The sequence below is a fragment of the Cherax quadricarinatus genome, unplaced genomic scaffold (genome assembly GCF_038502225.1).
Source record: "Cherax quadricarinatus isolate ZL_2023a unplaced genomic scaffold, ASM3850222v1 Contig735, whole genome shotgun sequence".
Taxonomy (NCBI): Eukaryota; Metazoa; Arthropoda; class Malacostraca; order Decapoda; family Parastacidae; genus Cherax; species Cherax quadricarinatus.
In genome coordinates, this window is record NW_027195761.1 from 1 (window position 1) to 137,410 (window position 137,410).

Sequence of the window (137,410 nt, forward strand, 5' to 3'; positions counted from 1 at the left end):
CCATTGCTGTGTACACAGATGGCTCTAAGTCTTCTGACGGCGTAGGATTCGCAGCAGTGTTTCCGGACAGCGTCGTACAAGGGCATTTACTATCTTCAGCTAGTATTTTTACTGCTGAATTATATGCCATCCTTACAGCAATTATCCGTATTGCATCTATGCCTGTGTCATCATTTGTGGTTGTCTCAGACTCCCTTAGTGCTTTACAGGCTATACAAAAATTTGATACACCTCACCCCTTAGTCCTCCGTATCCAACTTTGGCTACGCCGCATCTTTACTAAGCATAAAGATATTGTTTTTTGTTGGGTCCCTGGTCATGTTGACGTACAGGGCAATGAACAGGCAGACACTGCTGCGCGGTCAGCAGTACATGACCTACCAGTTTCTTATAGAGGTATTCCATGTACGGACTATTTTGCTGTAATATCTTCCCACCTTCACACCCGTTGGCAACAACGTTGGTCTACTATGCTCGGCAACAAACTTCAGTCTATTAAACCGAGTATAGGTTACTGGCCGTCTTCTTATCACCAGTGTCGAGGTTGGGAGACTACTCTCTCCCGTCTTCGCATTGGCCATACTCGTCTTACTCATGGATATCTCATGGAGAGGCGTCTTGCTCCTCTCTGTGAGAATTGCCAAGCTCCATTATCAGTCAGCCACATTTTGTTGGACTGCCCACTTTATCAACGAGCACGCAGAATTTACCTCTGTCGTCGTCTTCGCCCCGCTGCTCTCTCTTTACCTTCCCTTCTCGCTGATGGACCCACCTTTCATCCGGACTCTCTCATTGACTTTTTGACAACGACTGACTTACTTCACAAATTCTGATACTTTCAGCCCTTTCTACTTGAATCTCTTGCTACCCTCTACCCCCGTACTATCCCCTGCCCCGCTGTTTTCTGTAACCTGCTGATCATCCCCCCTCCCTTCTGCCATCCAATTCCCTTGCTTCCTTCCCTACCCTGCAGCGCTGTATAGCCCTTGTGGCTTAGCGCTTCTTTTTGATTATAATAATAATAATAATTGACCGGGAGAGTTATTTGACTGCTAAAATAACTCAAAACATTCTTTGAACTATATGTACTGGTATGGGGTAATAACAGTTGCATGTTTCTGGTAGGAGAAGATTTTCCAAGGTGGTCTCAGTGGAAGTGTTATTTTCATATATTAGGTAACAGGTTGTGGTTATGGTAAGTGTTATGTGCATATTTTACATTCAACTTGTGTTATTTTATGTGCCTGTTGGAAAACTTTGTCCACTGATACTGTAAGAGGGAAGCAAGTGTTTAAGGATAAAATCTATGTCAGAAGATGAGTTCAGACTTTTCAGGCTTCAGGGAGGAAGATAATAATCCATCAGTAAACATGCCTGGTAACAGTAACCTTGAGGGATCACCTACTCCAGGTGATATGGAAATAGAGAGGATGAGACTTAAATAGCTGTGCTAGAGGCTGAAATGAAATTAATGAATGGAAGTTGCTTCATGGATTATTTAATATAAATTTGAACTATTGTACACCAGGATGCTTCATCTTTTGCAAGTATATTGCAACTCGATGAGCAATCACCCTCACATGATGAGTTCTGGAAATTTTGAATGACTGTAGGTAGTCATACAAAATAATGAGAGGTGACAAAATATAGATGCTCCTCACTTTATGATGGTTTCTTCTCTTCTTCTTGAAGGTTTGCCGGTGATGTCCTGGCCGAGTCTTCTCCAGGTGGTACCCAGAATACTAAAATGGTATAAAATACTGACAGGTTGGTCATGGACTGATTACATCACCTTCACATCTCTACTGCTTCTACGAACTTTTCTGTACTCAACTGAAGAAGCCTACTGTATAGGCAAAATGTTTCAGAATAAAGATACTTAACTGTTGCACGTGTGTCTTACTTACCAACCCGGAATACGATGGTTTGACCTACGATACTTCAACTTTGCAATGGTACTATCAAATTTTTTGTACTGTACATTTATTGATTGGATAAACTTGCATTCATTTATTTTTTCAATAGTGGTGTTGAGTTACAGTAATTACTTCATTTATTCAATGACAGTTATTTATTTACATATTTATCGTATATTCATATTAGACTTACAATTTTTTGAACTTACAATGAGTTCATCGGAACATAATCCCATTGTAAGCCAGGGAGCACCTGTACTCGTATATCTATTTGGAATGAAATCTGGTTAAATTTCACTACATAAGCACTGTATGATATATAATGGTTTAATTCTCAAAAGCATATACTGGTCTCCCTCAACATTTGCGTTTTCAACTTTCGTGGGCTTCACACATTCGCGAATTCCCAACCGCCAAATTCCCAGCCTCCAAATTCCCAGCCGCCAAATCATACTTAAGTTTCCCGCCGCCTGCAAGTCCCTACTACCCTCCCTCTGACCCCCGCAACTGGCAGCCAGCCCTCCCACCAGTGTGGTAAGTGTTTTGTTTGTTCATTATTTGCTATTAAACTACAGTATAAATAATGTAAACCCATTCATGACTGCATATTGGAATGGCTATTCAGACAGGTATCGGACGGTGACATCAAATGTTTACTCTTGAGCACAGCAAAGAATCAAACATTTCTGCTGCTGCTAATAATAACAATAGTAATAATAGTAATAATAATAATAATAATAATAATAATAATAATAAATACAATAGAATTGAAGAAGGAAATTGTACAAAAATACGAGGGAGTGGTTGAGGCATCGTCAGTGTGGCTTTGTTTATGCTGGAGTAAGCATTAGTCTCCCTGCTCTTCCAAACATTTCACAATAATTCACTGTGTTTGGTGCTTGTAGATTGAGTGTGACTGGAGTGGTATTATTATTATTATAATCAAGGGGGAAGCGCTAAACCCGGAGGATTATACAGCGCCTGGGGGGGGGGATATGTGGAAGGCATTCAGGCTTAATTCGGGGAACTGGAGCACAGATCCAATTCCCTAAATCAAGAGCCCCTCACCAACATCAAGGAACCTTCCTTGAGGGGACTGGAGTGGTAGAGGCAGTGGTTGAGGCAGTGGGTGAGGCAGCAGTTGAGGCAGCAGTTCGATTCAATTCAATTCAAATTCAAAGTTTATTCTCTATAAGGATTACAATGCTGAGCTTACAAAATTTGGTTATTGTGTGGTTTACATGTAGTAAAGTACTAATTACAGAGGGTGCCACTAGAACACCTAGCATGGCTAGGCATTTCAGGCAGACTTGGATTAATTCTTAAATTTAAAATATTACAAATTATGAGGTAAGTTGGTGTTATGGCTAAGTGACTAAATACTAGTTTGTGAGTTTAGCAATGTGAATGCTTTTGTTTTGGCACAATACATAGTTTCAGTATTGGAGTATCACAGGCCAACTTATGACTAGTTAAGATTCATTATTTTAAGACTGAGATTGATATTTCTGTTTATGGTCAAATGGGTGAGTGAGTGTAAGTGTGAACCACTAGGTGGTATTCGTGTAATTAGTTGACGGGGTGTATCAGGGAGATAAGATGTTTTCTAATGGTAGTTTTGAAGGTGATGAATGTGTCTGCAGTTCTAGAGTTTTCAGGTAGGGTGTTCCAGATTTTAGGGCCTTTGACATACATTGAATTTTTGTAAAGGTTTAGTCGGACACGGGGAATGTCATAGAAATGTTTGTGTCTGGTGTTATGCCTGTGGGTTCTGTTACAACTATCAAGAAAGCGTTTTAGGTCAAGGTTAATATTGGAATTTAAGGTCCCGTAGATGTAGATTGCACAGTAGTAAGTGTGGATGTACTGAACAGGGAGTAAGTTTAGATCTATGAAGAGTGGGGGGATGTGTTGCCAGGGATGGGATTTAGTGATTATTCTTAAAGCAGCTTTTGTTGGGTTATTATTGGCTTTAGGTGTGTTGCTGCAGTTGATCCCCAAGCACAAATAGCATAGGTGAGGTATGGATAAGTAAGTGAGTGGTATAGTGTGAGAAGGGTATTTTGCGGCACGTAGTATCATATCTTGGAGAGGATCCCAACCGTTTTGGATACTTTTTTGGTTATGTGTTGGATATGGGTGCTGAAATTCAGGTTGTTGTCGAGGTATAGGTCTAGGAATTTGCCCTCATTATGTCTGGCAATTAGAGTGTTGTCGATCTTAATGTTAATTTGCGCAAGTCCTGCTCTGCTACCAAACATAATATAGTAGGTTTTGTCAGTGTTAAGCATAAGTTTATTGGCTGTCATCCAAGTTGATATTTTGATCAGCTCCTCATTAACAATGGTGTTGAGGGTGGCAATATTAGGGTGAGAGATGACATTAGTCGTGTCGTCAGTAAAGAGAATTGGGTTCACGTGTTGGGATACGTTTGGAAGATCATTGATGTAAATGAGGAAGAGCAGGGGACCAAGGACACTTCCCTGCGGAACTCCAGTTTCAAGTGGCCGTGTTGTTGATGCTGTGTCTTTAATGGTGACATACTGATACCCATTAATAAGGTAAGATTTTAAATATGCAAGCATATGGCCTCTTATACCATAATGGTCAAGTTTGTGGAGTAGGATGGCGTGGTCTACTGTGTCAAAAGCTTTTCTTAGGTCAATAAAAATTCCTAGTGGATATTCCTTATTTTCCAATGCTGTGTAAAGCAGATCTAGCATTTTTATAATTGCATCATTACATAAGAACATAAGAAAGGAGGAACACTGCAGCAGGCCTGTTGGCCCATACTAGGCAAGTCCTTTACAATTAGTGCTTTTATTTTTCCTGAATCCAAATTGGCAGGGGTTGAGTATGTTTTGTGCCGTTATAAATGAAAATAGTCTCCTGTGCACGAGTTTCTCAAAGATTTTGGATAGCAATGGTAAGTTTGATATTGGCCTATAGTTGTTTAAATCTGTAGGGTCACCACCTTTATGTATTGGTGTAACCCTTGCCATCTTGAGTAGTTTCGGGAAGGTGCTAGTTTCAAGTGACTTGATAAAAAGTAATGAAATAGCATGCAAAAGGACATGGGCCACTCGCTTGTACAATAATGGTGGGGCATGAGAAAGATTCCCCGAGTTATTTTTAAGTGACTTTATAATCTCGGTGACTTCCGTGGGCTGAGTTGGAGCAAGATAGAAGGAATTTGGGAAATTCCCAGCTAGGTAGTCCCCGGCATGGGCACTGATACGTGAGATTTTATTGGCGAGATTAGATCCTATGGTTGAGAAGAAGTCATTTATCTTGTTAGCTGTGTCAGTTGAGGCAGTGGGTGAGGTAGTGGGTGAGGCAGTGGGTGAGGCAGCGGTTGAGACAGTGGTATTTAAAAACATATATGTTATTAATAATAATAATAATAATAATACACCTACCATCCGACTTACGACCGAGTTCGGTTCTGAGAAACCGGTCGTAAGTCGAAATGTTCGTAAGTCGAACTTTACTACTGAATATCAACAAAACATTTTTGTAATGACTTTATTTTATTGTTTTATTTTGGTATTTCATGTTTTACTTTACTTTTTATGCTGTTAGTACTGTATTTTATACTGTAAGGTTTAGGATAAACACTGTGTACAACACAAATAGTTGTTTTTTTCCCAGAAATTTGGCATAAAAAACACGGTCGTAAGTCGAGTGGTCGTAAGTCGAGTGGTCGTAAGTCGAGCAGTTCTTATGTCGGATGTTAGGTGTACATGTTATTAATAATAATACATGTTATTAATAATAATAATAATACATGTTATTAATAATACGTACTATTATTATTTATAACATATATGTTATTAAATGCCACTGCCTCAACTGCTCCCTCTACCATTGCCTCAACTGCTGCCTCACCCACTGCCTCACCCACTGCCTCACCCACTGCCTCACCCACTGCCTCACCCACTGCCTCACCCACTGCCTCACCCACTGCCTCTACCACTGCCTCTACCACTGCCTCTACCACTGCCTCAACCACAGCCTCAAACACTGCCTCTACCACTCCAGTCACACTCAATCTACAAGCACCAAACACAGTGAATTGTGAAATGTTTGGAAGAGAAGGGAGACTACTGCTCACTCCAGCATAAACAAAGCCACACTGGCTGACGATGCCTGAACCACTCTCATATTTTTGTGCAATTTCCTTCTTCAGTTCTATCGTATTTATTATTATTATTATTATTATTATTATTATTATTATTATTATTATTATTATTATTATTATTACTATTATTATTATTACCATTGTTATTATTAGCAGTAAGAGAAATGTTTGATTCTTTGCTGTGCTCAAGAGTAAACATATGATGTCACCGTCCAATACCTGTCCGAATAGCCATTCCAATATGCAGTCATGAATGGGTTTGCATTATTTATACTGTAGTTTAATAGCAAATAATGAACAAACAAAATACTTACCACACTGGTGGGAGGGCTGGCTGCCAGTTGCGGGTGTCAGAGGGAGGGTAGTAGGGACTCGCAGTGGTTGAGGAAGTGGTGGAAGCATTGGTGGAGGCATTGGTGGAGGCAGTGGTATATAATAACATACACATTATTAAACCATAACATGTATGTATTTAGTACAATTTACGACGTTTTCATGTATTTTATGATTGTTCATGGTTCAACAAGTTAAGGAAGCAGTATTGTATTATATTTCCCTACAATATATTGGGGCACCAAACATTCGCGATTTTTCAACATTCGCGAGGCTATTGATCCCCTAACCCTCGCGAATGTTGAGGGAGACCTGTACAGTAATACTATTTCTGCAAACACAAAAGACAAGTGTTATTCAAGATAAAAGTAAATTAGGAAATTTAATAAATTATGTTAGGAGCTTTTAAAATTAGTTCATTAAACTTTTTTTTTGTATGCTATTTTCATTCCTTTCAATAGACTTAATTGACAATTAGTACGAACACTGAAGAACTACCTTGTGTCCACGGTCACCTAGAGCCTCAGCAAGTGGCATGAAGAAATTCTTGTGGCTTGTAGTGGATACAGGTAGGAGCATAAGAATCTTGTACGACCTTTCTGGGGCAGCTAATTCTCCTGCCACTTGCCCCATCAGAGCAGCCAGCAATACATACATCATCGCTAACATCATGAACCACTGTGGGATATATTAATAATTAAAAAAAATAACTGTCAGTATTACTCACCTTTAGACATTTCACAAGAAAATTTTGTTACAAGACTGATTTGACTGCTGAGAACTCCATCTGATCTTTCAAAGTGTGAGTCATGAGAAAATTCCATAAAACTAAGCAGTAAATCTCTCAGTGATGTGCTTACTATCCCCTGATTAGAAGCTGAAATTCTCATTATTACCATCACAGCCATGTGTGTGGCAGATGATGGCACCGAGGAATACCCACCCACATATATTAGGGATGGGACAATACCAAAAATTTTGCCGATACCAATACTAAATTTTTAGCCGATATCGTTGCTTTTCCTGTAGTTTTAATTTTTTAAATTATAATGACTATTAATTATACAAGCGGATGCACACTGCACAATAGATATTACATAACACAGGAGGCTTAAATATTATATAACATAATTTCTCTAAGATAATGTCATTACTCATGACATATGTTGTGCTAGTGTGTGTTACTCACCTAATTGCACTCGCCTAATTGTGGTTCCAGGGGTCAAGACTAAGCTCCTGGCCCTGCCTCTTCACTCATCACTACTAGGTCCTCTCTCTCTCCCTCTGCTCCCTGAGCTTTGCCATACTTCATCTTAAAGCTATGCATGGTTCCTGCCTCCACTACATCACTTGCTAGACTATTCCACTTCCTGACAACTCTGACTGAAGAAACACTTCCTAAGATCCCTGTGACTCGTCTGATTCTTCAGCTTCCAATTGTGACCCCTTGTTTCTGTGTCCCCACTCTGGAACATCCTGTCTCTGTCCACCTTGTCTATTCCACGCAGTATTTTGTATGTCGTTATCATGTCTCTCCTGACCCTCCTGTCCTCCAATGTCGTCAGGCCGATTTCCCTCAACCTTTCTTCGTAGGACATTCCCCTGAGCTCCGGGACTAACCTTGTTGCAAACCTTTGCACTTTCTCTAATTTCTTGATGTGTTTGACCAGGTGTGGGTTCCAAACTGGGGCTGCATACTCTAGTATGGGTCAGACATACACAGTGTCTTGAACGATTCCTTACTAAGGTATCGGAACGTTATTCTCAGGTTTGCCAGGTGCCCATATGCTGCAGCAGTTATCTGGTTGATGTGTACTTCTGGAGACGTGCTCGGTGTTATGCTCACCCCAAGATCATTCTCCTTGAGTGAGGTTTACAGTCTTTGTCCACCTAGCCTATACTCTGTCTGCAGTCTTCTTTGCCCTTCCCCAATCTTCATGACTCTGCATTTGGCAGGGTTGAATTCGAGAAGTCAGTTGCAGGACCACGTGTCCAGCCTGTCCAGGTCTCTTTGAAGTCCTGCCTGATCCTCATCTGATTTAATTCTCCTCATTAACTTCACATCATCTGTGAACAGGGACACTTCTGAGTCTATCCTTTCCATCATGTCATTCACATATACGATAATAGCACTGGTCATAGGACTGACCTCTGTGGGACCCTGCTTGTCACAGGTGCCCACTATGATACCTCATCAAATGCCATGACTCATTGTTGCCTCCCTGTCAGGTATTCTCTAATCCATTGCAGTGCCCTTCCTGTTATACGTGCCTGATCCTCCAGCTTCTGTACTAATCTCTTGTGAGGAACTGTCAAAGGCCTTCCTGCAGTCCAGGAAAATGCAATCAACCCACCCCTCTCTCTTGTGTCTTACTTCTATTACTTTGTCATAAAACTCCAGAAGGTTTATGACACAGGATTTGCCTTCCATGAATCCGTGCTGGTTGTCATTTATAATCTTGTTCCATTCCAGGTGCTCCACCACTCTCCTCCTGATAATCTTCTCCATGACTCTGCATACTATACACGTCAGTGACACTGGTCTGTAGTTTAGTGCCTCCTTTCTGTCTCCTTTCTTAAAAATGGGGACTACATTTGCCCAGTTTCAAGGGATGTGTTGAAGATTGTGGTTAGTGGTGCACACAGCATCTCTGCTCCTTTTCTAAGGACCCACAAGAAGATGTTGTCCAGTCCCATCGCCTTTGAGGTATCAAGGTCACTTACCTTCTGCACCTCCTGCTCAGTTGTGTGTATGTCATCCAACACATGTTGGTATATTCCCTGTTGGTGTTCCCCTCTGTGCTGTCGTCCCAGAGCCCTTCCTATCTCTAGTGTAAATACTTCCTTGAATCTCATGTTGAGCTCCTTACATACCTCTTGATCGTTTCTTGCAAGTTCCCCACCTTCTTTCCTCAGCCTGATCACCTGGTCTTTGGTTGTTGTCTTCTTCCTAATGTGGCTATATAGCAGTTTCAGGTCAGACTTGATTTTTGATGCTATGTTGTTTTCGTACTGTCACTGGGCCTCCCTCCTAATCTGTGCATACTCGTTTCTGGCTCTTCGACTAATCTCCTTATTTTCCAGGGTTCTTTGCCTTCTGTACTTTTTCCATTCTCTAGTGCACTTAGTTTTTGTCTCTCTACACCTTCGGGTTTGTGTGTGTGTGTGTGTGTGTGTGTGTGTGTGTGTGTGTGTGTGTGTGTGTGTGTGTGTGTGTGTGTACTCACCTATGTGTGTGTGTGTGTGTGTGTGTGCGTGCGTATGTGTGTGTGTGTACGCACGCGCGCATGTGTGTAATCACCTATATGTTGTTGCAGGGTTTGAGTCTCAGCTCCTGGCCCCACTTCTTCACTGACCACTACTGGGTCCTCTCTCTCCCTGCTCCATACCTCATCTTAAAACTATGTATGGTTCCTACCTCCACTACATCACTTGCCAGACTATTCCACTTCTTGACAATTCTATGGCTGAAGAAATACTTCCTAACATCCCTCTGACTCATCGTAATCTTCAACTTCCAATTGTGACCCCTTGTTTCTGTGTCCCATCTCTTGAACATCCTGTCTCTGTCCACCTTATCTATTCCTCACAGTATTTTGTATGTCATTATCATGTCTCCCCTAACCCTCCTGTCCTCCAGTGATGACAGGCCGATTTCGCTTAACCTTTCATTGTAGGACATTCCCTTTAGCTCTGGAACTAGCCTTGTTGCAAACCTTTGCACTTTCTCTAATCTCCTGACGTGCTTGACCAGGTGTGGGTTCCAAACTGGTGCTGCATACTCCAGTATGGGCCTGATGTACATGTGTAAAGAGTCTTGAACAATTCCTTACTGAGGTATCAGAACACTATTCTCAGGTTTGCCTGTGTATATGTATGTGTGTGTGTGTGTGTGTCAATGAGTGCATGGCCAATTAACAAGAACTCATTTAAAATTAAGCTCTTTCTAAAACTCTCTCTTATCTGTTTAACCCTTTCGGAGTTTCGGACGTACTAGTACGGCTTACATGCAGGGGTTTTTAACGTACTAGTACGCATACATTCTAGCGCCGTCAAACCTCGCGGGAAAAGGCTGGTAGGTCTAGATGTGAGAGAATGGGTCTGTGTGGTGGGTGTGTGTGGTAGAAAAAAATCTGGGACCCAGTGGTACATTGTGGGAACACCATCTTAGTAAACAATGCCCATCATGCCTTGCGGTAAGAAGTTCCTCACTCCTCGGCGAATTGGGACACTTATGTTCCCCAGTGACAGTTCTAATACAGATGGAAGTGCCAGTGAAGATGAGTTTCAAGGTTTTGGTGAGGGTTGGCCAAAACTAATGAGTATAATATCGGTAATAGTGAGGAAAACCCAGACGACCCTCAGCCTTCCACCTCTGGTGCTGGGCCATCTTGTTCACGTTCAGTTGTACCAGAATCAAAGAGGAAACTCCTATTTTCCCAAATCCCAGACTCAGATGTGAGCATTTGTGATGACAGTGATAGTGATTATGAACTACAAGCTCTTCAAACTAGTTCCAGTAGTGATAGTGAAGTGCAATATTCCCCCAGTGAAGCGTCATTATATACAACGATGTATGCGCTCTGGTAGTATGACATATGCTATTCCAAGGAGAAGGAGTACATCTCGGAGTACATCCCGTGGCTGTACAACAGGAACTGACAGTGAAAATGACGATGATACTGTTGCAATTGGGATGGAAAATGTGCATGGTGGTGGTGCCAGGCGTGAGGCACCAGCAGTGGGCCATGATGCCACCCATGCCACTGCCACCCACGCTGCTGCCACCCATGCTGCTGCCTCAGCTGATCTACAACAAAGGCCACCATCCCCCACTCACCCACCACACCAGCCTCCATAACCACAACCTCCACAACCACAACCTCCACAACCACAACCACCTTTCATTGTCCAGTACCCACCAGCAGACCGCACCTGGGATTGGCAGGAAGCTGTCAGTTTTGTTCCAAATCCCCACCAGTTTAATGACAGCCAAAGTGAAATACGGTCATGTTGTACACTGGGAAACAATGCCACTGAACTGGAATGTTTCGAATTATTCTTTGACGAACCCCTGATGGAAAGTATTGTCATGGAAAGCAACACATACTACGAGTACACCATGGCAAACACAATACTTTCACCAAAATCATGTCTACACCAGTGGAAGGAGACAACTGTGGCTGAGATGTATCTTTTCTTTGCCACAATAATGTTTATGCCACATGTGTATAAGCACAGAGTGAAATCATACTGGTCAACAGACCGCCTGATTGCAACCCCAGGTTTCAGTGATATAATGCCAGTGAATCGATTTGTGCTAATGTTCCGTATGCTTCACTTCTCAGACAAAACCAGGCCTGACAGAAACGACAGGTTATATAAGATTAGGCATGTGTTTGTGTATCTGAAAGAGAAATTCAATTTGTATTTTTAGCCCTTCAGGAAGCTTGTAATTGATGAGTCTTTGGTTCTGTTCAAAGGAAGACTCTCTTTCAAGCAGTACATACCAAGCAAGAGGAAACACTTTGGTATAAAGTTGTTTGTGCTTTGTGATTGTTACAGTGGTCTGGTATTGGATATTATTGTGTACACTGGAAGTTATACATTGCAAAATACCAGGAAGTTATTGGGCATCTCTGGTGATGTGGTTAGAACAATGATGGAACCATATCTTGGTAAGGGGCATATATTATATACAGATAACTGGTACACAAGCCCCACACTCAGCGATTTTTTGCGAGTGAACATGACAGATGTGTGTGCCACGGTCCGTGCAAATCGGAAACATATGCCCAGGTTTGACACTGGCACTCATAGAGGTGAGGTGCAGGTGTTTGCTGCCAATGACATCATGGCATTTCGGTGGCATGACAAACGAGATGTCACACTGTTGTCATCAGTTCACCCTAATGAAATGGTAGACACTGGCAGGCAGCATAGAGAGAGCAATGAACCCATTCTAAAACCTGCAGCTGTGACTGAGTACACCTTCAATATGCATTCAGTGGACAAATGTGACATGCAGATTGGGTTTGCTGATTGTGTTCGCAAGAGTTATAAATGGTACATAAAACTCTTTTCCATCTTCTGGACATTTCCATGCTGAATGCTTGTAATATGTATAAGATGAGGACCAGCAACAAACCACCATACGGCGAATTCTGTTTGCCTGTCATCAGACAAATAGTATTCAAGTACCAAGGAACAACACCTGCAATAGACTGCCCACCAAATTTTCAACAAGTTCCTTCTCGTTTGAAGCATGGTGATCACTTCCTGGTAAAACTGCCTGCTACTGCTTTCAAGAAAAAGGCTCAGAAGAGGAGTTACATCTGTGCACATACCAAAAAAATGCCCACAACAACGCAGACACTCATTTTATGTGTGAGGAATGTAAAACACCACTGTGCATGACACCATGTTTCAAAGAGTTCCACAGGCTGCAGAACTTCTAGAAACATTCCCTGTGACTGTATATGTGCATATAAAATATAGAAAAATAGTAATAAACAACATTTCATATCGTTTGTTTGTGTAAATATTTTCTGTAAACAAAGCAATGACAACAGTTTTTATGCTGTTATTGTGTAGTATTGAAAAAGAAATAACTTACAAAATACTGATCATATTGGTCTCAAAGGCCATAAAAGTTAATTGGAAAAAGAAAAATTAAAAAATAATAGAAAATAGTACATAAAAACATAAATAAAATAATACCGGGTGACGGCAGTCGGCGATGTTGCCAATCATTGTGCCCCTTTTTTGTCAACTTCACGCCTTTATATCTCGGTAAGTATTAATGGTAAAAAATTTTTGTTTAGCCTATAATTTTTAGGAAAAAAAAAAAAAATTTTCATAAGAAAAAATAACTTTTTTTTTTTTTTAAATTTGGCCGACCCTGAGAACAAGTCTCTGAGAGGACCTGTCGACCCCCAAAGGGTTACAGATATAATTTTTCATTTATGTTAATGTAAAAAATAATAATTTTGTATCAAAAGAACCTTAGAAAACTTACCTAACCTTATAATAACAAGCGCAATTTAATTTAGCCTAATCCAACTAATTATATTTTTGATAAGTTTACAATAATTTAATAATAAACAAACACAATGAAATATCTTTCTTTAGGTTCATAAAAACTTTTGCAAAATTATTGAATTAAAAAATTTTTGCCTGCCTTATTTGGCAAGACGAGCATTGCTATTTAAGCCAAATTTATAAGGTTTAGCTATTCGGAATGACATACAGTAGACTGTTATTTAACACGGTAGTTACGTTCCTGAAAACACCGTGTTAGGTAAAACCGTGTTAGATGAACTGAAGAACTTATGGGAAAAATAGGGTTACGTTCCTGAGAGCTCCAAAAAAGCCAAACAACTTTTTTTTCAGGGCCCCCACATCTTACAAAAATAAAAGTGAATTGGTAATTGTAGTTCATTGTTGTGATGAATTATGTTGTTTTTACTGCTTAAGACTACAAATGTAACAGAAATCATATTATTTCTTACCTTAAATTGTGGGTGCTGGTGTTTGTGGATGACTGTGAAGAGAGTGGAGAGTTATGCTGTGGCCCTACTGGTTTGAGGTGGATGGTAGAGGTTCTGGTACTGAAGTTGATGGTTGTACTGGAGTGTCTAACTTTGTCATTCAGTCAGTCAAGACATTCAGTAAGTCAGTCAAGTCATTCAGTAAGTCAGTCAAGTCATTCAGTAAGTCAGTCAAGTCATTCAGTATGTCAGTCAAGTAATTCAGTAAGTCATTCAAGATATTCAGTAAGTCATTCAAGTCATTCAGTAAGTCAGTCAAGACATTCAGTAAGTCAGTCAAGTCATTCAGTAAGTCAGTCAAGTCATTCAGTCAGTCAAGTCATCCAATAAGTCTGTCAAGTCATTCAGTAAGTCAGTCAAGTCATTCAGTAAGTCAGTCAAGTCATTCAGTAAGTCAGTCAAGTCATTCAGTAAGCAGCCAGTTAGTCACTATGTCAGTCAGTCACACAAACTTATGTTTACCTTGTTTTGTGTGTACAAAGTAACACTTCATTATGGCCACAGGATGTCTTGTCTAATATCTTTGTTTCCTTCGTTAATTCTAAGACTTCAATGTTTACACCTTTTCTTGCTACTATGAGCAACATTGGTATGCTTACTGGTTGTCGTGATTGCTTGGTAGATACAAGATATAGCAATTAAAAGATCAAAACACAATTCAAAATCACAGGCTTGTAGCAGAGAAGTCAGACTGGACACATATGAAGTACGAATGCTTTGATGGTGGGGTGGTGTCAGGGGGTGGCTGGGAAGGGCGGGAAGTCTCCACAGCTGAACCACAACAAAGCAGCCACTTGAGGAAAAGGGAAGTTTTTTTTTACCTTCCCACAAACTGAACCGTGTTAAATTCATAATAAGACGTATTACGTATTTATGAAAAAATTTCCCTCTTTTCTACATACTCTAACTTGAGCCTCACTATCCTCATAAAAACTCTTCACTGCTTTCAGTAACCTACCTCCTACACCATACACTTGCAACATCTGCCACATTGCCCCCCTATCCACCCTGTCATACGCCTTTTCCAAATCCATAAATGCCACAAAGACCTCTTTAGCCTTATCTAAATACTGTTCACTTATATGTTTCACTGTAAACACCTGGTCCACACACCCCCTGCCTTTCCTAAAGCCTCCTTGTTCATCTGCTATCCTATTCTCCGTCTTACTCTTAATTCTTTCAATTATAACTCTACCATACACTTTACCAGGTACACTCAACAGACTTATCCCCCTATAATTTTTGCACTCTCTTTTATCCCCTTTGCCTTTATACAAAGGAACTATGCATGCTCTCTGCCAATCCCTAGGTACCTTACCCTCTTCCATACATTTATTAAATAATTGCACCAACCACTCCAAAACTATATCCCCACCTGCTTTTAACATTTCTATCTTTATCCCATCAATCCCGGCTGCCTTACCCCCTTTCATTTTACCTACTGCCTCACGAACTTCCCCCACACTCACAACTGGCTCTTCCTCACTCCTACAAGATGGCAAGGAGGAATAACATCTTGTAGGAGTGAGGAAGAGCCAGTTGTGAGTGTGGGGGAAGTTCGTGAGGCAGTAGGTAAAATGAAAGGGGGTAAGGCAGCCGGGATTGATGGGATAAAGATAGAAATGTTAAAAGCAGGTGGGGATATAGTTTTGGAGTGGTTGGTGCAATTATTTAATAAATGTATGGAAGAGGGTAAGGTACCTAGGGATTGGCAGAGAGCATGCATAGTTCCTTTGTATAAAGGCAAAGGGGATAAAAGAGAGTGCAAAAATTATAGGGGGATAAGTCTGTCGAGTGTACCTGGTAAAGTGTATGGTAGAGTTATAATTGAAAGAATTAAGAGTAAGACGGAGAATAGGATAGCAGATGAACAAGGAGGCTTTAGGAAAGGTAGGGGGTGTGTGGACCAGGTGTTTACAGTGAAACATATAAGTGAACAGTATTTAGATAAGGCTAAAGAGGTCTTTGTGGCATTTATGGATTTGGAAAAGGCGTATGACAGGGTGGATAGGGGGGCAATGTGGCAGATGTTGCAAGTGTATGGTGTAGGAGGTAGGTTACTGAAAGCAGTGAAGAGTTTTTACGAGGATAGTGAGGCTCAAGTTAGAGTATGTAGGAAAGAGGGAAAAATTTTCCCAGTAAAAGTAGGCCTTAGACAAGGATGTGTGATGTCACCGTGGTTGTTTAATATATTTATAGATGGGGTTGTAAGAGAAGTAAATGCGAGGGTCTTGGCAAGAGGCGTGGAGTTAAAAGATAAAGAATCACACACAAAGTGGGAGTTGTCACAGCTGCTCTTTGCTGATGACACTGTGCTCTTGGGAGATTCTGAAGAGAACCTGCAGAGATTGGTGGATGAATTTGGTAGGGTGTGCAAAAGAAGAAAATTAAAGGTGAATACAGGAAAGAGTAAGGTTATGAGGATAACAAAAAGATTAGGTGATGAAAGATTGAATATCAGATTGGAGGGAGAGAGTATGGAGGAGGTGAACGTATTCAGATATTTGGGAGTGGACGTGTCAGCGGATGGGTCTATGAAAGATGAGGTGAATCATAGAATTGATGAGGGAAAAAGAGTGAGTGGTGCACTTAGGAGTCTGTGGAGACAAAGAACTTTGTCCTTGGAGGCAAAGAGGGGAATGTATGAGAGTATAGTTTTACCAACGCTCTTATATGGGTGTGAAGCATGGGTGATGAATGTTGCAGCGAGGAGAAGGCTGGAGGCAGTGGAGATGTCATGTCTGAGGGCAATGTGTGGTGTGAATATAATGCAGAGAATTCGTAGTTTGGAAGTTAGGAGGAGGTGCGATATTACCAAAACTGTTGTCCAGAGGGCTGAGGAAGGGTTGTTGAGGTGGTTCGGACATGTAGAGAGAATGGAGCGAAACAGAATAACTTCAAGAGTGTATCAGTCTGTAGTGGAAGGAAGGCGGGGTAGGGGTCGGCCTAGGAAGGGTTGGAGGGAGGGGGTAAAGGAGGTTTTGTGTGCGAGGGGCTTGGACTTCCAGCAGGCATGCGTGAGCGTGTTTGATAGGAGTAAATGGAGACAAATGGTTTTTAATACTTGACGTGCTGTTGGAGTGTGAGCAAAGTAACATTTATGAAGGGATTCAGGGAAACCGGCAGGCCGGACTTGAGTCCTGGAGATGGGAAGTACAGTGCCTGCACTCTGAAGGAGGGGTGTTAATGTTGCAGTTTAAAAACTGTAGTGTAAAGGACCCTTCTGGCAAGACAGTGATGGAGTGAATGATGGTGAAAGTTTTTCTTTTTCGGGCCACCCTGCCTTGGTGGGAATCGGCCAGTGTGATAATAAAAAAAAATAAAGACGTATTACATAAAATTGTGCCGCAACTGTTCAATCGTGCTATACTCAAATCGTGCAAAATAAACTCGTGCTAAATAACAGTCTACTGTATGTATGTATGTATGTATGTATGTATGTATATATATATATATATATATATATATATATATATATATATATATATATATATATATACATACATATATATATATATATATATATATATATACTTTTCTTTTTCTGTCTCATAAACACGCTAGATAACAGGGATATCTTGCTTCTCCTACTTACACTTTGTAATAAAGTTGGTAGAATTACCGACAATATGTAAAGTAAAAGGACACAAGTGCTCCTGGAGAGCAAAACGTTGCCACAATAAATGTCACATTAGTTGCACTTGTGTCCTTTTACTTTACATACTTACACTTTGGTCACACTTCACAGACACGCACATGCATATATATATATACATACATCTAGGTTTTTCTCCTTTTTCTAAATAGCTCTTGTTCTTTTTTTATTTCTTCTATTGTCCATGGGGAAGTGGAAAAGAATCTTTCCTCCGTAAGCCATGCATGTCGTATGAGGCGACTAAAATGCCGGGAGCAATGGGCTAGTAACCCCTTCTCCTGTATACATTTACTAAAAAAGAGAAGAAGAAAAACTTTATAAAACTGGGATGCTTAAATGTGCGTGGATGTAGTGCGGATGACAAGAAACAGATGATTGCTGATGTTATGAATGAAAAGAAGTTGGATGTCCTGGCTCTAAGCGAAACAAAGCTGAAGGGGGTAGGAGAGTTTCAGTGGGGGGAAATAAATGGGATTAAATCTGGAGTATCTGAGAGAGTTAGAGCAAAGGAAGGGGTAGCAGTAATGTTAAATGATCAGTTATGGAAGGAGAAAAGAGAATATGAATGTGTAAATTCAAGAATTATGTGGATTAAAGTAAAGGTTGGATGCGAGAAGTGGGTCATAATAAGCGTGTATGCACCTGGAGAAGAGAGGAATGCAGAGGAGAGAGAGAGATTTTGGGAGATGTTAAGTGAATGTATAGGAGCCTTTGAACCAAGTGAGAGAGTAATTGTGGTAGGGGACCTGAATGCTAAAGTAGGAGAAACTTTTAGAGAGGGTGTGGTAGGTAAGTTTGGGGTGCCAGGTGTAAATGATAATGGGAGCCCTTTGATTGAACTTTGTATAGAAAGGGGTTTAGTTATAGGTAATACATATTTTAAGAAAAAGAGGAAAAATAAGTATACACGATATGATGTAGGGCGAAATGACAGTAGTTTGTTGGATTATGTATTGGTAGATAAAAGACTGTTGAGTAGACTTCAGGATGTACATGTTTATAGAGGGGCCACAGATATATCAGATCACTTTCTAGTTGTAGCTACACTGAGAGTAAAAGGTAGATGGGATACAATAATAGAAGCATCAGGGAAGAGAGAGGTGAAGGTTTATAAACTAAAAGAGGAGGCAGTTAGGGTAAGATATAAACAGCTATTGGAGGATAGATGGGCTAATGAGAGCATAGGCAATGGGGTCGAAGAGGTATGGGGTAGGTTTAAAAATGTAGTGTTAGAGTGTTCAGCAGAAGTTTGTGGTTACAGGAAAGTGGGTGCAGGAGGGAAGAGGAGCGATTGGTGGAATGATGATGTAAAGAGAGTAGTAAGGGAGAAAAAGTTAGCATATGAGAAGTTTTTACAAAGTAGAAGTGATGCAAGGAGGGAAGAGTATATAGAGAAAAAGAGAGAGGTTAAGAGAGTGGTGAAGCAATGTAAAAAGAGAGCAAATGAGAGAGTGGGTGAGATGTTATCAACAAATTTTGTTGAAAATAAGAAAAGTTTTGGAGTGAGATTAACAAGTTAAGAAAGCCTAGAGAACAAATGGATTTGTCAGTTAAAAATAGGAGAGGAGAGTTATTAAATGGAGAGTTAGAGGTATTGGGAAGATGGAGGGAATATTTTGAGGAATTGTTAAATGTTGATGAAGATAGGGAAGCTGTGATTTCGTGTATAGGGCAAGGAGGAATAACATCTTGTAGGAGTGAGGAAGAGCCAGTTGTGAGTGTGGGGGAAGTTCGTGAGGCAGTAGGTAAAATGAAAGGGGGTAAGGCAGCCGGGATTGATGGGATAAAGATAGAAATGTTAAAAGCAGGTGGGGATATAGTTTTGGAGTGGTTGGTGCAATTACAGTGGACCCCCGCATAACGATCACCTCCGAATGCGACCAATTATGTAAGTGTATTTATGTAAGTGCGTTTGTACGTGTATGTTTGGGGGTCTGAAATGGACTAATCTACTTCACAATATTCCTTATGGGAAAAAATTCGGTCAGTACTGGCACCTGAACATACTACTGGAATGAAAAAAGTTCGTTAACCGGGGGTCCACTGTATTTAATAAATGTATGGAAGAGGGTAAGGTACCTAGGGATTGGCAGAGAGCATGCATAGTTCCTTTGTATAAAGGCAAAGGGGATAAAAGAGAGTGCAAAAATTATAGGGGGATAAGTCTGTCGAGTGTACCTGGTAAAGTGTATGGTAGAGTTATAATTGAAAGAATTAAGAGTAAGACGGAGAATAGGATAGCAGATGAACAAGGAGGCTTTAGGAAAGGTAGGGGGTGTGTGGACCAGGTGTTTACAGTGAAACATATAAGTGAACAGTATTTAGATAAGGCTAAAGAGGTCTTTGTGGCATTTATGGATTTGGAAAAGGCGTATGACAGGGTGGATAGGGGGGCAATGTGGCAGATGTTGCAAGTGTATGGTGTAGGAGGTAGGTTACTGAAAGCAGTGAAGAGTTTTTACGAGGATAGTGAGGCTCAAGTTAGAGTATGTAGGAAAGAGGGAAAAATTTTCCCAGTAAAAGTAGGCCTTAGACAAGGATGTGTGATGTCACCGTGGTTGTTTAATATATTTATAGATGGGGTTGAAAGAGAAGTAAATGCGAGGGTCTTGGCAAGAGGCGTGGAGTTAAAAGATAAAGAATCACACACAAAGTGGGAGTTGTCACAGCTGCTCTTTGCTGATGACACTGTGCTCTTGGGAGATTCTGAAGAGAAGCTGCAGAGATTGGTGGATGAATTTGGTAGGGTGTGCAAAAGAAGAAAATTAAAGGTGAATACAGGAAAGAGTAAGGTTATGAGGATAACAGAAAGATTAGGTGATGAAAGATTGAATATCAGATTGGAGGGAGAGAGTATGGAGGAGGTGAACGTATTCAGATATTTGGGAGTGGACGTGTCAGCGGATGGGTCTATGAAAGATGAGGTGAATCATAGAATTTATGAGGGAAAAAGAGTGAGTGGTGCACTTAGGAGTCTGTGGAGACAAAGAACTTTGTCCTTGGAGGCAAAGAGGGGAATGTATGAGAGTATAGTTTTACCAACGCTCTTATATGGGTGTGAAGCGTGGGTGATGAATGTTGCAGTGAGGAGAAGGCTGGAGGCAGTGGAGATGTCATGTCTGAGGGCAATGTGTGGTGTGAATATAATGCAGAGAATTCGTAGTTTGGAAGTTAGGAGGAGGTGCGGGATTACCAAAACTGTTGTCCAGAGGGCTGAGGAAGGGTTGTTGAGGTGGTTCGGACATGTAGAGAGAATGGAGCGAAACAGAATGACTTCAAGAGTGTATCAGTCTGTAGTGGAAGGAAGGCGGGGTAGGGGTCGGCCTAGGAAGGGTTGGAGGGAGGGGGTAAAGGAGGTTTTGTGTGCGAGGGGCTTGGACTTCCAGCAGGCATGCGTGAGCGTGTTTGATAGGAGTGAATGGAGACAAATGGTTTTTAATACTTGACGTGCTGTTGGAGTGTGAGCAAGGTAACATTTATGAAGGGATTCAGGGAAACCGGCAGGCCGGACTTGAGTCCTGGAGATGGGAAGTACAGTGTCTACACTCTGAAGGAGGGGTGTTAATGTTGCAGTTTAAAAACTGTAGTGTAAAGCACCCTTCTGGCAAGACAGTGATGGAGCGAATGATGGTGAAAGTTTTTCTTTTTCGGGCCACCCTGCCTTGGTGGGAATCGGCCGGTGTGATAATAAAAAAAAAATATAGTTTTGGAGTGGTTGGTGCTATTATTTGATAAATGTATGGAAGAGGGTAAGATACCTAGGGATTGGCAGAGAGCATGCATAGTTCCTTTGTATAAAGGCAAAGGGGATAAAACAGAGTGCAAAAATTATAGGGAAATAGGTCTGTTGAGTTCTAGGTAGTAGGTTGGTAGACAGCAGCTGCCCAGGGAGGTACTACCGTCCTGCCAAGTGAGTGTAAAATGGAAGCCTGTAAATGTTTTACACGATGGTAGGATTGCTGGCGTCTTTTTTTTCTGTCTTGTACACATGCAAGATTTCAGGTATGTCTTGCTGCTTCTACTTACACTTAGGTCACACTACACATACATGTACAAGCATATATATACACATCCCTCTGGGCTTTCTTCTATTTTCTTTCTAGTTCTTGTTCTTGTTTATTTCCTCTTACCTCCATGGGGAAGTGGAACAGAATTCTTCCTCCGTAAGTCATGCGTGTCGTAAGAGGCGACTAAAATGCCAGGAGCACGGGGCTAGTAACCCCTTCTCCTGTATATATTACTAAATGTAAAAGGAGAAACTTTCGTTTTTCCTTTTGGGCCACCCCGCCTCGGTGGGATATGGCTAGTGTGTTGAAAGAAATATATATATATATATATATATATATATATATATATATAGTGGACCCTCGTTTTTCGTAAGGCTCGAAAGTTGTAATTTTCGGAAATCTTAAAGTTTTTTCATCAAAACATTGACTCACGAATCATAGTTTGACTCACAAATAGTTGCTTGTCTGGGATGCATACACACAGCCCCAAGCTGCCTCACACTCCATTCCCAGCCAGTGTGTCATTGTTTATTAGTGAGCGAGGATGGTCCCACAAGTTCATACATTTCATAATATTCTATTCGTTTTAGTGCCTGTAATTGCTAAATAAGTCACCATGGCTCCAAAGCTTCTAGTGCCAGCCCTTTGGTAAAGAATGTGAGAAACACATATAATTTAAGAAAAATAATAACAATAATAATAATAATAATATGTATTATTATTATAATTTAATAATATAATACTATAATAATATAATATAGTAATAATATAATAATACAGTGGTACCTCGGGATACAAACTTAAGTCATTCCAGAAGGCTGCTCGAGTGCTGATACCGAAGGAATTTGTTCTCATAAGGACTAATGTAAATTAGATTAATCCATTTCAGACCCCAAAAATACACTTACAAAAGCATTTACGTTAATACACTTACATAACTGTTCGAGTTGGGAGCTGTTCATATCCCAAGGCACCACTGTACACCTAATAATAATAATATAATAATAATGTACTACAATAATAATTATAATAATAGATGGCTTTGAAAGGCCGTCACCAAATGGCAGTGAGTACCACAACAATGTGGGAGCGGTTATAGCCGCCTCCACTTGTCACATAATGACATTTTATTCAGTCTAGAGTATATATCAGGTTTCTATGTTATTTATATTGTTTATCATGTCATATTAGATTAATTATGATAGATAAATAAGCCATAGAGTTGATATTAGCATCATATTGAAGGAGTATTTTGTCTTGTATCCAAACAATAAACTCTCCTCTGCCACTGGCAAAACTACGTAGCCACATATGTAATGGCATATTTTATTCATTCTAGAGTATATATCAGGTTTCTATGTTCTTTATATCGTTTATTATGTCATATGAGATCAATTGTAAAAAATAAATAAGCTGTAGAGTTGATATTAGCATTATATTGAATTGTATTTTATCTGCCTCTGAGATCAGGAATTCCGCCGGAACAGATTAAAGGCTTTTCAATTAATTTAAATGAGAAAAATTAACTCAGCATACGAACAAATCAGGATATGAACAAGGTCATGGAAAGGATTAACCCTTAAATGGTCCAAAGAGATTGACGTTCAAATTCATAGTGCTACAAAAGTAGATCTACTTTTTTTACATGTTTTCAAATATAACAAAAAAAAAATGTAGATAAAAGTTTTTTTACACGTTTTCTAATGTAAAACAAAAAAGAAGATCTACATTTTTTTACATATGTACTTTCAGATGTTGAAAAAACGTATATATACGTTTGGACCATTTAAGGGTTAAGTTCATAAGCCAAGGTTCCACTGTATATGAAATGAAAATGAAAATGTTTCTTTCCTTGTAAAGCTTACAATGTGTGGTTTACATGTTATAAAATATTAATTACAAAGAAGGCTACTAGCATGCCTAGGCATTTCAGGCAGACTAATACTAATTCTTACTCTATATTGATATAGGTTATGGAGCAGTACATTTGAACATACATTAATTAGATACAGTGGACCCTCAACCAGCGATATTAATCCGTTCCTGAGAGCTCATCGTTAATTGAAATAATCGTTAGTCAAGTTAATTTTCCCCATAAGAAATAATGGAAATCAAATTAATCCGTGCAAGACACCCCAAAGTATTGAAAAAAAAAAAATTTACCACATGAAATATTAATTTTAATACACACAAACTGAAGAAGACATGCACAGTTACATGACACTTACCTTTATTGAAGATTGGTGATGATTGATGGGATGGGAGGAGGGGAGACTGTTGATCTTCTTAGTGTTTAGAAGGGGAATCCCCTTCCATTAGCACTTGAGGTGTCAAGTCTTTTTCTGGGGTTACTTCCCTTGTTCTTTTAATGCCACTAGGACCAGCTTGAGAGTCACTGGACTTCTGTCGCACAACATATCTGTCCATAGATACCTGTACTTCTCGTTCCTTTATGACTTTCCTAAAGTGGTTCACAACATTGTCAGTGTACAGGTTGCCAACACGGCTTGCAGTAGCTGCGTCAGGGTGATTTTCATCAAAAAAGGTTTGCACTTCAAGCCACTTTGCACACATTTCCTTAATCTTAGAAGTAGGCAACTTCTTCAATTTCTCTATCCCCTCCTCCGAAGCAGTTTCCTCAGGTCTGCCCTCTTGCTGTTCAAGATGATTTAGCAGCTCATCAGTGGTTAGTTCTTCATTGTCCTCCTCCACCAGCTCTTCCACATCCTCCCCACTAACTTCCAACCCCAAGGACTTCCCCAATGCCACAACTGATTCCTCAACTGGCATAGGATTCTCAGGGTTAGCCTCAAACCCTTCAAAATCACTTTTGTCTACACATTCTGGCCACAGTTTTTTCCAAGCAGAGTTCAAGGTCCTCTTAGTCACTTCCTCCCAAGCCTTACCTATAATGTTTACACAATTGAGGATGGTAAAATGATCTTTCCAAAACTCTCTTAGAGTCAGTTGAGTTTCTGAGGTCACTACAAAGCACCTTTCAAACATAGCTTTTGTGTACAGTTTCTTGAAGTTGGACCCCTCAAGGAAGGTTCCTTGATGTTGGTGAGGGGCTCTTGATTTAGGGAATTGGATCTGTGCTCCAGTTCCCCGAATTAAGCCTGAATGCCTTCCACATCCCCCCCAGGCGCTGTATAATCCTCCGGGTTTAGCGCTTCCCCCTTGATTATAATAATAATAATCTTGAAGTTGGAAATGACCTGCTGGTCCATGGGCTGCAGGAGAGGAGTGGTATTAGGAGGCAAAAACTTCACATTAATGAAGCTCATGTCCCTAGAAAGTCACTCTGCCAAGTCTGAAGGATGACCAGGAGCATTGTCTAATACCAGGATGCACTTAAGGTCTAATTTCTTTTCAGTTAGGTAATTTTTCACATTGGGGGCAAATGCATGGTGTAACCAGACATAGAAAAAGTCCCTAGTGACCCATGCCTTACTGTTTGCCCTCCACAGCACACACAAATTAGCCTTGACAACATTGTTTTTCCTGAACACTCTGGGAGTTTCAGAGTGACACACCAATAAAGGCTTCACTTTGCAATCACCACTACCATTGGCACACATCAACAGAGTAAGCCTGTCTTTCATAGGCTTATGTCCTGGGAGTGCCTTTTCCTCCTGAGTAATGTACGTCCTGCTTGGCATTTTCTTCCAAAACAGGCCTGTTTTGTCACAATTAAACACTTGTTCAGGTTTCAGTCCTTCACTGTCTATGTACCCTTGAATTCCTGCACATATTTTTCAGCCGCTTTGTGGTCCGAACTGGCAGCCTCACCATGCCTTATCACACTATGAATGCCACTACGCTTCTTAAATCTCTCAAACCAACTTTTGCTGGCCTTAAATTCACTCACATCACTAATTGCTGGCATTTTTTAAATTAAATCGTCATGCAACTTCCTAGCCTTTTCACATATGATCGCTTGAGAGATGCTATCTCCTGCTATCTGTTTCTCCTTTATCCACACCAATAAATGTCTCTCAACATCTTCTACCGCTTGCGATCTCAGTTTCGAAAACATAGTTGCACCTTTGGCAAGAACAGCTTCCTTGATTGCCGTTTTCTTGCCCACAATAGTAGCGATGGTTGAGTGGGGTTTATTATACAACCTGACCAGTTCAGAGACACGCACTCCACTTTCATACTTAGCAATGATCTCTTTCTTCATCTCCATAGTAATTCTCACCCTTTTTGCTGTAGGGTTGGCACTAGAAGCTTTCTTGGGGCCCATGGTGACTTATTTTGCAGGTGCAATCACTACAAAGGCTGTGATAATATGAAATGTTCCAGTTGTATGTTTGGAAGTGACCGTGGTGGCTGGCTTGTAAACACTAGCACCCACAGGACAAGTGAGGTGCACTCAGGCCAAAGTGGACATGTCTCGTACGGAACGAATAGCGCTGGTCGGGTTTCTAAGCGCTAGTCGAGGCAAAATTTTTGTGTTAAAATGTATCGCTAGTCAGATTTATCGTTAATCGATACCATCGCTGGTTGAGGGTCCACTGTACATACATAATTAGGTACAACATAATTAGATTTATAATAGTGAGGTAATACAAATCATATAATACACCTACCATCCGACTTACGACCGAGTTCGGTTCCGAGAAACCGGTCATAAGTCGAAATGGACGTAAGTCGTACTTTACTACTGAATATCAACATAACATTTTTGTAATGACTTTATTTTGTTTTATTTTGGTATTTCATGTTTTACTTTACTTTTTATGCTGTTAGTACTGTATTTTATACTGTAAGGTTTAGGATAAACACTGTGTACAACACAAACACTTGTTCATTTCCCAGAAATTTGGCATAAAAAACACAGTCGTAAGTCGAGTCGTCGTATGTCGAGCAGGTTGTAAGTCGGATGGTAGGTGTATTACAAATGGTATATTTAGTAATGGGATTGGATTTGTCTTGGCATGATACATTGTTTCTATTAAAGTTCATATATATTGGAAAAGTATCATAGGCAAACTTAGGACTAACTTAAGATTTAACCCTTGGACTATCACAACCCTAATTCTGAAATTGTCTCCCCATGTCGCAAAATATTCGAAAAAAAAAAAAAAATTCTTACCAAAATGTTAGGATTAATTTGCCTAGTGTTTTAAGCCTAAAAAAATTTTGTTGTGATCAGTACTTATCAAGATATAGAGGCATAAAGTTGGCAGAAAATGAGCCACATGTGGCAACAGTGGCAAATGCCACTCACCTGGTACACTTATATTTAACACTTATATATACTCCCATTCAAAGGTTTCTTGTATTTTCCAATATTTTTTTTTCTAAGTAACTTATGTGGCCAGTGAGACCCAAGTGCAATGTGCAAATATACAATCATTGTATGCAACACAATAACTACACAAACATCATAATTATACTGTTTACAAAACTTGTTTACACAAACCAACAATACAAAATTTTTTTTATCACTATTGTTCTATAATATATATACACATATATAGTCACTGGACACTTTCCTACAACTGCTATTAGCATCTGGAAGCTTGGTGTTGTGTGTGTGGACTTCTAAATGTGCTGAGTCAGGGTGTGGCTGCTGTCAGAATGACAAATTATACCATCACTCACTACCCTTACTGCCTATCAACACCCATGGGGTACCATGCCTTCTTCCCCACGTTCCTTCCTTCCTCTTATCTCTTCCTTCCCTCCTTCATTACTTTCTTTCTTCCTTCCTTCCTTCCTTCTGGTATCCTGGGCATTGCTTTCCATCATAAACTCCTCAAAGCCATGAAATTCATCTTCACACACACACTTCCTTCTGTATTAGAGCTATCACTGGGGAAGAGTCCCAGATTCACCGGGGAGTCAGTTATTTCTTACCCCTAGGCATGCTGAACAAGGACTACTGAAATGGCATTCACACACTGCACCACTGGCTCCATGATTTTTTTTACATTGCAAACACTGACCAAGGAGACCCATTCTCTCACATGTGGGCACACCAGCTTTCTCCCTCTTGATTTGAAGCTGCTAGAATTTATGCGTATTAATACGTCAAAAACATTGGCTCGTAAGATGGGCCAAAACAGTCAAAGGGTTAATAGGCAATAGTTATATGAGGAATTTTATGTTTACAATCATTTGGGTGGGTGTAAGTGTAAATTAGGGGGAATTACAGATAATGAGAGTAAGTTTTGGATGTGTTCATGATACAAAAAAAGAGAATTAGGTGGTTTTCATTTGGTTAGCTGATGATGGGGTGTTAGGGAGAGAAGATGGTTTTTTAATAGTAGTTTTCAAAATGGTGGTCGAGTCTGCAGTTCTAGAGTTTTCAGGCAGGGAGTTCCAGATTTTAGGCCCTTTTATGTACACCAAATTTTTGTAGAGGTTCAGCTTGACACGAGGAATGTCATAGAGATTTTTGTGTCTGGTATTGTGTCTATGGGTCCTGTTGCAACTATCAAGAAAGTGTTTTAGTTCAGGGTTAACATTAGAATTTATGGTTCTGTAAATGTAGGTTGCACAATAGTAGGTGTGAATGTTCTGTTTAGGTCTTTGAAGAGTGGGGGAGGGGGTGTTGTCTTGCATTGGATTGCATGATAATTCCTACTGCAGCTTTCTGTTAGATTATTATTGGCTTTAGGTGAGTTACTGCTGTTGATCCCCAGGCACAAACAGCATAGGTGAGGTAGGGATAGATGAGTGAATAGTAGTGTAAGTAGGGCTGATTGCTCAACAGTGGAGTTCCATTCCTAAGACCATGTTGGCAAATGAATTTGTAGCTAAACTAGGAGCATACTATAATGGTAGTGGGTTTGTGTTAACCATCTTTGATATTGTCACCTTTGCACCATTTATAACACTTCTGGCATATTTTTAAATGTTTATACAGTACTGTACTGTATATTGTAATAAACAGAATAGAGGAACTCAGCTCTAATACACATTACTTATGTATGTATACTGATCAGAGAGCCCATTGTAAGTTCAAGTTGACAGTAAACGAGTACGTCGCTAAGTGAGGAGAGGCTGTATGTATGTCATGCCGAATAGGTAAAACTGGTCAATTAGCAAGAACTCATTTAAAATTAAGCCCTCTCTAAAATTTTCTCTTAAACGTTTAAAGATACATTTTTTCATTTATGTTAAATAAATAATATCCTTATTTCTACAAGTACATGTACAAAGTATACAGTCTTAGCTGACATCAATAATGTACTACTGTATAGAAAGCTGCTTGTTATGCTGAGCATTCAAGGCAAATTAGGTCAGTTTTGTCCCAGGATGCGACCCACACCAGTCAACTAACATCCAGGTACCCATTTTTTATTGATGGGTGAATGGACAACCGGTGTAAGGAAACATGCCCAATGTTTCTACTCTCGCCGGGAATTGGACCCTCAGGCCATGGGAAAACCTGGGTAGCCACAGTCACTCAAGGGGGAGAGGTTTTTTAGTGCCAGGAAGGAAAAAAACTGGCAGGAAATGGCAGAAATCGTACACCAAATTCAGTCATTCCTGGAGTGGAACCACAGTCGATGGCTTCCACTCCAAACCAACAGATACAGATACTAATGCCGGAAAAAAAATCCCCCCCCAGTACCAACAATACCACCAGTCCGATGACATTCTTCTTTGCAAATATACAGGGTCTAAAGCCAGCAACAAACAACAAAATACCTTTCATCCATGGACTGCTTGCAGAGGCAAAGGCAATGTTCGCGGCTTTCACTGAGACCCACGTGAAGGATCACTTGGACAACAAAATATGGATCCCAGGTTACAACCTATACAGATGTGACAGAGTGAACAGGGAAAAGGGGGGGGGGGGTTGGCCTGTACATTGCAGAGTCACTTGTTTGCACAGAACTGCTTAATGCCTCAAATGATGTAGTGGAAGTTTTAGCAGTAAAGGTCGAGAACCAAAACCTAGTCATTGTGGTAGTCTACAAGCCTCCAGATGCAACATCCCAGCAATTCCAGGAACAGCTGTTAAAAATTGACCACTGTCTGGAAAATCTTCCAGCTCCTGCACCCAACATCTTGCTCCTGGGGAATTTCAACTTAAGGCACCTAAAATGGAGGAATATAGCAAATAATATTGTTGCAGTAATAACGCCAGGAGGCAGCTCTTATGAAAACTCACACTCACACGAGCTTTTAAATCTCTGCACAAAATTCAATTTAAACCAACAAATAATAGAGCCTACTACAGTGGACCCCCGCATAATGATCAGCTCCCAACTCGACCAATAATGTAAGTGTATTTTTGTAAGTGCTTTTGTAGGTGTATTTTTGGGGGTCTGAAACGGACTAATCTAATTCACAATATCTCTTATGGGAACAAATTCGGTCTATAACGGCACCCAAACAGACTTCTGGATTGAAATAATATCATTATCCTGGGGTCCACTGTAGACTGGAGAATACACTAGACCTCATCTTCACTAACAATGATGATCTGATAAGAAATGTCACCATATCAAAAAAATATACTCAGATCACAACAAAATTGAGGTTCAGACATGTATGCGTGGAGCCCCAGACCGACAAAATGAGACTAGTCACGAGGGAGCATTCACCAAATTCAACTTCAATAACAAAAACATAAAGTGGGACCAAGTAAACCAAGTCCTAACCGATATAAGCTAGGAAGATATACTAAGCAACACAGACCCCAACTTATGCCTAGAACAGATTAACTCGGTGGCACTCGATGTATGCACAAGGCTTATTCCTCTAAGAAAAAGGAGGAGTAGATGTAAAATAGAAAGAGACAGGCGCTCCCTTTACAGGCGACGGAAAAGAATAACAGAGCGGCTAAAAGAGGTCAATATATCTGAAATGCGTAGGGAGACACTGGTCAGAGAAATAGCAAGCATCGAACTTAAGCTAAAAGAATCTTTAGGAGTCAGGAATCGCGGGAAGAACTAAAAGCCATAAATGAAATCGAAAGAAACCCAAAGTATTTCTTCTCCTATGCCAAATCAAAATCGAGAACAACGTCCAGTATTGGGCCCCTACTTAAACAAGATGGGTCCTACACAGATGACAGCAAGGAAATGAGTGAGCTACTCAAGTCCCAATATGACTCAGTTTTTAGCAAGCCGCTAACCAGACTGAGAGTCGAAGATCAAAATGAATTTTTTATGAGAGAGCCACAAAATTTGATTAACACAAGCCTATCCGATGTTATCCTGACGCCAAATGACTTCGAACAGGCGATAAATGACATGCCCATGCACTCTGCCCCAGGGCCAGACTCATGGAACTCTGTGTTCATCAAGAACTGCAAGAAGCCCCTATCACGAGCCTTTTCCATCCTATGGAGAGGGAGCATGGACACGGGGGTCGTCCCACAGTTACTAAAAACAACAGACATAGCCCCACTCCACAAAGGGGGCAGTAAAGCAACAGCAAAGAACTACAGACCAATAGCACTAACATCCCATATCATAAAAATCTTTGAAAGGGTCCTAAGAAGCAAGATCACCACCCATCTAGAAACCCATCAGTTACACAACCCAGGGCAACATGGGTTTAGAACAGGTCGCTCCTGTCTGTCTCAACTATTGGATCACTACGACAAGGTCCTAAATGCACTAGAAGACAAAAAGAATGCAGATGTAATATATACAGACTTTGCAAAAGCCTTCGACAAGTGTGACCATGGCGTAATAGCGCACAAAATGCGTGCTAAAGGAATAACAGGAAAAGTCGGTCGATGGATCTATAATTTCCTCACTAACAGAACACAGAGAGTAGTCGTCAACAGAGTAAAGTCCGAGGCAGCTACGGTGAAAAGCTCTGTTCCACAAGGCACAGTACTAGCTCCCATCTTGTTCCTCATCCTCATATCCGACATAGACAAGGATGTCAGCCACAGCACCGTGTCTTCCTTTGCAGATGACACCCGAATCTGCATGACAGTGTCTTCCATTGCAGACACTGCAAGGCTCCAGGCGGACATCAACCAAATCTTTCAGTGGGCTGCAGAAAACAATATGAAGTTCAACGATGAGAAATTTCAATTACTCAGATATGGTAAACATGAGGAAATTAAATCTTCATCAGAGTACAAAACAAATTCTGGCCACAAAATAGAGCGAAACACCAACGTCAAAGACCTGGGAGTGATTATGTCGGAGGATCTCACCTTCAAGGACCATAACATTGTATCAATCGCATCTGCTAGAAAAATGACAGGATGGATAATGAGAACCTTCAAAACTAGGGAGGCCAAGCCCATGATGACACTCTTCAGGTCACTTGTTCTATCTAGGCTGGAATATTGCTGCACACTAACAGCACCTTTCAAGGCAGGTGAAATTGCCGACCTAGAAAATGTACAGAGAACTTTCACGGCGCGCATAACGGAGATAAAACACCTCAATTACTGGGAGCGCTTGAGGTTCCTAAACCTGTATTCCCTGGAACGCAGGAGGGAGAGATACATGATTATATACACCTGGAAAATCCTAGAGGGACTAGTACCGAACTTGCACACGAAAATCACTCACTACGAAAGCAAAAGACTTGGCAGACGATGCACCATCCCCCCAATGAAAAGCAGGGGTGTCACTAGCACGTTAAGAGACCATACAATAAGTGTCAGGGGCCCGAGACTGTTCAACTGCCTCCCAGCACACATAAGGGGGATTACCAACAGACCCCTGGCAGTCTTCAAGCTGGCACTGGACAAGCACCTAAAGTCAGTTCCTGATCAGCCGGGCTGTGGCTCGTACGTTGGTTTGCGTGCAGCCAGCAGCAACAGCCTGGTTGATCAGGCGCTGATCCACCAGGAGGCCTGGTCACAGACCGGGCCGCGGGGGCGTTGACCCCCGGAACTCTCTCCAGGTAAACTCCAGGTAAGAGGTGGGTTGTCTGCTGAGGTGTTGTCTGCTGAGGTGGGTTGTCTTTTGAGGTGGATTGTCTGGTGAGGTGGGTTGTCTGCTGAGGTGGGTTGTCTGTTGTGGCGGGTTGTCTGCTGAGGTGGGTTGTCTGCTGAGGTGGGTTGTCTGTTGAGGTGAATTGTCTGTTGAGGTGGATTGTCTGCTGAGGTGGGTTTGTTGAGGTCAATTGTCTGCTGAGGTGGGTTGTCTGTTGAGGTGGATTGTCTGCTGAGGTGGACTGTCGGCTGAGGTGGGTTGTCTGCTGAGGTGGGTTGTCTGCTGAGGTGGGTTATCTGCTGAGGTGGATTGTCTGCTGAGGTGGGTTGTCTGCTGAGGTGGGTTGTCTGCTGAGGTGGATTGTCTGCTGAGGTGGATTGTCTGCTGAGGTGGATTGTCTGCTGAGGTGGGTTGTCTGCTGAGGTGGATTGTCTGTTGAGGTGGATTGTCTGCTGAGGTGGGTTGTCTGCTGAGGTGGATTGTCTGTTGAGGTGGGTTGTCTGTTGAGGTGGGTTGTCTGCTGAGGTGGGTTGCTGCTGAGGTGGGTTGTCTGCTGAGGTGGGTTGTCTGCTGAGGTGGGTTGTCTGCTGAGGTGGATTGTCTGTTGAGGTGGGTTGTCTGTTGAGGTGGGTTGTCTGCTGAGGTGGGTTGCTGCTGAGGTGGGTTGTCTGCTGAGGTGGGTTGTCTGCTGAGGTGGGTTGTCTGCTGAGGTGGGTTGGCTGCTGAGGTGGATTGTCTGCTGAGGTGGGTTGTCTGCTGAGGTGGGTTGTCTGCTGAGGTGGATTGTCTGCTGAGGTGGGTTGTCTGCTGAGGTGGGTTGCTGCTGAGGTGGATTGTCTGTTGAGGTGGGTTGTCTGTTGAGGTGGATTGTCTGCTGAGGTGGGTTGCTGCTGAGGTGGGTTGTCTGCTGAGGTGGGTTGTCTGCTGAGGTGGGTGACTGAGACTGGCACTAAAGTCAGTGGTTGCACTGTAGTGAGAAATGATGTAACGTGTCCTTGGTATCTTCTACCCTGCAACTTTATACAGCTGATGTTAAGTAATCATCAGCAGCTCTCAGCTCCACAACAACATATGGGAAAAAGAGGTTTACGTTCATTACATTATTATTATAATAAAAAAGAAGCGCTAAGCCACAAGGGCTATACAGCTACGTCCATTACAACCCCCCCCCCCCACAAAAAAAAAGGCATACCAATTTTTTTTTTTTTTTAATCTTTGCAATTCGACAGAACTCAAAAATAATCACATTTTCTATTGTAGTTGTCATTGCTTGTTGACGTGGAAATGTGTTGGGAGGTTGATGTGACCTTGTACAACACCTGAGTAAACACATGACAGGCACTTCCATTACCTCCCTCAACTATCACCTCCAAATATCAGTAAAAAATACTATATTTTACCAGTTTAGAGAAGAACTTTTACTAAATATATCCAGAGTAATAACCACCGTAATATGAATGCAAGTTAACCAAAAAATTCTAAAATCATAAGAAAATCTTGTTGTTGGGTTCATTAGGGCCACTGACAGCATAAGCCGTATCAAGTCCGGCTTCTCGATGGTACCAGGAAAACTTGTTGTCCAAGGCTGGGCGATTACAGAAAAGGAACAAAAGTTCCTTTGTAAATAGAGACAGAAACGAAGTTTCCACTTAGATCCGGTGGACGCCCTTGCCAAGCCCCAGCAGAGAGGGACACCCACACTCCCACCTGAGTTCAGTAACCGGCTTCCCACCAAAGACCGTTAAAGAATTATCCGCAGAGCGGAAAAAATGGAGCTAAAACCGATGAACAGGTGCCCCTTCTGTAGTGCCCGGCGGGCAAAATAGACGAGGACAAGCGTCCCAGAGAGAACGGGGTAAATTGGTCACTGATACTCAGGCGTAAGAGAGGTGTCCACATCCAACGAAGGATGGCGCAGAAGTTCCTTCAACTCCTCCTGCTCCTTGTTATTGTTGGGTTAGTAAGGACCACTGACGACTTACGCAGAGTCGAGTCCAGCTTCCCGGTGCATGGGGAAGATATATTGCCAAAAACTGTGCCATGAAAGAGAAGAAAAACGAAGTCCCATTGTAAATAGAAACAGAAACCATAATTACTAATTAAATCAGGGAAACCCACCTTGTCAAGCTGCACCAGACACCCACACTTCACCAGAATTTAGTAACCGGCTTCCATTAATACCGTTGAAGACTTTTAGAAATGATTTAGCAAACTGATAATTTAAAATAAGATTTAGTTCGGATTTTTACCCCCGGAGGGTTAGCCACCCAGGATAACCCATGAATGGCAGTGCGTCATTGTGGACTGTCTGTCTTATTTCCATTGGGGTCCTCAATCCTGTCCCTCAGGATGCGACTAACACTCAGGTACATGCTTGCTAGGTGAACAGGACAGCAGATGTAAGAAAACGTAGTGTAGGTGTGTAGTGTTGATGGGACTTAAATTTTAAAAGGTGATAAGCCACATAGGATCCAACATCCCCTATAATTTAATTTTTTTAAAGCAATCAGTTCAGCAAGCAAAATGTAATTGTTATGTTAAAAAAGACTAATATTTCAATAATTCTATTCAACTCAATTCAAGTTTATTCTCTATAATGGTTACAATGTGGGGTTTACAGGTTTTGGGTATTTTGTGGTTTACATGTTATAAAATACTAATTACAGAGGGGGCCACTAGGACACCTAGCATGGCTAGGCATTTCGAGCAGACTTAGATTAATTCTTAACATTAAGTCCTTACAGATTATAGTATTAAGGCTAAGTGACTACATCATAATTTTGAGTTTAGCAATGTGAATGCTTTTGTTTTGGCACATTACAAGGTGTCTATATTTGAGTAACATAGGCAAACTTATGACTAGTTAGGATTTATTATTTTAAGATTAAGATTAGTATTTCTGGGTTTACAGTCAGTGGGTGAGTGTAATTTTGAACCACCAGGTGGTTATCATGTAATAAAGTTGGTAGAATTACCGACAATATGTAAAGTAAAAGGACACAAGTGCAACTAATGTGACATTTATTGTGGCAACGTTTCGCTCTCCAGGAGCTTTATCAAGCCATTACAAACAATACATGGACACAGAGGGTATATAAAGGCTCAGAGTGAGGTGAATACTAGTGAGGTACCATTTCGATGTTCACTAGTGGTAGTAGTAGTAGTAGTAGTAGTATAGTAATAGTATAGTATAGTAATAGTAGTATAGTAATAGTATTTTTATGTTACCCAAGTAATAGCTTTTATATCCTTTTACTCATGTACGAATTAATTGCTCTACCATATTGTATTACTTTTGTCACTACCACTACTACTACTACTACTACTACCACTAGTGAACATCGAAATGGTACCTCACTAGTATTCACCTCACTCTGAGCCTTTATATACCCTCTGTGTCCATGTATTGTTTGTAATGGCTTGATAAAGCTCCTGGAGAGCGAAACGTTGCCACAATAAATGTCACATTAGTTGCACTTGTGTCCTTTTACTTTACAGGTTATCATGTAGTTAGTTGTCGGGGTGGATCAGGGAGATAAGATGTTTTCTAACTGTAGTTTTGAAAGTGATGAATGTATCTGCAGTTCTAGAGTTTTCAGGTAGGGTGTTCCAGATTTTAGGTCCTTTGAAATACATTGAATTTTTGTAAAGGTTTAGTCGAACTCGGGGAATGTCATAGAGATGTTTGTGTCTGGTGTTATGCCTGTGGATCCTGTCACAACTATCAAGAAAGCGTTTTAGGTCAAAGTTAATATTGGAATTTAAGGTCCTGTAGATATAGATTGCACAGTAGTAAGTGTGGATGTTCTGAACAGGGAGTAAGTTTAGATCTATGAAGAGTGGGGGGGGGGTGTTGCCAGGGATGGGATTAAGTGATTATTCTTACTGCGGCTTCTTGTTGGGTTATTATTGGCTTTAGGTGTGTTGCTGCAGTTGAACCCCAAGCACAGATAACATAGGTGAGGTATGGATATATAAGTGAATGGTATAGTGTGAGAAGGGCAGTTTGCGGTACGTAGTATCGTATCTTGGAGAGGATCCCCACCGTTTTGGATACTTTTTTTGTTATGTGCTGGATATGGGTGCTGAAATTTAGGTTGTTGTCGAAATATAGGCCAAGGAATTTGCCCTTATTATGTCTGGAAATTAGAGTGTTGTCGATCTTAATGTTAAGTTGCGCAACACCTGCTCTGCTACCAAACATAATATATGCCCGAAATGCCTAGCCATGCTAATCGTTCTAGTGGTACACTCTGTAATCACAATTTTACTACATGTAAACCAAACAATAACCAAATTTCTGTAAACTCAGCATTGTAATACTTATAGAGAATAAACTTTGAATTTGAATTGAATTGAATAGTAGGTTTTGCCAGTGTTAAGTGTAAGTTTATTGGCTGTCATCCAAGTCGTTATTTTGAGCAGCTCCTCGTTAGCAATGGTGTTGAGGGTGGCAAGATTAGGGTGGGAGATGACATAAGTCGTGTCGTCAGCAAAGAGAATGGGTTTCAGGTGTTGGGATATGTTTGGAAGATCATTGATGTAAATGAGGAAGAGCAGGGGTCAAAGGACACTTCCCTGCGGAACTCCAGTTTCAAGTGGCCGTATTGATGAGGCTGTGTCTTTATGGTGACATACTGATATCTATTAGAAAGGTAGGATTTAAAATATGCAAGCGCATGGCCTCTTATACCATCGTTTACCTGGAGAGAGTTTCGGGGGTCAACGCCCCCGCGGCCCGGTCTGTGACCAGGCCTCCTGGTGGATCAGCCCCTGATCAACCAGGCTGTTGCTGCTGGCTGCACGCAAACCAACGTACGAGCCATAGCCCGGCTGATCAGGAACTGACTTTAGGTGCTTGTCCAGTGCCAGCTTGAAGACTGCCAGGGGTCTGTTGGTAATCCCCCTTATGTGTGCTGGGAGGCAGTTGAACAGTCTCGGGCCCCTGACACTTATTGTATGGTCTCTTAACGTGCTAGTGACACCCCTGCTTTTCATTGGGGGGATGGTGCATCGTCTGCCAAGTCTTTTGCTTTCGTAGTGAGTGATTTTCGTGTGCAAGTTCGGTACTAGTCCCTCTAGGATTTTCCAGGTGTATATAATCATGTATCTCTCTCTCCTGCGTTCCAGGGAATACAGGTTTAGAAACCTCAAGCGCTCCCAGTAATTGAGGTGTTTTATCTCCGTTATGCGCGCCGTGAAAGTTCTCTGTACATTTTCTAGGTCGGCAATTTCACCTGCCTTGAAAGGTGCTGTTAGAGTGCAGCAATATTCCAGCCTAGATAGAACAAGTGACCTGAAGAGTGTCATCATGGGCTTGACCTCCCTAGTTTTGAAGGTTCTCATTATCCATCCTGTCATTTTTCTAGCAGATGCGATTGATACAATGTTATGGTCCTTGAAGGTGAGATCCTCCGACATAATCACTCCCAGGTCTTTGACGTTGGTGTTTCGCTCCATTTTGTGGCCAGAATTTGTTTTGTACTCTGATGAAGATTTAATTTCCTCATGTTTACCATATCTGAGTAATTGAAATTTCTCATCGTTGAACTTCATATTGTTTTCCGCAGCCCACTGAAAGATTTGGTTAATGTCCGCCTGGAGCCTTGCAGTGTCTGCAATGGAAGACACTGTCATGCAGATTCGGGTGTCATCTGCAAAGGAAGACACGGTGCTGTGGCTGACATCCTTGTCTATGTCGGATATGAGGATGAGGAACAAGATGGGAGCTAGTACTGTGCCTTGTGGAACAGAGCTTTTCACCGTAGCTGCCTCGGACTTTACTCTGTTGACGACTACTCTCTGTGTTCTGTTAGTGAGGAAATTATAGATCCATCGACCGACTTTTCCTGTTATTCCTTTAGCACGCATTTTGTGCGCTATTACGCCATGGTCACACTTGTCGAAGGCTTTTGCAAAGTCTGTATATATTACATCTGCATTCTTTTTGTCTTCTAGTGCCTTTAGGACCTTGTCGTAGTGATCCAATAGTTGAGAAAGACAGGAGCGACCTGTTCTAAACCCATGTTGCCCTGGGTTGTGTAACTGATGGGTTTCTAGATGGGTGGTGATCTTGCTTCTTAGGACCCTTTCAAAGATTTTTATGATATGGGATGTTAGTGCTATTGGTCTGTAGTTCTTTGCTATTGCTTTACTGCCCCCTTTGTGGAGTGGGGCTATGTCTGTTGTTTTTAGTAACTGAGGGACGACCCCCGTGTCCATGCTCCCTCTCCATAGGATGGAAAAGGCTCGTGATAGGGGCTTCTTGCAGTTCTTGATGAACACAGAGTTCCATGAGTCTGGCCCTGGGGCAGAGTGCATGGGCATGTCATTTATCGCCTGTTCGAAGTCATTTGGCGTCAGGATAACATCGGATAGGCTTGTGTTAATCAAATTTTGTGGCTCTCTCATAAAAAATTCATTTTGATCTTCGACTCTCAGTCTGGTTAGCGGCTTGCTAAAAACTGAGTCATATTGGGACTTGAGTAGCTCACTCATTTCCTTGCTGTCATCTGTGTAGGACCCATCTTGTTTAAGTAGGGGCCCAATACTGGACGTTGTTCTCGATTTTGATTTGGCATAGGAGAAGAAATACTTTGGGTTTCTTTCGATTTCATTTATGGCTTTTAGTTCTTCCCGCGATTCCTGACTCCTAAAGGATTCTTTTAGCTTAAGTTCGATGCTTGCTATTTCTCTGACCAGTGTCTCCCTACGCATTTCAGATATATTGACCTCTTTTAGCCGCTCTGTTATTCTTTTCCGTCGCCTGTAAAGGGAGCGCCTGTCTCTTTCTATTTTACATCTAATCCTCCTTTTTCTTAGAGGAATAAGCCTTGTGCATACATCGAGTGCCACCAAGTTAATCTGTTCTAGGCATAAGTTGGGGCCTGTGTTGCTTAGTGTATCTTCCCAGCTTATATCGGTTAGGACTTGGTTTACTTGGTCCCACTTTATGTTTTTGTTATTGAAGTTGAATTTGGTGAATGCTCCCTCGTGACTAGTCTCATTTTGTCGGTCTGGGGCTCCACGCATACATGTCTGAACCTCAATTATGATGTGATCTGAGTATATTGTTTTTGATATGGTGACATTTCTTATCAGATCATCATTGTTAGTGAAGATGAGGTCTAGTGTATTCTCCAGTCTAGTAGGCTCTATTATTTGCTGGTTTAAATTGAATTTTGTGCAGAGATTTAAAAGCTCGTGTGAGTGTGAGTTTTCATCAGAGCTTCCTCCTGGTGTTATTACTGCAACAATATTATTTGCTATATTCCTCCATTTTAGGTGCCTTAAGTTGAAATCCCCCAGGAGCAAGATGTTGGGTGCAGGAGCTGGAAGATTTTCCAGACAGTGGTCAATTTTTAACAGCTGTTCCTGGAATTGCTGGGATGTTGCATACGGAGGCTTGTAGACTACCACAATGACTAGGTTTTGGTTCTCGACATTTACTGCTAAAACTTCCACTACATCATTTGAGGCATTAAGCAGTTCTGTGCAAACAAGTGACTCTGCAATGTACAGGCCAACCCCCTCCCCCCCCCCCCCCCTTTTGCCTGATCACTCTGTCACATCTGTATAGGTTGTAACCTGGGAGCCATATTTCGTTGTCCAAGTGATCCTTTATGTGGGTCTCAGTGAAAGCCGCGAACATTGCCTTTGCCTCTGCAAGCAGTCCACGGATGAAAGGTATTTTGTTGTTTGTTGCTGGCTTTAGACCCTGTATATTTGTCAAGTTTGTGGAGTAGGATGCCGTGGTCTACCTGGAGTTTACCTGGAGAGAGTTCCGGGGGTCAACGCCCCCGCGGCCCGGACTGTGACCAGGCCTCCTGGTGGATCAGAGCCTGATCAACCAGGCTGTTACTGCTGGCTGCATGCAAACCAACGTACGAGCCACAGCCCGGCTGATCAGGAACCGACTTTAGGTGCTTGTCCAGTGCCAGCTTGAAGACTGCCAGGGGTCTGTTGGTAATCCCCCTTATGTATGCTGGGAGGCAGTTGAACAGTCTCGGGCCCCTGACACTTATTGTATGATCTCTTAACGTGCTAGTGACACCCCTGCTTTTCATTGGGGGGATGTTGCATCGTCTGCCTAGTCTTTTGCTTTCGTAGTGAGTGATTTTCGTGTGCAAGTTCGGTACTAGTCCCTCTAGGATTTTCCAGATGTATATAATCATGTATCTCTCCCGCCTGCATTCCAGGGAATACAGGTTCAGGAACCTCAAGCGCTCCCAGTAATTGAGGTGTTTTATCTCCGTTATGCGTGCCGTGAAAGTTCTCTGTACATTTTCTAGGTTAGCAATTTCACCTGCCTTGAAAGGTGCTGTTAGTGTGCAGCAATATTCCAGCCTAGATAGAACAAGTGACCTGAAGAGTGTCATCATGGGCTTGGCATCCCTAGTTTTGAAGGTTCTCATTATCCGTCCTGTCATTTTTCTAGCAGATGCGATTGATACAATGTTATGGTCCTTGAAGGTGAGACCCTCCAACATGATTACTCCCAGGTCTTTGACGTTGGTGTTTCGCTCTATTTCGTGGCCAGAATTTGTTTTGTACTCTGATGAAGATTTAATTTCCTCGTGTTTACCATATCTGAGTAATTGAAATTTCTCATCGTTGAACTTCATATTGTTTTCTGCAGCCCACTGAAAGATTTGGTTGATGTCCACCTGGAGCCTTGCAGTGTCTGCAATGGAAGACACTGTCATGCAGATTCGGGTGTCATCTGCAAAGGAAGACACGGTGCTGTGGCTGACATCCTTGTCTATGTCAGATATGAGGATGAGGAACAAGATGGGAGGGAGTACTGTGCCTTGTGGAACAGAGCTCTTCACCGTTGCTGCCTCGGACTTTACTCTGTTGACGACTACTCTCTGTGTTCTGTTTGTGAGGAAATTATAGATCCATCGACCGACTTTTCCTGTTATTCCTTTAGCACGCATTTTGTGCGCTATTACGCCATGGTCACACTTGTCGAAGGCTTTTGCAAAGTCTGTATATATTACATCTGCATTCTTTTCGTCTTCTAGTGCATCTAGGACCTTGTCATAGTGATCCAATAGTTGAGACAGACAGGGACGACCTGTTCTAAACCCATGTTGGCCTGGGTTGTGTAACTGATGGGTTTCTAGATGGGTGGTGTTCTTGCTTCTTAGGACCCATTCAAAGATTTCAAACGCTTTTCTTAGGTCAATAAAAATTCCTAGTGGATATTCCTTATTTTCCAATGCTTTGTAAAGCAGGTCTAGCATTTTTATAATTGCATCATTAGTGCTTTTATTTTTCCTGAATCCAAATTGGCAGGGGTTGAGTATGTTTTGTGGCGTTATAAATGAATATAGTCTCCTGTGCACGAGTTTCTCGAAGATTTTGAATAGCAGTGGTAAGTTTGATATTGGCCTATGGTTGTTTATGTCTGTAGGGTCACCACCTTTATGTACTGGTGTAACCCTTGCTGTCTTGAGTAGTGTCGGGAAAGTGCTAGTTTCTAGTGACTTGTTAAAAAGTAATGTAATAGCATGCGAAAGGACATGGGCCGCTCGCTTGTAAAATAATGGTTGGACGTGAGAGATTCCCCGAGTTATTTTTAAGTGACTTAATGATAGTGGTGACTTCTGTGGGCTCAGTTGGTACAAGATAGAAGGATTTTGGGAAATTCCCATCTAGGTAGTCCCCGGCACGGGCATTGGTACGTGGGATTTTACTGGTGAGATTAGATCCTATGTTTGAGAAGAAGTCGTTTATCTTGTTAGCTGTATCAGTGGGATGCAGTGGTGTTTCATGAGGTTTAGTTAGAACAATATTCTTGTTTTTTTTCAGTTTGTGGGTCCCCAGAATCTGAGAAAGTGTTTTCCAGGTCTTTTTTATATCTCCTCTTGTGTCAGTGAATCTGCTGGAGTAGTACAGTTGTTTGGCTTTCTTTATTAATTTGGTGAAAACTGTTGAATATTGCTTAAGAATATCTTTGTGTATTAAGCCCTGTCTATATTGCTTTTCATATTGGTGCTTCTTATCAATGGATTTTAGAATGCTGCTGGTTAGCCATGGGCAACCAAGCCGTTTATTCGTGATCTGTTTAGTTTTTATAGGACAATGTTTGTTGTATAGTCTAAGTATTTTGTTAAGAAAAATGTCTGTCCAATCGTCAATACCATTGGCATTGGAGAATTCTGTAGGCCAGTCAACAGTCTCTAGGTCTGCTGTGAAATTCCTTATTGAGGCCTCGTCATGGAGTCTAAATGAAACTTTGTTGTATTCGAGTGGTGGCTTACTAATGTTTGTTAAAAGGAAGGTTGGGTAGTGGTCAGTAGTGCTGTCTGTGATTATCCCTGATTTAAGGGGGGTTAGTATATTGGTCCATATGTGGCCTATTATGGTTGCACTTGTCTCAATCAGCCTGGTTGGTTTAGTTATTGTTGGTATGAGAAGTGCGTTGTTCATATTGTTGATGAAATCAGTTACAGTCTGATCATCTAGTAGGCCAAGGTTGATATTGAAGTCTCCAGCTAAGAGAAGGTGGTGCTTGTTCATTTGTCTGTTTGTTATTAGTGACTTTAGATTCTCACTGAAGTTTGGGATGTTTGTTTGGGGTATCTGGTATATGGCACCGATTGTTATAGGCGTCTTGAGGTTTTTTTACAGTAAAATTAGCAAAAATGAAAATGTATTGCACACCTCGAAGCATTACTGAATTAATTAAAAAGGTGTATTGGGACAAAAAAACGTTAAGGGAGGAAGCTTTAATATGGCATAATGGAAAGGACCGGAATTTGTGGGCATTTAATCCAGTGTAATCGGATCCAATAGAAAAGATATTGGCAATGTGGTTTAATGTTGGGATAAGCGTCCAGACCTGTGAAATAAGTACTCACCTAATTGTACTCACCTAATTGTGTTTGCAGGGGTCGAGACTCAGCTCCTGGCCCCGCCTCTTCACTGATCGCTACTGGGTCCTCTCTCTCTCTGCTTCCTGAGCTTTGTCAGATTAATGCTGATAATGAAGATAATACTGGACACGGTGATTGGACGACATGTTGAGCACCGCGTTTAATGGAATAAGTTATGTTCTCCTTCTATGTGGTATAAAACCAGAGAACAGGTAAAGTATCCATTTAGTGGCTAGTATCAGGTTACCTATCAGGAAGGCGTTAGGATAGGACTGACATTAAGGCACGTTTTTCTTTTTAAAGCAATCTTTCTGTGTCTGATGGACCTTCCTGGACATCTTGACGCGAATACGAGTAAGAATACGTGTCACAGACAATAAATAATTTAAGAAGGAAATACTTGATTGTATTTGTACAAATTCTACTGTTGCACCAGTGGATGCTTTTCAAACCGACTCTGGTGCAGTACTTCTACTCTCCTCTAAAGATGAGTTACTCCAGCTGCTCAAGCATGATGTTCTAGATAAATTGCAGAATCTGGGTATCATCCCCACTCCACCTGCGAGCTATCAAGCGCAACGAACTGTCTTTGTGGCGAGAATTAACTGCTTCATGAGAGCCTGCTTTGCAGAAGAACTTATTGAAGAACTTAATTAAGAGAATCATGAATTCAAGGTTCTCAAGGCGTATAAATTTACTAAATCTGCCAGCACACAGGTAACATTACAGTTAATCCTAGAGACATCGGAAGAAGCCAAACTCCTTTGTCAGCATGGATTCAAATGCTTTGGCACAAGATGTACACCTGACTAAATCTCTTTTGAACGGTTTGTAAGTGCTACACAATGTTTCAAATGTTATGCATTTGGCCATACCACCAATAAATGCAGTAGCCAATCAACAATTTGCAGCATATGCTCTGGTGAGCATTCTTTTAGAGACTGCCATAATAGAACTAACCCTAAGTATGCCCCTTGCAATGGGAAACACCATGCTGTTTCCCCTAGTTGTCCTGTGAGAAAAGATAGAACCCAGAAAATTCTAGATGCAAAGAAGCAGTCAACTTCTAAGAGAACCACTCCCCAGGCACCTCCAACAATATCCATGGCTTCATTCCCTACTCTACCTGGATCTGATGGGACTCCTCCGGCCACTTCTACCAGTTCCAATGTTTGGAATTCTGCCACTCCTGCAACACCCCACCCTCCCCTTAACCCTCAACTACAACAAGCACAAGCACACGGTCCTTCTTCATTTTCTATATCTCCTGAGTCCTCAGACTAGTGTTCACGTTGGCCAAAGATACAGCAGGTAGCGATGTTCAACTCTGTTCTGCTATTTTCAATGACATGTTAGTGGCCAATGAGATCTATTCCATTGTAATCCCTGGTAATGTGCAGTTAATTATGTCCCAGTCCCCTCAAGATAGGAATTATGTGCCCTCCCCTACCCCGACAAATACGCAATCTTCATCCTTCAATCAAGGATCAACCTTCCTGAACGACTCAGCTGTAATCGAACCTCTGCCCAATACGTTAATGTCTGACCCTGAACTTGCATCAGACACCGGTGCTCACCCTACAGCTATTGAAGTTGACCCTGCAGACCAAATCAAATCAAATCAAGTTTATTCTCTATGAAGATTACAATGTTGGGTTTACATATTATAGGATATTGTGTGCTTTACATTTTATATAAATCTAATTACAGAGAGGGCCACTATCACACCTAGCATGACTAGGCATTTCGGGCAAACTAAGATTAATTCAAAACTATATTGGTACAGATTAAGGAGCATAGTGGTATTACGACTAAGTAACTACATTACAATTCGTAAATTTAGCAATGTGAATGGTTTTTGTTTTGGTACAATACATAGTTTCTATTGAAGCTCCTATAGTGGAGTATCACAGGCAAACTTATGACTAGTTAATTAAGATTCGTTAGGTAATAGTTGTATTACGCATTTCTATGTTTATAGTCAATTGGGTGAGTGTAGGTGCGAACTGCGGGGAATCACAGATATTGAGGGGAGATCAAGGTTGTTTTTTTGTGTATGATACAAGAGAATAGACGGTTGTCATGTAGTTAGCTGATGGTGGGGTGTGTCAGGGAGATACGATGTTTTCTAACGGTAGTTTTGAAAGTGACGAATGTGTCTGAAATTCCAGAGTTTTCAGGTAGGGTGTTCCAGATTTTAGACCCTTTTATGTACATTGAATTTTTGTATAGGTTTTGTGGAAAATAAATTCCCATAATTATACTGTATTTTTATAATGTAAATATACATGATTAATGCATTACTGTTGTTCTAAATTGTATTTTGAATAGAACCAACAGGGCCTTTTGCGCCTGCACGGATGTGCGGGGAGACAGGTCGACAGAGGGCATGGAGAGGCGGCAGTGTTTTGAATGGGTTTAAGAGGCTGTGAAAACATGGGACCAGGAAATTGGAGTTCACGGCGGTCTAAGGATTAATATAGGCCTCACTTCATAATAGGAAGTGTCGTGATTGTCCCTGGTGAAGAGTGAGGGAACGTGATTGACGGCACCGCTGTAATAAGTGGTAAAATTAGTGAATAATGGTAGGACCGGGGGTGACGGGTGCGCCGCCATGGAATGTGTCCAGGGAAAATTACCCGTGATTTAATCATCACTCATCGGTCTCAGATCTTAATGGAGTGACCTCTAATGTGTATAATAATTATGAGACATTAAATCGTCGTGTGAATGGTAATGTAATCAGTGATAATAACACTAAGTTAAGGAATCGTTGAAGTGATATGAGCTGCCATTCCCAGAGTGTGTGTGCACATGTTTACCTCGTTGTTCCTGTCTCGAGGATAGTGAAGTTTTTATGGAGTCACGACTTCTAAACCGGGACAAACCAACGGATACCTCATCCTGCTGGAATAAGAACCGTGTCGGTGTAGCAGGACATCGAAATGAGATGGTGAATGGAAGAAATAAGGAGCATCGATCACCCACAGTTAAGTAACCCTTCTAGTTATAGCAGACTGATACTGGCCAGTTAGGTATGTTGTAATTGGATAGGTTATGGGTAATCCAGCTACATCAAGTGGCCACCAGAGAATATCTGGTAAGTGGTGGGATTATGTACAAATGTTTTTCCTTGATGGATATATCCATGTGTAACCTACCCCCCCCCCATTCATTCAGTTAAACTAATATAATCTATGCAGTCCACAATTAGTAGCGCTGTACTTGTGGGTGCTATCCAATTTATACTGGTCTCGGAGATATGGATAAGATTGTGAGGGTCGAGGAGGCCACCTGCAGTGACCAGAGGCGGTTAAGTTTTCTCACATGTCTACACGGGGTGACTACGGTAAACAATATAGTTGTTGTCTCCCAATGAGATTACTCGTATGCATGTAATGTTGAGGTACATACAGGTAATCACACCTAGAAAATTTTCCATAGGTTTAGCCAGACACAGGGAATGTCATAGAGATGTTTGTCTGGTGTTATACCTGTGGGTCCTGTAACAACTACCAAGAAAGTGGTTTTAGGTCAGGGTTAATATTGGAATTTAAGGTTCTGCAAATGTAGGCTGCACAGTAGTAAGTATGGATGTTCTGAACAGTGAGAAAGTGTAGATCTATGAAGAATGGGGGGAGGAGTGTTGCCTGGGATTGGATTGCGTGATTATTCTTACTGCGGCTTTTTGTTGGGTTATTATTGGCTTTAGGTGTGTTGCTGCAGTTGATCCCTAAGCACAAATAGCGTAGGTGAGGTAGGGATAAATGAGTGAATGGTACAGTGTGAGAAGGGCAGATTGTGGCACGTAGCAATGCATCTTGGAGAGGATCCCAACCGTTTTGGATACTTTTTTTTGTTATGTGTTGGATATGGGTGTTGAAATTCAGGTTGCTGTCGAGGTGCAGGCATAGGAATTTGTGTTTCAGGTGTTGTGATACGTTAGGAAGATCATTGATGTATAAGAGGAAAAGCAGGGGACCAAGGACACTTCCCTGTGGCACTCTACGCATGTACAGCGTGTCAGCGTGCCTCGTTGTGCTCCGGGTTTTCTCGCATCTAGAAACCCATCAGTTACACAACCCAGGGCAACATGGGTTTAGAACAGGTCGCTCCTGTCTGTCTCAACTATTGGACCACTACGACAAGGTCCTAAATGCACTAGAAGACAAAAAGAATGCAGATGTAATATATACAGACTTTGCAAAAGCCTTCGACAAGTGTGACCATGGCGTAATAGCGCACAAAATGCGTGCTAAAGGAATAACAGGAAAAGTCGGTCGATGGATCTATAATTTCCTCACTAACAGAACACAGAGAGTAGTCGTCAACAGAGTAAAGTCCGAGGCAGCTACGGTGAAAAGCTCTGTTCCACAAGGCACAGTACTCGCTCCCATCTTGTTCCTCATCCTTATATCCGACATAGACAAGGATGTCAGCCACAGCACCGTGTCTTCCTTTGCAGATGACACCCGAATCTGCATGACAGTGTCTTCCATTGCAGACACTGCAAAGCTCCAGGCAGATATCAACCAAATCTTTCAGTGGGCTGCAGAAAACAATATGAAGTTCAACGATGAGAAATTTCAATTACTCAGATATGGTAAACATGAGGAAATTAAATCTTCATCAGAGTACAAAACAAATTCTGGCCACAAAATAGAGCGAAACACCAACGTCAAAGACCTGGGAGTGATCATGTCGGAGGATCTCACCTTCAAGGACCATAACATTGTATCAATCGCATCTGCTAGAAAAATGACAGGATGGATAATGAGAACCTTCAAAACTAGGGAGGCCAAGCCCATGATGACACTCTTCAGGTCACTTGTTCTATCTAGGCTGGAATATTGCTGCACACTAACAGCACCTTTCAAGGCAGGTGAAATTGCCGACCTAGAAAATGTACAGAGAACTTTCACGGCGCGCATAACGGAGATAAAACACCTCAATTATTGGGAGTGCTTGAGGTTCCTAAACCTGTATTCCCTGGAACGCAGGAGGGAGAGATACATGATTATATACACCTGGAAAATCCTAGAGGGACTAGTACCGAACTTGCACACGAAAATCACTCACTACGAAAGCAAAAGACTTGGCAGACGATGCACCATCCCCCCAATGAAAAGCAGGGGTGTCACTAGCACGTTAAGAGACCATACAATAAGTGTCAGGGGCCCGAGACTGTTCAACTGCCTCCCAGCACACATAAGGGGGATTACCAACAGACCCCTGGCAGTCTTCAAGCTGGCACTGGACAAGCACCTAAAGTCAGTTCCGGATCAGCCGGGCTGTAGCTCGTATGTTGGTTTGCGTGCAGCCAGCAGCAACAGCCTGGTTGATCAGGCTCTGATCCACCAGGAGGCCTGGTCTCAGACCGGGCCGCGGGGGCGTTGACCCCCGGAACTCTCTCCAGGTAAACTCCAGGTACGTGCTAGAACTTTAATTTGTGCCATCAATCCTATACGATACATCCCTCTAGCGCCTGGAACCAATCTTGGGCGGAAAACATTATATACTGAGTCAAAAAAGGAGAATTAGTGTGCACTACCTAGCAGAGTTTACTGCCAGAGGGGAATCATAGGCCTGTGTTCCGTGTGCAAAATAATAATAATTGAACTTTTCGTGTCAGAGGAAAGAAAGTCTCCCTGATAACATTGTGTATACATAGTGTATAGTGTATACTACAGTGGCTCCCTAGTATATTGATGATAAAGGCTAAAGTGTCATTTGAAAACAGGTGAATTTGTAAATGAAGTGATAAGCCTATAGAGGCAGGTGCCAGAAGTCGCCAGAAACTTACCACAGGTCAGATGTTGTAATAATCTTCCTGGCCTGCTAGTGTACACGCATAAAATCTAGTGATACCAGTGAATAGCAGAATACAGTGTTGTAGTAGCAACTAACCAGTATTATAATGGTACTTAGTGGAGTGGAGTGACTTTCATTAGTTTCTTTTTTCTTGAAATACCAGACGTATACTGTGAATTTCATATAACCTGTAGTTACCAGCAGTCGCAATATACACAACGAGAAGCAATTATTACTACAGAAAAAGCGTCCTTCCTCCAAAATTTCCACCAGTCAACTATAGTGATAATATAGCATTTATTGTGGTGGAGATGAAAAAAAAAATAGAAAAGCTAGATACAGCGATTGATAAACAAGGGTTGAGGGTCGACCGTTCGTCATTGTAGGAGTTGCAAGCAGTCACCGGTTTCTTCAACACGCAAGTTATACTTTTGTATCAATCAAATCACATATTACTCGGGTAGATAATTTCCAGTAGATCCTTCATGTGTTAGCTCAAATCAACGACCAGTATGTTTTAATTAAATAAGTGACCCACTGATCAGATCAGATCGACTGGTCCGAATCCTTGACTGGTCTGAACCCTTGACTGGTCCGAACCCTTGACTGGTTTCAAACGGATTCGTTGGACAATAAAGCAGACTGTAAACAGATGGGGTTGTAGGCGCCCTTATCAAACACAAACAATAAATATAAATCAGGAACGTGCACGGTAAGCTGTCCAATATACAAAAACAGTTAGAAACAGAAATACAAATAGCCAGAGCTTCTTTTAAGGAGGTTATTAATAGAATATTCAAGAGGTTGCTAGTAGAATTACAGTAAATCAACAACTCAAATCATTATGAAGCTCTGTGTAGTCTGTGGTCAATCAAACAAACGGGCTTCCACATGGATAAATTGTCATTTTTGTGGAAATTGGTGTCACGCTCCTTGTGCAGATATCCAAGAACTAGCTACAAGCAGTATTAAAACAGGGAAGTGTTTTTGGGTATGCCCAAATGAGATAAATCTGTGGACTAAAATCACAAGGGTATTAAAAGAGGACAACATCAAAGCTGCTTTCATAGACAACCTGGAAGCTTTCTACAACAGATGGGAACATAAAATGTCTGGGCTGAATGGTACTGCCCTCGATACTGGCCATGTAGTCAGAAACTGTAAGGCTGGAGGTGAAGTCCTGGTAGTCAGTAAATGTGGGGCTGATAGTGCTGTCCTGGGAGACAGTAATGGTGAAGCTGGAGGTGCTGTCCTGGGAGACAGTAATGGTGAAGCTGGAGGTGCTGTCCTGGGAGACAGTAATGGTGAAGCTGGAGATGCTGTCCTGGGAGACAGTAATGGTGAAGCTGGAGATTTTGTCCAGGTAGTCGGGAATTATACGCAGGAAGGAATACATATAAATGACCTCATAGGGGACAGGAGCCGTAGTAGGGAAACAAGTGTAGTCAAAGATAAGATAAAACCAATATTGCAAACTAGAAATACCGCAGGAAATAGCAAACAAGAGGACTCCACTAGCAATAGTGAGGATATATTACCAAAAACAACTGGTGGGAGCTCCATTGTTGGTGCTAGGGAGGATAAGAGTAAGACAGGGAAACATGCACCAACAGGGAATACAGTCACAGAAACCCAAGGCAAACGGAAACCAAGCCTGTGCACATACTATGCACTTGGTATCTGCAGGCATGGGAAATCTGGAAAAACAGATGGGACGTGCAACTATGACCACCCTAGAAAATGCCATGCCCATATGACAACAGGAAAATGCAAACTCCCTTCCTGTAAGCTTTTTCAGCCTGAACTGTGTACCTCTTCAGTACAGGAAAGACTGTGCTATAACTTAAATTGCCAGGCATAACATCTAAAGGGGACAAAAAGATACAAAACATCCAGGCCATGGGAAAACCTGGGTAGCCACAGCCACTCAAGAGGGAGAGGTTTTTTAGTGCCAGGAAGGAAAAAAAACTGGCAGGAAATGACAGAAATCGTACACCAAATCCAGTCATTCCTGGAGTGGAACCACAGTCGATGGCCTCCACTCCAAACCAACAGATACAGATACTAATGCCGGAAAAAAGTCCCCCCCCCAGTACCAACAATACCACCAGTCCGATAACATTCTTCTTTGCAAATATACAGGGTCTAAAGCCAGCAACAAACAACAAAATACCTTTCATCCGTGGACTGCTTGCAGAGGCAAAGGCAATGTTCCCGGCTTTCACTGAGACCCACATAAAGGATCACTTGGACAACGAAATATGGATCCCAGGTTACAACCTATACAGATGTGACAGAGTGAACAGGCAAAAGGGGGAGGGGGAGGGGGTTGGCCTGTACATTGCAGAGTCACTTGTTTGCACAGAACTGCTTAATGCCTCAAATGATGTAGTGGAAGTTTTAGCAGTAAAGGTCGAGAACCAAAACCTAGTCATTGTGGTAGTCTACAAGCCTCCGGATGCAACATCCCAGCAATTCCAGGAACAGCTGTTAAAAATTGACCACTGTCTGGAAAATCTTCCAGCTCCTGCACCCAACATCTTGCTCCTGGGGGATTTCAACTTAAGGCACCTAAAATGGAGGAATATAGCAAATAATATTGTTGCAGTAATAACACCAGGAGGCAGCTCTGATGAAAACTCACACTCACACGAGCTTTTAAATCTCTGCACAAAGCTCAATTTAAACCAGCAAATAATAGAACCTACTAGACTGGAGAATACACTAGACCTCATCTTCACTAACAATGATGATCTGATAAGAAATGTCACCATATCAAAAACAATATAGTCACATCACAACATAATTGAGGTTCAGACATATATGCGTGGAGCCCCAGACCGACATAATGAGACTAGTCACGAGGGAGCATTCACCAAATTCAATTTCAATAACAAAAACATAAAGTGGGACCAATAAACCAAGTCCTAACCGATATAAGCTGGGAAGATATACTAAGCAACACAGACCCCAACTTATGCCTAGAACAAATTAACTTTTTGGCACTCGATGTATGCACAAGGCTTATTCCTCTAAGAAAAAGGAGGAGTAGATGTAAAATAGAAAGAGACAGACGCTCCCTTTACAGGCGACGGAAAAGAATAACAGAGCGGCTAAAAGAGGTCAATATATCTGAAATGCGTAGGGAGACACTGGTCAGAGAAATAGCAAGCATCGAACTTAAGCTAAAAGAATCCTTTAGGAGTCAGGAATCGCGGGAAGAACTAAAAGCCATAAATGAAATCGAAAGAAACCCAAAGTATTTCTTCTCCTATGCCAAATCAAAGTCGAGAACAACGTCCAGTATTGGACCCCTACTTAAACAAGATGGGTCATACACAGATGACAGCAAGGAAATGAGTGAGCTACTCAAGTCCCAATATGACTCAGTTTTTAGCAAGCCGCTAACCAGACTGAGAGTCGAAGATCAAAATGAGAGAGCCACAAAATTTGATTAACACAAGCCTATCCGATGTTATCCTGACGCCAAATGACTTCGAACAGGCGATAAATGACATGCCCATGCACTCTGCCCCAGGGCCAGACTCATGGAACTCCGTGTTCATCAAGAACTGCAAGAAGCCCCTATCACGAGCCTTTTCCATCCTATGGAGAGGGAGCATGGACACGGGGGTCGTCCCACAGTTACTAAAAACAACAGACATAGCCCCACTCCACAAAGGAGGCAGTAAAGCAACAGCAAAGAACTACAGACCAATAGCATTAACATCCCATATCATAAAAATCTTTGAAAGGGTCCTAAGAAGCAAGATCACCACCCATCTAGAAACCCATCAGTTACACAACCCAGGGCAACATGGGTATAGAACAGGTCGCTCCTGTCTGTCTCAACTATTGGATCACTACGACAAGGTCCTAAATGCACTAGAAGACAAAAAGAATGCAGATATAATGTATACAGACTTTGCAAAAGCATTCGACAAGTGTGACCATGGCGTAATAGCGCACAAAATGCGTGCTAACGGAATAACAGGAAAAGTCGGTCGATGGATCTATAATTTCCTCACTAACAGAACACAGAGAGTAGTCGTCAACAGAGTAAAGTCCGAGGCAGCTACGGTGAAAAGCTCTGTTCCACAAGGCACAGTACTCGCTCCCATCTTGTTCCTCATCCTCATATCCGACATAGACAAGGATGTCAGCCACAGCACCATGTCTTCCTTTGCAGATGACACCCGAATCTGCATGACAGTGTCTTCCATTGCAGACACTGCAAGGCTCCAGGCGGACATCAACCAAATCTTTCAGTGGGCTGCAGAAAATATGAAGTTCAACGATGAGAAATTTCAGTTACTCAGATATGGTAAACACGAGGAAATTAAATCTTCATCAGAGTACAAAACAAATTCTGGCCACAAAATAGAGCGATACACCAACGTCAAAGACCTGGGAGTGATCATGTCGGAGGATCTCACCTTCAAGGACCATAACATTGTATCAATCGCATCTGCTAGAAAAATGACAGGATGGATAATGAGAACCTTCAAAACTAGGGAGGCCAAGCCCATGATGACACTCTTCAGGTCACTTGTTCTATCTAGGCTGGAATATTGCTGCACACTAACAGCACCTTTCAAGGCAGGTGAAATTGCCGACCTAGAAAATGTACAGAGAACTTTCACGGCGCGCATAACGGAGATAAAACACCTCAATTACTGGGAGCGCTTGAGGTTTCTAAACCTGTATTCCCTGGAACGCAGGAGGGAGAGATACATGATTATATACACCTGGAAAATCCTAGAGGGACTAGTACCGAACTTGCACACAAAAATCACTCACTACGAAAGCAAAAGACTTGGCAGACGATGCACCATCCCCCCAATGAAAAGCAGGGGTGTCACTAGCACGTTAAGAGACCATACAATAAGTGTCAGGGGCCCGAGACTGTTCAACTGCCTCCCAGCATACATAAGGGGGATTACCAACAGATCCCTGGCAGTCTTCAAGCTGGCACTGGACAAGCACCTAAAGTCAGTTCCTGACCAGCCGGGCTGTGGCTCGTACGTTGGTTTGCGTGCAGCCAGCAGCAACAGCCTGGTTGATCAGGCTCTGATCCACCAGGAGGCCTGGTCACAGACCGGGCCGCGGGGGCGTTGACCCCCGGAACTCTCTCCAGGTAAACTCCAGGTAACTCCACTATCAAGTAGTCGTGTTGATGAGGTTGTGTCTTTAATGGTGACATACTGATATCTATTAGTAAGGTAAAATTTGAAATATGCAAGTGCATCGCCTCTTATACCATAATGGTCAAGTTTGTGGAGTAGGATGCCGTGATCTACTGTGTCAAAAGCTTTTCTTAGGTCAATAAAAAGACCTAATGGATATTCTGTATTTTCCAGTGCTGTGTAAAGCAGATCTAGCATTTTTACAATTGCATTATTAATGCTTTTATTTTTTCTGAAGCCAAATTGGCAGGGTTGACTATGTTTTGTGCTGTTATAAGCGAATATAATCTCTTGTGCTCGAGTTTCCCAAAGATTTTGGATAACAATTGTAAGTTTGATATTGGCCTATAGTTGTTTACATCTTTGGGGTCACCACCTTTATGTATTGGTGTAACCCTTGCTGTCTTGAGTAGTGTCAGGAAAGTGCTAGTTTCTAGTGACTAGTTAAAAAGTAATGAAATAAAATGAGAAAGGACATGGGCCGCTCACTTGTACGAAAATGGCTGGACGTGAGACAGATTCCCTGAATTATTTTTAAGTGACTTAATAATCGTGGTGACTTCAGTGTGCTCAGTAGGTGCAAGATAGAAGGAGTTTGGGAAATTCCCATCTAAGTAATCATTTGCAAGGGCGTTGGTACCTGGGATTTTACTGGCGAGATTAGATCCTATGGTTGAGAAGTCGTTTATCTTGTTAACTGTATCAATGGGATGCAGTGGTGTTTCGTTTGGTTTAGTTAGGACAATATTCTTGGTTTTTTTTTCAGTTTGTGAGTGCCCAGAATCTGAGAGAGTGTTTTCCAGGTATTTTTTATATCTCCACTTTTTCCCTTGGAGCCCCCCATGTCTCCTTTCGAAACTGATGTGCCTCTGCACCCTGTAATAGGGAATACCACACATCAGTTGTCAGATGATGACTCTAATGCATCTGTTGATATTACCACCTCCAGTGATGACGGTAACATGGTCAGTATGCAGGAAACTACTTGCTGAGTCGAGTAGGGAGAGTTTGCATTCCAGTTGTGACCATACTTGCAGACGTGATTACAATTTTCCAACTTAATGTTCAACGTTTCTTTGATAACCGGTACCTCCTCGAAGATGAACTACATAATTACCACCCTGACATCATCCTCCTGAATGAGGCAGCTGCGAGAGCAGATCAGCATATCAACTTACGTGGGTACTCTATTGTAGAGAAATCGAGAGGACCTCATAGTGGAGTTGCCGTCCTAGTTAAACTAGGTTATATGTTCCATAATGTTCATGTTGACGAGGATAACATTATTGCAATTTAGCTGACGACCTCTTATGGTCAGCTACTTATAGGAACTGGGTATTTTCCTCCGAGACAACCATGTATAGAGTCCATTCCCCTCCATCGGATCTTGAGTAGAAATATTCCTACAGTTTTGGCAGGAGATTTTGATGCCCATCATCCTGCACTCTTTAACTGCGGAGCTGATAATCCGTTGGGTAACTTAAAGGGAAATCACTTATTTAATGTCATGAAAACCAGAAATCTGTCGTTTCAAGGCCCATTCTTTAAGTCGTATGTAGGACCTCATCCGGGGACACCAGATATAGTCTTGACCAACAGAGACTGTGACGTATTCCAGGTCACAAGTTCCTTTTGAGATTGACAGTGGGGCGTCTATCTGGACATTATCCGAAGAATGGGTCGAGACATTCAAAGGATATTGGACCATGTTCTAGGAAGGTAACTGCATATGGTAATTTGAAAATAAATCTCTTGGGAAAGGTTGATTTCCGGGACACTATAATAACTTAGAGATATCTCAAGTGTTAAATATAGTGAAGTCAAATAATAGTAAATTGTGTGGAAAAGATCTCATGAAAGAGGTAGGGATTTACCTTGCTGGATTAGATGAATCTACTCAAATTAATAAACTACCCAAACTAAGGGTCGGCACTCCAAATGAATTCTTTATGAATGAAACCCAAAATCTGGTCATCTCAAAAATAATATCCTAACACCACAAGACTTTGAAAAAGCAATAAATGACACACCTATGCACTCTGCCTCAGGCCTAGACTCATGGAACTCCGTGTTCATCAAAAACTACAAGAAGCCCCTGTTACGTGCCTTCCGCATTCTATAGAGAGGGAGCATGGACACAGGGGTCATCCCACAATCACTAAAAACAACAGACATAGCCCCACTCTACAAAGGTGGCAGCTAAGTAATTAAAAAGAACTGCAGATCGACAGCACTAACATCCCATATCACAAAAATCTTTGAAAGGGTTCTAAGAAGCAAGATCCCAAACCACCTAAACACCCATCAGTTACACAACCCAGGGCAACATGGGTTTAGAGCAGGTTGCTCCTGCCTGTCCCAGCTACTGGACCATTATGACAAGGTCCTGGATGCTGTTGAGGATTAACAAAATGCAGAGTAATATACATAGGCTTTGCAAAAGCCTTCCACAAGTTTGACCATAGTGTAAGAGTGCACAAAATGCGAGAGAAAGGAATAACAAGAAAAGTTGGTAGATGGATCTATAACTTCCTGACAAATAGAACATAAAGAGTAATAGTAAACAGAGTTAAGTCCGAGGCATCTACAGTGAAAAGCTCTGTTCCACAAGGCACAGTATTTGCTCCTATCCTATTCCTCATCCTCATATCTGACTTAGGCAGAAATGTAAGTCATAGCTCCGTGTCTTCCTTTGTGAATGACACCCGAATTGTCATGACAGTGACCTCCATCGAAGACACCGCGAGACTCCAAGCGGACATCAACCAAATCTTAAAATGGGCCACTCAAAACAATATGAAGTTCAATGAAGAGAAATTTCAACTACTCAGATATGCAACACCTGCCGTATCAGGGCATACAACAGTTTCTAACCATACCATAGAGCGAAAAAGTAATGTGAAAGACCTGGGAGTGATAATGTCAGAGGATCTCACCTTCAAAGACCACAACAACGTATCTACTGCATCTGCTATGAAGATGATAGGATGGATAAAGAGAACCTTCAAAACTAGGGATGCCAAGCCCATGATGATTCTCTTCAAATCGCTTGTGCTCTCTAGGCTGGAATACTGCTGTACATTAACTGCCCCCTTCAAGGCAGGCGAAATTGTTGAACTGCAGAGTGTACATAGAACTTTCACGGAACACGTAAGTACGATAAGGTACGTAAGTTACTGTGAATGGTTGAAGTCCCTTGATTTGCATTCCCTGGAATGCAAACGAGAGTGATACAAGATAATATTCACTTGGAAAATCATAGAGGGATTAGTACCAAACTTGCATACGAAAATCACTCCCTATGAAAGCAAAAGACTCGGCAGGAGATGCAACATTCCCTCAGTGAAAATCAGGGACGCCACGAGTACACTGAGAGACAACACAATGTGTCAGGGGCCCAAGACTGTTCAACTTCCTCCCAGCATACATAAGGGGGATTACCAATAGACTCCTGGCTGTCTCCAAAAAGGCACTGGACAGGCACCTAAAGTCAGTACCTGACCAGCCGGGCTGTGGTTCGTACGTCAGTTTGCGTGCGGCCAGCAGTAACAGACTGGTTGATCAGACCCATACCACGAGGCCTGGCCTCAGACCATTTGTCTCCAGGTAAATATGTATGCATGTAAATAGTAACTAGGACACACCTTTATTGAATGTTGAAAGTCAATCAGAATGGGCATTCATAATAAATGACAAAGAAACGAAATTTCACTAATTGGCTATGTATCTTCGATGATAAAGCACTTGAACGCCCAAATAGTTGCTTGGATCCTGTCCTTGGTACAGTAAACCAGTGTTCAAAATTTGTAGGCAGTCGAATGAAGTATTTTAAACTCCTAAAGCAAAGTTTGGAGAAGAGAATCAGGAACCATGTGAAGGTGTGTCTTCGGGGATAATTAAGTCAGCGGTTGAAAACAGGAGACAACAATTGGCACTGACGAACCTTACCTAACCTAACTGAGTAAATATGTGAATGGGTTCATTAACAGTAAAAGATCAACAATAATACCATCTAATTATCTAATAGAAGAAAAGACATTTAGATATCTGCGGGTAACCACAGGTAGGCGAGGCGAATTAAAAGAGGACTGGAAGCGTGTTTAGTTAGTTAGTTTAATATCTTTATTATGCAGCCCATACCCATCCTGTGGGCGGTAGTCAAAAGATTACAGAGGTACATAATGGGTCTATGGACTGGGCCCCAAAGTTTTGATAGTTGAGCAAGGTAATGAACTCCAGGTATATCTGGTTACAATCATGACAAGTTACAAAGATATTTACAGATTACATAGGTACATAATGGGTCCAGCGACTGGGCCCTGATAGTACGTCTTTAAATAGTTGAATGACAGATTTATCATTATGGCGTGAAGCAATAGAACGAAAACATTTTAAATTAAGCAGATTCGTGAAATATACCTGTACACTCCCTTTTCTTCAGTTGAGTAATAGAATCCCTCTGGAGGTGCAGTGTGAGGGATAAACACTCAAGTGGTGGAAGACCAACACTCGACACACTCACAGTCCTCTGTTCAATACACTGGTCCCTGAGTCCTGGCAAACTAATATACAGCGTGTAGAGATAACGTAGTGTTACAGAAATATTCTCCAATCATCTTCTGATATGGTATTTGTTTTACAATTGCTGATTAAGTCTTCATGTGTAGATCAAGTAGAGATGGAAACCTTACGTATATTAATTAAGGCAAGAAATAAAAACAGTTCTGTTCAAGGTGAATTGATTAAATCAGCGTGACTAAGCTTTGTACTGTAGATAACCTCTTCTCCGACGCTTATGTCAATCAGCATCTAAACTTACTTAAAGATATACGAGTTGCAGTTTGCAACATGTGTCTTATAATGCGGAAATAGGTATACTACTATTACTACTACTAATAATATTAATAATAATAATAACAATCTTTATTTCTACAAGTACATGGTAAAACTAATACAGACCTAGTTGACATCACTGACATACTATATAGAAACCCCCCTTGTTATACCTGGAGTATACCTGGTGGGAATTTCGGGGGTCAACGCCCCCGCAGCCAGGTCCGTGACCAGACATTGTGATGGATCAGGGCCTGATCGACCAGGTTGTTACTGCTGGCCGCACATAAACCAACGTACGAGCCTCAGCCCAGCTCGTAAGGTACTGAATTTAGGTGCCTGTCCAGCGCCTTGAAGACAGCCAGGGGTCTATTGGCAATCCCCATTACGTATGCTGGGATTCACTTAAACAGTCTTGGGGCCCCTGACAACATGTTGTCTCTTAGCATACTCGTGGCGCCCCTGCTTTTCATTGGGGGAATGGTGCATCTCCTCCCGAGCCTTTTGCTTTCTTAGGGAGTGATTTTCGTTTGCAGATTTGGGACTAGTTTCTCTAGGATTTTCCAAGTGAATATTATAATGTGTCTCTCACCTGCTTTCCAGGGAGTACAAATCAAGGGACTTCAGCCGTTTCCAGTAATTTACATGCTTTATCGAACTTATACAAGCTGTAAAGGCTCTCTGTATATTCTCAAGGTTCGCAATTTCGCCTGCTTTGAAGGGAGCAGTTAGTGTACAGCAACAATCCAGCAGAGAGAGAACAAGCGATTTGAAAAAAAGTCATTATGGGTTTGGCATCTCTGGTTCTGAAGGTTCTCATTATCCATCCTATCATTTTCTTAGCAGATGTGGTAGATACATCGTGGTGTCTTTTAAAGTGAGATTCTCTGACATTATCACTCCCAGATTAGAATTTGTTTTATACTCCGATATGTAGAGTATTTCAGGCAACTAAATTAAGTTAATCTTGTTCCCCAGGATGCGATCCAAAACTAAGTCATCTAACACATAGGTACCTACTTTCCGCTAGATGAACAATGGCAGCAGGTGTAACGAAACATGCCCAACTCTTCACCAGTTCTGGGATCGATCCCGGACCCTCAGTGTGTGAATTGAGGACGCTATCAATCACATTTAAAAGATCTAGGAGGTTGGAGTTACCATTATCATACACTGATAAAGCTTGAGGTCAATACGTCGGACCTTGAATGTGAAGATCAGACTCCTGAAAGAAAGATCAGTACATCGTTAGTGTATTGTAAAGCTGTAACTCAAGAGGCACAAAAGTTGGAACTCAAACCATGTCCAGCAACGCTAAAATTGGATATCAACTGAATGAATGATTGTAAAGATATTTAATATTTTATATCACTGCACTGTAGCAAAGGATTTTTTTACACATTAATTTTATTGGGTAAGAGCTGTTATCCCACATCAGCTCACGTTCCTGCTGTTTGTCAAACTGGCAAAACACCATTATATATTAAAATCTTATCAGACTGAGCTCTGCTTACAAACACTAAATAGATATTATCCAGCCACTCACCAGTACTATTACAAACACTGATAGCGGCCACATTGCCACTCAACACTACTTACTTTTTTTTTATATTTTATTTAAAAAGTACATCACAGAACATAAAAAACAAACAGGCCTTATCCGTCAACAGATGTAATAAACTTTCCATGGCCATATAATACCACATACAAATATAAAAATTATGCATCATGTAACAAAGAGTATCTAATGAAAACACAAACAATTACCAAATTAGGGAAAGTATTGATACATACTTCCGTACAAACTACATCAACAGTAAAACCAGATATTCTTTACTATGACTTAAGTCATGAGGTACTAACTCAAAAGAGCACAGTATGTTTCATACCGTAACCTTGCGAACTAAGAGAGCGGTCAGGTTCACGCGCGCGGAGCAAAAAAAATTCGAAAAAATATGAAAATAGAGTTATTGTTACCAAAAAAAATAGCTGAACTTTCTGGCTACACTCTGGTATAATTATTATCCTTGTACGATGTTTCTAAAAGGAATTACAGCCATTTATAACAGGCATGGTGACAGTGCTGACGCGTCATATTGCGTAAGAAGCGCTAACTCGGCTTTGTTTACGTTTTTTCCCCGTGTTATTTTTATCGTTTTCTTATATCTTTATGTCTAATATAATACAAATTCACTGTCTGAGATCATGCCCGAGCGGGCGGAGCTAATATGGTCAAGTAACCAGTCAGGTACCCTGGGTATAGTACCCAAAATGGCCGACACCTCCAGTCAAAAAAATATTCCATAAATATTCCATACCCACGCTAATATCAATTATAAGGCTTATTTATCTATCACAATTGATCTATTATGACATAATGCAATATAATAATAGCATATAAACATAAAAAGCACACCGTAAAAAATAATATATAGCATAATATGATGCTCAAGAGGGAAAAATTTCTATCGGTGTATCCCGTGAAGTTTCGTATCTCTTACAAGTGATGAGAGAAAACGGATTTACAATGGTTAACTGTAATAAACACTCGTAGGTCACGCAAAAAGTGTAAAATAAAGCGAATTTTTCGGGGAAAAAAATTATTTCCCGGGCAGCTGGGGTGCCGCGCGCTTCGGCCTATATCTCGAAAGTAACTTATTTACCTATTTAGGGACAATTCATCTTTATTTATGAATGAATTGACTTGATTTTCACAACAAACATAGGAGAATGATTGCTTTACAAGGTGGAGTGTACCTTTCTGAACTATCCCAAATATTTTTAGATTTATGTGGGCAACAAGACCGACATCTTCCAATATGTCAAAAAAGTTATGAAACTTATTTTTTTTAGCATGAAGATAAGGTTTATTTTAGAATAGGTACACTTACAGTGATGGAATTAGAGGTGTTCTATCAGCAGCAAGTGTCAAAACCACTTTTCCAAGTACCACTGAGAAGGACTCCCCTGCCAAATGCAATTTTTCGTAAATTTTGCATATTTCATTTCCTTTTTGGCCGATGTGATTGAAACTTCAGCACAGGATATTTGATATAAGCTTCTAATAGTACACCAAAAATGAACGTAATCGGTTGAAAAATAAAGAAGTCGATATGTTTCACCTGCCCGCTCCCTAAACCTCCCCCTACCCCAGACAGAAGCCCCCCATCCTTTATCTGAGAAGTACAATATAAAATTAGAACCACAAGAGTGCACAGTAAATAAAGTTAACCCTAACACATCTATATATGCTATACAAAAGTATGAATTGTACAACACGTAAGAATATGAAGCATACACTACAATGGTACATCTGTTCCTAAAACTTAAAATGGTAAAGGTTATAACTGCCTCATGGCTTACAAAACAAACTGCAAATGCAATAATTTTTTTTTATTTAAAAATGCATTACAATACCTTAAAAATAAAGATTAAAAGAACCCCTTATCGACTCCACCACAGAAAATATAAATTTTTCATTTCCTAAATACACACTGCAGGTTCATCTTTGTGCTGTCACAAAATATCCCCCATCACCTATGTTTTTTATCTCTTTACTCGAATGCCAAAACCCAGATTATCCATTTCATCAATCAAAAATTATATTACAATAAGTATGGTTATTTCAATTATACTTATCACCCGACTAATAGGTGTACATTGTCATTACAGAGAATTCCATGAAAATTACTTAGGAATTAATACAAATATTGACAATCCTCTCAATCCTTCCCGTCCTCTACGTACAGTGTACACACATTCAAGTACATGTCGTGATGATCCAATCATAATTAAATTACCCCCCCCCCCTTTTCCCCAGTGCAAAATTAAGTGCCACTTGCACTAGGCGTCACAATATCTTACATTTGTTTACTTAACTAACAGTTTTTAGTTTAATATGTTTATTATGCACCCCATACCCATCCTGTGGGCGGTAGTCAAAAGATTACAGAGGTACATAATTGGTCCAGGGACTGGACTCCAAAGTTTTGATAGCTGAGCAAGTTACAGAGGTAATGAACTCACAATTTACAAAGGTAATGAACTCACAATTTACAAAGGTAATGAACTCACAATTTACAAAGGTAATGAACTCACAATTTACAAAGGTAATGAACTCACAATTTACAAAGGTAATGAACTCCAGGTAAGTCTGGTCACAATCATGACAAGTTACAAAGGTATTTACAGATTACAGAGGTACGTAATGGGTCCAGGGACTGGGCCCCCAAAGTTTTGATAGCTGAACTAGGTACAAAGGTAATGAGTTCACAAGTTACAAAGGTAATGAATTCTGTAGAATGGTTACTTACGTTTATACATGGCTACAATCATGAACAAATTATAGAGTAATGAGCAATTCACACTTCCACACCCGGTCACAACTGTAATGAGTTATTGGTGCAAATATTGATTGTTGAGTCACACACACCACACACACACACACACACACACACACACACACACACACACACACACACACACACACACACACACACACACACACACACACACACACACACGCACTTTAGTTTAATATCTTTATTATGCACCACATACCCATCCTGTGGGCGGTAGTCAAAAGATTACAAAGGTACATAATGGGTCCAGTGACTGGACCCCAAAGTTATGATAGCTGAACTAGTTACAAAGGTAATGAACTCCAGGTAGATCTGGTCACAATCATGGCAAGTTACAGAGGTAATGAATCAGCTTCACTCCTATACATGGTTACAGTCATGAACAAATTACAAAGTAATGAACCACTGATACGTCCACACCTGGTCACAATTGTAATGAGTTATAAATACAAATATTAAGTGGATCATACACCCACACTAGCGCGTGCTCGCACATACACACACGAGGGCGCACGCACGGACATGTGCACACGAGCGTACAAATATATGCATACACACAAAATATAGATAGTAATTACTTGACAAAGTGAAGGGTACCAAATAATATGGTAACAGAACACTAGATATTGAAACACACATACTAAATATATATTCCCATATTTATGTATTGTCATGTTCAACAAGATATATATGTTTATTAACAAAGTTCCAGAGCAATATCAGACTTACTCTTTCACACACTAAAAAACATAATATAACATTATAGCTCCTAATAAAACATGTACAGAGCAGTACTACCTCAATTATTAAAAAACCATCCTGGCACAAGACACTTCGGAAAGCCACCCCCTGACACTCGCCGCAAGCGCCCGCACCCCACAATCACCCCCCACCTCCCGCATGCACCAAGACACATACAGAAAATCTGCCACCACATACATCACTGCCCTCCGAATGTCCTTGGAAACCCCGCCCACATCAAAATGCAAAGCCTCAAAGTCGAAATGTTTCTTCCCCCTCCCGCCAATATACCCAAAACTCTCGCTAACCATGTCCTTACAACCTCCAATTTTTCACAAAAATATACAGCATGAAAAGCGGTCTCCTCTTCCCCACAATGCAAACAAGTGCCAGCACCTACATAACCCATTCTATATAGCACCGACCTTGAAGCTAGAATTCCCATAAAGAACCTATATACCACTTCACGAACCCTTGGCTTTAATTTAATCTTCCGAAAGTCTTCCCAAATGCCCCTCCAAGCATACATTGGGTATGTTGCTACTCCCTGTATCACTTCACCCTGTCTACCTGTCCTCCCCAGCCTACTTGCCCTTACTTTTCTTGCATCTCGTATTGCCAACAAATTATGCACCATATCTTCACACACCAATAACGCCTTCCCCTTCCACCATTTTCGCACATCCTCCATGACCTCGCCCACCCTTCTACCCCTCTCCCCTCCCGCCCTCAAGTAGTGCTGCTTCACATACCCGGGTTCGATTCCCGGCGGGTGGAAACATTTCGACACGTTTCCTTACACCTGTTGTCCTGTTCACCTAGCAGCAAATAGGTACCTGGGTGTTAGTCGACTGGTGTGGGTCGCATCCTGGGGGACAAGATTAAGGACCCCAATGGAAATAAGTTAGACAGTCCTCGATGACGCACTGACTTTCTTGGGTTATCCTGGGTGGCTAACCCTCCGGGGTTAAAAATCCGAACGAAATCTTATCTTATCTTATCTCTTATCTCTTATACACTGCCTTCACGCGTGTGTCCAAAGGTATAAGACCTAGCCCTCCCTGTCGCGTGCCATGGCCTCCCATAACCCCACACATACCTTAAAACCGCTCTCTCCAGTTCCTGAATATCACACGACCTCAGGGGATATACTTCTGCCACTCCCCACACTTTACTATACACAAGTGTGTTTACTACCACCACCCTCTGCTGCAAGGTTACATCCCCGGCCCTCCACCCTCGCATCCTTCCCTTCGCTCTGCTCACAACATCCTTGGAATTTATTCTCTGCACCTCCCCCACGTCCGCCATGTACACAACCCCACATATCTTAATTCTATCCACTACGTTCCACCCATACAGTTCCCCCCCCACCCACGCGCCTACTTCCAATAACTTAGACTTTGCTCCATTAACCCTCATCCCTGTTGCCCCACCAAAAATCTATATTATACATCCCACATTCCCCAATCCTATTTCCCCTCCCACCAGTACGGTGGTGTCATCCACATACCCCATAATACCACATCTGCCAGGACCCTCCTCTCCCCGCTCCTTCACTCCTTTCTCTACAAGCCTATAAAAAGGGTCCTGCATGCATGCAAAGAGTATTTAAGACAAGGGGCACCCCTTCCCCAACTGCACCGGCAGCCCTAACTTCCCATTAACCTGTACCCTGACCCTCGCAGGCGTATACAAAGTTGTCACCTGTTGCACAATCTCATCCCCAAAACCCTGTTTTTGTAAAATACTCCACATCATACGTCTATCTACACTGTCATAAGCCTGCTTCCAATCAATCCCCAAGATCCTCCCCGCTTGTCTACCCTCCACGAAATCCCTAATTCTTCCATGCCCCTCATGCATGCTTCGACCTGGAATCCCACACTGTCCTCTATGTAGTACTCGGTCAAGCACCTTTTTCATTCGATTACCTAAAACCTTCGCAAAAACTTTATAATCAGCACACATGAGGGAGATCGCCCTAAAAGCACCCAAGGTCTTCCCCCCCCCACCCTTATAGACCAAAACAACTACCCCCGTGCCCTGCGATTCCCCCAAAACTCCTCTTTCCTTCATACAGTTAAGCAACGAGACCAGACATTCCTTCATGCAATCCCAATGTGTAATATAGAAATCATTAGGAATTCCATCAATGCCCAGCGCTTTTCCCCTACTCAAGCCCATTACTGCCTTCTCCACCTCCTCCTCACTGATCCTACCCTCTAGTACTGCTCTCTCCTCCTCCCCTAAAATACCCCGAATTCCTTCCCCTAGAATCTCTCCCTCCCTCCCTCCACCCTCCCCCTGCTTAAAATTCTCCCTAAACCAAAAATCAGCATAATTACTCATTCCATCGGTGGTACTAAGTACCTGCCCATCCCTATATCCCCCCACCCCTTTACACACCTCTAATTCCATAATCGTGGCCATCTGTTGCCTATTCCTAAATTTCCTCAAAACACATCCTGACGGTTTGTCACCCCATAGTACCTCCTCTAATCCTTCCCTCACACGTATTGCATCAAAACGAGAATTTTGTATCTCCTTAAATCTTCCCCTTAAAACCTCTATTTCTCCATGTCTAGCCCCCCCGCCCCCTCCATAACAATCATTGAGCTGCCCCTCAAAATATTTCTGTAAACCAAACCTCCACCTCGCCTCATCCCATCCTCTATGCTGATAATACTCCTTAATCTGCAATTTAGCATGCTTCTCCCACCATTCCAATACATCCTCCTCTTTGTTGCGAACCTCCCAGAGTTGCCTCCACCATTCCCTAAAAACAACCCCTCCCCCTTCCCCTGAAGTAGCCTCACATTCATTTTCCAATAACCCACATACCTACGAACCATCCCTTCCCATGCCATCTCTGCCAAAACAGCACGATGGTCCGAAAAACCTAAATCAATCGTCATTACACTTTCTACTGTGATATCTTGTGTTTTATATATATGATCCAACCTGGCAGCATAACCTCTCCGCATAAACGTGTGCTCCACTCTCCACCCATCGCCACTATGTCATAAACCCCTGCATCCCTCAACAAATCCCTCAATACCCCAAGCACACACTCTGCCCCTCTCGGCTCCACATCCTTATTCCTGATTACACAGTTCCAATCCCCACCTATTATAGAAACCATGGGTAAACCCCGCAAGTAGAAAAGCAAAACCTCCCTTACAAAATCCACCTTTACCCGTATGTTTCTATCAGCCGGTATATATATCCCCAGAAAACATACTCTAATCTCGCCCCATAGCCCCTCCACCCTCACCACCCTCCCCTCCCCCCCCCCTCTTCCCACCTCTTCCCACCTGAGCACGTGAAATGGGCTGGATTCCCTCACTGCTACTGCCACCCCACCCTTTAATTTCCCTGAACTACCAGCATACATCCTAAAACCGTTCAGCCTCAACTCTCTGCCACACTTAAAATTGTGTTCTTGAATAAAACACACATCAATGTTAAAACGCCGCAAAACATCCTCCAACCATACTCGTTTAACATCGGCTCTAAGGCCATTCACGTTTATAGTTAGGCACTTAAAGATTCAGAAAGGGTGGCTTTCCTCTATGTCTCTGTCTCTTGTCAATTACACTTTTTGCTGCTCCTGTCTTTTCCCGTGCACTCTTTCCCGCCTGAACCCCCTCCCCCCATGTGCACTACCCTGCCCCTTCTTAATCACTCCCGCCCACGTCTTCTTCTCAGAACGCTGAGCTGGAGTAATAACCTCATCATCCGACGAACCTCCAGCTCTCTTTCTAGATGTTCCCTCAAAATCCATGTCATTATTTCCACTCTCCTTGTGCACCTCAGCTTCCACCTGGAGCAACTGCAACATACCAGACTCTGACCCCGGAGGTCCTGGAATCTGCCCAATCAGGTCCTCCTCAACCATCAGAGGGGATTTCCTCCGCTGGCACATCCAGGAAAGACTTAATCATCTCCTGTAGGGGTGCAGATAACTCCTGTAGGTCACCGGCCTCTCCCACCCCCACAGGCTGCTGCTCAACACCCGGGTCTGCCTGCGGGGAGCATCCGAAGCCACTGGTAGCGTCACACAGTTCTCTACCACGCCCTCCACTTCGTCCGCCCAATTACCTTTGCCTACTGCACCCATAGCCTTAGGCAGAGGTGCCACCAGAGACTCTGTGGCTACTTGCAGTACCAAAGGCCGCGGCGCTGCTGCCTTACCACACCCAGCTGCCATGTGGTCAAATGCGCCACACAGGCGCGAGGGAACATGAACATACGAGGGAATAGGCCTTCTCAAGGTCATCTTGACGGTGTAAGATCCTGCAGGCAGCCCTGCATAGATTCCATCCGTCCATCGTCCTAAAGTTATAGCATGCTCCTCACCATATCGTTGAAAAGTGTCTCTGATATCCACATCATCTGCTTCAAAAGGAACGTTGCGGATCCTCACCCAGGTGTAGTATTTTGAGGCATCCCACAGGGGTACCTCCAGTCCAGATGATACGGCGATGTTCTTCTCCTGGTACTGAGTCACTGTCCTTTCATATGCCTCCGCTGTGCAGAACTTTATGAAGATTCTTGAAGAACCATTAAGCGATATTCCATGAAGTTCATCACTGTCAATGCCAAACGTGTCCTGTATAATCGTTGGTAATAAACCAGAGGCATTCGTCGGGTAAATTGTTCCTTTCACAAGGTCAACACACACTGTGTTGCTCCTCCTGCGGTAGCTGGCAGCCATCTTGGTGAAAATAGGAAGTTGCACAACAGAGAAAGCAGGAGCATGTGCACACCACACCCACAAGACCCATGAGCGATATGGTCAATGGTGTTTACCTGGAGTTTACCTGGAGAGAGTTCCGGGGGTCAACGCCCCCGCGGCCCGGTCTGTGACCAGGCCTCCTGGTGGATCAGAGCCTGATCAACCAGGCTGTTGCTGCTGGCTGCACGCAAACCAACGTACGAGCCACAGCCCGGCTGATCCGGAACTGACTTTAGGTGTTTGTCCAGTGCCAGCTTGAAGACTGCCAGGGGTCTGTTGGTAATCCCCTTTATGTGTGCTGGGAGGCAGTTGAACAGTCTCGGGCCCCTGACACTTATTGTATGGTCTCTTAACGTGCTAGTGACACCCCTGCTTTTCATTGGGGGGATGTTGCATCGTCTGCCAAGTCTTTTGCTTTCGTAGTGAGTGATTTTCGTGTGCAAGTTCGGTACTAGTCCCTCTAGGATTTTCCAGGTGTATATAATCATGTATCTCTCCCTCCTGCGTTCCAGGGAATACAGGTTTAGGAACCTCAAGCGCTCCCAATAATTGAGGTGTTTTATCTCCGTTATGCGCGCCGTGAAAGTTCTCTGTACATTTTCTAGGTCGGCAGTTATAGAACCATCTACCCATTTTTCCTGCTATTCCTTTATCACGCATTTTGTGCGCTATTGCACCATTATCACACTTTTCGAAGGCTTTCGCAGTGTCTGTATGCTACATATACTACACCTACATTTTGCTTGTCCTCCAGAGCATCCAGACCCTAGTAGGTTTAGTGTTTTGTTTTGATTGTAATAATAAAGAACATCCAAGACTATGTCATAGTGGTCCAGTAGTTGTGAGAACCAGGAACGACCTGCTGTAATTGTAGGGGAATAATTATTACACTCTCTTTTGTCCCCATTGTCTTTATACAAAGAAACTATGCATGTTCTCTGCCAATCCCTAGGTACTTTCTCCTCTTCTATATATTTATTAAATAATAGTACCACTTCAGAACTATATCCCCCACCTGCTTTTAACATTTCTGTCTTGATCCCATCAATCCAAGCTGCTTTACTGACTTTCATTCTATCCACTGCCTCAAGCAAGTTCCCCACAATCACATAGGCTCTTCCTCACTCCTAAAGGATATTATACCTCCTTTACCAGTGCATTAAAACACAGCTTTCCTCTCTTCATTAACATTAACAGTTCATCAAAATATTCCCTCCATCGTCCCGATGCCTCCAACTCGCCATCTAATAACTCTGCTCTTTTGTTTTAAACTGCCAAATACATTTGTATCCCTAGGCCTTCTCAACTTTTATTTAATAAATGTATGGAAGAGGGGAAGGTATTTAGGTGGCAGAGAACCTGGAGTTTACCTGGAGAGAGTTTCGGGGGTCAACGCCCCCGCGGCCCGGTCTGTGACCAGGCCTCCTGGTGGATCAGCGCCTGATCAACCAGGCTGTTGCTGCTGGCTGCACGCAAACCAACGTACGAGCCACAGCCCGGCTGATCAGGAACTGACTTTAGGTGCTTGTCCAGTGCCAGCTTGAAGACTGCCAGGGGTCTGTTGGTAATCCCCCTTATGTGTGCTGGGAGGCAGTTGAACAGTCTCGGGCCCCTGACACTTATTGTATGGTCTCTTAACGTGCTAGTGACACCCCTGCTTTTCATTGGGGGGATGGTGCATCGTCTGCCAAGTCTTTTGCTTTCGTAGTGAGTGATTTTCGTGTGCAAGTTCGGTACTAGTCCCTCTAGGATTTTCCAGGTGTATATAATCATGTATCTCTCCCGCCTGCGTTCCAGGGAATACAGGTTTAGGAACCTCAAGCGCTCCCAGTAATTGAGGTGCATAGTTCCTGCGTATAAAGGCAACTGGGACGAAACAGAATGTAAAAATTGAAGGGAAATAAGCCAGTTGAGCATACCTGGTAAAGTTTATGGTAGTTATTATTGAAAGAATTATGTATAAGATGGACAGCAGGATTGCATATGAACAAGGAGGCTTTAGGAAGGGTAGGAGGTGTGTAGACCAAGTGTTTACAGTGAAGCATATAGGTAAACAGTATTTAGATAAGAGTAAAGAGGTCTTCGTTGCATTTATGGATTTGGAAAAGGCATATGATAGGGTGGATATGAGAGAAATATGGTAGATATTGTAAATGTATGGAATATGTGGTAGGCTACTAAAAGCAGTTAAGAGGTTTTATGAAGATAAGCACAGGTTAGAGTACGTAGAAGAGAGGGAGATTATTTCCCAGTAAAAGCAGGCGTGATGTCACCATGTTTGCTCAGTATATGGGGTTGTACGATTGAATGCTCAGGTGTTCGCAAGATGTGTGAGATTAAGAGACAAAGGATGTAACACAAAGTGGGAGTTGTCACAGTTACATTTTGCTGATGACACTGTGTGAGTGGACATGTCAGCAAATGGGTCTATTAAAAACGAGGTGAATCATAGAATTAATGAGGGAAAAAAGGTGAGTGGAGCACTGAGGAGTCTGTGTTACCAACACTCTTATATGAGTGTGAAGAATGGGTGGTGAATGTCGCAACAAAGAGAAAGCTGGAGGCAGTGAAGATGACGTGTCTGAGGGCAATGTGCGATGTGAATATAATGCAGAGAATGTAAATATAAACTAGAGGGCAAAGGAAGGATTGTTGACTTAGCTTGGCCATTTAGAAAGAATAGAACAAAATAGAATGACTTGGAGGGCATATTAACCTATAGTGGAAGGAAGACAGGGTTGGGGTCGTCCTAGGAAAGGTTGGAAGGAGGGAGTAAAGAGGTTTTGTGTGTAAGGGGCTTGGAATCCCAGCTACCATGTGTAAGCATGTTAGATAGGAGCGACTGGAGATGAATGGTTTTTATGACTTGACGTAATGTTGGAGAAAAGTAACGTGAAGGGATTCGAGGGAACTGGTTAGCCGGACTTGAGTCCTGGAGGTGGGGAGTACAGTGCCTGCACTCGGAAGGCTAGGTGTTGATATGTTGCATTTTTTTTAACTGTAGTGTAATCACGCCTCTAGCAAGACAGTAATGGAGTACATGATGAAGAAAGTGTTTCTTCTTTTTCTGGTCACTCTGCCTTGGTGGGAAACGGCCTATGTGTTGATAAAAAAAGAAAAGCCTGTTAAGTATACCTGGTAAGGTGTATGGTAGAGTTATTTTTTAAAGAACTGTGAGTAACACGGACAGCAGGATTGCAGATGAACAAGGAAGCATTAAGAAGGGCACGGAATGCATAGATCAAACGAGTATTTAGAAAAAGGTAAAAATGTCTTTGATGCATTTATGGATTTGGAAAAGGCATAGGACAGGATGCATGGAAGAGCAGTGTGGCTGATGTTGCAAGTGTGTGGAATAGGTTCCAAAATCATAATGATACGATTGCAAACAAACCACACCACGGGTGGGAATAGAACCCGCGGTCAGAGAGTCATAAAACTCTTATTGTAGCCAGCTGACCCAGTGGCTAAGGAGAGGCAATACCAATTTCGTCCTGTTTTTTTCCCCCCTCTGGTCCGATTTCTTACATTTATGGTGTATGTGAAGTAGTGTTCCTAAACCTTATTGTAAGTTTCAATAAAATAACCCAAAAAACAACTGAAAAAAATAAATACTGAAAATGACATTTGAAAGTTAATTGCTCCTAAACTGTACTGTGAAAGGTGGTTTTGGGATTTGGTACTCAATAAACCGTTTTAATGAGATATTCCTGTAATTGCAGAACCTGCTAATATCTTATCATTATTCAATAAAAAATAAAGTTTCTAGGTTTTTGACATGTTGCAAAAATCTTACCCTTTAGTCCCACACAAATCCCAAAATTTTTGGAATATTTCCGTATTGCAATTGAGAAAATGTACAACAATCATTGATTTATGATTTCTGTTAAAATCGTTTAAATTATTTCAATAATAAAGGCGCATTTACATAAAATAAGTCAATAACTTACATCCGAGATAATCGCCTCAAACATCAGCAGGCCTCCCGTCTTGGGAAAAAAATAATTCCGAGAATATCGCTTTTCAGTGTTTTCCTTATAAAACTAGTTATCTACTGCAGTTAGCCTCTCAAAAGTACCGTTTTCTCTTACTCAAGACCAAAGAATACGTTATGTGAAGAGGGGAAATGATTTTATATGCAATATTCCTGGTTGACACTCCTTATTATGGCCTATTTTATTAATTCTAGAGTATATATGTCACTTATGGTGTTTATTATGTCATATTAAATAAATTCTGATAGATAAATAAGCCGTAGAGTTGATATTAGTGTTATACTGAAAGTATTATTCCTGTCTTCCCAGAGCAGGAATGTTCTCAGACGGTTCCTGATTGGCTGTAAGTCTACGTATAAGTTCCGCCCATTCTCATATGATGCCAAATCGTCAATTATTATAATAGAAATAATAATAAAAGAAATAACAATAAAAAAAAGGAAAAAATCGTAAAAAAATTACGGGAACTGAGCAGTCATGTTGCTAGTGCCACTGTCACCATACATGATACAAATGACTGTAATTCCTTGTAGGAATGTCGTACGGTCTGGAGTTTTGAGACTCTCTGACCGCGGGTTCAAACCCCACCCGTGGTATGGTTTGTTTCAATCGTGTCATTATGATTTCGTGAGTCATGTTGAGACATTGATTCAAAATAATATTCAAAACAATGTTCACTACCATCCTTGATAATATTGCACCAGTTAAAGAGGTTAGGATTAAATGGTGAACTGAACCCTGGATGACTACTGAGATATTAGATAATATGAAATTCAGAGACCAATTGCTAAAAATATTTAAAACAGACAGGATATTGCAGCACTAAATGAATTCCAAAGGGTGAGGAACAGAGTGCAGAGACTTATTAAAGGAGCAAAGACAAAGCACTATTGCTCAAAAATTGAAAAGTATAAGCATAACCCCAGAAAGCTCTGGCAACAACTATGTGGAAATTTATTTGGTCCCTAAAGTTCCACAGGACAGATACGGCATACAAAGGGGTCCCAGCATGGCCGTTATGGAACGGCTGAGCTGGGTGGCCCTTACACCCAACCCCAAACACAAACATTCTCTCCCGAGTTGGCATGGATGGTAAGCACTTATTAATTTATAGATTTACCCTTCAGGGGAGAAGTAGGTAGTTTACTGTTAGTACACTAATATTAGGATTATTGAGGCAACTGTAGATAATAATAATGTAGACCTAAGACCTTAACATAGGTAGTAATAGGCCGATAATGTAGGAAAACACTAGGTTAAGTTAGCTAGGGAGAACTGGCAGCCCTAATTTGAATGACAAGGCATGGGTCTGGGAGGGATCAGCTCATTCTTCTATGACCAGACATCACCTGGACAAGACATGCCGTGATCATCAGACGGCGAACCCCACGTATCTTCACATATGAGACCTGGGGAAATCTGGTAGAGGCACCTCAATGTACCGTAGATGACCTCCGTCAGGCCAATACAGTAAGACAAGACCTCCACCTTTTCCGTAGGATTTCTGGCCAGTGTCTGGGGAAAATTGTGAGCAAGTTGATCTGTAGGCCTGTGTGCAGCTGGCATTGCATGTCCAGTACGTACCAGCATCTCTTGTTAGTCTAGAAGCTAGTGTCCGTGTCTGCATAGTTATACTAGGGGATACACACTCCCTTGGATATAGGAATTTCTGAGGTGCAGGCAGGTCACTAATAATGATTGAATATTGCAGGAATTAAGGCTCCCGGTTGCACGTGATTTCTGAGGGGAAGTCCAAAGGGGCTAAGCTTAGGGAGGTTGAAGATCAGGATATACTTACGTTTATACATGGCTCGTTGTGCCTCGTTGTGCTCCCGGTTTTCTGGTGTTTTCACGGTCGCTCTTACGTGCTAGAACTTTAATTTGTGTCATCAATCCTATACGATACATCCCTCTAGCGCCTGGAACCAATCTTGGGCGGAAAACATTATATACTGAGTCAAAAAAGGAGAATTAGTGTGCATTACCTAGCAGAGTTTACTGCCAGAGGGGAATCATAGGCCTGTTTTCCGTGTGAAAAAAATAATAATAATTGAACTTTGTGTCAGAGGAAAGAAAGTCTCCCTGAAAGCATTGAGTATACACAGTGTATAGTGTATACTACAGTGGCTCCCTAGTATATTGATGATAAAGGCTAAAGTGTCATTTGAAAACAGGTGAATTTGTAAATGAAGTGATAAGCCTATAGAGGCAGGTGCCAGAAGTCGCCAGAAACTTACCACAGGTCAGCTGTTTTTAATAATCTTCCTGGCCTGCTAGTGTACTCGCATATAATCTAGTGATACCAGTGAATAGCAGAATACAGTGTTGTAGTAGCAACTAACCAGTATTATAATGGTACTTAGTGGAGTGGAGTGACTTTCATTAGTTTCTTTTTCTTGAAATACGAGACGTTACTGTGAATTTCATATAACCTGTAGTTACCAGCGGTCGCAATATACACAACGAGAAGCAATTATTACTACAGAAAAAGCGTCCTTCCTCCAAAATTTGCACCAGTCAACTATAGTGATAATATAGCATTTATTGTGGTGGAGACGGAAAAAACAAAAATAGAAAAGCCAGATACAGCGATTGATAAACAAAGAGGTCGACTGTACGTCATTGTAGGAGCTGCCAGATATCACCGGCTCTTCAACACGCAAGTTATACTTTTGTATCAGTCAAATCACATATTACTCGGGTAGATAATTTCCAGTAGATCCTTCATGTGTTAGCTCAAATCACCGACCAGTATGTTTTAAATAAGTGACCCACTGATCAGAGCAGATCGACTGGTCCGAACCCTTGACTGGTCCGAACCCTTGACTGGTCCGAACCCTTGACTGGTCCGAACCCGGGACTGGTTTCAAACAGTTTCGTTGGACAATAAAGCAGACTGTAAACGGATGGGTTTGTAGGCGCCCTTATAAACACAAACATTAAAAATCAGGAACGTGACGGTAAGCTGTCCAATATACAAAAAGAGTTAGAAACAGAAATACAAATAGCTAGAGCTTCATTTAAGGTTATTAATATAATATTCAAGAGGTTGCTAGTAGAATTGCAGTAAATCAACCATTCAAATCATTATGAAGCTGTGTGTAGTCTGTGGTCAGTCAAACAAACGGGCTTCCACATGGATAAATTGTCATTTTTGTGGAAATTGGTGTCACGCTCCTTGTGCAGATATCCCAGAACTAGCTACAAGCAGTATTAAAACAGAGAAGTGTTTTTGGGTATGCCCAAATGAGGAAAATCTGTGGACTAAAATCACAAGGGTATTAAAAGAGGACAACATCAAAGCTGCTTTCATAGAAAACCTGGAAGCTTTCTACAACAGATGGGAACATAAAAAGTCTGGGCTGAATGGTACTGCCCTTGATACTGGCCATGTAGTCACAAACTGTAAGGCTGGAGGTGATGTCCTGGTAGTCAGTAAATGTGGGGCTGATAGTGCTGTCCTGGGAGACAGTAATGGTGAAGCTGGAGGTGCTGTCCTGGGAGACAGAAATGGTGAAGCTGGAGATACTGTCCTGGGAGACAGTAATGGTGAAGCTGGAGATTTTGTCCAGGTAGTCGGGAATTATACGCAGGAAGGAATACATATAAATGACCTCATAGAGGACAGGAGCCATAGTAGGGAAACAAGTGTAGTCAAAGATAAGATAAAACCAATATTGCAAACTAGAAATACCGCAGGAAATAGCAAACAAGAGGACTCCAATAGCAATAGTGAGGATAAATTACCAAAAACAACTGGTGGGAGCTCCATTGTTGGTGCTAGGGAGGATAGGAGTAAGACAGGGAAACATGCACCAACAGGGAATACAGTCACAGAAACCCAAGGCAAACGGAAACCAAGCCTGTGCACATACTATGCACTTGGTATCTGCTGGCATGGGAAATCTGGAAAAACAGATGGGACATGCAACTATGACCACCCTAGAAAATGTCATGCCCATATGACAACAGGAAAATGCAAACTCCCTTCCTGTAAGCTTTTTTACCCTGAAATGTGTACCTCTTCAGTACAGGAAAGACTGTGCTATAACTTAAATTGCCAGGCATACCATCTAAAGGGGACAAAAAGATACAAAACATCCAGGCCATGGGAAAACCTGGGTAGCCACAGCCACTCAAGAGGGAGAGGTTTTTTAGTGCCAGGAAGGAAAAAAAACTGGCAGGAAATGGCAGAAATCGTACACCAAATCCAGTCATTCCTGGAGTGGAACCACAGTCGATGGCCTCCACTCCAAACCAACAGATACAGATACTAATGCCGGAAAAAAAATCCCCCCCCAGTACCAACAATACCACCAGTCCGATAACATTCTTCTTTGCAAATATACAGGGTCTAAAGCCAGCAACAAACAACAAAATACCTTTCATCCGTGGACTGCTTGCAGAGGCAAAGGCAATGTTTGCGGCTTTCACTGAGACCCACATAAAGGATCACTTGGACAACGAAATATGGATCCCAGGTTACAACCTATACAGATGTGACAGAGTGAACAGGCAAAAGGGGGGGGTTGGCCTGTACATTGCAGAGTCACTTGTTTGCACAGAACTGCTTAATGCCTCAAATGACGTAGTGGAAGTTTTAGCAGTAAAGGTCGAGAACCAAAACCTAGTCATTGTGGTAGTCTACAAGCCTCCGGATGCAACATCCCAGCAATTCCAGGAACAGCTGTTAAAAATTGACCACTGTCTGGAAAATCTTCCAGCTCCTGCACCCAACATCTTGCTCCTGGGGGATTTCAACTTAAGGCACCTAAAATGGAGGAATATAGCAAATAATATTGTTGCAGTAATAACACCAGGAGGCAGCTCTGATGAAAACTCACACTCACACGAGCTTTTAAATCTCTGCACAAAATTCAATTTAAACCAGCAAATAATAGAGCCTACTAGACTGGAGAATACACTAGACCTCATCTTCACTAACAATGATGATCTGATAAGAAATGTCACCATATCAAAAACAATATACTCAGATCACAACATAATTGAGGTTCAGACATGTATGCGTGGAGCCCCAGACCGACAAAATGAGACTAGTCACGAGGGAGCATTCACCAAATTCAACTTCAATAACAAAAACATAAAGTGGGACCAAGTAAACCAAGTCCTAACCGATATAAGCTGGGAAGATATACTAAGCAACACAGACCCAAACTTATGCCTAGAACAGATTAACTCGGTGGCACTCGATGTATGCACAAGGCTTATTCCTCTAAGAAAAAGGAGGAGTAGATGTAAAATAGAAAGAGACAGGCGCTCCCTTTACAGGCGACGGAAAAGAATAACAGAGCGGCTAAAAGAGGTCAATATATCTGAAATGCGCAGGGAGACACTGGTCAGAGAAATAGCAAGCATCGAACTTAAGCTAAAAGAATCCTTTAGGAGTCAGGAATCGCGGGAAGAACTAAAAGCCATAAATGAAATCGAAAGAAACCCAAAGTATTTCTTCTCCTATGCCAAATCAAAATCGAGAACAACGTCCAGTATTGGGCCCCTACTTAAACAAGATGGGTCCTACACAGATGACAACAAGGAAATGAGTGAGCTACTCAAGTCCCAATATGACTCAGTTTTTAGCAAGCCGCTAACCAGACTGAGAGTCGAAGATCAAAATGAATTTTTTATGAGAGAGCCACAAAATTTGATTAACACAAGCCTATCCGATGTTATCCTGACGCCAAATGACTTCGAACAGGCGATAAATGACATGCCCATGCACTCTGCCCCAGGGCCAGACTCATGGAACTCTGTGTTCATCAAGAACTGCAAGAAGCCCCTATCACGAGCCTTTTCCATCCTATGGAGAGGGAGCATGGACACGGGGGTCGTCCCTCAGTTACTAAAAACAACAGACATAGCCCCACTCCACAAAGGGGGCAGTAAAGCAACAGCAAAGAACTACAGACCAATAGCACTAACATCCCATATCATAAAAATCTTTGAAAGGGTCCTAAGAAGCAAGATCACCACCCATCTAGAAACCCATCAGTTACACAACCCAGGGCAACATGGGTTTAGAACAGGTCGCTCCTGTCTGTCTCAACTACTGGATCACTACGACAAGGTCCTAAATGCACTAGAAGACAAAAAGAATGCAGATGTAATATATACAGACTTTGCAAAAGCCTTCGACAAGTGTGACCATGGCGTAATAGCGCACAAAATGCGCGCTAAAGGAATAACAGGAAAAGTCGGTCGATGGATCTATAATTTCCTCACTAACAGAACACAGAGAGTAGTCGTCAACAGAGTAAAGTCCGAGGCAGCTACGGTGAAAAGCTCTGTTCCACAAGGCACAGTACTAGCTCCCATCTTGTTCCTCATCCTCATATCCGACATAGACAAGGATGTCAGCCACAGCACCGTGTCTTCCTTTGCAGATGACACCCGAATCTGCATGACAGTGTCTTCCATTGCAGACACTGCAAGGCTCCAGGCGGACATCAACCAAATCTTTCAGTGGGCTGCAGAAAACAATATGAAGTTCAACGATGAGAAATTTCAATTACTCAGATATGGTAAACATGAGGAAATTAAATCTTCATCAGAGTACAAAACAAATTCTGGCCACAAAATAGAGCGAAACACCAACGTCAAAGACCTGGGAGTGATTATGTCGGAGGATCTCACCTTCAAGGACCATAACATTGTATCAATCGCATCTGCTAGAAAAATGACAGGATGGATAATGAGAACCTTCAAAACTAGGGAGGCCAAGCCCATGATGACACTCTTCAGGTCACTTGTTCTATCTAGGCTGGAATATTGCTGCACTCTAACAGCACCTTTCAAGGCAGGTGAAATTGCCGACCTAGAAAATGTACAGAGAACTTTCACGGCGCGCATAACGGAGATAAAACACCTCAATTACTGGGAGCGCTTGAGGTTTCTAAACCTGTATTCCCTGGAACGCAGGAGGGAGAGATACATGATTATATACACCTGGAAAATCCTAGAGGGACTAGTACCGAACTTGCACACGAAAATCACTCACTACGAAAGCAAAAGACTTGGCAGACGATGCACCATCCCCCCAATGAAAAGCAGGGGTGTCACTAGCACGTTAAGAGACCATACAATAAGTGTCAGGGGCCCGAGACTGTTCAACTGCCTCCCAGCACACATAAGGGGGATTACCAACAGACCCCTGGCAGTCTTCAAGCTGGCACTGGACAAGCACCTAAAGTCAGTTCCTGATCAGCCGGGCTGTGGCTCGTACGTTGGTTTGCGTGCAGCCAGCAGCAACAGCCTGGTTGATCAGGCGCTGATCCACCAGGAGGCCTGGTCACAGACCGGGCCGCGGGGGCGTTGATCCCCGAAACTCTCTCCAGGTAATCCAGGTATATGCTGCAACACCAAGTAAGTTAGTCCTTTATATGTGCATGCAGGCGAGTTTCTTGCAACATCAATCATTTGTGAAAATCTGTCCTATAAGCCACTTGTGAGGCTAGGGTTGAATAGACTGATGCAATTATCGGAGAAGTGGCAGATGCAGTTTAATATTGACAAATGCAAAGTTCTAAATGTTGGACAGTTAAATAACCATGCCACACACAAACTAAATAACGTAGATCTTAATACTACTGATTGCGAAAAGGATTTAGGAGTTCTGGTTAGCAGCAATCTAAAACCAAGACAACAGTGCATTAGTGTTCGCAATAAAGCTAACAGAATTCTTGACTTCATATCTAGAAGTATAAATAATAGAAGTCCTCAGGTTGTTCTTCAACTCTATATATCCTTGGTTAGGCCTCATTTAGACTATGCTGCTCAGTTCTGGTCACCGTATTACAGAATGGATATACAGTGGACCCCCGGTATTTGATGCCATTGGTATTCGATAAATCCGGTATTCGATGCATTATATCGCAAAAATTTTGCCTCGGTATCCAATCGAAAACCCGGTATTCGATACGATTCGTACGAAACGTGTCCACATGTGGCCTGAACTGCCCCGTGTGTGCCAGTGTTTACAAGCCAGCCAGTGTGCGTGCATCTAAGGATACATTTGGTACATTCCAAATTATCCATATTATCACTGTTTTTGGTGCTTGTTTCTGCAAAATAAGTCACCATGGGCCCCAAGAAAGCTTCTAGTGCCAACCCTTCGAGAAAAAAGGCGCTAATGACTATTGAAATGAAGAAAGAGCTAATTGCAAAGTACGAAAGTGGAGTGCATGTGTCGGAGCTGGTCAGGTTGTATAATAAACCCCAATCAACCATCTCTACTATAGTGACCAGAAAAACGGCAATCAAGGAAACTGTTCTTGCAAAAGGTGCAACTGTGATTACGAAACAGCGACCTCGTGTTAGAAAATGTTGAGAGACTGTTATTGGTGTGGATAAATGAAAAACAGATAGCAGGAGATACCATCTCTCAAGTGATCATTTGTGAAAAGGCTAGGCAGTTGCATGACGATTTGGTAAAGAAATTGCCTGCAACTAGTGCTGATGTGAGTGAATTTAAGGCCAGCAAAGGTTGGTTTGAAAGATTTAAGAATCGTAGTGGCATACATAGTGTGATTAGGCATGGTGAGGCTGCCAGTTCAGACCAAAAAGCAGCTGAAAAATAAGTGAAGGAATTCAAGGATTACATAGACAGTGAAGACTTGAAACTTGAAGAAGTGTTTAATTGCGATGAAACAGGCCTGTTTTGGAAGAAAATGCCAAGCAGGACCTACATTACTCAGGAGGAAAAGGCACTCCCAGGACATAAGTCTATGAAAGACTTACTCTGTTAATGTGTGCCAATGCTAGTGGTGATTGCAAAGTGAAGCCTTTATTAGTGTATCACTTTGAAACTCCCAGAGTGTTCAGGAAAAACAATGTCCTCAAGGCTAATTTGTGTGTACTGTGGAGGGCAAACAGTAAGACATGGGTCACTAGGGACTTTTTCTATGACTGGTTACACCATTCATTTGCCCCTACTGTGAAAAATTACCTAAATGAAAAGAAATTAGACCTTAAGTGCCTCCTGGTATTAGACAATGCCCCTGGTCATCCTACAGACTTGGCAGAGCGACTTTCTGGGGATGTGAGTTTCATTAAGGTCAAGTTTTTGCCTCTTAATACCACTCCTCTCCTGCAGCCCATGGACCAGCAGGTCATTTCTAACTTCAAGAAACTGTACACAAAAGCTATGTTTCAAAAGTGCTTTGTAGTGACCACAGAAACTCAACTGACTCTAAAAGAGTTTTGGAAGGATCACTTTAATATCCTCAATTGTATAAACCTTATAGGTACGGCTTGGGAGGGAGTGACTAAGAGGACCTTGAACTCTGCTTGGAAAAAACTGTGGTCAGAATGTGTAGACAAAAGGGATTTTGAAGGATTTGAGGCTAACCATGAGGATCCTATGCCAGTTGAGGAATCCATTGTGGCATTGGGGAAGTCCTTGGGGTTGGAGGTTAGTGGGGAGGATGTGGAAGAGTTGGTGGAGGAGGACAATGAAGAACTAACCACTGATGAGCTGCTAGATCATCTTCAACAGCAAGAGGCCACACTTGAGGAAACTGCTTCGGAGGAGGGGATAGAGAAATTGAAGAAGTTGCCTACTTCAAAGATTAAGGAAATGTGTGCAATGTGGCTTAAAGTGAAAACCTTTTTTGATGACAATCACCCTAACACAGCTATTGCAAGCTGTGCTGGTGACTATTACACTGACAATGTTGTGAAACACTTTAGGAATGTCATAAAGGAACGGGAGGTACAGGCCACTATGGACAGATATGTTGTGCGACAGAAATCCAGTGACTCTCAAGCTGGTCCTAGTGGCATTAAAAGAAGAAGGGAAGTAACCCCGGAAAAGGACTTGCTACCTCAAGTCCTAATGGAAGGGGATTCATCAAGAACTGCAAGAAGCCCCTATCACAAGCTTTTACCATCCTATGGAGAGGGAGCATGGACACGGGTGTCGTCCCACAGTTACTAAAAACAACAGACATAGCCCCACTCCACAAAGGGGGCAGTAAAGCAATAGCAAAGAACTACAGACCGATAGCACTAACATCCCATATTGTAAAAATCTTTGAAAGGGTCCTAAGAAGCAAGATCACCACCCATCTAGAAACCCATAAATTACACAACCCAGGGCAACATGGGTTTAGAACAGGTCGCTCCTGTCTGTCTCAACTATTGGATCACTACGACAAGGTCCTAGATGCACTAGAAGACAAAAAGAATGCAGATGTAATATATACAGACTTTGCAAAAGCCTTCGACAAGTGTGACCATGGCGTAATAGCGCACAAAATGAGTGCTAAAGGAATAACAGGAAAAATCGGTCAATGGATCTATAATTTCCTCACTAACAGAACACAGAGAGTAGTCGTCAACAGAGTAAAGTCTGAGGCAGCTACGGTGAAAAGCTCTGTTCCACAAGGCACAGTACTCGCTCCCATCTTGTTCCTCATCCTCATATTTGACATAGACAAGGATGTCAGCCACAGCACCGTGTCTTCCTTTGCAGATGACACCCGAATCTGCATGACAGTGTTTTCCATTGCAGAAACTGCAAGGCTCCAGGCAGACATCAACCAAATCTTTCAGTGGGCTGCAGAAAATATGAAGTTCAACGATGAGAAATTTCAATTACTCAGATATGGTAAACACGAGGAAATTAAATCTTCATCAGAGTACAAAACAAATTCTGGCCACAAAATAGAGTGAAACACCAACGTCAAAGACCTGGGAGTGATCATGTCGGAGGATCTCACCTTCAAGGACCATAACATTGTATCAATCGCATCTGCTAGAAAAATGACAAGATGGATAATGAGAACCTTCAAAACTAGGGTTGCCAAGCCCATGATAACACTCTTCAGGCCACTTGTTCTATCTAGGCTGGAATATTGCTGCACACTAACAGCACCTCTCAAGGCAGGTGAAATTGCTGACCTAGAAAATGTACAGAGAACCTTCACGGCGCGCATAACGGAGATAAAACACCTAAATTACTGGGAGTGCTTGAGGTTCCTGAACCTGTATTCCCTGGAATGCAGGTGGAAGAGATACATGATTATATACACCTGGAAAATCCTAGAGGGACTAGTACCGAACTTGCACACGAAAATCACTCACTACGAAAGGAAAAGACTTGGCAGACGATGCAACATCCCCCAATGAAAAGCAGGGGCGTCACTAGCACATTAAGAGACCATACAATAAGTGTCAGGGGCCTGAGACTGTTCAACTACCTCCCAGCAGTCTTCAAGCTGGCACTGGACAAGCACCTAAAGTCGGTTCCTGATCAGCCGGGCTGTGGCTCGGACGTTGGTTTGCGTGCAACCAGCAGTAACAGCCTGGTTGATCAGGCTCTGATCCACCAGGAGGCCTGGTCACAGACCGGGCCGCGGGGGCGCTGACCCCCGGAACTCTCTCCAGGTAAACTCCAGGTAAACTCTAAACGCTAACACCTCTCCCCTCCTCCCATCCCATCAATCATCACCAGATCTTCATTAAAGGTAAGGGTCAATTATTTTATTGTTATTGTAATTATTCTATTGCATTAAACTTAATATTTCATGTAGTAAAATTTTTTTTTTCATACTTTTGGGTGTCTTGAATGGATTAATTTGATTTCCATTATTTCTTATGAGGAAAATTGATTCGCTTTTCGATATTTTCGGTATTCGATGAGCTCTCAGGAACGGATTAATATCGAATACCAGGGGTCCACTGTAAAAGCTCTGGAAAACGTACAGAGGAGGATGACGAAGATGGTCCCATGTATCAGAAATCTTCCCTATGAGGATAGACTGAGGGCCCTGAATCTGCACTCTCTCAAAAGGCATAGAATTAGGGATGATGTGATCGAGGTGTATAAATGGAAAACAGGAATAAATAAAGAGGATGTAAATAGCGTGCTGAAAATTTCCAGCCGAGACAGGACTCACAACAATGGTTTCAAGTTGGAAAAATTCAGATTCAGGAAGGATATAGGAAAGCACTGGTTTGGTAATAGAGTTGTGGATGAGTGGAACAAATTCCCAAGTACAGTTATTCAGGCTAAAACGTTGTGTAGTTTTAAAAATTGGTTAGATAAATCCATGAGTGGGTGTGGGTGGGTGTGAGTTGGATCTGACTAGCTTGTGCTGTTGGGTCTGACACAGTGCTCCATCCTTGAGTGGAGATGACCAGACTGGGTGGGTCATTGGGGTAATCCGGGGGGGGGAAGTCATTGGTCTATTCCGGGGGGGGGACATGGACCTGCTCCGCATGGGTCAGTAGGCTTGATGCAGTGTTCCTTTTTCTTATGTTCTTATGAAAAGTAGGGAATGGGATGGGTTCCATGGTGCATCTGCACTACCAGCTGTGTTGAAGTTTTCTTGGGCATGAAGGAGGGTTTACAGGCCTTTCATTTCTCCTAGGAGCTACCTGTGAAAATTTTGTCTGGACTGCCTCCAAGTGAGTCGCCTACCCTGGCAAACTCTGTTGACACCAAGCTCTGAGGTCGGTACCTTAGCCTCACAAGTGGCTTATAGGACAGATTTTCATAAATGATTGGGGTTGCAAGAAACTCGCCTGCATGCACGTATAAAGGACTAACTTACATATATCCTGATCTTCAACTTCCCTAAGCTTAGCCTTAGCCCCTTTGGACTTCCCCTCAGAAACCACGTGCAACCGGGAGCCTTAATTCCTGCAATATTCAATCGTTATTAGTGACCTGCCTGCACCTCAGAAATTCCTATATCCAAGAGGGTGTGTATCCCCTAGTATAACTATGCAGACATGGACACTAGCTTCCAGACTGACAAGAGACACTGGTACTTACTGGGCATGCACTGCCTGCTGTGCAAAGGGCCTACAGATCAACTGACTCACAATTTTCCCCAGACACTGGCCAGAAATCTACGAGATAAAGTGGAGGTCTTCTCTTACTGTATGGGCCTGACGGAGGTCATCCACGGTACATCGAGGTGCCTCTACCAGATTTCCCCAGGTCTCGAATGTGAAGACATGTGGGGGGCGCTGTCTGCTGATCATGGCACGTGTTGTCCAGTTGGTGTCTGTCTTAAGAAGAACGAGCTGATGTCTTCAAGATCCTCGTCTCTTCGTTCAAACTAGGGCTGCCAGTTCTCCCTAGCTAACTTAACCTAGTGTTTGCCTACATTATCGGCCTATTACTGCCTATGTTAAGGTCTTAGGTCTACATTATTATCTACAGTTGCCTCAATGATCCTAACATTAGTGTACTACCAGTAAAACTACCTACTCCTTCCCTGAAGGGTAAATCTATGACTTAAATAGCACTTACCAACCACGCCAACTAGGGGAGAACGCTTTTTGTTTGGGTGGGTTTAAGGGCTACCCATCTCAGCCGTTCCATTACGGCCATTCTGGGACCCCCTTTGTATGCCGTATCTGTCCTGTGGAACTTTAGGGACCAAATAAATTTCCACATCCTCCCTCCGGCGAAGGTAGGTACTAAGTCTAAATCAAGTTCACCTTCCACGAGCCCCCCCGGCGGACTCCCCCGCTATCATGGGGACAGCTTCTCCTCTATCTGGCATGGCAGGGAATTCAGGTGGAATCTTGCCACCTATGATGTATCCTACTGGGGATCTGTATAAACCAATTCCTTCCTTAAACGTCGGTCGTGTAGACAGGAAGTCATCTATCTGATTGGCTCCCACCAGGATACCTCCATTTCTGACTGTCATTGGTAATTCCCTGGTCTGGCAGCTTCACGTCAAGGTCTTTCAATCGCTTAGCTGCTGCAGCAAGACCTCTTGCTGTAATTGCCGTGGGTAGCGTCTCTACCACCAAGGCTGTAATGTCTCTGGGATGTCCACCTAATTTGACTGTGATATCCACCACATCATAAGATTTGGGTGGGACCTGATTTATAGCCCCTCCCAACATCATACTAACTTTCTTTGTGGCCTTCAACTTTAATTTAGCCACCAACTTCTTTGTTATCAAGGATACTTGTGCTCCTGGGTCAAAGAACAATCGGGTTGTTTCGGACTTGTGCCCATTCACAACCTTTGCCATGACTGTAGGTAGGGCAGCACCTCCGTGATTCTCACTCGGATTAGAGACTTCACTCCCACTAATCACGCTGGCTACCATTTCAGGCTCAGACTCACTTTCTATCTCTACCTGAGAGATATTCCTACTAGCCTGGGGTTCCCTTAAATTATTGGGACATAGAGCAGTATGGTGCTTACCTTTGCAACAGACTCGACACTCACTGAGTTGGGTGCCACAGTCTCTCGCAAAGTGTTACCCACAACACTTGAAGCAGAGTCTCAACTCCCTTAGTCTCTGTTGCCTACTGCTCAGTGTTGTATACTCTGGGCAACTCGTGCTAGCGTGTTCGCCTTCGCAGAACATGCATATTCTGGCATGAGTGCCTCTAAGGTTCTGCTTAGAGGTTCTTACCTTAGACACCTCTTTACCATAGTGCACTCCAACGTTAGTCGTACGAGCTTTAGACTGATCTCTCGAGATCTTTGAGTAACTGTCTGGGTATTTATGGTGATGGGGGTGACTCTTCTCTCACACCTATACTCAAATGAGAAACGAGATCTCCCAACCCCTCAACAATTTGTTTTATCGTGAACTTATTCGTCCGATATTTTAAGTGTAACTCATGCACTGTAGTGCTAGCCAGTTTCCTCTGAATCTCCTGGCTAGGGACCCATTCTGAATCATCCTCATCATGCAAATCTCTGAAACTATTTGTCAAGCTCATAATTTCAATACGGAACTTCTCTAGGCTTTGACAGTCATGTCGGCAAGCCTCTAGATCCAACAACTGATAAAGTATGGCCACTTTTATCTTTTCAGTGTTGCCAAACATGTCTTCTAATTGGTCTTTGGCATGTTGGTAATTAGTGTCAGTAATCTGGTAGTGTCAGACCAAGTCTAGGCTTTGACGGTCATGTCGGCAAGCCTCTAGATCCAACAACTGATAAAGTATGGCCACTTTTATCTCTTCAGTGTTGCCAAACATGTCTTCTAATTGGTCTTTGGCATGTTGGTAATTAGTGTCAGTAATCTGGTAGTGTCAGACCAAGTCTAAGGCTTTACCCTTGAGCTGTGACCGCAGGTACTGCAATTTGACGGCATCTGACAAATCGTTCCTGTCATCTATCTGGGCTTTAAACTGATCCCAGAAAGCAATGTACTCAGTTAGGGTTTTGTCAAATGTCGGTAAATTCAACTGGGGCAACCTGGGCAACATATTGGCAGGTGTGTGGCTGTTTGGGGTACCTGCGGTGTTCGACACCACCCTTGGAATACTAGCCTTTAATGTACTTAACTTATCTTTGTACATATTCATCTCATGAAGACAATCTACATCATCCCTAGTGAATTCGTCCAGAGCCTGCTGAAGACTACACTGGGATTCATTATCCTCAATAGACTGTAGCTCATATGCTGAGAATGCTTGTTCATAGGCTTCCCATTTTTCCCCCAAACTCTTCAAGCAGTCTTGCAAATCATCGCAGTCTACATTACTGCGTTGGCAAGTAGCCTTGCACCTGTTATGCGTTCTGTTCAGATGCCCTTTGTAGCTAACTTAACCTAGTGTTTGCCTATGTTAAGGTCTTAGGTCTACATTATTATCTACAGTTGCCTCAGTGATCCTAACATTAGTGTACTACCAGTAAAACTACCTACTCCTTCCCTGAAGGGTAAATCTATAACTTAAATAGTGCTTACCAACCACGCCAACTCGGGGAGAACGCTTTTTGTTTGGGTGGGTTTAAGGGCCACCCAGCTCAGCCGTTCCATTACGGCCATTCTGGGACCCCCTTTGTATGCTGTATCTGTCCTGTGGAACTTTAGGGATAAAATAAATTTCCACACTACCCTTTCATGTTTCCTCCTTCCCTTTTTTGATTTTGCCTTCTTTTTTTTTTCTTAAAAATAAAAGAAAAGAGAGATCTAACCATGGAGTTCTAAATCAATGAAACTGCTCCTCTTGGGCCCCATTCTGTAGCAGTGCCCTCTTACAACCCTGCCTATTTGCCAGACCATCCTTCAGACCTTTTTAATGCCCCTGTATCTTCTGAGGATGGCATTCTGTCACATGCTCCTGATAATGAGGCTTGGCCTGACTCCTTTGACATATCCAACCTCCATACGTCTTTGACTATGCTTCTTGATGGTGCCCAAGCTTTCATGTCTGCCATTCACATTTGTCGGTTGACAATTAAGAGAACGTATGAAAACCAGGACATTTTTTTCTCAAATTACTCATTTGAAACACAAATAACCCGCACATAAAAGAGAGAAGCTTACGACGGCGTTTCGGTCCGACTTGGACCATTTACAGAGTCACACTATCAAAAGGTGGAGCAGGACGGCTATATAGAGGCAGGAAGAGGTGGTGGTGGTGGTAGTAGTAGTAGTAGTAGTATAAGAATGGTATATAATACCGACAAGATGAAATTTAAGACACATGCACAACACCTGTCCTGCTCTACTTCTGGTTAGTGTGACTTTGTAAATGGTCCAAGTCAGACCGAAACGTCGTCGTAAGCTTCTCTCTTTTATGTGCGGGTTATTTGTGTATCGTTCCAGTCACGGTATTGTGCCTTTTTGTTATTTATACTCATTTGAAAACTGATTAGTTCAACAAGTAATGCAGTTGACAACTGAGGTTATACTGTAGATTTGGCTTAATAACTATAGAACTTAGTAAACACTATACATCAGTCCTCACCAAACCAATAAGAAAGTCAAAGCAACTGTAATATCCTAACAGAGGAGATATAAAAAAAGACCTGAAGACACTCAGATCCTGGGCACCCATAAGTAGAACAAAACTGAGAAATATTGTCATAACCAAACAAATGAACCACATCTCCAGCCTACTGATACAGCTAACATAGGATCAAGTCTCTCCAGTAAAATCCCAGCACCAATACTGAGATGGAAACTTCCTGACATCCCTCTATTTTGCTCCAACCGAACTCACTGAAGTCACCCTGACTATTAATTCACTAAAACATAAATAAGGAAATCTAGCTCATGTCCTACCACTATTTTACAAATGAGTGGCTCGTGTCCTTTTTAACAAATAACTAGAAGTAAGTACTTTGCCAACATTACTCAAGAGAGCAACAGTTACTCCAATACACAAAGGTGGAGATGGAACAGATGTGAACAACTATAGACTGATGTCAAACATGCCTTTGCTATCCAAAATCTTTGAGAAACTCATACACAAGAGATTATATGCCTTTATAATATTTCAAAGCATTCTCGACCCCTGCTAGTTTGACTGCAGTATGAATGATCACACAGCCTACTGCAAGACAACATACCCTCATTCCCCAAGTCTTCAAAGACCTAAACCTACTCACTTTACAAAAGATTCACTCTTTCTACTGTGAATTCTACATTTACAGAACATTAAATTCTGATATTAATCTGAACCTGAAGCATTTTCTTGATAGTTGCTGGCGCAGTAGTAAGGATGAATGGGACGATGTTGGCACCTGGAGAAGAAGTTGATATCCTTGGGGTGAAATTTGACTCCAAACTAACCATGAAGAACCATGTTGTAAATCTTGCAAACAAGGCAGCCAGGAAGCTTACAGCACTTCGCCGTATCTCGCATCTGCTTGACAGTAGGGGTTGCAAGATCCTGTACGAGGCACAAGTACGCTAACACCTTGAGTATGCTCCACTTTCTTGGTTTGCCTGCCCCCCCTCTCATCTGCGACTGCTTGACAGAGTAGAGAACAGAGCAAGACGTCTCATCTCTCGCCTGGACCCATCCTGGATAGATCTGTCATTTCAGCAGAGCCTTCAACATAGGAGGGATGTGGGTGGCCTTACTGTTATGTACAAGGCCAATATTGTCAAAATACCACACTTGGATCCACTTCGAGGACAGCGTGAAACAAGCTTTTATGCCACAAGACGGGCAGAAAGCAGCAACTTCACTCTGGCTGTACCCTTCTCCAGAACATCACTCCATCTGAGATCATACATACCCAGGATGACTCGAGTATGGAACACATTCGTACAGCATAATGATGTCAACGAGATAACGTCAGTTGATCAAATGAAAATGCTGGCCCACAGATGGCTCCAACTTCATCCTGTTCCCTACTTGTATGTCTCATAACAAAAATGCTTTCAAATGAGCTGATGTAGGTAACAGCTCTTAGCTTGCCAATAAAGTTAGGAATCCTTAACCTGTAAATAGCTGTCAATAAAGCTAGGGATCCTTAACCTTGTCAAACCCTGTTTAAAAAAAAAAAAAAAAAAAAAAAAAAAAGGCCCGTAGACATAAGAGTAAGCAGAAAAATCTCTATTACATACCACATGTTCAGCTAAATCTCTGTAAAAATTCAATGTACATAAAAGGGCCCAAAATTTGGAACTCTCTGGACTAACACCCATTTACCCATTTTACACTGATTTGTGAGCAGGGACAGAAGGTATCTTATGGAAACATATCCCTAATGTTTTCCAGGTGTACCGGAGGAGATTCGAACTCCGGATCTCAGTGTGTGAGCTGAGTGCACTAGCGATCGAGCTGTTGAACACCTCAATCATTACTTCAAACTTAAAATTGTTTCAGCTTCATTGTTTTAAATGTAATACTGTATTTTTTATACACTATATCAAAACTGTAATTTTTCTCTACCAAACTAATTAAAACCATATAGATTGAACTAATAAAATATTCAATTTTCTTGTATTCATTGTAACTCACCTAATGACCATATTTACACTGACAACACTGTTATTGCCTTATTAATCTTAAGTTAGTCTTAAGTTTGCCCGAAATGCTCTGCATATAATGGGACTTTTTGCATGCTTGAAATTGAAATGTTTATTTCTCTGTAAAGATTACAATGAGGGGTTTACAAATTATAGAATATTAATTACAATTTGTGGTTTACATATTATTAAATATGAATTACAAAGGAGGCCACTAGCATGCTTAGGCATTTTGGGCAGACTAATACTAATTCTTACACTATATTGACACAGGTTATGGAGCATACTGTTATTAAAGTTAGGTAACTGTAGTGATTAAATAGATTTACAATAGTGAGGTAGTTCAAAACATTTAAGAATATTACAATGTTCACCCAGTTATTACACTCCTTTGTATAAACATGTATCATGCTAAAATAAATTATTTGTGGAAAATACTGTATATATTTTCCGGAAATACGGTAATTTATAGGTAAATAGATGCCCTATATTGTATTCTTAAAAGAAATATTTTGTGGAAAATGGGAAACCTGCAGCTGGGGAGGTCAGTCGCCATTGTTAATTTGAATTGGATACAACGTTAGTGTAATGGGAAGGAATTTTCATGCTCTAGAGGTAACAACTGGGCTGATACCTCTCGAATAGGAGGCGAAATTGTTGGATGTGCATTCCTGCATAACTTGAGATATCAGGCGACAGGACAGGGCAACTCCAGGAACCTCAGATAAGTCTGTTATGTTATAACTCTGGCCAGTTGTTATTTTCATGTATAGACAGTTAGGTTTTCTGAGTATGATACAACTTAATCTCCAGTCAAATTGGTGAGTGTTAGGATTAAGATATATTCTCCTTCTGTTATGTAAATGTGTATTTATATATAATAATTTTTTAATTTAATATACAGTCCACAAATTTATATATTTACCAGCATTCTTGGTGATGTATATTTCATTTAATTAATAGGTCCAGAGCAACTTGTGGATATGACAGTTGTAGGTATCGAAGGGGGACATTTTTTGCGACCTAGGTGTCCCAAATTCCTACTTGTCTAACTGATAAATAAAAATTATCTATGTTCATTTACTGTTATGTATATAATGATACATCCAAGTAAATGCAATTTTCCACATTTAATATGCCCGTTGGTCCTTCTTGAACCGGAGGTAATTAGTGAAATCATTAATTGGTTAATTACTTAATAATTATATGTGAAATGACAGAAGGAGGTGGATGTTAAGTTCACAAATTTACTTAATGTGTAGTGGATTATAATTATTACAATATTAATTTGGATAAGTCAGGTGTGCCTAAAGATTATATTAATGTGTATAAATGTATGTGTAATTGATAAGCCAAGTGTAGCTAATTATATTAATGTGTACATTAATTTTGCAAAGCCAAAGTGGCTAGGGTTTATATTAATGTATTTGTATAATATTAATTTGATAAGACAGTTCTGGCCAAGATTTATATCAGTGTATGTGTAATTGATAAGCCAAGTGTAATTAATTATATTAATGTGTATAATATTAATTTGCTATGCCAAATTCTGGCAAGGATTTATTAATTTGTATAATATTAATTTTGATAAGCCAAGGCTGGCTAAAGGTTTGTATTAACGTACATTTAAAATTTATATAATTTTCTTACATGTAATTGCTAAGCTCAGGTAGGTAGAATTTATTTAAAGGTAAGTTGTACTATTTACCTTTATAAAGTGCATAATTTAGTACATAATCAGTGTTATTAAGTTGAATTTAATACATTGCATCATGGCTGAAAATGAGGAAATTAATATAGAAGACAAACATATGGAATATAGAGCAAAGAAAGCATCATTGCAAGCTAGAAAGGGTCATGTAACCAAGGCATATAATAAATGTTTGGAATTAATGAATCAAGAAACTGTGAATACTGATGATTTAAAATTGTATTTAGATGCTTTAGGTAATAGATATGATTCATACAAATTATATTACAACAAATATGAAGGAAATTTTTTAGTAAACAGTGTAGATGAGACTGAAGTAGATCTCATAATTAATCAGTATTATGAATTAGAGGAAAAGATTCTTGTAAAAGTCAGGCCTTGAATAAATTAAAATGTGTAAACCAGGCAGTTAATCAGTCTGCTCCAACAAATAATATGTCTTTGCCAAAACTCCCAGAACTATATTTACCTGTATTAAATCCTGGTGAAAATTGGTAGGAATTCTGGTCAATTTTTAAAGCAGCTGTGCATGACAGGAGTGACCTAGCCTGTGTAACTAAATTATTTTACCTCAAAGGACAGATAAGAGGAGATGCTTACATACTCATACAAGCCTTTCCCAATGTAGATGACTCTTACAAGGAAGCAGTTGACTTGTTGAAAGTCACTTATGGTAATATAGAACAAATTAGGTTGGATCTAGGGAATATCATTGTTAATTTAAAATCTCCAGATCACACTTACAAAGGTTTACAGCAGTTTAGAGTTAAACTGGAGAGCACTCTCAAAAATTTAAGTAATAAATATAATCTGAAGGAATCAGACTGGTTATTGAGTGTCATTGTACAGAATAAATTAAACTATAAAACACTTGAATGGCTCTCAAACAAATATCACAAGGGTTATTTTGGTCTGGAGGAAATAAGACTAGGTCTACAAGAATTAATTGCTCAGTTGCAGACCAGCCAACCAACTCATTTTAAAGATGCAACACATAATAACTCTGAGGTATCTGTCAAGTTTCACAAAGGGAAAAATTATCCCAATGGTAATAATCAAAATTCATTTCCTAAAAATAGTTGCAAAGGTGCATATGAAGTAGCAAGAATCAGAAATAATGATTCTCCACAAGGTAAGAAGATTAAGTACCCTTCTAAGAATAGCCCAGTTAATAAGAAACCAGTCAAAGAAAAGAGAGATTGTCTTTTCTGCAAGGGTACTCATTTTTCTAAGAATTGCATTGTATACAATTCATGGAATGATAAAGTTGAAAGATTGGAGGAACTTGACAGATGTATCAGGTGTTTAGGTAATCACAATGTAAAGGATTGTTATGCCAAATTAAACTTCTGTTATCAATGTCACAAAGGAAGACACCATATAGTCATGTGTAAAGGTCTATATGATAATGTTGATAATAATGATAATGTTGACAATCCTGACACAACAGTGGCTAATGTAAAAATTGCTGCTAATGTTAATAATGATGGTTTTGCTGAAGTAGCCTTACCTGTGTTACAGGTAAAAATTTATGATAAAAGGCATAAATAAAAAAATGTAAATGCATTATTGGACCAGGGATCCCAGCGTACTTTCATAAAACGTAAATGTCTTGATGGTATGAAAGTACAGATGGGAGATCCCACAACTTTAATTAAAATTATCTGGTTTTCTCTCGGATAAAAGGGCTCAATTGTATGACACTGTTTATGTAACTGTCAGGTTGGGCAATGAGAAAAAACGTTAATGCAGTAATTGTAGATAGACTTCCAGAGAAAATATCTACAGTAGGGCTTAGTAAAGCTACAGAAAGACTCTCACATAATGTAAATTTAGCACCTTCTGGTGTAAGTGATGATTCTGTAGGCCCAATAAATATTTTGATAGGTAGTGACTATTATGCCTCCTTTGTAAAGGGTATGGTAAAGAAATGTGGTGTCACCCTTTTGAAGACTGCAGGAGGCCATGTAATGTATGGTAGGATTCCTCGTAATAACAATTCATGACTAGAGGAAACTACAAATAACATATCTGTGTGTCTTACTCATGAAATCGTACCCCAGTATAATTCTTCCATAGAGGATGGTGTTGAGCCAATGCATAAATTGTGGGAATTAGACAGCATTGGAATAAATGTAAATGAAGAAAGTCCAGATGATTCTTTTACTCAGGAGCAATACCTGAGAGATGTAAAATTTGAATCTGGACAATACTGGGTACGACTTCCGTGGAGACTGAACCATCCAGAATTGCCCACTAATTACAGAATGGCATATGGACAATTAAAGGCTCAGCTCCGCGAACTGAGTAAGACACCAGAATTGTTAACTGCCTATAATGATATAATTGCTGAGCAGTTAATTAATAAATTTATAGAAGAGGTACCTCCTGAGCAAGCCAAAATTTATGGTCACTATTTGCCACATCACGGAGTGAAGAAGGATTCTAAGACCACTCCTTTGAGGATTGTGTTTAATTGTAGTGCCAGGAGTAACAAAAATGTACCTAGTTTAAATGACTGTTTGATGACAGGTCCGTCATTGACGGAAAAATTAGGAGATATCTTATTAAATTTCAGAGTGAAGCATTATGCCTTTATGGCTGACATAAGTAAAGCTTTCCTAAGAGTGTGTTTAAAAGAGGCTGACCGGGATTGTACCCGCTTCTTATGGCCTGAGAATCCTATTGACCCACTTAGCCCTCTGAAAACCTTTCGCTTTAGAAGCGTATTATTTGGTGCTACATCCAGTCCGTTCCTACTTTAAGGGATGATAGACACCTTAAATGTATGGAAAGTCCATTGAGTAAGGTAATGAGCAAACAATTTTATGTGGACAATTTCCTGGGTGTGATGTCAACTGAAGAGGGACTGTTAATGACTTATGGAGAGGCTAATAAAATAATGCAAAGTGCCAATATGCCTCTGAGGGAATGAATAGTAATTCGTCCAAATTAATGGACAAAATAAGTAAAGATTACCCTGGAGATGAAGTGCCAAAATGTAGTAATGTATTGGGATTAACTTGGGATACTGAGAGAGATTTGTTAATGTTAAAACCTAATAATTACAGTATGCCCAATAAATTAACTAAGAGAGTCTTGCTTGCTGAAGTTTCCAAATGTTTTGATCCACTAGGTTTAGTGTCACCCCTTTCTATAAGAGGGAAATTATTAATTCAGGAAGCATGGAAGCTTAAATGTGCTTGGGATGAAATTCTACCTGAGGAATTCACTAACAGGTGGGATGAATTAATTGAGGATTATGAGAAAATTCCAATGTTGGAGTTCCCATGCCAGATGGCCAATCAAGATGGGAAAAATGTACTCCACAATTTTTGTGATTCTTCAAAATTGGCATATGGAGCAGTTGCTTACCTTCAATGTAATAGTGTTATCTCTCTTGTTATGTCTAAGGCTAAAGTGTCTCCAATTGAATCACGCACGTTACCTCAGTTGGAATTAACAGCCATTAACATTAACAGCCATTTATATCATGGTTTAAAGGACCGAGATGGTTGGTAAAGTTAAATGGCCTGTACAAAAGGCGTATATTGCTCCTGTTGAAATTACTGTGACCACCGCTCCAATAGTTTTTCCTCCCTTAACCATTGATATAAATAGGTATTCTTCTTTACCCAAACTAATCAATGTAACTAAGTTGGTGTTTAAATTTCTAAACAAGATGAATATATCATATAAGTTTTCACATCCTCTTGAATATTGGATAAAGAGGGTACAGTAGGAAATCTATGGAAAAGAGATTAAATTGATGATGGAAAGAAAAATTGTGAAAGGTTCTATAAGTTTCTAGAAGTTTTAGCAGTAAAGGTCGAGAACCAAAACCTAGTCATTGTGGTAGTCTACAAGCCTCCGGATGCAACATCCCAGCAATTCCTGGAACAGCTGTTAAAAATTGACCACTGTCTGGAAAACCTTCCAGCTCCTGCACCCAACATCTTGCTCCTGGGGGATTTCAACTTAAGGCACCTAAAATGGAGGAATATAGCAAATAATTTTGTTGCAGTAATAACACCAGGAGGCAGCTCTAATGAAAACTCACACTCACGCTAGCTTTTAAATCTCTGCACAAAATTCAATTTAAACCAGCAAATAATAGAGCCTACTAGACTGGAGAATACACTAGACCTCATCTTCACTAACAATGATGATCTGATAAGAAATGTCACCATATCCTCATCCTCATATCCGACATAGACAAGGATGTCAGCCACAGCACCGTGTCTTCCTTTGTAGATGACACCCGAATCTGCATGACAGTGTCTTCCATTGCAGACACTGCAAGGCTCGGGGCGGACATCAACCAAATCTTTCAGTGGGCTGCAGAAAACAATATGAAGTTCAACGATGAGAAATTTCAATTACTCAGATATGGTAAACATGAGGAAATTAAATCTTCATCAGAGTACAAAACAAATTCTGGCCACAAAATAGAGCGAAACACCAACGTCAAAGACCTGGGAGTGATTATGTCGGAGGATCTCACCTTCAAGGACCATAACATTGTATCAATCGCATCTGCTAGAAAAATGACAGGATGGATAATGAGAACCTTCAAAACTAGGGAAGCCAAGCCCATGATGACACTCTTCAGGTCACTTGTTCTATCTAGGCTGGAATATTGCTGCACTCTAACAGCACCTTTCAAGGCAGGTGAAATTGCCGACCTAGAAAATGTACAGAGAACTTTCACGGCGCGCATAACGGAGATAAAACACCTCAATTACTGGGAGCGCTTGAGGTTTCTAATCCTGTATTCCATGGAACGCAGGAGGGAGAGATACATGATTATATACACCTGGAAAATCCTAGAGGGACTAGTACCGAACTTGCACACGAAAATCACTCACTACGAAAGCAAAAGACTTGGCAGACGATGCACCATCCCCCCAATGAAAAGCAGGGGTGTCACTAGCACGTTAAGAGACCATACAATGAGTGTCAGGGGCCCGAGACTGTTCAACTGCCTCCCAGCACACATAAGGGGGATTACCAACAGACCCCTGGCAGTCTTCAAGCTGGCACTGGACAAGCACCTAAAGTCGGTTCCTGATCAGCCGGGCTGTGGCTCGTACGTTGGTTTGCGTGCAGCCAGCAGCAACAGCCTGGTTGATCAGGCGCTGATCCACCAGGAGGCCTGGTCACAGACCGGGCCGCGGGGGCGTTGACCCCCGAAACTCTCTCCAGGTAAACTCCAGGTAATCAAAAACAATATACTCAGATCACAACATAATTGAGGTTCAGACATGTATGCGTGGAGCCCCAGACCGACATAATGAGATTAGTCACGAGGGAGCATTCACCAAATTCAACTTCAATAACAAAAACATAAAGTGGGACCAAGTAAACCAAGTCCTAACCGATATAAGCTGGGAAGATATACTAAGCAACACAGACCCCAACTTATGCCTAGAACAGATTAACTCGGTGGCACTCGATGTATGCACAAGGCTTATTCCTCTAAGAAAAAGGAGGAGTAGATGTAAAACAGAAAGAGACAGGCGCTCCCTTTACAGGCGACGAAAAAGAATAACAGAGCGGCTAAAAGAGGTCAATATATCTGAAATGCGTAGGGAGACACTGGTCAGAGAAATAACAAGCATCGAAATTAAGCTAAAAGAATCCTTTAGGAGTCAGGAATCGCGGGAAGAACTAAAAGCCATAAATGAAATCGAAAGAAACCCAAAGTATTTCTTCTCCTATGCCAAATCAAAATCGAGAACAACGTCCAGTATTGGGCCCCTACTTAAACAAGATGGGTCCTACACAGATGACAGCAAGGAAATGAGTGAGCTATTCAAGTCCCAATATGACTCAGTTTTTAGCAAGCCGCTAACCAGACTGAGAGTCGAAGATCAAAATGAATTTTTTATGAGAGAGCCACAAAATTTGATTAACACAAGCCTATCCAATGTTATCCTGATGCCAAATGACTTCGAACAGGCGATAAATGACATGCCCATGCACTCTGCCCCAGGGCCAGACTCATGGAACTCTGTGTTCATCAAGAACTGCAAGAAGCCCCTATCACGAGCCTTTTCCATCCTATGGAGAGGGAGCATGGACATGGGGGTCGTCCCACAGTTACTAAAAACAACAGACATAGCCCCACTCCACAAAGGGGGCAGTAAAGCAACAACAAAGAACTACAGACCAATAGCACTAACATCCCATATCATAAAAATCTTTGAAAGGGTCCTAAGAAGCAAGATCACCACCCATCTAGAAACCCATCAGTTACACAACCCAGGGCAACATGGGTTTAGAACAGGTCGCTCCTGTCTGTCTCAACTATTGGATCACTATGACAAGGTCCTAAATGCACTAGAAGACAAAAAGAATGCAGATTTAATATATACAGACTTTGCAAAAGCCTTCGACAAGTGTGACCATGGCATAATAGCGCACAAAATGCGTGCTAAAGGAATAACAGGAAAAGTCGGTCGATGGATCTATAATTTCCTCACTAACAGAACACAGAGAGTAGTCGTCAACAGAGTAAAGTCCGAGGCAGCTACGGTGAAAAGCTCTGTTCCACAAGGCACAGTACTCGCTCCCATCTTGTTCCTCATCCTCATATCCGACATAGACAAGGATGTCAGCCACAGCACCGTGTCTTCCTTTGCAGATGACACCCGAATCTGCATGACAGTGTCTTCCATTGCAGACACTGCAAAGCTCCAGGCGGACATCAACCAAATCTTTCAGTGGGCTGCAGAAAACAATATGAAGTTCAACGATGAGAAATTTCAATTACTCAGATATGGTAAACATGAGGAAATTAAATCTTCATCAGAGTACAAAACAAATTCTGGCCACAAAATAGAGCGAAACACCAACGTCAAAGACCTGGGAGTGATCATGTCGGAGGATCTCACCTTCAAGGACCATAACATTGTATCAATCGCATCTGCTAGAAAAATGACAGGATGGATAATGAGAACCTTCAAAACTAGGGAGGCCAAGCCCATGATGACACTCTTCAGGTCACTTGTTCTATCTAGGCTGGAATATTGCTGCACACTAACAGCACCTTTCAAGGCAGGTGAAATTGCCGACCTAGAAAATGTACAGAGAACTTTCACGGCACGCATAACGGAGATAAAACACCTCAATTATTGGGAGCGCTTGAGGTTCCTAAACCTGTATTCCCTGGAACGCAGGAGGGAGAGATACATGATTATATACACCTGGAAAATCCTAGAGGGACTAGTACCGAACTTGCACACGAAAATCACTCACTACGAAAGCAAAAGACTTGGCAGACGATGCACCATCCCCCCAATGAAAAGCAGGGGTGTCACTAGCACGTTAAGAGACCATACAATAAGTGTCAGGGGCCCGAGACTGTTCAACTGCCTCCCAGCACACATAAGGGGGATTACCAACAGACCCCTGGCAGTCTTCAAGCTTGCACTGGACAAGCACCTAAAGTCAGTTCCGGATCAGCCGGGCTGTGGCTCGTACGTTGGTTTGCGTGCAGCCAGCAGCAACAGCCTGGTTGATCAGGCGCTGATCCACCAGGAGGCCTGGTCACAGACCGGGCCGCGGGGGCGTTGACCCCCGAAACTCTCTCCAGGTAAACTCCAGGTAATCAAAAACAATATACTCAGATCACAACATAATTGAGGTTCAGACATGTATGCGTGGAGCCCCAGACCGACATAATGAGATTAGTCACGAGGGAGCATTCACCAAATTCAACTTCAATAACAAAAACATAAAGTGGGACCAAGTAAACCAAGTCCTAACCGATATAAGCTGGGAAGATATACTAAGCAACACAGACCCCAACTTATGCCTAGAACAGATTAACTCGGTGGCACTCGATGTATGCACAAGGCTTATTCCTCTAAGAAAAAGGAGGAGTAGATGTAAAACAGAAAGAGACAGGCGCTCCCTTTACAGGCGACGAAAAAGAATAACAGAGCGGCTAAAAGAGGTCAATATATCTGAAATGCGTAGGGAGACACTGGTCAGAGAAATAGCAAGCATCGAAATTAAGCTAAAAGAATCCTTTAGGAGTCAGGAATCGCGGGAAGAACTAAAAGCCATAAATGAAATCGAAAGAAACCCAAAGTATTTCTTCTCCTATGCCAAATCAAAATCGAGAACAACGTCCAGTATTGGGCCCCTACTTAAACAAGATGGGTCCTACACAGATGACAGCAAGGAAATGAGTGAGCTATTCAAGTCCCAATATGACTCAGTTTTTAGCAAGCCGCTAACCAGACTGAGAGTCGAAGATCAAAATGAATTTTTTATGAGAGAGCCACAAAATTTGATTAACACAAGCCTATCCAATGTTATCCTGATGCCAAATGACTTCGAACAGGCGATAAATGACATGCCCATGCACTCTGCCCCAGGGCCAGACTCATGGAACTCTGTGTTCATCAAGAACTGCAAGAAGCCCCTATCACGAGCCTTTTCCATCCTATGGAGAGGGAGCATGGACATGGGGGTCGTCCCACAGTTACTAAAAACAACAGACATAGCCCCACTCCACAAAGGGGGCAGTAAAGCAACAACAAAGAACTACAGACCAATAGCACTAACATCCCATATCATAAAAATCTTTGAAAGGGTCCTAAGAAGCAAGATCACCACCCATCTAGAAACCCATCAGTTACACAACCCAGGGCAACATGGGTTTAGAACAGGTCGCTCCTGTCTGTCTCAACTATTGGATCACTATGACAAGGTCCTAAATGCACTAGAAGACAAAAAGAATGCAGATTTAATATATACAGACTTTGCAAAAGCCTTCGACAAGTGTGACCATGGCATAATAGCGCACAAAATGCGTGCTAAAGGAATAACAGGAAAAGTCGGTCGATGGATCTATAATTTCCTCACTAACAGAACACAGAGAGTAGTCGTCAACAGAGTAAAGTCCGAGGCAGCTACGGTGAAAAGCTCTGTTCCACAAGGCACAGTACTCGCTCCCATCTTGTTCCTCATCCTCATATCCGACATAGACAAGGATGTCAGCCACAGCACCGTGTCTTCCTTTGCAGATGACACCCGAATCTGCATGACAGTGTCTTCCATTGCAGACACTGCAAAGCTCCAGGCGGACATCAACCAAATCTTTCAGTGGGCTGCAGAAAACAATATGAAGTTCAACGATGAGAAATTTCAATTACTCAGATATGGTAAACATGAGGAAATTAAATCTTCATCAGAGTACAAAACAAATTCTGGCCACAAAATAGAGCGAAACACCAACGTCAAAGACCTGGGAGTGATCATGTCGGAGGATCTCACCTTCAAGGACCATAACATTGTATCAATCGCATCTGCTAGAAAAATGACAGGATGGATAATGAGAACCTTCAAAACTAGGGAGGCCAAGCCCATGATGACACTCTTCAGGTCACTTGTTCTATCTAGGCTGGAATATTGCTGCACACTAACAGCACCTTTCAAGGCAGGTGAAATTGCCGACCTAGAAAATGTACATAGAACTTTCACGGCACGCATAACGGAGATAAAACACCTCAATTATTGGGAGCGCTTGAGGTTCCTAAACCTGTATTCCCTGGAACGCAGGAGGGAGAGATACATGATTATATACACCTGGAAAATCCTAGAGGGACTAGTACCGAACTTGCACACGAAAATCACTCACTACGAAAGCAAAAGACTTGGCAGACGATGCACCATCCCCCCAATGAAAAGCAGGGGTGTCACTAGCACGTTAAGAGACCATACAATAAGTGTCAGGGGCCCGAGACTGTTCAACTGCCTCCCAGCACACATAAGGGGGATTACCAACAGACCCCTGGCAGTCTTCAAGCTTGCACTGGACAAGCACCTAAAGTCAGTTCCGGATCAGCCGGGCTGTGGCTCGTACGTTGGTTTGCGTGCAGCCAGCAGCAACAGCCTGGTTGATCAGGCTCTGATCCACCAGGAGGCCTGGTCACAGACCGGACCGCGGGGGCGTTGACCCCCCGAACTCTCTCCAGGTAAACTCCTGAGAAATTTGTGGAAAATACTGTATATATTTTCCGGAAATACGGTAATTTATAGGTAAATAGATGCCCTATATTGTATTCTTAAAAGAAGTATTTTGTGGAAAATGGGAAACCTGCAGCTGGGGAGGTCAGTCGCCATTGTTAATTTGAATTGGATACAACGTTAGTGTAATGGGAAGGAATTTCCATGCTCTAGAGGTAACAACTGGGCTGATACCTCTCGAATAGGAGGCGAAATTGTTGGATATGCATTCCTGCATAACTTGAGATATCAGGCGACAGGACAGGGCAACTCCAGGAACCTCAGATAAGTCTGTTATGTTATAACTCTGGCCAGTTGTTATTTTCATGTATAGACAGTTAGGTTTTCTGAGTATGATACAACTTAATCTCCAGTCAAATTGGTGAGTGTTATGATTAAGATATATTCTCCTTCTGTTATATGTGTATTTATATATAATAATTTTTTAATATACAGTCCACAAATTTATATATTTACCAGCATTCCTGGTGATGTATATTTCATTTAATTAATAGGTCCAGAGCAACTTGTGGATATGACAGTTGTAGGTATCGAAGGGAGACATTTTTTGCGACCTAGGTGCCCCAAATTCCTACTTGTCTAACTGATAAATAATAAATATCTATGTTCATTTACTGTTATGTATATAATGATACATCCACGTAAATGCAATTTTCCACATTATTATTATACTTAATTATCTGCACATTCCTAGGCACTGTATGATTCAATATGGGTTTAACACTTCTCCATTAATATAATAATAATGATAATAGTAATAATAATAATATCTGCTCATGATATACCAGGTATAGTATGATCCTTATGGAGTTTGAGCTTCTCTCTTAATATTCTAATCAAGAGTTTTTGTGCTAGAAATAAGTTGTACTGTATAGTATTTCACGGTTATGTAAACACATTGCTTGGAAACCAGAGGTATTTACCATTGCCCATTGTGTAAAATTTTTTATACAGTCCATAAGTTGACAGAGTTATGCAGATATCTGTGAAGTTAACTTTTACTGAGAATCTTGCAAGTAAAGTTATGATTCTTACTCTTAAAATAAAATTTTATGGGTTATGAAACCACTTAATTGCTTGTGAGGTTTGCTCATTATCACTGTTTCTTTAATTATTTTCAGGAATGTGTGAATGACAAAATAGAGAGTCAACTGGAACCATGTGGACTTGGAGTTTACTCCTCAAACCTCGTGAATCACTCCTGCAATCCAAACTGTTATATTTATTTTTATGGCAAAACTGAAGTTGTGAGAGCAACCCATTTTATTCCTGCTGGTGGATCATTAACATACTCTTATTCAGACCAACTTGTTAACTTCAGCAGAGATGTAAGGAGAGCTTCATTAATGAAAACATTCTATTTCACATGCACATGTGAGGCTTGTGAAAATGACTGGCCATCTGTATTATGTTATCCAGGACAGCAAATAATTTTAAAATGTTTGAACTGCAACAATGCAATCAATCCAAAAACAAAGTTATGCTCACAATGTAAACTGGATTACAATAATCAAAAAGGAGTGAAAGGTAAGAAAAGACAGAATTTACCACCATACAACTAAACTCACATCCTCAGGAAGGTAGAAAAATACCTGTATAAATTTTTGATTTTCAAGGAAAACTTACTTGCAGGTGTTTCAGATGAAGATGTAAAACTGGTCCGCATTATGATAAAGATTTTCTGTATTTATGTACATCAGCCAAACATAAATCTCCACATTGCTGTAAGAGCTTTTCGCTGTATTTGTAACAGGCTTGGCTCTCGAATTTATGTTAAATATCATACCCAAATTTCTCCAGAATTCCCTATCTGTTAAACACTGATCTGATTCATCGGAGTTCAAGCTGTTAAAAATAGTTAGTTAAGGGAATCTGCTTCATAAGTGAATGCTTTTACATCATTTATAAGAACATAATGAACACTAATGTTATTTTTGCAGTCTAATTTTTCAAGTGGGGCTCCTTGGCACAGTAAAGAGGCTTTTGGCCTGAGGAATTGTACCCTTCAGTCTTCTTCCTCTGACCGAATCTAATTACCCCTCATCCTTTCATTCCCTACCCCATCCTTCCCATCAGGTGACCCCATGGCCTGGCTGGCGGGGTAGAAGCATTTCGATGCATTTCCTTACACCTGCTGTCCTGTTCACCTAGCAGCAAATAGGTACCTTGGTGCTAGTCGACTGGTGTGGGTTGCATCCTGGGGGACAAGATTGAGGACCCCAATAGAAATAAGGCAGACAGTCCTCGATGACAAACTGCCCTTCTTGGGTTATCCTGGGTGGCTAATCCTCCTGGGTTAAAAATCTAAACACAATCTTTCATCTTATCTTATCCTCCCTTTCTTACTTTTGGCCTTTGTTGTCCTCCCATGAGGAATTCTAGCTCCTAGAGTGGGGACGGTATTATTGTCTGTCCCATTCCATTGAGGTCCTTGGTAGTGGTGGTGTTTGCTGTGTAATCTGGATCATCAGGGAATATCCCAATCCTTCTCATGTCTCCCAAGTGGAAGCTTATGATATCTTTCAGGTGATGGGTGTATCTCTGGAGTATACCTGTTGGATTCTGGGAGGTGGTAGCCAAAGGAGGTATGCCTTGTGGTGGGTTTCTGACTGCTCTCTTTTGTCCACCGAGGTGGCTCATTGGATATGAATTTGCTATCCTGGATTGCCGGTTTACTGGCAAGAAAGGTAGGGTATGGCATGAGTTCTACGCAGCATCTGCACTACTGGCCAGGGGGATTTGTGGTCCTTTCATTTCCTCCTATGTTTCCCCCTTCCTTTTTCTTTTTAGCATTTCTTTTTTTTACTTTTTTGTTGGAAAATCAAAAGTGACCTAACCATAGAGTCCCAAGTCCATGATACTTCTCCTCCCAGACCCTTTTCTGCTGCAGTTCCCTTTTCCAACCCTGCCTCATTATCAGAACATTCTTCAGATCTTTCTAACACCCAGATACCTTCTGTGGGTAACATTTCGTTACTTGCCTCTAGTACCCGGAGTCCACCTAACTCCTTTGATACATCTGACCTCTGCATGCCTTTGGCCTCTCCCTTTATGATGCAATGATTTTCAGATCACCTGCACATCTCAGGATGGACGATCTCTGATCCTACACCTAAATGACCATGACCATTAACAGATGACACTGCTTCAGTTGCCTCTCACTCTTCCAAGAAAAGACCAGCATGACACTCACTTCCCTCACACACTACGTTTCAAAGTACTCAATAAACTAAGTTTTTCACTCTGCAACCAGCATCTCCCACTATCTGACCATAGTATCAGCAAGTTATTCCTACACCATATTAGTTAAAGCATTTCATTTCATGCTCTTAAGGGTGGTGCACGCATCGTCACGGTGTAAAATGCTCGCCAGGTTCACAGTCTTTCCCTTCTTTACCACCATAGACGATATTCCTGTCAAGATTCGACAACTGTAGTTTTGCCTCATGCCATTGTTCAACATGATTTCTGGACATGTGATACTGACATTCTGTAACAACTTGAGCTTCTAGACCTCCCAATTCTCAAAGTGGACATTTATGTACTATCTGCCGGAGGGCAGAGACACTTTCTCTGCAATGTTGCTCACTTAACTTCTGATTGTCGAGACCTTCCGTCCTCAGGTTATATTGTGGGACACTATTTACAAGTCCGAGAGTCAATCCCTACACCACAACAGTGTAAAAATTGCTGGCACTTTGGTAACCCAGCAAAATATTGCAGGTCCATGGCAGAATGCACAGTCTGTGATGCTGCCAACCATACATATCCATCTTGCAGGATATCTCCCTCTTGCCTTAATTGTAATGAGCCTCAACAGCGTTATTCATACCATTGCCAAGTTTACTCAAAAGAATGTGAAATCTGCTATCTCAAAAAGAAAGAGGGTTTCACTAATGCAATGGCAGTTTGTCATCTCCACCTCCAAGACAGACTTCCACAACTTTCTTATTCTCGAGTTACTAAGCAGCTTCCAACCTCGGTGGTATGTACTTCTGTAATCTCCTCTAGCTCTTGTACAGCCCTGGATGCCGAGGTCCCTTCCTTGTTGCCTCTAACTGTCCTCAAGTCATCATCTTCTCACAAGTTAGTTAGTTTAGTTTAATAACTTTATTATGCACCTCATACCCATCCTGTGGGCGGTAGTCAAAAGATTATAGAGGTACATAATGGGTCCAGGGACTGGACCCCCAAGTTATGATAGCTGAACTAGTTACAAAGGTAATGAACTCCAGGTAGATCTGGTCACAATCATGGCAAGTTACAAGGGTAATGAATCATCCTCACTCCTATTCATGGTTACAATCATGAACGTTCCTGTGTATACAAGACCTCCCACATCTACAACTTCCCTTTGCCTCTCTCCTCCAAAGTCTAAAACATCCCCAAAGTTCAAATCTTTTTTTAACCTCTTCAATTTCTGTGCCTCGTACTTCTTGCTGCCTCTGTTATTGGTGTAGAGATTCATCCTTCCCCTCAAACAGTTCTCGCTTCTGTCCCCTCCCAAGTTTCTTCTCAGGTTAACCTCTAACCTCTCAACCCCCTCTCTTTGGTAACTTCCATTGTCTCTGATTTTTACTTACCCTCCTCCTATCTTTGATGTGGATCTACCTACAACTTCTTTGTTCTCTGAAACACTTGAAGCTGTCTCTGAATATATTAAGGAGACAAAACCAGTGATAGACACTGATTCACCTCTCATCATTTCTCCTCTTCCTCACTTTTCTAAACCATCTACAGAACTTTCTTTTTACTTTGCTGCTTACTCGTTTTTCACTTCCTCCATGTGCAGACTTAACTAACCCTCAGTCTGTAGACACCTACTGTTGCGTATTACCAGTTTACTTTTATTCATAAATCATGTCTTATTTGCAATGGAATATTCGAGGCCTCAGTTGTAATCTGGGTGAGCTTCAGGTATTGCTCTCCCAGTTTTCCCCCTTTTTGTGTCTGTTTACAAGAATTTAAATTGAGCTCTGCTGTTATTCATCCCATATCATGCTACAGATATTTTATTGCATTCACCGGATCCTTTTTTCGATGGAACTTTTAATGAAAGTACATTTCATGTGTGTACCGGTATACCATACCGTCAGATCTTTGTTTGTTTCTACTTTTTTTCTTATTGCCACCTCTTCTCTTATTAGGTGATTTTAATGCTCATCATTTACTGTGGGGGGCTCACTGTGACTGTTCCCCTCCATGTTTTAAATATGGCTACTCCCACCCATGTTGACCCTCACACTCAATCTCTCTTGCATGAATCTCTCAATATGCTTCTCATCAACTGCACTCAAGTTTACCTGGTGTGTGCTCCAAGATTTACATGACAGTGATAATTTTCCTATCCTTCCCATTAATATTCTTACCCTTCTCGAGGCCCACACTGGCAGTTTGAACAGGAGAATTGAGACCTTTACCCGCATCAAACTATTTTTAATGAGGAACCTTCTTCATCCTTCACTGATGAGCTGTTACAATATTTTTGAACTTTATTTTAACTGCAGCTTCGCATTCAATCGTTCAAACCTCAAGTTGGCACTCTCAGAAATATGCGCCTCGGGGACTCATTATTCAGGTTGCCGTTGTCAGCATTGGAAGATCTCTATTTCAAGTCAACACTTTGTGTTTGTCGATCATTAGCAGCTGGGCCTGATGGCATTCATATTCGTATGCTTCATCAGTTATATACATCAGCTCTTACAGTCCTCTTACGTCTTTTTTATTTGGTCACAAGGGGTTCTTCTCTAGTTGTGGAATACTGCTGTTGTTCTGCCTTTCTAAAACTAGGTACTTCAGGCCATGTTGCTTCACACTATCATCTCACTGCTCTTACCAGTGCAGTTTACAAGTTGATGGTTGTGAAGGCTTACTCAGCCCTGTAACAACTTCAGACAGTATTACCAAGGCTGGCTCCTCCTCAGGAAAATTAATGAATAGAAAAAGAAATAATAACAGACAAACATAAACACTTTATTATATAGAAAATAGAAAATATAAAACACTTAAATATGAAATATTAATCCTATATTAAAGAAAATGAAAAATATAAATGATAACTAAATTCACCGCTAATATATTTATATAAAACATGGGTGGGGTGTCTGGTGTTGGTGACACTGCGTGTTGTTGAAATCGTAGCCGTTGCTGATGATGGGGGGGGGGGGTTGCAGGTGTTGGTGACAATCCACCGGCTCGTTCTTCACAGATTTTATAGCCGTCAATAATCCATCCAGATGACAGGAAAGCAGGTTTTCTCCATTGCAGTGATGAGGGGTTATATCCTGCTTCTTGCATACACAAACAGGTAAGTGGATCAAAAATTTGGGACGTCTCAGAACGTTAGTCCGTCTCCTTCAATTCTACTCGTTGATTAGCAGGTGACCCTCTCTGTCCTTTCAAGCTGTAAAGAGAGACAGATTACCCACTGCTTAAGAAATCACTCTCCATGATAAGTTCAATACCTAAAAGATGTGGTGATTATTAAAACATTTTAACCTATCAAGACTGAAAGGACTAAGTTAATTATTGGTCAAAAGTGAAGCTTTCAACCAATAAGTCCACTAAAATATGATCAGGCGTGTACTTACAGTAGTGTTGGGAGCTGTGAGTCGAGTGATTTACTGTTTGACCGGAGCCCCACACGTCACCTTTCGTGGGGGGGGGGGGATGAGGGAGGGGAAGGGATAGCGGGAGCGGGACTTACCCTACCTTAACAAGTAGCCGGCAATGAAACTATTGTTACTATATACTCCCTCGCTACTCCTATCTATTGAACTTTTCCCTCACAATGGTGTACATCTTGTACACCAAATAGGTCAGTTTGGCATTCATGAGGGCCACTCCACTACTGACCCCTTACTCTGCTTAGATACCTATGTTTCTAATGCCTTGCTAGTAACCACTCATCTATTGCAGTTTTTTTGGTTCTTGAAAAGGCATATAACACTACCTGTTTGATCGCCAGCTGTCCTGAAAACCTCTCATTACCTTCCCAAAAGGAACTTGCCATAGCCAGCTGAACCTCCTTAAAACCCTTATCTTTCATGGGGGTGGATCGTCAAACTCTTCTTTGACTAGATATATTCTGCAGCCTCTCCCACAACTCTTTCTAAATTTGATCCCATCCATCATCAGGGATTATGTTTATGTCTAGATGCTTTTTGCTCCTCTCCTGTCAAGAGCTTATATACAGAGGTAAATGTTCCATCCTTGAACGATCGCCATGATGCCCATTGCCTTTGTTATTTTGTCCATTCTCATGACCTTCATGATCCTTCTATGAACGGGAGTTAGTAGAGGTCCATTATTTGTTTATCGCCCGTGTACTTGGTCCTTTTTCTCTCTGTCTTCACTCGCTCTTGACTTCTCTTCAGTTGCCCCCTTTATGTGTCCATCTAGCATCTAACTTTTCTCTTTCCTCCTGGAGTTTACCTGGAGAGAGTTTCGGGGGTCAATGCTCTGCAGCTCGGTCTGAGACTAGGCTTCGTGGATCAGGGTCTGATCAACCAGGCTGTTACTGCTGGGCACATACAAACTGACGTACGAACCACAGCCTGGTTGGTCAGGTACACCTGACCATGTCAGCTCATGTGAATTCTTCCCCACTACCATGCACGAAATCTCAAATACCTAAATCTGTTTCTCACTCCCTTTTCCTCAACCACATACAGTCTTATTCCCATGCCATTGTAGTGTACACTTGTGATTCTAAATCCTCTGATGGTGCAGGTTTGCAGCAGCATTCTCGGATAGCATTGTGCAAGGGCATATTAGATTCGGCTAGCATTTGTACATCTGAACTGCATGCAGTTATTCGTATTGAATCTATGCCTACCTCAACATTTGTTGTAGTCGCAGTATCCTTTATTGCTTTGCAATCTATTAAAAAATCAGATTCGCCTCATTTCCTAATTCTTCATATACAACTTTGGTTGCTCTTCATTTCTAGCAAAAACAAAAAAAATCATTTTCTGCTGGGTCCCTGGTAATGTTAATATTGAGGGTAATGAGCAGGCAGACTGCTGCATAGTCAGCGATACATGACTTCAAAGTTTCAAATAAAGGTATTCCATTTTCAGGTTGTTTTGCTGGAATCTCTAACCTCCTTTGCAACTGTTGGTAACATTGTTGATCTGAAATGACTCCTAACAAATTATATTCCATCAAGTCAGGTTTAGGTTTTTGACCATATCAACAATGCTGAGGTTGGGAGATTGCACTCTCCCATCTTGGCATCAGACGCATCTGTCTTACTCATGGTTATCTCATGGAGAGGTGTTCTGTTACACTCTGTGAGAATTGTCAAGTTCCAGTTTCAGTTTGCCGTATTCTCTTGGGCTGTCCTGTCTTTCAATAAGCATGCAGAATTTACCTCCAATGTCATCACTGCTCTAACACCCTTACTTTGTCTTCTCTCCTTGCTGACAGCCCCACCTTTGACTCGGACTCCTTGGACTTTTTGACAGCAACTGATTTATTACACAAACTTTGATAATACTTCCTTTAACACTCCTTACAGCCCTTACTAACTCTATCTCTGTTATCCTCTCCACCCTTGCTACTCTTTGCCCCAGCAACACCCCTTGCCCTGAAGCACTGTGTAACCCTAATGAGTTTAGCGCTTAGCTTAGTTTTAATTATAATAATAAAGCCTTAATGCTCTTCGCAGCAAGATAATGATTTATATTGCCTCTTAAAGATGAACATCTCTTAATTCAAGATAACAGAGAAGCTCTTCCTTTCCTCTGATTAAACCTGAGAACCTGCCATTGCCAGAGCACTGTATGAACTTAAGTTTCAGCCCTTTCCCATGAATAAAATAATTCATCATTACAGTCAAGATGACTTATGGAAGGACATGTTTTGTTGCACCTTTCACCTCTTTTCACCTATTAGTAATTAGGTATTTGGGTGTCGGCTGACTTCATGGTCAAATCTTTGAGGTAAAAGTAACAAAGGGCTTCATGGAATTAAGCCACTCTACTTAATTTAATTTTCCTGGATTAGTGTCTAATTAATAATTCAGTTACTGGTAATCTTTTTCTAACCGCTAGCTTTTCTCTGTGGAACATGCTGTATAGCCCTTGTGGCTTAGCGCTTCTTTTTTGATTATAATAATAATATAATATTCTGTGGAACATGAAATAGGAATGATTTTTTGGAGTCAGAAAAAAGGCACTATATATCAATAATGTGTGCTAAAAATGAATTTACTGTATACATAGTTGTGTTAATAAAAAAATTAAGACAAATGTCTGCTGATTAGCTTCCATGCTGGATGAGCTTGAGTACCTTCATGATTGACATGACATGAAAGAACCAAACTAAGCACTGCCCTGTGTTTTTGCTGTGCATGGTAACCTGTAAGTTCCTTGTTTCTACTGGCCTGGAAGCTCTGCTTGCCATGGGAGCTGTGTCTCATAGTGTGGCTTCTTTGGTGAGGAGATTGCTCTAAGACCCTTCTGGGTTTAAGAAAAATATTTCTGCAAGTACATGTACAACATATACATAATTCTATGTAGAGTGCCCCTTGTTATGCAGAGCATTTTGGGCAAATTAATTAAATTTTGTCCCCAGGATGTAACCCATACTAGTCAGCTAATCTCCAGGTATGTATTTTACTGAAGTGAACAGGGATAGCAAAATGTTTCCACCCTTTACTTAATAATAATATAATTTGGACGTAGTGGAAGTTTTAGCAGTAAAGGTCGAGAACCAAAACCTAGTCATTGTGGTAGTCTACAAGCCTCCGGATGCAACATCCCAGCAATTCCAGGAACAGCTGTTAAAAATTGACCACTGTCTGGAAAATCTTCCAGCTCCTGCACCCAACATCTTGCTCCTGGGGGATTTCAACTTAAGGCACCTAAAATGGAGGAATATAGCAAATAATATTGTTGCAGTAATAACACCAGGAGGCAGCTCTGATGAAAACTCACACTCACACGAGCTTTTAAATCTCTGCACAAAATTCAATTTAAACCAGCAAATAATAGAGCCTACTAGACTGGAGAATACACTAGACCTCATATTCACTAACAATGATGATCTGATAAGAAATGTCACCATATCAAAAACAATATACTCAGATCACAACATAATTGAGGTTCAGACATGTATGCGAGGAGCCCCAGACCGACAAAATGAGACTAGTCACGAGGGAGCATTCACCAAATTCAACTTCAATAACAAAAACATAAAGTGGGACCAAGTAAACCAAGTCCTAACCGATATAAGCTGGGAAGATATACTAAGCAACACAGACCCAAACTTATGCCTAGAACAGATTAACTCGGTGGCACTCGATGTATGCACAAGGCTTATTCCTCTAAGAAAAAGGAGGAGTAGATGTAAAATAGAAAGAGACAGGCGCTCCCTTTACAGGCGACGGAAAAGAATAACAGAGCGGCTAAAAGAGGTCAATATATCTGAAATGCGTAGGGAGACACTGGTCAGAGAAATAGCAAGCATCGAACTTAAGCTAAAAGAATCCTTTAGGAGTCAGGAATCGCGGGAAGAACTAAAAGCCATAAATGAAATCGAAAGAAACCCAAAGTATTTCTTCTCCTATGCCAAATCAAAATCGAGAACAACGCCCAGTATTGGGCCCCTACTTAAACAAGATGGGTCCTACACAGATGACAGCAAGGAAATGAGTGAGCTACTCAAGTCCCAATATGACTCAGTTTTTAGCAAGCCGCTAACCAGACTGAGAGTCGAAGATCAAAATGAATTTTTTATGAGAGAGCCACAAAATTTGATTAACACAAGCCTATCCGATGTTATCCTGACGCCAAATGACTTCGAACAGGCGATAAATGACATGCCCATGCACTCTGCCCCAGGGCCAGACTCATGGAACTCTGTGTTCATCAAGAACTGCAAGAAGCCCCTATCACGAGCCTTTTCCATCCTATGGAGAGGGAGCATGGACACGGGGGTCGTCCCTCAGTTACTAAAAACAACAGACATAGCCCCACTCCACAAAGGGGGCAGTAAAGCAACAGCAAAGAACTACAGACCAATAGCACTAACATCCCATATCATAAAAATCTTTGAAAGGGTCCTAAGAAGCAAGATCACCACCCATCTAGAAACCCATCAGTTACACAACCCAGGGCAACATGGGTTTAGAACAGGTCGCTCCTGTCTGTCTCAACTACTGGATCACTACGACAAGGTCCTAAATGCACTAGAAGACAAAAAGAATGCAGATGTAGTATATACAGACTTTGCAAAAGCCTTCGACAAGTGTGACCATGGCGTAATAGCGCACAAAATGCGCGCTAAAGGAATAACAGGAAAAGTCGGTCGATGGATCTATAATTTCCTCACTAACAGAACACAGAGAGTAGTCGTCAACAGAGTAAAGTCCGAGGCAGCTACGGTGAAAAGCTCTGTTCCACAAGGCACAGTACTAGCTCCCATCTTGTTCCTCATCCTCATATCCGACATAGACAGGGATGTCAGCCACAGCACCGTGTCTTCCTTTGCAGATGACACCCGAATCTGCATGACAGTGTCTTCCATTGCAGACACTGCAAGGCTCCAGGCGGACATCAACCAAATCTTTCAGTGGGCTGCAGAAAACAATATGAAGTTCAACGATGAGAAATTTCAATTACTCAGATATGGTAAACATGAGGAAATTAAATCTTCATCAGAGTACAAAACAAATTCTGGCCACAAAATAGAGCGAAACACCAACGTCAAAGACCTGGGAGTGATTATGTCGGAGGATCTCACCTTCAAGGACCATAACATTGTATCAATCGCATCTGCTAGAAAAATGACAGGATGGATAATGAGAACCTTCAAAACTAGGGAGGCCAAGCCCATGATGACACTCTTCAGGTCACTTGTTCAATCTAGGCTGGAATATTGCTGCACTCTAACAGCACCTTTCAAGGCAGGTGAAATTGCCGACCTAGAAAATGTACAGAGAACTTTCACGGCGCGCATAACGGAGATAAAACACCTCAATTACTGGGAGCGCTTGAGGTTTCTAAACCTGTATTCCCTGGAACGCAGGAGGGAGAGATACATGATTATATACACCTGGAAAATCCTAGAGGGACTAGTACCGAACTTGCACACGAAAATCACTCACTACGAAAGCAAAAGACTTGGCAGACGATGCACCATCCCCCCAATGAAAAGCAGGGGTGTCACTAGCACGTTAAGAGACCATACAATAAGTGTCAGGGGCCCGAGACTGTTCAACTGCCTCCCAGCACACATAAGGGGGATTACCAAGAGACCCCTGGCAGTCTTCAAGCTGGCACTGGACAAGCACCTAAAGTCAGTTCCTGATCAGCCGGGCTGTGGCTCGTACGTTGGTTTGCGTGCAGCCAGCAGCAACAGCCTGGTTGATCAGGCGCTGATCCACCAGGAGGCCTGGTCACAGACCGGGCCGTGGGGGCGTTGACCCCCGAAACTCTCTCCAGGTAAACTCCAGGTAATTGTAAAGCAATAACAAAGAACTACTGACCGATAGCGCTAACGTCCCATATAAAAAAAAAATCTTTGAAAGGGTTCTAAGAAGCAAGATCATCACCCATTTAGATACAGATCAATTACACAACCCAGGGCAGCATCGGTTTAGAGCAGGTTGCTCCTGTCTGTCCCAGCTACTGGACCACTATGACAAGGTCCTGGATGCTCTAGAAGACAAACAGAATGCAGATGTAATATACACAGACTTTGCAAAAGCCTTTGACAAGTGTGACCATGGTGTAATAGCTCACAAAATCCATGATAAACAGGAAAAGTTGGTAGATGGATGTATAATTTCCTAACAAATAGAACACAAATAGTAGTAAACAGTAAAGTCTGAGGCGGCTACAGTGAAAGCTCTGTTCCACAAGGCACAGGACTCGCTCACATCTTGTTCCTCATCCTCATATCTGACATAGACAGGGTTATAAGCCACAGAGCTGTTTCTTCCTTTGCAGATGACACCTGAATTTGCATGACAAGTGTCTCCATTGAAGACACTGCAAGACTCCAGGTGGACATCAACCAAATCTTTAAATGGGCCACAGAAATCAATATGAAGTTCAATGATGAGAAATTTCAATTACTCCTGGAAATGTGAGGAATTAAAACTACATCGGAGTATAAAACAAATTCCAACCACAGAATAGAGCGAAAAACTAATGTAAAAGATCTGGAATCATCATGTCAAAGGATCTCACCTTCAAGGACCATAACATTGTATTAATCACATCTGCTAAAAAATGACAGGATGGATAATGAGAACCTTCAAAACTAGGGATGTTAAGCCCATGATGACACCCTTTATTTCGCTTGCTCTATCTAGGCTGGAATATTGCTGCACACTAACAGCACCTTTCAAGGCAGATGAAATTGCTGACCTAGAAAATGTACAGAAAACCTTCACGGCATGCATTATTGCGATAAAACACCTCAATTACTGGGAACACTGGAAGTTCCTCAACCTGTACTCCCTAGAACGCAGGTGGGAGAGATACATGATTATATACGTTTGGGAAATCCTAGAGGGATTATTACCAAGCTTGCTCGTGAAAATCACTTCCTATGAAAGCAAAAGATTCGACAGACGATGCAACATCCCCCCAGTGAAGAACAGGGGTGCCACTAGCACGATAAGAGAACACAATAAGTGTCAGGGGCACAAGACTGTTCAACTGCCTCCCAGCATACATAAGGGGGATTACCAATAGACCCCTGGCTATCTTCAAGAAGGCAGTGGACAGGCAAGTAAAGTCAGTACCTGACCAGTCGGGCTTTGGTTCGTACGTTGGGTTGTGTGCGTCGAAGAGTAACAGCCTTGTTGATCAAGCCCTGATCCATCATGAGGCCTGGTCACAGACCGGGCCGCAGGGCCGTTGACCCCCAAAACCCTCTCCAGGTATACTCCAGGTATTGTATTTACTGTTTAACAATTGTGTGCAAAGAATTTTCACGGCACGCATAAGTACGATAAAGAGGGTTAGTAAAGTCTACATGAGGAGGTAGCGGAAGACGAGTAAGAAGTGAAGGATTGGAACACTGCGAAGAAAGGAGTCATGTAGATGGTTTAGAAAAGTGAAGATCCGAGCCGGACGGCCCTTAAACCCTCCCAAACAAGCAAGGCATTCTCTGGTTGGCAGTTGTTGGTAAGCTTATTTAATTTATAGATTTACTCTTCAGGGAAGGAGTAGGTAGTTTTACTGGTAGTACACTAATATTAGGTTTACTAAGGCATCTGTAGATAATGATAGAGTAGACCTAAGACCTTAACATAGGTAGTAATAGGCCGATAATGTAGGCAAACACTAGGATAAGTTAGCTAGGGAGAACTGGCAGCCCTAGCTTGAATGGCGGGGCGCAGGTCACAAAGACAGAATAGCGTCCTTCTTACGATAGACACCGACTGGACAAGACGTGCCGTGAACAGCAGACGGCGCCCCACGTGTCTTCACATCTGAGACCTGGGGAAATCTGGTAGAGGCACCTCGATGTACCGTAGATGATCTCCTCCATCAGCCCATACAGTAAGACGAGATATTCACCTTTTCCCGTAGGTTCTGGCCAGTGTCTTAGGAGATTGTGGGTTGAGTCAACTGAGGGCTCGGCGTGCTACAGAGAGAGCATGCCCAGTAAGTACCAGTGTCTCAGAGCCGTCTGAAGCTAGTGTCTGAGTCTGCATAGTTATACTAGGGGATACCTACCCTCTTGGATATAGGAATTTCTGAGGTGCAGGCAGGACACTAATAACGATTGAATATTGCAGGAATTAATGCTCCCGGTTGCACGTGGTTTCCAAGGGGAAGTCCAAAGGGGCTAAAGCTAGGCTTAGGAAGTTGAAGATCAGGATATATGCTGCAACACCAAGTAAGTTAGTCCTTTATACGTGCATGCAGGCGAGGTTTCTTGCAATACCAATCATTTGTGAAAATCTGTTCTATAAGCCACTTGTGAGGCTGAGGTACCCACCTCAGAGCTCGGTGTCAACAGAGTTTGCCAGGGTAGGCGACTCACTTGGAGGCAGTCCACACAAATTTTCACAGGAGTGATGAAGGAGGATCCGTGTCCATCATTGGTTTTGTTTCCTCAATATATTTAGAGATAGCTTCAAGCATTTCAGAAGACAAGGAAGATGTAGATAGTTCGACATCAGAGACAGGAGGAGGGTGAGTAAAGATTGGAGAGACGATAGAAGTTGCCAGGGAGGGGAAGGATGCGAGGTTAGAGTTCACTTTGGAAAAAACTTGGGAGGGGACAGGAGAGGAAGAAACTTAGGAGGGGACAGGAGAGGAAGAAGCTATACGAGGGGGAAGATGAGCCTCCACACCCATAATAGAGGCAGTAAGAGGTAAAGTATTAGGCACAGAGACTGGAAAGAAAAAATGTTTTGAAAGGATAAGTGAAGGTGTTATAGGAGATTTGAATTTTGGGGATGTTTGGGACTTTGGAGAAGTAGAAAGGCGAAGGGAAGGTGTAGCTGTGGGACGTCTTGTGGACATAGATAGATTTGAGTGAGATGACTCACGGACAGTTTGAGGCAACGAGGTAGGGACCTGAGAGGCCAGGGCTGCAAAAGAGTTAGGAACAGAGGTGACTGTGGAAGTTGTGACCACAGAAGAGACTGTGGAAGTAGGTACCACCAAGGTTGGAGGCCTCTTAGTAACTCGAGAATAAGAAAGACGTGGAAGTCTCCCTTAGAGGCGGAGATGAGAGACCGTCATAGCGTAAGTGAAGCCTTCTTTCTCTTTGAAACAGCTTATTTCCAGTTCTTTCAAGTAAACTTGGCAATGACGAGAATAAGCCATGTGAGCCTCGTCACCAGTAAGGCAAGAGGGTGGCAGGTTATAAGATGTGTTGTTATGGTCGGCAGCACCACAGAATGGGCATTCTGCCATGGACCTGCAATATTTCACTGGATGGCCAAAATGCCAGCAATTTCTACACTTGTGGTGTAGGGATCAAACCTCAATATAAACCAAGGATAGAAGCTCACGGCAGTCAAAGGTTAAGCTAGCTATATTACATGGGGCAGGTAGTACATAGTGTTACTTTTGAAAACTGGGAGGTCTTGGAGCTCGAGTTGCTCCAGTATGTCGGCATCACATGACCGGAAATCACATTGAAAAATGGTATGAAGCAGAACTAGAGAACCACTGCAAGAACTGAGAGAAATGTGTTTTCGAATAGTGACAGGAATATCGGCTATGGAGGTAAGAAAGGAAAGATTGTGAACTTGGCCAGCATTTCGTACCGTGACGATGCATGCACCACTCTTAATTAAGAGCATGAAATAAAATGTTTTGACCAACTTGGTGTAGGAGTGTCTTGCTGATCCAACGGTCAGAAATCTAGTCAGTGGGGGTTGTTGGTTGTGTATTTCGAAATGTAGCTAGTGTCGTGTTGGTCATTTCTGGGAAGACTGAGAGGTAATCAAAGCAGTGTCGTCTGTTAATGGTCGTGGTCGTTTTGGTGTGGGATCGGAGGTGATCCATCCTGAAATGGATGGGCAATCTGAAAATCGTCGCACTGTAGAGAGAGAAGCAGAAAGCATGGAGGTCGGATGTATTAAAGGAGTCAGGCTCAACCATGGTACCAGGAGCGTGCGACAGAATGTCACCCGCGGAAGGTACCAGGGCATTAGAAAGGTCCAAAGAATGGTCCGACAATGAAGCACGATCAAAAGAGTGCTGCGGCAGAAAGGGGCCCAGGAGGAGCAGTTTCATGGATATGGGACTCCATGGTTAGGTTACTTTTTTCTTTTTCTTAAGAAAAAGGAAAAAAAGATAAAAAGGGGAGGGGAGAATGGGGAGGGATAGCTCCTAGGAGAAATGTAGATGAATGGTTCAGAGAACCGACAGGTTGATAAATTAGACACATGTACAACATTTGGGTATCTTTAACGAGGAAACGTTTTGCCACACAGTGGCTTCATCAGTCCATATAAAGGAGAATGGTGAAGAACAGGAGGAGTTTGAGGTAATCAGTCTCTCAGCCTTGAGTCTACGTGATTAGTCCATCAGTCTTGTTAAGTCCACCAATCTTCTCAGTCCATCAATCTTTTCAAGACAGATGGACTGATCATATCGACTCAAGGCCATTAAAGACACAGCATCAACAACACGGCCACTTGATACTGGAGTTCCCCAGGGAAGTGTCCTTGGTCCCCTGCTCTTCCTCATGTACATCAATGATCTTCCAAACGTATCCCAACACCTGAACCCCATTCTCTTTGCTGACGACACGACTTATGTCATCTCTCACCCTAATCTTGCCACCCTCAACACCATTGTTAACGAGGAGCTGATCAAAATATTGACTTGGATGACAGCCAATAAACTTACGCTTAACACTGACAAAACCTACTATGTTATGTTTGGCAGCAGAGCAGGAGTTGCGCAAATTAACATTAAGATCGACAACACTTTAACTGCCAGACATAATGAGGGCAAATTCCTAGGCCTATACCTCGACAACAACCTGAATTTCAGCACCCATATCCAACACATAACCAAAAAAGTATCCAAAACGGTTGGGATCCTCTCCAAGATACAATACTACGTGCCACAAAATGCCCATCTCACACTATACCACTCACTCATTTATCCATACCTCACCTATGCTATTTGTGCTTGGGGATCAACTGCAGCGACACACCTAAAGCCAATAATAACCCAACAAAAAGCCACAGTACGAATAATCACTAAATCCCATCCCTGGCAACACCCCCCCCCTCCCACTCTTCATAGATCTAAACTTACTCCCTGTTCAGTACATCCACACTTACTACTGTGCAATCTACATCTACAGGACCTTAAATTCCAATATTAACCTTGACCTAAAACGCTTTCTTGATAGTTGTGACAGAACCCACAGGCATAACACCAGACAAACATCTCTATGACATTCCCTGTGTCCGACTAAACCTTTACAAAAATTCAATGTATGTCAAAGGCCCTAAAATCTGGAACACCCTACCTGAAAACTCTAGAACTGCAGACACATTCATCACCTTCAAAACTACCATTAGAAAGCATCTTATCTCCCTGATACACCCTGTCAACTAACTTCATGAATACCACCTGGTGGTTCACACACTCACTCACCCATTTGACCATAAACAGAAATATTAATCTCAATCTTAAAATAATGAATCCTAACTAGTCATAAGATGGCCTGTGATACTCCAATACTGAAACTATGTACTGTGCCAAAACAAAAGCGTTCACATTGCTAAACTCACAAACTAGTATTTAGTCACTTAGCCATAATACCAACTTACCTCATAATTTGTAATATTTTAAATTTAAGAATTAATCTAAGTCTGCCCGAAATGCCTAGCCATGCTAGGTGTTCTAGTGGTACACTCTGTAATTATTATTTTACTACATGTAAACCACACAATAACCAAATTCTGTAAACTCAGCATTGTAATCCTTATAGAGAATAAACTTTGAATTGAATTTATTTGAACTGAATTGAATGCGGCATGGAACCTTTCATGCCAGTAAACCAGCAGTCTAGGATAGTAACCTCACATCTACCGAGCCACCTTGGTGGACAAAAGAGAGGGCGGTCGGATACTTGCCACAAGGCATACCTCTTCCTGCCACCACCTCCCGGAATCCGACAGGTAGTCTCCAGAGATACACTCGTCACCTGAAAGGCACCCGCAGCCTTCTCCCGGGAGACTGGAGAGGGACTGGGGCATCCCCAGATGATCCAAATTCTACTGCTAACTACACCACCACCAAGGACCTCAACGGAAATGGATAGACAACGATACCCTTTCTCCCAACTTAGGAACTAGAATGCCTAAGGGGAGGACCCCAACGGCCGCAAACAGGAAAGGGGTGGGGAGAGGAGGAATGGATAAGGACTGATGGGGAGGATGGGACAAGGGAGAGATTGAGGAGTAATTAGGATCTGTCTGAGGATGAAGACCAAAAGGTTTAATTCCTCAGACCAAAAGCCTCTTCACCGCACCAAGGAGCTCACATTGAAGAGGTTAATAGTGACAAAACCTTCTACATTATTCGAAGGAGCAGATAAAGTAATGTCCTGCTAAACGGTATGATTAACAATACTCTTATTGCTAAACAATGAGGGGGAAATTTCTGGATCTGCACCTTGACAGCAACTTTAAATTCAACACCCACATCTGGAGTTTACCTGGAGAGAGTTCCGGGGGTCAACGCCCCCGAGGCCGGTCTGTGATCAGGCCTCCTGGTGGATCAGAGCCTGATCAACCAGGCTGTTACTGCTGGCTGCACGCAACACATTACAAAAAGAGAGCGTCCAAAACAGCTGGCAGCCTCTCCAAAATACGTTACTATGTACCAAAAACAGCACTACTTACGTTATACTATTCACTGATGTACCACTACCTCACCTATGCTATTTGTGCTTGGGGATGGACAACAACAAATCACCTCGAACGACTAATAACTCAACAAAAAGCTGAAGTATGAATGATCACAGTCCACCTCTTCAAAAGACCTAAATCTACTTGCTATAAAAAACATTCACTCTTACTACTGTACATCCTACATATACAGAACAGTTAATTCATTTACAAAGTCACACTGTATCATCGTGCCGCCGTGTTCTTTCGTGTTTTTCAGAGTGTCTCTTGCATTCTAGAACTTTAAACTGTGCCAGTAAACTTATAAGATATATCCCTCCAGCACTTGGAACTAATCTAGCAGAAAATAATATCTACTGACTCAAAAAAAGAGAGTCAGTGTACATTAACAAAGCATAACCATACTCTCAGAGGGAAATTTTAGGCCTAGTGTGCCGGTGAAAATAATATTAGAACTTTTTTGTCAGAGGAAAGACAGTCTCCCCGATAATAGTGTGCATACATAGTGTTGTAGTGTGTAAAACAGTGGTACTCTAGCATATGGATAATGTAGAAATTATTTAATTTCCGAAGCTATAGTGCCTAGTAAGTGTTTAATGTGTTGATTTGGGTCAAAATGTATTTGTATTTTGAATAGAACCAACCGGGTTCGCCCTGTGCCTGCGCAGATGTGCGGGGGGGACAGGTCGACTCAGGGCAGGGGTTGGCGGCAGTGTTTTGAATGTAGCGAGGAGGCTGTGAAAACATGGGATCAGGAAATTGGCGTTCACGGCGGACTAAGGATTAATATAGGCCTCACTTCCAAATAGGAAGTGTCGTAACTGTTCCTGGTGAAGAGTGAGGGAACGTGATTTACGTGACCACCGTAATAAAGTGGTAAAATGAGTGGATAATAGTAGGGTGCGCCGCCATGGAATGTGTCCAGGGGAAATTACCCGTGAGTTAATCCTCACTCATCGGTCTCAGATCTTAATGGAGTGACCTCTAATGTGTATAATAATTATGAGACATTAAATCGTCTTGCGAATTGTAATGTAATTAATGATAATAACACTAAGTTAAGAGAAGGCGTGAAGTGAAATAAGTCGCCTTGCTCCGAGTGAACACATTGGACCACGTTGTTCCCGTCCCGAGGATAGTGAAGTTTTATTGAGTCACGACTTCTAAACCGGGACAAACCAACGGATACCTCGTCCTGCTGGAATAAGAACCGTGTCGGTGTAGCAGGACATCGAAATGAGACGGTGAATGGAGGAAATAAGGAGTATCAATCACCCACAGTTAAGTAACCTTTCTAGTTATAGCAGACTGATACTGGCCAGTTAGGTATGTTGTAATTGGATAGGTTATGGGTGATCCAGCTACATCAAGTGACCACCAGAGAATATCTGGTAAGTGGTGGGACTAATGCTTTTATTAACTCCACACCTTCTCCTAATTTCCACACTCCGAATTTTCTGCATAATATTTACACCACACATTGCCCTTAGACAGGACATCTCCACTGTCTCCAACCGTCTCCTCGCTGCTGCATTCACCACCCAAGCTTCACATCCATATAAGAGTGTTGGTACTACTATACTTTCATACATTCCCTTCTTTGTCTCCATAGATAACGTTTTTTGACTCCACATATACCTCAACGCACCACTCACCTTTTTTCCCTCATCAATTCTATGATTAACCTCATCCTTCATAAATCCATCCGCCGACACGTCAACTCCCAAGTATCTGAAAACATTCACTTCTTCCATACTCCTCCTCCCCAATTTGATATCCAATTTTTCTTTATCTAAATCATTTGATACCCTCATCACCTTACTCTTTTCTATGTTCACTTTCAACTTTCTACCTTTACACACATTCTCAAACTCATCCACTAACCTTTGCAATTTTTCTTTAGAATCTCCCATAAGCACAGTATCATCAGCAAAAAGTAACTGTGTCAATTCCCATTTTGAATTTGATTCCCCATAATTTAATCCCACCCCTCTCCCGAACACCCTAGCATTTACTTCTTTTACAACCCCATCTATAAATATATTAAACAACCATGGTGACATTACACATCCCTGTCTAAGACCTACTTTTACCGGGAAGTATTCTCCCTCTCTTCTACACACCCTAACCTGAGCCTCACTATCCTCATAAAAGCTCTTTATAGCATTTAGTAACTTACCACCTATTCCATATACTTGCAACATCTGCCACATTGCTCCTCTATCCACTCTATCATATGCCTTTTCTAAATCCATAAATGCAATAAAAACTTCCCTACCTTTATCTAAATACTGTTCACATATATGCTTCAATGTAAATACTTGATCTACACATCCCCTACCCACTCTGAAGCCTCCTTGCTCGTCCGCAATTCTACATTCTGTCTTACCTCTAATTCTTTCAATTATAACCCTACCGTATACTTTTCCTGGTATACTCAGTAAACTTATTCCTCTATAATTTTTACAATCTCTTTTGTCCCCTTTCCCTTTATATAAAGGGACTATACATGCTCTCCGCCAATCCCTAGGTACCTTCCCCTCTTTCATACATTTATTAAACAAAAGTACCAACCACTCCAACACTATATCCCCCCCTGCTTTTAACATTTCTGTCATGATCCCATCAGTTCCAGCTGCTTTACCCCCTTTCATTCTACGTAATGCCTCACGTACCTCCACCACACTTACATTCTGCTCTTCTTCACTCCTAAAAGATGGTATACCTCCCTGGCCAGTGCATGAAATTACCGCCTCCCTTTCTTCCTTAACATTTAAAAGTTCCTCAAAATATTCTCGCCATCTACCTAATACCTCCCTCTCCCCATCTACTAACTCCCCTACTCTGTTTTTAACTGAAAAATCCATACTTTCCCTAGGCTTTCTTAACTTGTTTAACTCACTCCAAAATTTTTTTCTTATTTTCATTAAAATTTCTTGACAGTGCCTCTCCCACTCTTTCATCTGCTCTCCTTTTGCACTCTCTCACCACTCTCTTCACCTTTCTTTTACTCTCCATATACTCTGCTCTTCTTATAACACTTCTGCTTTGTAAAAACCTCGTAAGCTACCTTTTTCTCTTTTATCACACCCTTTACTTCATCATTCCACCAATTACTACTCTTTCCTCCTGCCCCCACACTCCTATAACCACAAACTTCTGCCCCACATTCTAATACTGCATTTTTAAAACTATTCCAACCCTCTTCAACCCCCCCCACTACTCATCTTTGCACTAGCCCACCTTTCTGCCAATAGTCGCTTATATCTCGCCCGAACTCCCTCCTCCCTTAGTTTATACACTTTCACCTCCCTCTTGTTGTTGCCACCTTCCTCTTTTCCCATCTACCTCTTACTCTAACTGTAGCTACAACTAAATAATGATCCGATATATCAGTTGCCCCTCTATAAACATGTACATCCTGGAGCCTACCCATCAACCTTTTATCCACCAATACATAATCTAACAAACTACTTTCATTACGTGCTACATCATACCTTGTATATTTATTTATCCTCTTTTTCATAAAATATGTATTACTTATTACCAAATTTCTTTCTACACATAGCTCAATTAAAGGCTCCCCATTTACATTTACCCCTGGCACCCCAAATTTACCTACTACTCCCTCCATAACATTTTTACCCACTTTAGCATTGAAATCCCCAACCACCATTACTCTCACACTTGATTCAAAACTCCCCACGCATTCACTCAACATTTCCCAGAATCTCTCTCTCTCCTCTACACTTCTCTCTTCTCCAGGTGCATACACGCTTACTATAACCCACTTTTCACATCCAATCTTTATTTTACTCCACATAATCCTTGAATTTATACATTTGTAGTCCCTCTTTTCCTGCCACAGCTTATCCTTCAACATTATTGCTACTCCTTCTTTAGCTCTAACTCTATTTGAAACCCCTGACCTAATCCCATTTATTCCTCTCCATTGAAACTCTCCCACCCCCTTCAGCTTTGTTTCACTTAAAGCCAGGACATCCAGTTTCTTCTCATTCATAACATCCACAATCATCTCTTTCTTATCATTTGCACAACATCCACGCACATTCAGACTTCCCACTTTGACAATTTTCTTCTTATTCTTTTTAGTAATCTTTACAGGAAAAGGGGTTACTAGCCCATTGTTCCCGGCATTTTAGTTGACTTTTACAACACGCATGGCTCACGGAGGAAAGATTCTTATTCCACTTCCCCATGGATATAAAAGGAAAAGTAATAAGACCAAGAACTATTAAGATAAAATCAAAGAAAACTCAGATGAGTGTGTATAAATAAACGTGTACATGTATGTGTAGTGTGACCTAAGTGTAAGTAGAAGTAGCAAGACGTACCTGTAATCTTGCATATTTATGAGACAGACAAAAGACACCAGCAATCCTACCATCATGTACATACAGGTAACATCCTAAAAAAATTTCCATAGATAATAAATGATAAGGTGAAATTTAAAACTGAAGTGTTAGGCCCAAAATTTCAATATTAACCTTGACCTAAAATGCTTTCTTGATAGTTGTGACAGAACCCACAGGCATAACACCAGACACAAACATCTCTATGACATTCCCCGTGTTCGACTAAATCTTTACAAAAATTCAATGTATTTCAAAGGACCTAAAATCAGGAACACCCTACCTGAAAACTCTAGAACTGCAGACACACTCATCACTTTCAAAACTACAGTTAGAAAACATCTTATCTCCCTGATACACCCCGACAACTAACTACATGATAACCACCTGGTGGTTCAAAATTACACTCACTCACCCACCGACTATAAACCCAGAAATACTAATCTTAATCTTAAAATAATAAATCCTAACTAGTTTGCCTATGATACTCCAATATAGACACTTTGTATTGTGCCAAAACAAAAACATTCACATTGCTAAACTCACGAATTATAATGTAGTCACCTAACCTTAATACCATAATCTGTAAGGATTTAATGTTAAGAATTAATCTAAGTCTGCTCGAAATGCCTAGCCAGGCTAGGTGTCCTAGTGGCCCCCTCTGTAATTAGTATTTTATAACATGTAAACCACACAATATCCAAAACCTGTAAACCCCACATTGTAACCCTAATAGAGAATAAACTTGAATTGAATTGAATTGAAAGAGACAGGTTCATGGTGTAAACAGTGCCAGTAGTCGTCAGAATCCTCCCACGCAGGTCTGCTAGTGTACCTGACATATATAGTTAGTGATACCAGGGAGTAAAACATTCCTTTTGAAATACGAAGAGGTGCAAAATCTCGAGGAAATACGAAAAGTGTACAGTTTTGTAGAAATATGATAAACAGTGTATAGTTGTTAGTACTTATTGTGATGGAGTGACGTATACAGTGTGTGTTAAGCCTTTAGTTAGCAGCGGTTGAAATATACACTACGAAAATCATTATTCCTAAAGTAATCTTCAACTACAGAAGCCACTGGCGCCCAGACACGCAAGTTGTACTTTCTGTATCAAACTGAACACATATTACTCTGTTTTAATTTTTTCCAGTAGTCCTTTTCATGAGCTAGTCCAATATCACCCAGTGAGCCTAATCCAGATTTGCCGGGATTCATCCAATGACCGGCTTCAAACGGATTCGATGATAACAAGGTATCCCTCTGACTGGTTTCACTAACTGACGGGGCTCTACGCCCCCTTATCAAGCACTCAAGCAGTAACTACAACAAATAGTTACAATACAGATAGACATATCTACTGTTAAGGTGATTATTAGTAAAAAGATATACAGTGATCCACTAACTGGATTCGTCCAGATTCGCTGGATTCGGGCAGATTCAAACGGTTTCGTTGGAAATAAAGCCAAATCTGAAGAACTGTTACAAAAAATTAAATACTTCGGGGAATTATAGACTAGCTAGCTAGGAGAGTTGTCAAGTATTGTAAGATGACCACCACCATACAGATCTGCATAGTCTGCAGAAAGGGTAAGGGACGAAAACAGGCCTAGATTGCTTGGCATCTGTGTGGTCAATGGTCCCACGGTATATGCCAGGATTATAAACCAGTGACCACACTTGACAAACTCAGAGAGATGTTTTTGGGTCTGCCCAAACGAGATACACTTGTATGAGGAAATGAAATCTATATTAAAAAACAAGAACACCAATAAAACATCCTTCTTGAAAAAGACATGTCAGTATGGTATGACACCTGGGAAAAGAAAATGGGTGGTAGGGACGGGGCTGTCTTGGACGGTGCTCCTGACTGTGCTAGTGCTGTCCTGGAGGACAGTGCTGAGGGCTCTGGTGTTGTCCTGGGGGAAAGTGCTCCAGAGGGTCCTAGTGATGTCTTAGAAGACAGTGTTCGTGAGGATACTAGTGTTGTCCTGGAGGACAGTGAAGACAACGTTATTCAGTCCACAGAGGTTCAAAATACAGATACTGCTGGAGATGGATAAAAATGTGATGATGCCTCAGGGAATTGTATCGACATACTACCAGCAAAGCCTGGTGGAAGCACTGATATCTATACATGGGTGAAAGATAGGAAACAGGGAAAATAAATGCACCAGCAGCGAACGCAGCTTCAATAAATACTAGCAAACAGAATTACAATCTTTGGTATCTGCAAGTACGGTATACCTAGTAAAACAGGTGGGACATGCACCTTTGATCATCCCAAAAAAATGCCGCACCCACATGACAACAGGAGAGTGCAACTTCCCCTCCTGTAACTTATTTCACCCAGAAATGTGTCACTCATCAATCCACGAAAGAAAATGCTACAATGCATACTGCCAGGCGCATCATCTACAGAGGACTAGAAAGACACATACCAGCCAGACTATGGGGAACAAAAGAGAGGAGCCACAGCCTCTCTAGGGACAATGGTTTTTTAGGGCCAGAAAGGAAGAAAGACTGGCAAGAAATGCCAATAATCCTAAACTACCTGAAAACACTTCTGGAGCAGAGACACGGACATTGGCCTCTACTCCAGAACAACGGATATTACAGCCAGCAAATAAAAAACCCTAAATTCCACCAATACAATGACATTTGCATTTGCAAACATTCAGGGTCTAAAGCCATCATTATTATAATAAAAAAGAAGCGCTAAACCATCTAAAGCTGTCAAAAAACAACAAAACTCCTTACATCAAGGGACTGCTCACGGAGTCAAATGCAATGTTTGTAGCATTCACAGAGACCCACATAAAAGATCATTATGACAACGAAATATGAATCCCAGGTTATAACCTATTCCGATGCGACAGACTAAACAGGCAACAAGAGGAGGTGGGGGAGGGGGGTTGGTCTGTATGTCACAGAATCGCTCATTTGCACAGAACTACTAAACACCTCGAATTATGTAGTTGAAGTTTTGGTGGTAAAGATCGAAAACCAAAACCTTGTTATTGTGGTACTATACAAGCCTCCAGATGCAACTTCCCAGCAATTCCAGGAGCAGCTTGAGAAAATTGACCACTGTCTGGAAAATCTCCCAACTCCTGTCCCAAACATCTTACTACTAGGAGATTTCAACCTGAGACACCTAAAATGGAGGAGTATAGCAAACAATGTTTTAGCAGAGATCACCCCGGGAGGCAGCTCAGATGAAAATTCACACACACACGAACTATTAAATCTCTGCAACAAATTCACCTTAAACCAGCAAACAGTAGAGCCTACAAGACTAGAAAATACGCTGGACCTCATCCTCACTAACATTGATGATCTGATATGTAATATAACTGTATCAAAGACAATTCACTCAGATCACAACATAACAGAAGTACAGACATGTATACACAGGGCTCCTGATCAGCAAAATGTGAGCAGTCATGAAGGTGTCTTCACGAAATTCAATTTCAATAACAAAAACATACAAAGGGATCAAGTAAACGATGTCCTTAATGAAACAAGCTGGGATGATATTCTAAACATCACGGATCCGAACATTTGCCTTGAAAAAATGAATTCTGTGGTTCTTGAGATCTGCTCAAGACACATTCCATTAAGAAAAAGAAAGAGAAGATGTAAACTAGAAAGAGAGAGACGTTCCCTATACAGACAAAGGCAAAGAGCCACAGAGCTGCTGAGTTGGGCCAATATATCTGAAATACGAAGGGAAGCACTAGTCAATGAAATTACAAATATCGAACTTAAGCTGAAAGAATCTTACAGGAGACAAGAATCACAGGAAGAACTAAAAGCCATGAAGGAAATTAAAAAAAAATATAATAATTCTTCTCTTATGCCAAATCTAAGGGAAAAACATCATCCAGTATTGGGCCCCTGCTTAGGCGAGATGGGACATACACAGATTACAGCCAAGAAATGAGTGAGATATTAAAGTCTCAATATGACTCAGTGTTCAGTGACCCACTGCCCAAACTAAGGGTCGACATACCAAATGAATTCTTTATGAACGAAACCCAAAATTTGGTCATCTCAAAAATCTCGGATATTATCCTAACTCCACAAGACTTTGAAGAGGCAATAAATGACATGCCCATGCACTCTGCCCCAGGCCCAGACTCATGGAACTCCGTGTTCATCAAGAATTGCAAGAAGCCCCTATCGCGTGCCTTCAGCATTTTATGGAGAGGGAGCATGGACACAGGGGTCATCCCACACACACTAAAAACAACAGACATAGCCCCACTCCACAAAGGTGGCAGTAAAGCAATTGCAAAGAACTACAGACCGATAGCACTAACATCCCATATCATAAAAATCTTTGAGAGGGTTCTAAGAAGCAAGATCGCCAACCACCTAGATACCCATCAGTTACACAACCCAGGGCAACACGGGTTTAGAGCAGGTCGCTCCTGCCTGTCCCAGCTACTGGACCACTATGACAAGGTCCTGGATGCTGTAGAGGATAAACAAAATACAGATGTAGTATACACAGACTTTGCAAAAGCTTTCGACAAGTGTGACCATGGTGTAATAGCACACAAAATGCGTGATAAAGGAATAACAGGAAAAGTTGGTAGATGGATCTATAACTTCCTGACAAATAGAACACAAAGAGTAATAGTAAACAGAGTAAAGTCCCAGGCAGCCACGGTAAAAAGCTCTGTTCCACAAGGCACAGTACTCGCTCCCATTCTATTCCTCATCCTCATTTCTGACATAGACAGAGATGTAAGCCATAGCTCCGTGTCTTCCTTTGCGGATGACACCCGGATTACCATGGCAGTGACCTCCATCGAAGACACCGCGAGACTCCAAGCGGACATCAACCAAATCTTCGAATGGGCCACTCAAAACAATATGAAGTTCAACGAGGAGAAATTTCAACTACTCAGATATGGGAAACTTGAGGAAATTAAAAATGTATCAGGGTATACGACAAATTCTAACCATACAATAGAGCGGAAAAGTAATGTGAAGGACCTGGGAGTGATAATGTCAGAGGATCTCGTCTTTAAAGAACACAACAATGTATCTACCTCATCTGCTAGGAAAATGATAGGATGGATAATGAGAACCTTCAAAACTAGGGACGCCAAGCCCATGATGATTCTCTTCAAATCGCTTGTGCTCTCTAGGCTGGAATACTGCTGTACACTAACGGCCCCCTTCAAGGCTGGCGACATTGCAGACCTGGAGAGTGTACAAAGAACTTTCACGGCACACATAAGTACGATAAGGCACCTAAATTACTGGGAACGGTTGAAGGTCCTTGATCTGTATTCCCTGGAATGCAGGCGAGAGAGATACATGATAATATACACTTGGAAGGTCCTGGAGGGATTGGTACCAAACCTGCACACGAAAATCACTCCCTATGAAAGCAAAAGACTCGGCAAGAGATGCAACATTCCTCCGATGAAAAGCATGGGCGCCACGAGTACACTGAGAGACAACACAATAAGTGTCCGGCACCCAAGACTGTTCATCTGCCTCCTAGCATACGTAAGGGGGATTACCAATAGACCCCTGGCTGTCTTTAAGAAGGCACTGGACAGGCACCTAAAGTCAGTAAATGACCAACCGGGCTGTGGCTCGTACGTCAACTTGCTTGCGGCCAGCAGTAACAGCCTGGTTGATCAGGGGACGCACATGTGCGGTATATTTCAAAGATGGTTATTACAACCCAGGAGTCCCAAAGGCCTGTTATCCTGGGTGTAAAGGGAGCAAAATAAACACAGCAGAAAAATTTTTGACTTGCACTATCCTTCACCAATTTAGAACAGAAGTATGTACACTATATACACTATGTGCAGCAATACGTATTAGTGCACTCCACGGTAAGCAAGGCAGAATAGAAGCCACTAGAGAGCAGACCGTGCTTCAACCAGCTCTAGAATGGGAATGACAAGGGCAGACAGGAGAGTGGTACCCACATAACCTCTGCAATTGCCAAAACCATCTTCTCATTGGCTGGAACCTGGGTACTGGGTACTGGCCCCATCGCCAACCCTTAGTTCCCTGGTTCGCTGGTTGGGGGAGATAGCCTGTAAATGAGGGTGTGTACATGCGCCGAATAAAGGTTACATACTCTTTGCATGCCACAATGGTTCTGTCGACCCTGACAGGAAGAGCAGCAGCAGCTGGCATGTACCACAATGGTCACACACAAGGCTGGCGACTCCCTGACCACTGCACGATCCTTAAAGCTGAGCTGGGATGATTCAGCAGGCATTGTCACATGCCCTACGACATCGGCTTCGACCTGTCATACATGTTGAGTCCACCTCTGCAATCAATGCACTCTCCCATCCCCAACCATAGGACAATGTTCACCTCATAATGGCAGTTTTCGAAGTTCAAGGTAACAGATCAACATTGAACTGTATCCCTAGCCATGCTGGCATCTGGGGAAAATGAGGCGGCAGATGATGCAGCCAAGGCAGCCACAGATTATCCACATGTTAGGATTACCGTCTCCATCAGCCTACACCAGACCAAACTGGTGGCTGCCAGAACAATGAAACTTATGGGGGAGGTCCTAGGTGGTCCTAGGGGTGTCACTAGCACGTTAAGAGACCATACAATAAGTGTCAGGGGCCCGAGACTGTTCAACTGCCTCCCAGCACACATAAGGGGGATTACCAACAGACCCCTGGCAGTCTTCAAGCTGGCACTGGACAAGCACCTAAAGTCAGTTCCGGATCAGCCGGGCTGTGGCTCGTACGTTGGTTTGCGTGCAGCCAGCAGCAACAGCCTGGTTGATCAGGCTCTGATCCACCAGGAGGCCTGGTCACAGACCGGGCCGCGGGGGCGTTGACCCCCGGAACTCTCTCCAGGTAAACTCCAGATACTCCATTTCAACAGTGGTACCGAGCAGCGACGCAGGGAGAATCCCCTTCATATGATAGAAGCTGGTCCAGAGCCCAGTGTACCGCCATCCATCGGCTTTGTTTGGGCTTTCCCACAGCCATGATGACGGTAGACAAGGAAGGGGAGATGTGCCAGCACGTTGTCCAGTTCCCCCTAACATACTATTTCCTGGAGTGCCAAGTTACTAAGACACTCTGCAGGCAACTAGCGCTGATGTCCCTTCCCGAAGAAGACCCAGAGAGGATTGCATCTTGCTTTAGTGTACCATGGAGTCAACGAACCAGACAAGCTGTTGCCCGTGATAACGACATACCACGTTGAACACACCGCTTCTCGTCCGATCAGCGAAGTTAAGCAACGTTGGGTTTGGTTAGTACTTGGATGGGTGACCGCCTGGGAACACCAAATGCTGTTGGCATTAAACCTTTGAGTGGCCCGGTGGCCTGGTGGCTATAGCTCCCGCTTCACACACGGAGGGCCCGGGTTCGATTCCCGGCGGGTGGAAACATTTCGACATGTTTCCTTACACCTGTTGTCCTGTTCACCTAGCAGCAAATAGGTACCTGGGTGTTAGTCGACTGGTGTGGGTCGCATCCTGGGGGACAAGATTAAGGACCCCAATGGAAATAAGTTAGACAGTCCTCGATGACGCACTGACTTTCTTGGGTTATCCTGGGTGGCTAACCCTCTGGGGTTAAAAATCCGAACGAAATCTTATCTTATGTTATCTTATCCTCCTCTGGCTAGAGTGTCTACAGTTAGAAGTGCATGTATACATATGCATATCCTTGAATATACATATATACGTGTTCACTAACAACACTGCACTAACCAAGGAGTCGAACCCATGCTGTTTTGGCCCGCCTCATGGTGAGAGAACACGCATGACCACTAGTCTAGTAATCTAAAGCGTCATGCGTTTTCTCTCACCATGAGGCGGGCCAAACCAGCATGGGTTCGACTCCTTGGCTAGTGCAGTGTTGTTATTGATCAATACCACTTGTTCCGTGGGTACAATAATATATACGTGTATAATGTGTCCAGCATGTACATGTATATGATCCAGCGTTCATATTACAGACGGCATTGTCGCTTATGAGACGCACCAGATGAACTGTCCAGAACACTGCTTGAGCAGCATACGTTGCAACATTGCAGAATCCTTTCTCCTTTGGGAGCCAGAGACGGGTCATCGCACGATTAAGACCCGTGCCAGGACACGGATCTTTGCGAACATTGTACATACATCCTTTTTGTTAGTATTAGTGTGACTTTGTAAATGGTCCACATCGGACCGAAACGTTATCGTAAGCTCCTCTCTCCTATGTGCGGGTTATTTGTGTATAAAATGGGTACAGGGGTATTAGTCGAATGGTGAGGGTCACATCCTGGGACAAAACTGACCTAATTTGCCCGAAATGCTCTGCATAACAAGCGGGTTTCTATATTGTAGTATGTCATTGATGTCAGCTAGGTCTGTATACCTTGTGCATGTACATGTAGAAATAGATATTATTATTAAGCCCCTGTCACGGAGTGGGAGCATGGGCACGGGTGATCCCACAGTCACTAAAAACAACAGACATACTCCCAATCCACAAAGGTGGTAGTAAACCAGTAGCAAAGAATTACAGACCGATAGTGTTAATGTCTGATACCATAAAAATCTTGGAAAGGGTTCTAAGAAGCAAGATCGCCACCCATCTAGATACCCATCATTTACACAACCCAGGGCAATATTGGATTAGAGCAGGCTGCTCCTGCCTGTCCCAACTACTGGACCACTGTAACAAGGTCCTGGATGCTCTAGAGGACATACAAAATGCAGATGTAGAATACACAGACTTGAAAAGCCTCAGACAATCGCGACCATGATGTAAAAGTGCACAAAATGCGTATGAAAGGAATAAGAGGAAAAGCTGGTGGATGGATCTGTAACTTACTAATAGAACACAAAGAGTAGTAGTAAACAGAGTAAAGTCTGAGGCAGCTACAGTGAAAAGCTCTGGTCTACAAGGCACAGTATTCGCTTCCATCTTGTTCCTCATCCTCATATCTGACACAGACAGGGATGTAAGCCGAGTCTTCCTTTGTAGATGACACCCGAAATGGTATGAGTGTCCTCCATTGAAGACACTGCAAGACTCCAAGCGGACATCAACCAAATCTTTAAATGGGCCGCAGAAAACAATATGAAGTTCAATAATGAGAAATTTCAATTCCTCCGATACGGAAAACTCAGGAAATTAAAATATATCGGAGATATAAAACAAATTCAATTCACTCAGTAGAGCTGAAAACTAATGTGAAGGACCTGGGAGTGATAATGTAAGAGGATCTCACTTTCAAAGACCACAACACTGTATCTACCTCTTCTGCTAGAAAAATGATAGGATGGGTTATGAGAAACTTCAAAACCAGGGGCGCCAAGCCCATGATGATTCTCTTCAAATCGCTTTTCTCGAGGCTGGAATACTGCTGTACACTAACAGCACCTTTCAAGGCAGATGAAATCTCTGACCTGGAGAATGTACAGAGAACCTTCATGGCACATATAAGTACGATATAACACCTAAATTACTGGGAACTATTGAAGTTCCTTGATGTGTATTCCCTGGAATGCAGGCGAGAAAGATTCATGATTAATATACACTTTGAAAACCCTAGAGGGATTAGTACCAAATCTGCACACGAAAATCATTCCCTACGAAAGCAAAAAAATTGGCAGGCGGTGCAACATCCCCCCCAGTGAAAAGCAGGGGCACCATGAGTGTGCTAAGAAACAACATAACTGTCAGTGGCCCACGACTGTTCAACTGCCTCCCAACGTACACAAGGGGGATTATCAATAGTCCCCTGGCTGTCTTCAAGAAGGCGCTGGACACGTACCTAAAGTCAGTACCTGACCAACAGGGCTGTGCTTAATACGATGGCTTGTGTGGAGCTAACAGTAACAGCCTGGTTGATCAGACCCTGATCCACCACAAGGCCTGGTCACAGACCTGGCCACGGGGGTGTTGACCCCCGAAACCCTCTCCAGGTATTCTCCGGGTATACACACCTTACTGATATTAGCACCTATGACTACAGTCAGGTAAAAATTATGACTCTCCACAGACTTCCCAAGGAACTCCCTTGCTGTATCATACTTTATCTGAGTACTTCCTTGACCCAGTTTGCCTATACAGTCCTTCTTCATACTAGCAAAGGCTTTCAGATTTCTAGATTTACAGGCCTTGCGTGATCCTCCAGGACTAGTGCTGTCAAGTATTCCAGTAACTTT

The 137,410-nt window shown here is 42.0% G+C and overlaps 1 long non-coding RNA gene and 1 other non-coding gene across 2 annotated transcripts; one reads left to right on the top strand and one right to left on the bottom strand.

Annotated features, from left to right (window-relative positions):
• Positions 1-1,314: 1,314 nt before the first annotated feature.
• LOC128690997 (uncharacterized) lies at positions 1,315-58,936 on the bottom strand. The gene is made up of 3 exons (XR_011391237.1): positions 58,779-58,936; positions 6,889-7,068; positions 1,315-1,742 (listed from the first exon to the last, which is right to left on the bottom strand). It is a non-coding gene; the product is annotated as an uncharacterized lncRNA (long non-coding RNA).
• A 75,491-nt stretch (positions 58,937-134,427) lies between these two features.
• LOC128691229 (5S ribosomal RNA) lies at positions 134,428-134,545 on the top strand. Its single transcript, XR_008407417.1, has one exon. It is a non-coding gene; the product is annotated as a 5S ribosomal RNA (ribosomal RNA).
• The last annotated feature ends 2,865 nt before the right edge of the window (positions 134,546-137,410 follow it).